This window comes from Danio rerio, chromosome 6 (genome assembly GCF_052040795.2).
Source record: "Danio rerio strain M-AB ecotype USA chromosome 6, GRCz13ab, whole genome shotgun sequence".
Classification (NCBI taxonomy): domain Eukaryota; kingdom Metazoa; phylum Chordata; class Actinopteri; order Cypriniformes; family Danionidae; genus Danio; species Danio rerio.
The window spans coordinates 45,991,611-46,113,506 of record NC_141026.1 but is presented as its reverse complement, the minus strand read 5'-3'; the positions used below and the strand labels follow the sequence as shown (position 1 = coordinate 46,113,506).

General features: G+C 35.8%; 5 protein-coding genes across 40 annotated transcripts in view; 3 read left to right on the top strand and 2 right to left on the bottom strand.

Moving 5' to 3' along the window:
* Nucleotides 1-369: 369 nt before the first annotated feature.
* On the top strand, nt 370-80,552 carry LOC141386347 (uncharacterized). Its single transcript, XM_087258002.1, has 4 exons — nt 370-506; nt 1,382-1,552; nt 78,816-78,864; nt 80,443-80,552. The coding sequence occupies exons 1-4, from the start codon at nt 400-402 to the stop codon at nt 80,446-80,448; spliced, it is 333 nt and encodes a 110-aa protein (XP_087114128.1). The 5' UTR covers nt 370-399; the 3' UTR covers nt 80,449-80,552.
* On the bottom strand, nt 64,597-69,111 carry LOC147843612 (uncharacterized). Its single transcript, XM_087256249.1, has 11 exons — nt 68,897-69,111; nt 67,870-67,996; nt 67,533-67,767; nt 67,148-67,421; nt 66,866-67,043; nt 66,667-66,743; nt 66,390-66,570; nt 66,048-66,281; nt 65,752-65,923; nt 65,520-65,668; nt 64,597-65,381 (listed from the first exon to the last, which is right to left on the bottom strand). Exons 5-11 carry the CDS (start codon nt 67,029-67,031, stop codon nt 65,212-65,214), a joined length of 1,149 nt encoding a protein of 382 aa, XP_087112375.1. The 5' UTR covers nt 67,032-67,043; nt 67,148-67,421; nt 67,533-67,767; nt 67,870-67,996; nt 68,897-69,111; the 3' UTR covers nt 64,597-65,211.
* Nucleotides 80,443-87,147, top strand: prok2 (prokineticin 2). 2 transcript variants are annotated; one of them, XM_087254743.1, is made up of 4 exons: nt 80,443-80,539; nt 80,645-80,801; nt 84,168-84,293; nt 84,367-87,147. In XM_087254743.1, the coding sequence occupies exons 2-4, from the start codon at nt 80,730-80,732 to the stop codon at nt 84,490-84,492; spliced, it is 324 nt and encodes a 107-aa protein (XP_087110869.1). In that variant the 5' UTR covers nt 80,443-80,539; nt 80,645-80,729; the 3' UTR covers nt 84,493-87,147.
* A 7,806-nt stretch (nt 87,148-94,953) lies between these two features.
* gpr27 (G protein-coupled receptor 27) lies at nt 94,954-99,075 on the bottom strand. The gene is given in 1 exon segment (NM_001114434.1): nt 94,954-99,075. A coding segment is annotated over 1 exon segment (1,116 nt). The 5' UTR covers nt 98,591-99,075; the 3' UTR covers nt 94,954-97,474.
* A 12,074-nt stretch (nt 99,076-111,149) lies between these two features.
* The window catches only part of foxp1b (forkhead box P1b), a 289,418-nt gene continuing 278,671 nt past the window's right edge, over nt 111,150-121,896 (top strand). For 19 of the 35 annotated variants that reach the window (XR_015492850.1, XR_015492843.1, XR_015492851.1 and 16 more), the window contains exons 1-2: nt 111,542-111,657; nt 119,298-119,367. The gene's annotated coding sequence lies outside the window, so the exon portion shown is untranslated. 35 annotated transcript variants of the gene reach the window in all.

Below are 121,896 nucleotides of genomic sequence, written 5' to 3'. Positions count from 1 at the left end.
TTTGAACATTAACGTCTAAACGCACAATTATCCAAGAGGAGATTGATGAAAGACTCGTGAATGGGAGATTAACCTGCTGCTGCTTCTCCAATAAGGTAGGAAATTAAATATGACAGAAATGTGGATGATGTGTGAATGACTGACAGCTAGCAACAGGATGATCTGGTAAGGAATTAGTATGTCCCAAAGCTTGCATAAAACTCTCAAAAATATATCTTTTTCCTGCACAAAAAAGTACATACTTTTAGGGGCGTAGTATAAGTATAAATTTAAATTTGGACGCAGCAACAGATTGCTAGATTAAAATAAAGTACTACCACTTTAAGAGAGTCGCGGGGTCTGAACAGAACGTGCGCCGCAACAAGGAACATTTGTGTCGTGGCTGCCGAAATCACGTGCATGTGTGGTAAAAGTCCAAAGATGGCGGTTAAAACAAGTAAAAGAAACAGAAGTTTGGGGTCTATCTTTTCATCTTCGTCGTCATCCAGCGTCGTAGGCGTGATAAGGTAGGCTAAAATACGTTATCTGTTTTCTCTACTTTAACATCGGGATAGCAGGCAGTTTACAGCACAGAAACACAATTATGTTTATTACTCTCCCAATTCTAAAAAAAAAAAAAAAAAAAAGTCAAAATTGTAAGACAAAGTTGGAATTCTGAGTTTGTGACTGCCCTTTCTGATGAGAACAACTCACTTCTGAGGTGAGATATATCGGAATAACGTTAGTCTGCTCAATCTTGTGAGGTAAAAATGCTAAATTTAGTTTTTATATTCACCAATTCAGTGTTAATATCTTGCAAATTCTGTTTGTTAGCTGTAATATCCTCTATATAAGATATATATCTGATATATAAGTGTGTATGTAGCCTACTGTCAAAGTGTGAAGGTCACAAAAGTACATTTTCCAAGTCAATTTTAATTGTGAGTAGCGTTATAAAACTCAAATAACTTTTTCAGTATTGAATCCACCATTCTTCCTTCCATTTCTTATGACCATAACAAGCTCATAAAATCACCTTATGTATGCTATTTGCAACACTTTAAATATAAAGGTCAACATGCCACATGATGCTTGTTTTGAAGAATGTGTTGAAGCCCTGACACGTGAAAGGGGTTTAATGCTGATTATTGGCTCTTTACGCAAGATAATCAGCCTGAAAAAGCATGCAAAAGTGGCAAAGTTTGCCTTTGCATGTGATTATCCATGGCCTCAAAACCACTTATCTCCATCATCACCCAAAATCTGCTCCTAATCCTTCAGCCTGGTTCACTAAGCCTGTCTGTTTCTGCACTCGTCCGGTCTCCAGTGTCCTGTAGCTTCTGTCATTAAACGGCAGAACCAATTGTAGTTTAACTCCTCTCCCTGGGCTATCCGGTGACAGGCTCTGGATCGGCCTGCTGTGGCTGTATGTCCCGACTGATGCATTTCCAGACAAGCCCAAGGGTTCTCCAGAGAGCCAGGCAGAGAGGGGGGCCTTGTCTCTACCATTACCCACCTTGTTCCCACTCCAGATGGGTCTCTTCTGCAGCGTTCCCTCCCTCAAGACCACAGGGTGAGGAATTCCATATGTTTGGGAATGGGAGAACATCTGCAGATAAAGGGAAGTGATTTTAACGTTAAGGAAACATGCCAATGGTTCTAAAAAGTGTTTAACAGAGACTGCGTGGAGTAAACTGGTAAATGTGTTGAATAGCACAATAGCTGTGCAATGTTTGACTATAAGTTTCAAAAATAAAAAGTAAATGTGTTCTTACATGCAGTGTTGAGGTACCGCATTATAAGTAACGTGAGTTATGTGAAAATATGACTTTTCTAAGTAATGAGTAAAGTAATGCATTACTTTTCAAAAATAAGTAATAATATTTTAGTTACTTTTTGATAAATGTAATGTGAGTTAATTGTTTTAGTTTAATTAATTATCTTTTAAAAAATAAATAGCTGAACTAAAATGAAAGTACATTTTCATTTAGTCATTTAGTCACACTATTATCCAAAGCGACTTACAAATAAGGACAAGGAAGCAATTTACACAACTATAAGAGCAACAGTGAATAAGTGCTGTAGGCGAGTTTCAGGTGTGTAAAGTGTAAGAAGCAAAACATTAGTAATTTATTTATTTTTTTCTGTAATACAATTAGCAGTGGAGCCAGAGAGGCAATTGCAAATTAGGAAGTGAAGTGGAGACTAAATAGTTGAGTTTTTAGTTGTTTCTTGAAGACAGCGAGTGACTGTGCCGTTCTGATGCAGTTAAGGGAGTTCATTCCACCAACTGTGCAGATTGAATGCGAGAGTTCGGGAAAGTGATTTCTTTCCTCTTAGGGATGGGACCATGAGGTGACGTTCATTCACAGAACGCAAGTTTCTGGAGGGCACATACATCTGCAGAAGTGAGAGCAAATAAGAAGGAGCAAAGCCAGAGGTAGCTTTATAAGCAAACATCAGAGCTTTAAATTTGATGCGAGCAGCAACTGGCAGCCAGTGCAAACGGATGAGCAGCGGAATGACATTTGCTCTTTTAGGTTCATTAAAGACCACTCGTGCTGCTGCGTTCTGAAGCAGCTGAAGAGGTTTGATAGAGTTAGCTGTAAGCCCGGCTAGTAGAGAACAAGAGCTTGAACAAGGAGTTGAGCTGCATGTTCAGATAAGAAGGGTCGGACCTTTCTGATGTTGTAAAGTGCGAATCTGCAAGATCGAGCAGTTCTAGAAATGTGGTCAGAGAAGTTTAGTTGGTCATCAATCGTTACCCCAAGGCTTTTCACCGTTTTGGATGCAGTAATGGTTGCCCCATCCATCTGGATTGAAAAGTTATGGTGTAGAGTTGATGTTAAATGTTCAATTTAATTTAAAATGACACTTTTTAACCCAAAAGCTAGGCTAATCTATATTTTGACTAAAGGTTATCAGATTCTCCCAGCAGGAGGACTGGCCTTCAGTTCAGGTCTGATGATGATGATGATGATGGACGTTCAACACCTACAACAATAATTTACATAGTCAGTACACTTCAGAAAATTACATGATCCCGTTTAGTCCTGGCAGCATATGTTTTTAGGTCATTGTAACTTATTAAACTAAGTTAATCATGTTCTAACTTAATTTTATAAGTTATGTAGGCTGTTTTAAGTCAGTTTAACATAAGTTCAATGGTAAGGTTTATTTGATTCAGCTTAAAAAAATTAGCCAACCAGGATTTTTTTTGTCCCAAATGGCACACCTTACACTATGCTCTTATCCACTATGTACTTATGCACTTATAACAGCACAGTATATGAATGTGTTGTCATCCCAAATGGAACACTAAGGGTTTTTTACTAAGCGGAAATTTAAACCGTTTCCCTAGATGACGTTTGATGATTGCCAAATTAGCAAAATGAGTGACCAAACTACCAAATGATACCTGCCATGAATAAAACTGCATTCACCATCGGGAGGTGATAGGATCAATCTCATAGGAGAATACTGCTTTCACAATCCAATATAAATATTGTAATCCAGCATAAGTGCCCGAAAGCTCCGTCCCTTTCGCCACAAGAGCAAAGCAATGGCCGTTGAGTCCTTGAAGTGTCCATCATTATACACTTTATCCGGGTATTAAAAGTGCACTTATTCTTTTTAGAGTTTTCAATGAGAATGCACTACTTACACTTATTATACTACAAAATGGCATAGAATAGTGCAGAAGTATGCGATTTGGGGGGAATTTGTTCATTATTTTGAACGCATCAGAGAAAAGGAAAAGGGGATCGTCTCAATGGACAGTGATTTTACTTAAGACATATATCACAAAAGTAGCATTGCTTTAAGATTTCAATAATCTGAATTTATGGCATGTAGAGCTCTGAGGTAAGGAAGTTCTCAGACAACATTATCCAAATTATTTTTTGTTGATGTGTTTTTGTTAAAAGTAAATGAAGTTGTAGGTTATACACTGTGTTGCTAATTACAGAATACAATAAAAACAAGTTCTGAAAGATTTCAAGCCTCAGCCAGGTAATAAAAGTAACTCAAAAGTAATGTAACATATTACTTGCCATAATATGTAACTTAGTTTTTTGAGAGTAACTAAATATTATAATGCATTACTTTTAAAAGTAACTTCTCTAACATTGTTTACATGTGTTAATTAAAATGGACACCCAACAATGTACAAAGTTATGCTTACTATTAATAGTATTTCTGTAATAGAAAAAAATCTGAAAAATTTAATAAATCAAACTACTTTGAACAGTATTAATCAAATCTGACTGAATATGTTATTACCATTGGTCCATATTGTTAAAACAAATTATTTATAATTAATTTTGGCATAATGCCAATTTTGACCCCTTAATAATGCATTCAAAATCTGTGCACAGTTTTCCCATTTCTTGTCTGTTGTACTCAAAAGAATTATGTAATATTGTAACAGTAACAATGTAATATTTTTCAGCAAAAGCATGATTATTGATAAGTGCATTTACACAGTTTTGATTATAAGTAATCCAAGTTATTTAAAGGAAAAAAAAGTAAAATTATATATTCAGTATTTAATCAATTTAGATGAGAAGTCTTGAATATATTATTGCATTAAATTGATGTTTTTAGACTGTATTTATTAACGGATTGATATATTGTTTTGTATCTTTCCAGGACAGAACATACACAGAAAAAAATGATGTGTGCAAAATTGTTGCAAACAATCTGTATGTGTTGAATTTAAACAAATAAATTGATTTAGTAATGTTCAACTTTATTTGTTTATTACCACTTGTCTTGAAAAAATGTAGTAATCGAGGAATCATCTTTGAAGAATTTTTTTGCAGGGTACTGAGTTCATAAACTAGCTCTTTAATCTAAAATCTAACCACTAAAATATACTTAAAGAATACTTTTGGGCATCTTGTGGTAGTTTTTAAAATGTACTTAATAAATTGTGGACAGTTGTTGCACTTTTGACCTGTATTGTCAGTCCAACACTGCAGAAATGCTGAATGTTTTAACTCATGATAACCAGCTTGAATATTGTTATACTGACTGACAATGACTTTTTTCATCCATCTTAAATTACTCTGTGTTAATTAAATTAGTCAAATTGGCGCTGTTCCAAAATCCCCGTACAAGCAGATGCATGCTTTCAGAGAGTGTGATTGCTAAGCTTTTCTTTTTTTCTTCAACCCGTAGCATAAGATATGTATTTGGATAGGTAACCTATGACCAAGCGTGTTCGATTGTTTACATCCACAGAAATGCACTTACAGATCTTACCATAAAACAGCTCAACTCCTCTGGCTTCCACATGTCAGTCTTCGGGCAGAATCAATAGGAAAAATCATTTACTCTGATGAGTGTGAGTCAATATAGCATTGATCTCCATTTTGCGGGAAGGAAATCTTGCCTGCTTAGAATTTGAGCCTCTCTTTGTTCAGTCCGCTGTTTGATGAATGTAAGACTATAGTGTTTGCAAATGTTTGAAAGGATAGAAGAGCGGTGGAGATTTAGACAGCTGCGGTGATCTGTTTGGTTTAAGTGTTTACACCAGAGAATCTATGGCAATCTTTTTTTAATCTGTCTCTTTTCTGATCCATAGCCATCCTTCTTCTCACCTACTTTTAAGTTGATCAATTTGGCACAGATACAATATGACAGAATGCCAGGGGTTTTCTTAGAGAAAGAAGTAGATCCTTATTACATTTCATTGTGCATAATTATGATGCCTACAATTCTATAGATAGGTTAGGTGTTTATGGGACATATGCAAAGCTAGTGTTTCTTTCCATACTGATAAACTTCAGTTGAACAGTTTATTTATTTATTTATTTATTTATTTTTTAATATGATTTCTTTTACAGCATCAGTGTTGTAATGTAATTAAAATATAATCAGGTAAATAGACTTCAGCGTTCATTTAGTTGTTTAAGTGTAAAATATGAAATATGAAAGTCTTTTACATGCACACGCCATCAGGAACAGCAGAAGAGCACAGAAACACCATTTAAAATACTGGGGTCAAATGAATTTCCTTATTTTAAAGACATGGCAGGGAAAATTGAAATTTAATGTGGTGCTTCTTCTCTAAATTTTGATACCCATTTTATTTCATATATCAATCAGGCATTGAAGATCATTGATTTTTAAAGAAAACAGACCTTAAACACAAAGATTTTTGTAAAGGCGTATAGTTCACCAGAAGCGATTGACCCAGGTGAGTGAAAATTAAAAGTCCTTCTGCATATACCCTATTCCCAAAGTGATTCCTATATAGGAACCTAGTGTTGTGTCCCAAAGGACACACTATACACTTAAACACTCAACCATGTATTGCAGGGGTGCCCAAACGTTTTCATATGAAGGGCCAAAAACCAAATATCATTAAGATAAATATACCAAAATATTTACATTAAAATTGCCATGGGTAATACCCTAAATCGTATTACTTTTTCAAAATATGAAAAAAATAAATAAAACTTTTAATCTTAATAACTGATGCAGTATAACTGTTCAAATTATAGCTTATTCCAATAAAAACATATACAATCATATTTAACACAGTGGAGTTCAATGCTGAATACACTCAAGCAGAATCTGCCTTTGCCTTGTTTCACTCTGAAAAGTCTGCATTATCCTCTCTCTGTCGTATGAACATTTTAAAGTAAATATAATTAATTATACACCATTTAAATTGAAGCATTTAATTTCAGATAATTTTTTTTGTAGCTTAACAATAAAACAAACAAATAAAAGGGTATATTAAATTTGAAATTACATTCTCTAAACCAGTGGTTCTCAAACTGTGGTACGTGTACCACTAGTGGTACGCAGGCTTCCTTCTGTGGTACGCGGAGGATTGAAATATATCATGTACATGCTACACACATTTCAAAATTTATCAAAAATGATGTATATAATATGTCATATATGACATATATCCTATATTTCTGATGTAATCAGAACAGAGTTGTAGCTGCTTTACTGGGCATACTGCGCTACTGTATTTCAACACTGCTCATTTTGGTGGTACTTGGAGAGACAATTTTTTTCTGAGGTGGTACTTGATAAAAAAACGTTTGAGAACCACTGCTCTAAACCATTCTCAGATGGGATGACGAGCCAAATCAAAGGTTCCCATGGGCCAACTTTGGCTCCCAGGCCCTAGTTTGGGCATCGCTGGAGTAGTGCATGAGTTTAGTTTCTTTACTAACCAAAATGTAAACTGATTCATAAAAGTGTTTCATTAGACGTTTAATGGTTGTTGAATTAGAGAAATAAATGACCTAACTACTAAATAGTACCTTTCGTGCGTACAACCACATTCACCATTGGGAATCCAACCTTAGCAGCTAATAGCTCCTCTTCTTCCACTACACAAGCAAAGCTGTGACCATTGAGTATTCAAAGTGTTCAACATTCCCTAAAAAACACGACATCGAAAAAAAAAAAACATACAAAACAAAACTGAATGCAAAGCACTACACCTGCACCCCACCTTTAACAAATGGTTGACATCTGTTCACAGTCTCCAGGTAAAACAATTAATTTCACTAAACTAAAAAAAATGGTTATTGCTTTTATTATTGAGGAGGTGCAGCCACTGGGAAATGAACTGATTTACACATGTTTAGGCCACATGAAGCAATTTATTCAGTGTGTAAAGCTCAAAGATTTATTTTGATTTGGGGGGTGTTATTTCATTGTCTTCCTGTTCATTTTGTGATTAAACATTTTAAAGGTTTAAAATCTGTTTTCCCCTTAATGATTTTATTTTAGTACTACTAGGCTTTATTGCAATCTTTATCTCAATGGACAGTAAATTTACTTAACTAATAACACAAACCGAACAAAAGTAGCAGACGCATTAATTTACATGCTTTCATTAATCTGTATACAGCATGTATTGCTCTGGGCTCAGAGTGTTCTCAAATTATACTTTTATCCTCCATTTTTTTAAGGAAAATGAAAGTGTAGGTTATATAGGTGGTTGTTAAATGCAGAGCTTCTCTAAAAAAAAGGTAAAAAAAAAAAATTGCAAGTTCTGAAAGAGATCAAACCTCAGCCAGGTAAGGAAAATAATTGCAAAGTAACTCAAAGGTAATATACTTAAGGCATGACTTTCCGTAAAAAGTAGCTAAGTAATACAATAAATTACTTTTTTTGGGAGTAACTCAACATTGTAATGAACTTCTTTCAAAAGTAACTTTCCCCAACACTGGATAAGAGTATCTTTAGTTTTTGTTTGAACTTGTCTTTGGTTCACAAATCACAATGTAGTCTAGATTGGTGACTCAAAGGTTAGTGTTAAATGTGCATCTGGTGCCCAAAGCTCTGTCTACATTTTAGTTTCTTTAGTTTTTTCCTATATGTTTGAACTTGCCTTAATAGCCAGAAAGGCACTCTTGGTAAGTGACTCACTATTGACTAGCTTGGAATGTGCAAAATACTTTAAATATCAAAGTCTCTTTAGTTAGTGACTAGATTTGAACAATTGTTCAATGGCCAAAATTATTAGTTTCATACACAGATTTATATAAAGCAGTCTTTTGGGGGTTTCAGACTTGATTCAAATGTTTTGTGTGTTATTTAGGTGGTCAAAAAGAGTTTTGATTCTGCTTGTAATTGCTAAAATGCTGTCTAGACAGAGCACTAATTATTGAACAGATTGACTTGCTGCACTGAATCACTTTTTAATTGGTTTTGACTTTAATTGGTTTGAACATGAATTTGATGCCCAAAGTGCATGTCTGTAGGTGATTAGCTGTTAGGTTTTTAATATGCATATGTTGCTCAAAATATTTTCTCTATGGAAGTCTCTTTACTTTTTGACATATCCAAAATGGATTTCCATAATGAACTACTAAATAATGATGATTGGTTTAAAATGTGCATGATGCCCAAAATGCTGTCTGAATAGGTCTCCCCTTAGATTTTGACTGTTTTAATGTGTGCTTAGTGCTAGTAATTGCAGTCAGTGATTTAAATATGCATATAATGGTCAACATAATGTCTATCTTTAAATAAATCTTTAATTAATAACAGGCATGCCTTTTATTCCCATAGTTGCAGTCTGAGATGGTGGTTGGAAAATGTAAATGCTGTCTGTATTGGAGTCTTCTATATGTTTGAACATGCCTTTAGTACCCAGAAAAGCAAGTAGGTGACACACCACTGACTAAGTTTGAATATGCATATGATACACAAATAGTGGTTTCTATAGGAGCCTCTTTAGGCTTTGAATATATATTTGGTACCCAGATATCTAGGTAGGTGACACACTATTGACTAAGTTTAAATGTGCTTATAATACATTTGAACATACTCTTTGGTGCTGATAATTGGTGACTCACTATAACTTTAATGTGTGCTTAAAAGATTAAAATACTATCTGTATAGGTTTCTCCTTGGGTTTAGACTGAACATGTTTCTTAATGCCTAAAAATGCTGCCTAGACAGGTAGGTAGTCAAAAATTTGTTTCAGTGGTGCTTTAATATAGCTACAAAATCCTTTCTTGATAAAACACTAGGTTTTGAACAGTAACATGCAGACCAAAACACTATCTAGTTAGCTTTGACTAATTTAAACATGCCCATGTTGATCACAAATAAAGGTAGTGGACTCATTGTTGACAGTTTTAAATGGAATTTTTTGATTCCCTAAATTCTGCTGTAGCTGTCTTATTGGAATCCAATAGGTTGAATTTTATCTGTGTTTAATAACAGTTGCGTTTAGATAGACAACACTTTTTTTCTGTAGGTTCAAAGTTATCTGTAGGCCAAAAAAAAAATCTGATTAGGGATTTAACCAGGTTTGCCTCTGGTTAGATCTGCATGGTTTAGGCAACTATATGCATGATAAAAAACAAATCAATACCCACTGTACTTAGAATTTTTGATACATCGTACTTGGTTTACACACCTATTGTGCCTAAAAGGTCAACCTACATCTGCATACAATCTGCATTTGTTAGTTTTTAGCATATATATGATGCTCAATAATGCTGTCTGCTTAGCTCACTTGCTTTTGAAAGGCAGTGACATATGCCAGGGCAAAACTAAAAACTCTGAATTTAACATCAAATCTTCTTTCCCCAAGACATTTCTGAATTACTTTACAAGTACAGAACAGCAGTGAAGTCAAAACTGAGCCCTTTGATTATCTGAGCCACTGTTACCATGCTGAGTAGTCAAGTGTGTTCTCTGTGAACTCCATCGCTCTATCATTGTTTGCTTCTAAATGGGTGCTTCAATGAGCTATGATGGAAGCTGATGACTAGAGAATGTGTCTGAGTGAAAAAAGAGCCCGTGGAGAGACAAAATTTGCATGACCAAAGTCATTATGTTTGAACAAGATAGTGACAAACAAGGGAATACTGCCACAGAAAGAGGAAACATGAATTAAAACACATAGTTAGCAGTTGTTCGAGAGCCAGCATGAATACTGAACTAAAACCCCATTATTAATAATTGATAACCCGGGTGCCTTTGTGTCGTGTGAGACAGATTTATCTGCGGGTCTTGAGTAATAACTCGACTGCTGGTCATATCTTCATTTGTCTCACTTTGCTATAGCTCCTGTGGGCTTGTCTTTGTGTCTGCTTCAAAAGAACACGTTCTGCCTGACTATCTCAACTCTAGACAAGAACCTCTGGAGGCCTGCATTGCAAACTGAACAGCTATTTTTAAAGCATCTTGACTGAAATCAACTAAATAAAGTGGAAATTTAGCTTGCACAACAGCATTTAACAAAAGCTTAAACAAGTGAAACTCTTTATTTTGTGTAAAACAGTCAGCAATGCTGTGCAGTGATCTTGATAATCCAGGGTATTCTTCAAATCTTTTTCCCAGTTCACTGAATGTAGATGTTTTTTTTTTTACGTCTAAACTTCGTCAGTAAGGATTTTCTAAAGATTTTCAGGCAGGTAGAGATCGGGACTCTAGGCTGACCTGTTCATTATTTCAGTGTTTCCAGCTTCAAGGAACTGCTTTACTTGTTTTTTCTGTATGGTTTTGTGGTTGTCCTGCTTGAAAATGGCCGGCTGTGCAATTAACACATGGAACTGCTTGTGTAACACCATGTACCCAAAGACATAGATATACACTACTTAACAAAAGTCTAGTCGCCTATCCAAGTTTTCGGACCAACAAATATTAACTTTACTAGTTAATTATTTGGCATCAAAAGTGGCTTATATTGAAGGCAAAGGCCTCTAGATTACCCTTTAATTTATAATTTAATTAGGACAGTAAGGTCTGACTTTGCTTAAAAACATTCTTGTCACTTAAAAGAAATAATGTACAGGATAGAATATAAAGCTTTGGTGCAGTGGAAAAATAATTAATATTGTGAATGACTTCCATGAGATGTTTTCCAGAGATGGGTTGCAGCTGGAAGGGCATCCGCTGCGTAAAACATGTACAAAATAAGTTGGCGGTTCATTCCACTTTGGTGACCCCGGGTTAATAAAGAGACTAAGCTGAAAAGAAAACGAATGAATGAATGAATGAATGAATGAATGACTCCCATGAGCTTGGAGGACTGAATCCATACATCTCCATTCATACCTTGATCTTACCCCAGACATGCTTAATAATGTTTATGTCTGGTGACTGGGCTCGCCAATCCTAGAGCACATTGACCTTCTTTGCACTGAGGAATTTTGATGTGGAGGCTGAAGTATGAGATGGAGCGCTATGTAGAAGAATTTGCCCTCTCCTGTGGTTTGTAGTGTAATGAGCTGCACAATTGTCTTGATACCTCAGGCTGTTGATGTTGCCATCCACTCTGCAGATCTCTTGCACACACCCATACTGCACACATCAAACCATGATTACCAAACTTGACTGATTTCTATGAGAATCTTGGTTCCATGCGAGTTCCAACAGATTATTCAACAGATGTTCACCAGATAATTCATTGAAAAAATCGATCTTTGTCACTTTTCCAAATGACCAACTAGAAGTCAAGTTATTATTTGTTGCTCTTACACCTGGGATCGACGACAAGAGTTTTGTCAGGTAGTGCACAGTTCACTCGAGTTATTTCACATTACTATGAATGAGGAAATGTACTTCACTCATATGGCCACCACAGTGAAGGAAGTCCCACCTTCCTGTCAGAATAGCCAGTCGTCAATCTTTATAACTGGCACTTCTTTGGGAGAGGGGTTTGTACAGATTTGTATGGTCGTTACAACAGCCCCTGTCGTTTTGGTGTTGATTTTGACTGGAGAAATTACTTAAAATCAGGACATTTCATGTCTTTCCAGTGTGTGACGTTTTTGCTGCGGGTTTTCTGTTTTGCATCCTCTGATTACTATGGAAACAGCTATAATAAAGGTTGGTGTCGGAACCTTTGCATGCAGAAATAACATGTTATAAATGTAATTAGTGCTTAAGTAACAGCAATGATAGGACAGGCCACTTCAGATTATATTGTTGATTTGTAATTTAATTGTGAGTTCAGCAAGCAGTTTTTTAGATTTGAGGATTCAGGATTGAAAGGACTGAATTGCCTGGGGGCATTACAAATATGGCTGCTGAGTAGGCATGGGTTAATATAAGATTCTGACGGTATGATAACCTTGGATATAATAGCACGATATTCCAGTATTATGGTATTGAAATTACTGCTCTAAAATATATTATTTTTAAATGTCTGAGTAAAAAAAACATTCACAACATATTTCAATTTGGAAAACATTTATATAATTTAAATTTAAATATTTTGCTGTAGTAAACATGTCGGGCTAAATCATTCAAAAGAATTATTGACTTCTGCTGTCTTCATTTGTTTCAAAAACACAGATTTTTTTTACAATTTAAAACAACATCTTTGTCGCATTGACCCAGAGACTGTTTAGATGCATGTTACTGATGAGAAAATGACAGACGTTTACTGTATGATGACCAAAATGGCCTTAAACACCCAGCAGACACAAGACGTCAAAATGAAACCAGATTGACATTTTACCCTAATATCGTGGGGATGTTGCTTCTTGTTTGGAAATAAAAATCGGGTTTACATCAGAACCCAATGTCAGGCCGACGTCAATGTCCAACGTCCTACCTGAAAACAACCAAATATCAACGTCTAACAGCTTGCCGTTGTGTGGACGTTACCACTATGATGTCATGTTGGCTTGCCATACCTGACGAATAAATTTCAGTATTTGTCATCAATATGACATTGTTTAAGATGTTGGCTCGACGTTGGATTTCGCTCTTCAGAAACTTATGGATGATGTCATGGTTAATATGCCCATATTTTTTATAGTCTATGTTTCAAACCCATAGGAAATTTGAACAGATTTTTTTCATATAACCACTTTAATAAATAAAAAAAAAGATTGAGGTAAAGCAGATAAATTGAAGAAGATTAAAGTTCCACAATAATACAACCTCAGATATATCCAGTCTGGTGAATTAGTGCGTGTTCACAGTGTATTATGGTCTATGGTGTAACCTCAGTAATGTGAACCCCTTGCATGACTGGCAGACAGAATTGTTACTAATTCTCTTAATTTTGCAATGAGTGACTTTGCATTGGAACCCTCTCTTTATCACGTTTAATGCAAGCGCTTTATCATTTCAAGTAATTACCACTCAGCAAATGCTTTCTCGTTGCCAGCCAGTGCAATGTGTAATCATTCCTGACCCACTCGCTGATCTGCTCCTATTAAGTATCTGAACTGCATAATGTGAGGCCCTGACCGCTAAATAATTAATGAGAATAAATTGCACCAAATGCAACCTCCATTTATCTGAGTGCTAATAACTTAGATTTTAACCGCCTGGCTCCAATGTCACGGCTGGCCAGCCAATGTGTACAAGTCCAAAACAAACACACACACGCAAAGATATATATTAGTGCTTCTCTCTTCATTAACTGTGCAAATATGAATTCATCACTCTGTGAATGCATAGCCACTTAAAGTAAGCAATTTATTGTTGGGTGTAGCTTTATTTGACCATGTTTAGATTGGAATTTCAAGTCAGTGTAGACAATTACAGTATAAATGATGTTGTGGGAGCATTTGGATGGTTTTCATATTTGTTACAGTACAGTCAATTCAAAATGCTTGATTAAAAAAACAAATAATATTTTTTTCTTTCTTTCGGTGAGTTTGTTTCTTTATTTCTTTCTGCATGTTTGTTTTATTTCTTTCTTTTTTCTTTCTTTCTGTTTTTTTTGTCTGTTTGTATTTTTGCTGGTTCCTTTCTTTTTTCTTTCTGTTTGTTTGTTTCTTTTGTTCTTTCTTTCTTTTTACTTCTTTATTTCTATTTGTTTTTTTCTTTTTTCTATCTGTTTGTTTCTTTGTTTGTTTGTTTTTTCTTTCTGTTTGTTTGTTTATTTGTTTGTTTGTTTCTTTCTTTTTGTTTCTTTCGTTTTTCTTTTTCTGTATGTTTATTTGTTCTTTCTTTCTTTCTTTCTTTCTTTCTTTCTTTCTTTCTTTCTTTCTTTCTTTGTTTTCTAAAGAGAAAAGCATATTTTACCATTTTAAAAATATATTTTGCGTGTATTAATTCATGATTTATATATGTATTTTTATATTGCAATACGTATATCAGTGAATTCAAATCTGATTATTATGATTTCAATCACCACCACCACCACCACCACCACCCTTTTACAAGTATTAGGAACACAAATAGCACCATTTTCTTAGAATGAGCCCAACACGTTTGTATTTCTGTGAAGTATAAGTTGCTCCTGATTCATGTATGGTCTCTCTTTCTGTCTCTGTTGTATAAGGTAATGCAGTTGCTAGATAACCAACACCGTTATTCATGCAACATCGCGGGCCATAGGAACAAGCAGAGCAGCCTACTCTATATGAGTTTCCATGTGAGTCATATCCAAAGTAAACTTCTCCGAACCTCGGCCAAGAAGGTCTCATGAGTTGGGAAAGAGGTGGAGACAAAGAGAAGGAAAAGACGAGGTAAGGCAACATAAACTCATTCACCGCTTCCTCGGGGGGATGAGGGTTGTTTGTGCAGCGGTCGGCTTCTGTGAGGGTGGCCTTACTCTGTCATCTTCAAACATTTTCAACAAGCCAAGAAGAGGATGTTATCTTTTTAAGCCTTGTTACATGATGAAGAGGAAGATAAGATGAGCTCATTCATAATACAGGTTTTCACAGCAGTATCGTAGAAGACTATACTATCCGCTATTGCTGTCTTAGTTAATACTGCAAGTTTAAAGGTTGGAAATTACAAGGACATTTTGTGTCTGAATGGTAAAGTAGGGTTAGGTCATAATCATTTACGTACATTGATTTAGTATATTTATAGTAAATCTTGATAATCAATCATCTGTTCAACTGCAACCCAATCATCACAATTACTGCAGAAGACCTATTGGAACCCACGTGGACCCAAGATTCTCACAGAAATCAGTCAAGTTTGATTAAGGGGAAATCATGTTTTGGGGTTACATTCAGTATGGTGGAGTACGAGAGATCTGCAGAGTGGATGGCGACATCAACAGCCTGAGGTATCAAGACATTTGTGCTGCCATTACAATACAAACCACAGGAGAGGGCAAATTCTTTAGCAGGATAGCGCTCCTCCTCATACTTCACAGTTCCTGAAAGTAAAGAATGTCAAGGTGCTCCAGGATTGGCCAGCCCAGCCACCAGACTTGAACATTATTGAGCATGTCTGGGGTAAGATGGAGGAGGCATTGAAGATGAATCCAAAGAATGTTAATGAACTCTGGGAGTCCTGCAAGAACCCTTTCCTTGCCATTCTAGATGACTTTTTTAATAAGTTATTTCAGTCCTTGTGGAAATGTATGGATGCAGTCTTCCAAGCTCATGGGAGTCAAACACAATATTAATTCTTTTTCCACTGCAGCATGACTTTATATTCTATACTGTATATTATTTCTGTTAAGTGACAAGACTTTTGTCTTCGCAAAGTCACACCTTACTGTTCTAATTAAGTAATTGAAAATCAAGGCATGATGATCATATTTTATTTTGGTTAAATAAGCGTAATCTAGAGGCCTTTGCCTTTTATATAAGCCACTTCTGATACTAAATGATCAACTAGAAGTCATTATTATGAAGATCTTAGTTGTTGTTCCTGAAACTTGGTTATGCAAAAAGACTTGTGACTATATCTGTGTGTCATATATGTTTTAAGTTAATAACTGTTATTTATAAACGCGTGGCAAACTGCTGGCAACACATGCGTATGTACATCTGCACGTTTCATTGTTTGTGCAAGTTGTTTACATTTTTGGCTATTTTACTATTGATAATTGAAATAACTTAAATAATTTGGCAAAGTGACATTGAACCTGGTCAGGACCTGCAAAGAACTACAGTATCATGCACAAATACCACAAGTGCAATTAGAAAGATGGCTTCTTATGCTTTCAAATCACTATTATTAGACTTCAGCCATAGGAGAAATGGTCATGCCCAACTGAGCCTGGTTTCTCTCGAGGTGTTATTTCCTTCACTTTCGCCTGTTGGTGAAGTTTGTTCCTCGCCGCTGTTGCCACTGCATTGTTTGGGACTGGTGGAGTTGCGCATCAATAGATTTGCTCTTCAGTGTTTGGAATTTCAGCAGTGACAATTAAACCACACTGAACTCAACTGAAACTGAACTTCAACTCTGAAAACTGGACTGACACCGTTTCAATTTACTATAATCTTCTATGTGAAGCTGCTTTTACACACTCTACATTGTCAAAGTGCTATAGAAATAAAGATGAATTGAATTAGGGACATAACCTAAAATCCAAAAATCTCCCATTTTAATTTAATGGAGTCTAGGATCCCTGCAGATTTTCAGGTCTTCCTTTATTTCTCTCATAATTTGTATCTACTTTCTTTGACAGTACAGTCAAACTTTTCCCTCACTGAGTCTCTCTGCAAGCTATCAGGAATATGATAATAAGAAATGTGATGTGATTTTGCCCAATGCTGACCGCATTATTCTTCGACCAGCTCTGACCTTTGATGGGAATGGATCTTATCATCTCCAGGCGCCGCCTCTCTTGGGAGCCTTTGGGATTTCACAGGCATACCAATCATCTGCTGTCCAACGGAGGGAAGCTTCAGGAGACCATTATGCTTACAATATTGGTGGAGAGTTATGGCTCTACTTTGTATTTAGGCTCTCTGGGTTACATTTATCTTTTATATCGCAGTTGCATTTATTCTCCCACGTTGGAGTCAGCCTTTATAGTTTGAAACTCACTTTTATTCTGTTAAGTAACCCACAAATAACCATTTTGGGATAATTCTCATACAATAGAAGTCTTTGCATTACAACACTCATGCAGATCACATGACAATATATGAATACTAGAGTTTGCATTTATTTTTTATTATAGTTTGAAATGATATCTACTCCCTAAAAGCTGGTTTTGAGCCGCTGCGTTATTGCTTTCCAAGATGAGAGAGGCTTTTACGGGGTCAATGTGAAATGACATGCAGAACGGCGCACACTCATTGTGAGCTCTGCGGAGGCCCCTCGATAGATTGTGTGAGGATTTGCAGAAACTTTTGGCAAGGATGATGGCTGTCTGAAATATCAGAACCTAGAAGCAATGCGTTATGCCAACCTGCCAGCTGGCATGCCTGCTTTTGTAGTAACTCTACAGAGTAAAAGTTTCACTGTAATGCCAAGATGGTTGAAAGGGGATCAAATATAAATATTAGCTTTCTAGAACAATGCAATTCCATTTGATGTCAGAGTGAGCTGATTTTAATTAACAGGCTTACATAGTTTTTGATCAATGCAGTACCACAGCATTGTTCTTTGTTTGATTTTTCTTAATTAATAATGGAGAATACTCATTTATTGTAAAATAAATGAAGTGTGTGAAAGTCATTTAGTGTTTCACTGATTGGTGAAAGTATGGGTTTAAATTTTGTTTGTACTGTAGGGTTGCTTTATTTCCCCCCTATTTTTCCACTGCACTTGTTTTATTCTCCCACCACCTATTTCAATATCCTGAAGAATGTCATTATTCCATGAAAAAGCTGATGGCAGAGAGAGAAATGACCCACCTCCGGCAGAGTCTTTGCTTTCTCACTCTCTCACTTCTGCTGATCATGACGCATAAGTCCACGGTGTAGAAAAAAAATCATCCCCATTCCCCTCCCCAAAACAGCATTAAGTGAATGAGATGTCTGTTGGCTTTCAGATAGAAATTGGCAGGGCTTCTGGCATATATTTCATCAGTGGTCCAGCCTCGCCTCCATCCCGGGGAATTAATGGCCGGGATTTTCATGAATGTGAAAGCAGCACAGCTTGGCAACCACGCACAATAACTGAAGATGCGTATGAGCGTGCTTTTTAAGTATGTAGATGCTACCGCTTAGCAGTATGGTGTAATGCTCTGAAAATGTGTGTGTGTGTGTGTGTGTGTTTGGGTGTATAAAGGGATGAAGAGAGCGATGGCAATGGTGTGAGGTATTCCCATTTGAACATAATGCTAATCTGATTGCCAGAGCCTGATTAAGCCAGTTTTGTCGAAATACAGAAAAAACATCAATAATCATTTTAATATGTCATGCTAACCAAATATTATGTTCATCAATTATTTATACCCCCACATTTTTTTTGTTGGACATTATCAGATTTTATTTAAGCATCAAAAATGAAAAAAAAAATCAATTTACAAATGCACATTGACCTACATTTTGTAATTTGTTACACTGCTGTGAAGGAGAATTAGTGAATTTATTCAATTACTGTGGAGAATTATTGAAAAAAATTGAAATAAACGCTGAAAGCAAGTATTTGCATTTCCACAAGAGGATAGCACATGCAATACTGGTTACAGATAAACAGGACTTTAATTGGATAGTTATGCGCATTTAAATGTGGTCACTGTCAGAGTTAATGTCGAAGAGGCTAAGCTGAACCGTAAGTATTGTTGAGACATTTTTGTGCAATATCATGCAAGCAAATGCTTGTGTACTGGGCATATATCAGGCTAAAAGATTTATTAAGAAGTCTTAATTAGTCTTACTGTGCCAGGACAAGGCTCTGTTAGGATATAGAGGTTATATATTGGGTTGCCAGATCCCAGAAAAATGTCTAGCTCAAATTCCCCCAACCATTCAGAGTTGACAATTATATATAAATGTTACCGGCAATGTGTGAAATCTTGGTATTGTATAGAATGCCTAGCAAAATGTATCCGCATATGAAATACTGTTTCCGGGTCCAAGCCGATACTCATTTGAATTGAGAAAATATTCAATTATGACCACTTTTTAGTCATATCACACTTTAAAGTGAATTTTGTGTAAAAGCATAGTGTATACATGGGTGTCAGGACTCGCTGCATCACAAATACTAACATTTTAACAAATTAAAAAAATATTTATTACTTTTTGGCCATAAGATATTAGGCATGGATATATACATTGCGATCGTGATTTTTGAAAGTATTACAGTGCTTTGTAAACGTTTATTATTATCATTTGATGAGTCTCCCCATAAAGTTTGATAGTTTGCCACTGAAATGATCCAAGACCTGTGAAGAGATGATCCCAAGGTTTCCACATTCCCAGACCAGGCCGTAGCAGCTGCTGTGGTGGTCATGGAGGAGTAGAGAGCCTGCGACTGATTCCTGTGAGACTCCAGTGACCGCCGAGTCTTTGCTGGCTTCCAGCGTCCTCCAGCCTCCGGCACCTAGACTGCAGCTCTCCAGACATTTTGTCATATGAGAAATGGTCGTGCTAACTGAGCCAGGTTCCTCCAAGGTTTTTTTCCTTCACTTTCACCCATTGGTGAAGGTTTTTTTTCCTCGCCGGTGTCGCCACTGGCTTGCATAGTTCGGGACTTGTAGAGCTGCACATTGATGGATTACTCTTAAGTGTTTGGACTCTCAGCAGCGAATATTAAAACACATTGAACTGAGCTAAACTGAAACTCTGAAAACTGAACTACACTGTTTCAAATCACTTTATTCTTCTATGTGAAGCTGCTTTGATACAATCTATATTGTAAAAGCGCTATACAAATAAAGATGAATTGAATTGAATTGATAGAGCACTTAGACCCAGAAGCCGCTTTGCGTGACGTCACACTTAACAAGCGGATAGAATGCCTTTTGGTTTTAAGCATTGGTTTTAAGTATGAAATATAATTTTTTTAAAAAGATTTTGCATGCTTTTCCGAGGCATTCTATACAATATCAGGCATTTTATAGAATGACAAGTATCATTAAGGCCAGAAAAGTGTACAAACAAAAGAGCACAACAAAAGCCTTTATTGATCATTATGTATTTTAAAGTGAAACGGATACGAAATAAAATATATGATGTTCTTAGCGGATATCAAAACTAAGATTGGAGAATTTTTTACAGTAGGTAAGACTGGAATGGCATTTAGAATTTTACTTAATTTTCTTCTTTCACACAAAACACTTCATATTTTGGCACTTTGGTCTTACACATTCATATTTCACGATTTAGTATAGAATCTCAACCGGATTATAGGTATACACTGGCATCAAGAGAACAATTATGGCAATATTGTCTGTGATGTGGTACTGAACCTAATATTGGCAATGCACTGTCCTACAATAAAGTTCAACACTCACGTGCTTTATTTCATTCTTTGAATTCTATAAAATACCAGATTTCACACATTGCTGGTAACGTGTGTGTGTGTGTGTGTGTGTGTGTGTGTGTGTGTGTGTGTGTGTGTGTGTGTGTGTGTGTGTGTGTGTGTGTGTGTGTGTGTGTGTGTGTGTGTGTGTGTGTGTGTGTGTGTGTGTGTGTGTGTGTGTGTGTGTGTGTGTGTGTGTGTGTGTGTGTGTGTGTGTTAGTGTGAATATATAGTATAATGGCCATTAAGAGGCTTTAAAGATCATATGATTTTGTTCAAATATTTATTAAAATATTTAAATAAAATAATCATTAAAATTGTATGTTATTCTGATTCAGTTGCTTTTTTTATTATTTACTTCCAATAGCTTTTTTACGTTGACGTAGGCATACATTTTTTGGCCCTTTTAATGAGAAATAAAATACACAGTCATGAAGTGATTAGATGGCCTAGTCATCTTGAGCAAAAGTCTTTTATAACTCTTTTTCACAATACACATTTTATAGAAGCTGCACACAAAAAAAACCTTAAAAAATGCTCAATGCATAGCCTTTAGCATGAACAAATTGTTAACAAGATTTGGAATTTTTCTTTGTCTACACGACTTTTTGGGGGGTAAAAAACACAGAAGCTCTGTATATTTCTGCAGTTTTAATGTAATGCAAATGTTAACCAATCAAACTCAAAGCCTTAGTCGCGGAAGTTTGGGTCTTGTGACCAACACGGAAAGTAGATACAAACCAAGTTCAGAGTAAATTGAAAACCTGTTGACTACAGAAATGTTGTGTACGCCCCATACAGCAGGGGTTAGCAAACTTTTCAGCCCACGAATCCCAAACCAACAAAGCCAGTGACTCTCGACTCTCGTCTTTTGGCTGGACTTCCAGCCTGACCAGCTAAGACCAAGCTGGAAATGGCTGGACACCAGCCTGGAAGTGGCCAAAACCCCTCTAAAACCAGGCTGGTCAACTAGCTAAAACCAGCCAACCAGCCTAGGCTGGTTTGAGCTCAAACAAGGTAATTCATTTGTTAATTTGTTTTCTGTAATTAGAACTTGTTTTACCTGTATTCGTAGCTATATTTGGATTAATAACGTCTCATATGTTTGTATATCTATAAAAGCCTGAAAATTAAGTAATCAGTGATTGTCAGTACTGTAATCAGTTGCCCTTGGTCCATTTTTGTTAGGAAAGTTAACCAAGGTTTTACTATATACAAAAATATATGTTTATATATAAAAAACATGAATATACCACAAATTTACTGCGAGTTTGCTGTTTTAACCAAAATTTAACCATGGTACTTGGAGCCAGTAGTGGATATATACAAATGCTAATTAATCTGCCAAAAGCCAGGTTATACTTTTGCTACAATAAAACAATAATTAACTTTCTTAAACACCATTTCGTACAATTTTTTACTAAACTATGATGGAACTGAAAGAAAAGCAATATTTCCAAAGACCTTTACAGGCCATTTAGCAGATTTTTTAGTGGTGTTACTCTGCCATCTAGTGGTCAGGCTACAATTCCAATCCTTGATTACTTTTCCCCTCAGTGTGGTTTTTGCTGCATTGCAAGGACTAAATGTACAGTAATGTGGCCTGCATTTATCTATTTAAATACAACGGCACACAAAGATAATGAGCATAATGTATACTCATGGCTTTATAAACATATTACATTATAGACAATGAATTTATTACTAGTGGACTGTCACGTTTGACATTAAAAATATAATTTTTCCTGTACAAATACATAAAGCCATGATAGGACAACAACTGTGTACTGTTATTGTTTTGTTGTCTTACTGTATATTGTCTTATAAAAAAGTGAAACATTAAGCACAACCTTGCCTTATTAACTGTGTCATTCGTTTAAGCGTATCACGAGGTGACACGATTGCTTGTGACACTTGGTGGTTGCGTGCCAATTTGTGACACTTATAGCTCAGTTTCATTCATTTTCATCCCCATCATCATATCTGACAGTCCTCTGTCTAGTGTCTGCATTATAGATCTCTCAGACCGCTTTTCACTGTCACTCTTCGACCACCTTCCTTGAGCACTGACAGTTTCGCGAGCCATAAAAGCTGGAGTGTATCTAACCTCAACGGAGCTCACATTTATATTTATTTTCAAGACAGCTTCTATCATGCTAAGGAGATTTAAAAGATTTTGAGGCTTAGCTGGATAGAAGTTGCACTCAGGAGATCATTAGAAGCATGGCAGATGTCTTACCGCATGTTAATTAATACCTCACGCTGCTTGAGTACATTAGATGACCCAAAAGCTGTCACTTTCCTGTATTTAAAGATCTTTGTGTTGTCATTAAGTTACTTTTCAATTAACGATGATATATAAATATATAAAAGGTGATACATTTGAGCATGTGTCAGTCAAAGGCATATAGATGGCAGTTAGTGGTTTTGGCAGCGCTGATTTGTAGCTTGTCTGTAGGTGGCGGCACTGTTTTGAGGACATGCAGGAGGCTTTTTTTCCCCCAAGAATGCAAAGAGAATTTTGCTTCGAGTTTCAGTATATTCTTTTCTTTTTAATATACACTGTAAAGAAATGCTGATTTCCACACAATTTATTTGTATTGGGACACATGAATGAATTAAGTTAACTTGTTAGTTTTTACAAATTTAAGTGGACTGAACATAAACTGAACTGAACTGCCTTAATCCTTCATGGCATTGGTTCAACAAGGGGCCTGTTCTTCGTACGTGAAGTACTCAGTTAGCTGGATTTGGTTATTGACGATTTGACATGATCCAGGATCGTTTTGTTCTTCAAAACTGATCTGAGAGTTGTTGTCATAGCAACGGTTCTGCTAGCTCAAACCTGGTCAGAAGCAGGTTTAATTCATATAAACAAGATTAGATCGGCTCTGTTCAAGCAAAGATAATACAGAAAGTATGTACCGAATTTTGACACTTTCTTACAGTAGTAGTTATATACACTTGGGAAAATATTACATTTTTTAAAACTATATAAAGTTATAGTTATTAATATAATAAATAAAGTTATATATTAATAAAACTTCCGCAATCTGCACCCCCGAAATGAAAGTACAAAGACTGCCACCTGGTGGTGCAAAGAGAAAACTTATTGATATGTACTTTTTAGATCGCTTTAGTACAATTTGTGTATGGTAATAGAAATGCACTATATGTGACTTTTTAAAAGCAATAATACGTTTATGCAGTGTTTTAACAGTTAATATGACGGCGATTTTTTTGATGCTTCATAAAAGTTGCAGACACCTTTTACTAATATCAAAATGCTTTTGTAAGCATCCAGTTATTCTTTACACCAATTAAAAAACAGCTACTATAATACTACTATGGGTACTATAATAAGGAAAATCTGCTCTAACTGTAAAACTAAATGAACTGCTCTTGACACATGAAAGGGCCAGTCATGCAGCCCACAACAAGGTGTGAAGTTATTGCGTTATCATATTAAACAGTTTCCAATGAGTTTTATGTAATTTTGCTCACATGGATAATTGAATATTAATCAGATGATGTCATTACGCTGCTGTGCCGTCAGCCAATCGTTGCATTGCTGATCATGATTTCGAGGATCGATAGATTAGTCCTTCACAACACACGCAGCAATCTCAGATCAGTTCATCTAGACATTTTAATCCGATTCATGAACTTGTTTGAAGAAACAAATTAGCCAGAGATCAGTTATCAAGATCAACAGATCCAGGATCTGCCAAATCATCTTAGATCATTTAAGTAAGCTACGAAGAACAGACCCAAGGTACTAGAAATATTCCTCAAAGATTTTGGTCAATATTGACATTATAGCATCACCCAGTTGCTGCAGATTTGTTGGCTGCACATCCATGATGCGAATCTCCCATTCCACCACATCCCAAAGGTGCTCTATTGGATTGAGATCTGGGGCCTTATGTATCAACGCTGCGTACGCTCAAAAACTTTGCGTACGTCAGGTTTCACGCTCAGAATCGCTCGCGTTTGGATTTACTAACGATGAACTGAACGTGGGAATGTGCACATTTTTTGTGCGTGTCTGTTTTATTTCCATTGGCGACTCCTAGAGGCAGTTGTTAAATTGCACTCTACAAAGTGTCTTTGAGCCTTGCAATGGCAGCTGTATGAGACGGGTTCATCTAGCAGGTATATAAGGTTTCCATACCATACAGTTGACCAGCTAAACATTAAAGCGCAATTTGCAGCGGTCGCCTGTTTTCCCAATGTAATCTGAGCGATCTACTGCACGCACATTGCTATAAAGACACTATCTGAAGATGAATTTGCATGCGTGAATCAGAAACATTTCCATTCAATATATGTGCAAATAAAATATGATGCACAAACTTATTAATGATTCCTACTTGTCTTTCTCGTGATAAATAATTGGCAAAATCTGATATATAGCGGGGGAAAAAAGAAGAAAGAGTTCATCAGACGCTGGATTCGAACCGAGTTCATGCTCGAAAGTGTCAAAACATGTTGATGTGCGTCTTACGAGCTGCGCCACTGAGACTGATACAGATGCTGCAACATTTTACACCTATAAATCACACCATTTCTTTTTTAATTCACTCAGTGCGATGTTCAGACCCAACTGTGTTGACCGCATCAGCTAAACTCTCCCACTCTATTTTTTTCTTTTGTTGTTAATTCCGGAGAACAAACTTGCAAATAAAACCGCTTTTCTCCGGTCTACCTCCGAAACGAGCACCTCCAATTCACATTCTGTTCAAAGTGTCTCTTTTTGCTTGATTTTGCCATTGCTTTTTCATTAAGTTTTGCCAAGGTTGAGTGATTAGCATATTCATACAGGGGAGGAGGCAGGGAGGGGTTTTGTGCTCGTGCATGTTGCGCTTAGTTTCACGTTGATTCAGATGTACAAAAGAATATGCGTGAGATTCGGCGTACGCAGTGTTTCATACATCTGAATTTTTTTCTGTGATTCTGTGAATGTTTTAGTATGATTTCCACGCAAGTCTTTGTACATGAGGCCCCTGGTGACTGGAGGCAGTTGTTTCATCATCATGTTTAAGAAACCAATCTGAGTAGATGCATGCTTTATGACATGGCGTGCTATCCTGCTAAAAGTAGCCATCAGAAGATAGGTACACTGTGGTCATAAAGGGATGGACAAGGTCAGCAACAATACTCATGTAGGCTGTGGCGTTGACACTAAGCTCAGTTGGTACCAATGGGCCCAAAGCATGCCAAGAAAATGCGGCCACAGAACTGCCGCTCACTGGATGGTTTCACTTTTTCAGACCATACTCTGTAAACCTAGAGATGGTGGTGCGTGGAAATCCCAGTAGATCTGCAGTTTTTGATATACTGGCACCAACAACCATGCCACGTTCAAAGTCACTTAAATCAAGTGTGTGTGTGTGTGTGTGTGTGTGTGTGTGTGTGTGTGTGTGTGTGTGTGTGTGTGTGTGTGTAGAAAGTCTCCAGTCTTCAGTGTCAATTTTTCAAAAAGCATCTGGCAAAACATTTTGTTTTTTATTTTGTGGAAAAAAATTTTGAGGACTCATTTATGATTTAACTCAATCAATATTACTGCTGATGCTTAAATAATATCATTTTTGAGGAATGGAAAGTTCAAAAGAACAGGATTTTTCAAAGAATAGAATTCTATTGTAACATCATAAATTCAGTGCGTCCTTTTGTGATTTTGATCAGATGAAAGATCTGATTATGATCATACATTTCTTGAAGGGCGTTAAATTCAAAAGACATTAAGATTGATAGACATGGAAGTCAGCAGAACTACGTTTGCTACATCATACTGCAGCGTCTCACCAGGATATTTCATTAAAATGGGACAGTATTTATAGGCTATCTGTCTGAATAATTTATCTGAAAGTTGAAAAGGCTCAGGCCGAGAGCTAGCTAGGGCCATGCAAAGCCTGTGAACAGCAGGCCTTGTAGACAGAGTTATTAGAGCAGAAGCTCTTCAAAGGAAAGCACAAACCAGCGTGTTTTATAGTGGGAAAATTCCAGAGAGACTGGTGTCTCATTCATTTCACCCTCTTGATTACTATCAGTAAATGCATATTTAAGACTTTGTAGTGCTTTAAATTTGCTTCATGCGCATTTTTCAGACCATTATGTTTATTTTTGTTGAAGCTATTCATTCACTGTGGGGTCTCAGGCTGATTTTATAAATTATTTTACTTTGTTTCTTTCCTTTTTATTTTGGGCACAGCTCTGGTTCTGGAAGATCTTTCATTCATCATTCCGGTAGAGTTTTGAACTGTTATAAGTCTGGAACAATATTAAACTAGACCAACCAGCTGAGAAGAAACTTAAATAAAGACTTGGATTTTAAAATGCAATAAAAAGACTTTTATGAGAGATGAAGCATTGTGAATGATTCAAACTGAATCAATATTAAAAAAAATAAAAATGGAAAATAAAACTGAAGGTGTTGGTATAATATGAAAAAACAATATATATGCTTTGTTTACGATGGCTGGTTCTGTACTGCATCATGGGCAGTTTTTCTGCATTAATTTAAACATTTTTTCAAAGATGATTGACCAGATACATTTTTTAAAAAGCTTTAAAAAATGTAATAACTACCTCAGAGCTCACAAGATGACGATTCGGTGGCGTACAGGCGTAGTGGGTAGCGCTGTCGCCTCACAGCAAGAAGGTCGCTGGTTCTAGCCTTGGCTGGGTCAGTTTGGCATTTCTGTGTGAGGTTTGCATGCTCTCCCTGTGTTCGCGCTCCAGTTTCCCCCACAAGTCCAAAGACATGCAGCGGTTCATTCCGCTGGGGCGACCCCAGATTAATAAAGGGACTAAGCCGAAAACAAAATGAATGAATAAATGATTTTGCAATATAATCGATTTACAGGTTTACTGGTTTTAAAAAAAATATCTACTTCTAAAACCTAAATGTTGCACATTACTACATTTGAGTTAACAAAAAAGGATGCTGCTTAATGTTCAGAGTTTGACTTAAGAGGGTTTTAATTGGTTTCCTAAAAGCCTTTTGCTGAATTTACATGCCAAATTTTGAATGATGATTATAGTCATGTGTTTTGTTGTAAAGAATACAGTCTTTCTGTCATCCTGACTGTGGACAATCATACAACAACCACTTTCCTCAATACATGCTTTGTTCTTTGTATAAAACTTGCATCGAATGGGTTGGTATAAAATATGCAAGTGTGAGGAAAATAATTTTTTCTCAAAACAAAAACAACATTATTTTGCTTATTCCATTGGCAGACTATTTTGCTCCTTTTAAGGAAAAACTCACTTAATTTTGGCATTTGTTTCTAAAAACAAGACATTTTTTTGCTTGTCTATAGAAAAGTGTTTAGAAATTTGAAATGGACAAAAAAAATCAAAATACAAAAAGCTATTTTTTGCTGTGCTGATACTTTAAATATGCAGTTTGTAATAGTCTTTGCAGCATGAAAAAAACATTTAAAAATGTATTTAGATTCTGAAGGCATTATATTAAGCCAAGAACTGAACAAATGTTTTAAGAGCTTAATAGACAAAAACTTATACTGTAGTAATTGAAACATTTGAAGCTCTTCTGAGTGGACAAATATGAACTTCATTTGCCAAATCTGTTCACTCTAAAACCCTAAATCTGGGTGTTCTCATAAGTATAGTCATGAATATGTTTGATAATGTCACCAACGCAAGACCACCTTTTAGATGCTTTTGAATGTGGTTTAAATGTCTTGTAGATTGTGGACACTGAGTATAGCCTGCTGCAGCTGCTGGACTGTCTCTACAGCACACAGAACTTCATATTCTGCTCCATCAACACATGATTTTCTGCTTGCAGTTAAAACTGTCTGTACTTTGTTTCTTCATGGTTTGTGATTCTTTATTTATAATTAAACAAAAGTGTCTGGAACTTAAAATGTAATGGAAATAAAGCATTTTCAGTATTTCTGAAAACTGCATGTTATTTATTTACACAGCCATAATTCTATAATTGATAGTAGTGCTAGTAGGAGTATAGCAGTAGTAATACCAGAATGGAAAAAATAACATTTAATCAAAATAAATTAAAATAGCGACAACCCATAGTTGGGAAGGTGCAATGGTAACCTATAGTTAGGTTATACAGGTGAAACCATAAGTCTACATACACTCTAAAAAAAGGAACATAACTATTTTTTAAAAAATATCTGATGTTAAATCATAATAAACATTTACTATTTTAGATCCATTAGTATTACCTAAAGGATTTACATTTGCTAAATGCCAAGATAACAAGAGTTTTTTTTTTAATTAATTTCTAGACAGTCAAAAGTTTACATACATTTGCTTTTTTTTTATTTATTTTTTTTAGCTTTGCTTTTAAACTATAACTTTGGTCAAATGTTTTGGGTATCCTTCTACAAGCTTCTCACAATAGTTTGAAGGAATTTTGGCCCATTCCTCCTGACAGAATTGGTGTAACTGAGTCAGATCTTGCTCGCACTAGCTTTTTCAACTCTGCTCACAAATTTTCTAAAGGATTGAGGTTAAGGCTTTGTGATGGCTTCTCCAAAACATTTACTCTGTTGTCTTTAAAGCACATTTAAAAAAAAATTGGCAGTATGCTTAGGGTCATGATCTGTTTAAAAGACCCATTTGTGGCCAAGTTTTAATTTCCTGGCTGATGTCTTGAGATGTTGCTTCAATATTTCTACATGATGTTCTTTCTTCATGATGCCATCTATGCTGTGAAGTGGACCAGTCCCTCTTACAGCAAAACAGCCCCACAACATGATGCTGCCGCCCCCATACTTCACAGTTGGGATGGTGTTCCTAGGCTCGTAAGCTATCCCCTTTGTCCTCCAAATGTAACACTGGTCATTATGGCCAAACAGTTCAATCAGTTCCATCAGACAACAGGACATGTCTCTAAAAATGAATCTTTTTCCCAGTGTATTTTAGCAAATTGTAATCTGGCTTTTTTGTTGATTCTGGCTTGTTGATTTTCTCATGTTGTCACACAAGGAAGCCGTGTGCTTGAGGTTTTCCTTAACTATTCTACAGTTGTGCCTCAAATTAACTCAAATGTTGTCAATTAGCCAATCAGAAACTTCCAAAACCTTGACACCATCATCTGAGCTTTCGCAGAGGCATAATAATCTTATTTTATGTAAACTTGACTTTCAAGAAAAGTTATAACAATTTCTCAAAAAACATTTCTCATTATTCTGCTATTAAGCGTAACAGAAACAAATGTGATAATCCTAACTTACCTAAAAGAGAAACAGTTTAGTCACATTAACATCTGACTGTTTTAAAAATGCCTATGTGCCTTTTTATACGGTGGATGTAAACTTCTGGTTTCAACTGCATATTGCGTTATTTTAACCCACCTATTTTAACTGAGTAGGAAGCTCGTATTTTGATTTTTTTGAAGTTATTTGACGTTGTTCACCGCAAAAAAATGAAAATTACCTCATCATTTATTCACCTTGTGTGGTTTTAAACCTTTTTGAGTTTCTACTGTTGAACTCAACATAATATATTTTGAACAATGCTTGTTGCTGAGACCAATCGACTTCCCTAGTAGAAACATAAAACTACTATAAAAGTCAATGGGTGCCAGCAACTAGTATTTTTCTAAAAATCATCTATTGCATAGGTGTAAAACTCAATTCCAGGAGGCCCACAGCTCTGCAAAGTTTTGCTCCAACCCTAATCAATCACAACTGATGCAACTGTCAAGATAATTTTGAACAAATTAATTATTTGCATCAGCTGTGTTTGATTAGGGTTGGAGCTGTGCAGCTGTGCAGAGCTGTGGCCCTCCAGGAATTTTAAGGAGTTTTACGCCTATGATCTATTGTGTTTAACAGCAGAATAAAGCTCTATTAGGTTTCGAACAAGTGAAGGGTAAGTAAATGATGACATTTTTGTGGAAGCCTCTTGATGTACATCACACCTTCTCCCAACACTTTAATTTATTACAAAATATAACTAATGCTGCCTAAATAGTGTTGTTTAATTGTCAGCAAACATTCTCTGAGGATGATATTTTGTTATGAATGTCATATTGCCATCAAACCCTGGTGCAGATGGCAATCAAGCTCGTGAAACAGGTCTCTGTTGCATTGCGTTTGACTGTGATAAGCAGCACACGATTGAAATATCAGGAAATGTCACATAAATATTCAGCCTGCTCCTCTGCTGAGCGACGCCAGAGCTGGACAACAGCAGCTGTGCTCTTACAACTTCATTCGGATCCAAACACATCACCATAATTATGTAAATATGGTAATTGGGCATCTGTTGCCTGGAGTCATTTGTGGCTCTGACAGCTTCTCGCATGTCCTTTTGTCAATCTCTATGGCATCTCTCGGGTCTGAGATCTGCCCGATGAACTCAACATATGGCTCGGAGATGAAAGAATTCAGAGATATTTTGTAAATGATCACGAGTCGTATGTGAAGGTGTTGCTTGAAGTGATTGTAGATCGTGAGTCACTTCATTTAGAGGCGAAGCATGCATTTTATTGTAGACTGAATCCCTTCTGATTTTAAAGTAGTTCAATACATTTTCACACATTTTATTGCTTGGTGTTTAGAAAGGGGTTTGTAATGTAAGGGGAAGCAGGAAGGTTGACATCAGGTGAGCTTTCGAGGGGAATATCCTCCTGTGGCACTTTGCGATAAATCTTTAAATCCCTTTTAAGCTAGTCAGAGTCCCATCTCTCCCTTTGAAAAGCTTCTCATCTCGCTCTTATGGGAGAGCTATCAGCCTCCAGGCAAACTGTCTGTCTGATCTCACTATCTGTTTGTCTAGTAGTGCAACTGAAGTCACTAAAAGCCACACCACATTTGACATATTTGGTTCTTTTGATGTATTATGATAAGTAAACATTACTGGTTCATGCTTTACATAAGTATTGAAACATAGGCTACTTATTTTAATTGAGCTGAAACAACTCTTGAGTTTTTTGTGGGGTCAACTTAATTGTTTTATGTCCAAACTCTGTCCTGGGGTCCCTGTGCACCTTGCTTAAACAATCTAAGATGATTTCACAGATCGTGGATCTTTTAATCTTGATAACTGATCTCTGGCAATTTCTTTTCTTCTAACAAGTTTGCGAATCAGATTAAAATATCTGGATGAACTGATCTGAGATCTCTGCATGTCTTGTGAAGGACAGATCTATCCGTCCTCGAAGTCTTGATGCATTTGATACATTTTGATATTGGTAAAGGTGATTTCTGCTGTGACATTCAGATGGTAGGGTCAGAAATTGGCATCAACAACATGAAAGCATGGATCCATCCTGCCCTGTATCAACGGTTCAGGCTGATGGTGATGGTGTAATGGTGTGGGGGATATTTTCTTGGCACACTTTGCCCCCATTACTACCACGCTATGTCATAAAGTGCAAATCATCTCAGATTGGTTTCTTGAATGTGACAATGAGTTCACTGTACACAATTGGTCGCCACAGTCACCAGATCTCAATCCAATAGAGAACCCTTGGGATGTGGTAGAACGAGAGATTAAGAATTTTTATACTATTTTTTTTTTATTAGAATATCTAATTATATAACATCTTTAATATTGCACAGCCATACATTATTAATTAAGAAAAAACATTGTTCCTTATCCTATCCAGTGTGTTATCTAGTTCTAGCTCTTCAGTTTTTGTATTTACTGGATTTATTAAGAATGGGTGCTATTAAAATAAAAAAAAAAATTTTATTCTATTAATTTTTATTAATGATTATATATATATATATATATATATATATATATATATATATATATATATATATATATATATATATATATATATATATATATAATTCTATAAAGATCTAAAAGCATTTTTTCCAAATTAAAAATAAAATTGTCATTTAGATTATTTTCACAAAACTGGTTGTAATAGCAAATATTGTTGTTTGTTTTTATGATTGTAGGTTTGTTCACTAAATATGTATTTCTTTACTCTGATGATAAAACATTGTGTTTTTAGTAGAAACAATATATGTATATGAGAAAGTCTGAAAAAGCACCTTTTTTGTTATTTTCTATAAATTTTTTTTTTAAAAATTTGGATAGTTTCATTACACTCCCAGAAAAGGTACACAGTGGTAAAAATAATGTTTCTTAAGGAAAAGTTTTGGACCTTTGTAAAAGTTATACCTTACATGGTACAGAAAAGACCTCTTACGATGCTGGTCTGTATCTTTTATGGTACAATTGAAATGAAGGTACACAATTGTTCTCATAAAAAAAGGTACAAAAGTGTTGGACAACTCCTTTATTACAATATCTATGAATATAAATATTACTGGAAAGGCAAAGTGATTTTCTGAATAATGTCCATAATAAAATATGAATCCTTATTTAAAAGCATATGTTTAAAAAACTCAAACATTTATTATTAAGTTCTATAATAAAAAAATTGATCTTTGGATTTATTTTAAAGTATTTTTATTCTTTACTGTAAATTGAACGTGTATTCACACAAAATAACCTTTTTTTGTAAAGTAAAACATTGTTTAATAAATGTGTTTAATAAATGAATTTGATGTTTTATATTTAATAAAAAATAAATTGACAAATTTTGCATATAGCAAAAAGCTTTAAAACAGTTCTTGAAGGAACACTATTGACACTATTTGTGTACAAAGTGCCCTGTCTTTGGAGCTTTTTGGAGCTTGAGCTGCAGTGATGTCACAGTCATTCATGTGAAACCCTTTCATTAATGTCTCGTCAGGAGGAATTCTCCACACAATTAGTGTGAGCGCCAGCAGCAGTTTCAGCTGGACGTCATGCAGTGCTGTGTGGTTAATGATCGTGTCCCACTGCCCACGTGCAGGTGTGGGCAACAGTGGTACAGCAGCACGAGGATAAACATTCCTCCAATTGCAGAGAGGGACACGCTGCCTTTGAAATGTGCGGCACGATGCCTTTGGAGCATGTGTCGTCAAAGAGCTAAAATAAGGCTCTTTTATTGCTCAATTTGAGGGCAAACCAGGTCTAGTTTCTGACGCACGGGCATCTTTCTTAATTCATTTTTGGTGGTGCTTGTATGTATGGGTAATGCCTAAATAAGATTCAGTTGATTTGTTCTTATAGGCGTTTAAGCATTTTGGTTGATTGGGTCATAAGTAGACGAAGAAGACGATCTCCCATTAAAACATGATATTTTAATCCGTGTCGCTTGTACACTTTATGAGGAAAGTGGGTCTTTCTATGGGTGGCTTTATATGTATGGGCTTTAATCTTTCAATTTCTTGCATATAAACATGTAAGGAGACAATAGAACATGACGAGTATACGCTTATCTTCCTGCTTTAATAGCAAAATGCAAAACTTTTATGAGCAAATACAAAAACATATATATGTGATCCTTGTTTTGCACAGGTATGTTTTTGACAATAGTCTGTTTAAATTATCAAATTTTCTTACATGTCAAAAATCATTATTATATTAAGTAAAAATTATGTATGTTCCGTGAAGATATTTTGTTTTATGTTAGTGTATAAGTTTTCTACCATGAATGAATAATTTTTGATTAGTAATATGCATTGCTCACAGCTTAACATGGACAACTTTAAAGATAATTTTCTTAGAATTCTGTTTTTTTTTTTTTGTTAACCCTTCCAGATTTTTAAGTTGTACTATTAAAAATTAAAGTCACACTTTACTTAAGTGACCTTAAGTAATATGTTATTACATCAAAAGACAATGTAAGTGTTCATAATGTGTTGCAGAACACTTCTGGTGCTATTGAGGTGGGATACGTGTAGGCTTAGGGACAGGTTTGGTGGTAAGGGTATAGGTTTAGGAGTGGGTCAAGGTGAAGGGATGGTTTAATAATAAAGTTATAAATGTGTTTACAGAAATTGATCACATCTATGTAATTACATGCAGGTATTTAATCAAGCATAAGTACATAGAAAAAAATGTGTATTAACATAACAAGTACATTTTAAAAAAATGATTAATTTCAGTGCAAGTATATATCATTTAAGTACACTTAATATAAAGTGGGACCAAAATAATTATTTTATAAAAAAAAAACATGTACTTGGACATATCTTGTCCTATCTGAACAAACCATAAGTCAATGGGAAACTTATTTATTCATCTTCCATGTGATGTAAAAAAAAAAATGACTTTTTTTTTTTTGTGGACCAGGCTTACATATTTCAATTTCAATAAACTTCAACATATCTGTTTTTGAGATGTATTATGTGTTAGCTGATGTTTTAATGTAATAAGATCATGTACCGATTTGGTGAACAATATAAACACTCATCTCCCCGTTATAAACAAACAGCATCTGAACTTATGTTTGAATTAATGTAGTTTTACTTGTAGATAATGTTTAGATTAAATCGTGGTCCTTGATGTTTCTTAAAATCCAGATCATCAAGTTAACTTGTATTTTATAAAACATCAAAGACCAGGGTTTCAGCTAAACATCATCTTCAATATTGTAGTGTGGAAAGTCACTTACATCTTCAATGACCTGAGGGCAAGCAAAGTAAACTAACTACAAAATTTTGTTTTTGGTGTTAACTTTTACTTTAAATAAACCATCCAAATGAACTGGTTCAATATAGTGCATCAATATAATTATTTAAAATAAGTTACAATGCCACATGCTGTGAGATATTGAAGAAAAAATGTGATATAGCAAACTGAATAATGCAATATTCAATATGTGATACAATATTCAAAAAAAAAAAATAGAAACAAAACACGTTTCGTTGTTTTAGGGAAAAAAAAGCATCACTACAACTTCTGAAAGTGAACAGCCATGTTTTAGTGTTGCACAAAACAATACGAATTACCAATTTTAACAAACAAACAAACATAAATAAAAAACACCACTTTGCTCCACTAGTGTTAAACAATCAACCTGAAAACATCAAGAACAATTACAGAAACATTTTATAGTGAGGTCTTATTGCTTACTCAAGGCAAGGCAGGAACACGAATATAAAATATCAGATAAACAGCACAGTGACCGACATGAAGGAAGCAGGTCTCGCATAACATTTGTAAGAAATACTACAGTAAGACTTTCCCCATGGTTATTTGTTGTGGAGTTAATTCAAGCCTTTCTGCGACGATGAGTCACACACAATGTTGTTACAAAGTTCATGCACATACAGTAGGGCTGCAAGATTAATCAAAAAAGATCACAATCTCGATTCGATCCTGCCACACGATCTAAATTCTGCTTTTCTATGATTCAGCCAATTATATTGTCTTATTATATTATATTAGATGCTGCACACTGGTGGTGGTGTGGAGAGACTCCCCTCATGATTGTGAAGCGCTTTGGATGTATGGCCATACACAATAAATGCGCAATATAAATACACATTACATTACATTACATGTTAATGTACAAAATAAACCTGATTTAATGTCTACAAACTAGGATTAAAGTGTCTTCTTTTATAATTTTACTGACGCGGCTGTGGTGATGAATTACATTGATTTTACCATCTTTAACTTTTTATATTACAAGCATGCACTGCTTTAAAAACAATTTAATCTTGTAAAACTCATCCTTGATCACATTTGATGATGATGGATGATCACAGCGAACCAAACAGATCTTTTAATCCCACTTGCTTTGCGCACGTCCTGTCTTGTTGATATGATTATATATGTTAATACGTGGATGTCAATCAGTTTGGTGGACAGGGAAACCGCACTCCTATGTCACGTTGTGGTGGGCCTCAAAATGGAAGGGATTTGGATCCTATTTTAACATAAGGTCATTTTAAAAATGAGACATATTGTCTTTCTATCACCCAAATATGACCGTGGACACACTATACCTACACACAGTTCTGTCTAAACAGCTTACAAAAGGATGGTTTTCATCATAGATACCCTTTAAATCAGGGATTCTCAACCGGTGGGCCGCGATCCTGCAGGTGGGGCGTGAGATAGCTTAAAATTAACTTAAATACCAGGCTATAATTATTTGATTACATTATTAAATATGTCATATTAAAATGATAGTAGTAATGGCATTTCCTGTTTTCTGTGATTGAGCATTCTAATTCGGACTATGTGCAAAAATAGCCTCCCTGTAATGACAGACATAACTGTGGCTTTAATTTCCAACCGTTGCGCGTCAACTAGAACTACGTTTTCAGTTGTATGAATCAAACCGTCACGCAAATGTAAAGGCAATGATGATTAGAACCAGCTCGCGCGTGCCTCATGTCTGCGACTCGTACTGTATCGGAGTTGATTTACATACTATGCATGCTCTCTTTGTGTAAACACTATAAAGTATCTGCTAAGTTATCCAAATTAACGCCTTTTAAAACTGATGCGGGTCTGTACAGGAGGATCTAGCGAGAGTCTGTGGTGTTTCAGTAGTGAACAGCTGTTCACTGTTCCTGTCAGCGAACTTCGAAAGATTTAGAGGGTTTTTACTATTGTGGCGAGGGGGCGTGGCCGAGAGCCGTGGGAACAGATTGAGGCCGCCACGTAAGTGGATGCACCTGTTGTGCGCACCGGCCTCGAATCCCACGGAAGTAGCTCTGGACTATAAGAGGAGGAACGATGGCAGAGGAAGCCGGAAAAGGACCGGGCATATTGTTTTACTTTTGCTTTCAGTTTGATGGCAGTCTCCGTGAGAAGCTGCCGTCCGTTTGTTTTGGTTTAGACGGCAGTCTCCGTGAGGAGCTGCCGTCCCTGTTATTAATAAATAATTTATAACTGCATCAGTTCTTCGCCTCCTTCTTCCCGGCGGCCAAAGGGCCGTCAACTTCATTACAACTATATTTTACATTTAGGCTGAGAGTTAGATTGTTGATTTAATGGATATTGATCAATACATGAATAGAAGTCAGTCTAATTCAAAGCAGCAGCAGTAAAAAATTCAAGAGCTTTGAACCTGTATGTGTGTTTTTTTTAAATTGTAAAATATATATTATTAAATTTTAAATTATATATATAAAAAAAAAATATATATATATATATATTTTTTTTTATATATATACACACACATACATACACAATGTTTCGAGTTTTTTATAAAATGATAAAAAAAATAAGGAATTAATAGAAGGGAAAAGCTTTTAAAAAAATAAAGCTTTAAAATAAACAGTCAATCAGTTTGGGCCTTAAAAAAATTTTTGGAGAAAAAGGAAGGCCTCGAAGTAAAAAAGGTTTAGAACCCCTGCTTTAAATAACTCATTTATCGTAAAACATTTTGATACGTGAATACTAGAAGATAAGTGAATTTGGGGAATTTCGATAATTTCAGTGTATTGCACAGCCTACTATACTGTGCTTTTGTGTGTTTTGAAATATTTTACATGACCAAAAAAAAAAAAACGGTTAAGTGAACTGTGAACTGCTAGGTCTCATTAGCATGAGCTTTTAAATAAAAGATAATAAGTATCAGCTTTTCCACACAGGGGACTCATAGCACTCCGCTACCGCGCATCTCCAACAAGGCGGCGCGAGCAGCACATCACAAAACATCAAAAACATATAATATTCATATTCCCCAACTGCGCAGCTATTCAAGTGCATCTGAGGACTTGTGTTTGTCATCAAACATGCCTGCCAAACCCTATTACATCACACAACAACAACACGACTGCTCTGCCAGTGCTGTACACGCACCTCTAACCCACAAATGCTCTGATTCAGCTCAAGATGTGCACATTTGAATCCTAATGACGAGAGACATCGGACATCTGTTAGAGAGATGCACGGTAAACTGCAGTATCTGATGCCATTCACTCAAAATTAGCATGCCGAGTAAGCTGCTGTAAATGTGAGTGGAAATCTATGTAAGAAGATGAGGCTTGAAGAATAGTGCTGACTGTTCGCTTGAGCAAAGAGCACTGCTGAAATATTTATACGTGTGTTTTTGGTGCTGTAGGCAAATGGGGAGTGTAACAGTGAAAGCTCTGTCTGGAATAAGACAATGAATAATGATTTAAACATTGTCAGTTCTTGCTTTCAACTAAATGTGACTAAGCATGTTTGAGGGAATCTGAGATTTGAAAGCTTTGATGGATTTTAATTCATATTTTACTGCACATGTTTGTGTGTTATGCACACAATGTTGCATTCCTTATAAATCTGTCATGCTGTCCCAGCACAAATTGATTAGGTTTACTTAATAATTTTCATAAATTTTTATAAATACAAAAGTCATTTTTGTAGTGTGAGCATGCATTCAGGTGATTTAAAAAAAAAAAATAATAATAAAAATATTTTATTATTTTTTTTAATATATTTATATTTAACTGGATATTGCTTTTAAATATTAAGCTGTTTTAATTGTAAAAAAAATGTTAGCGCTTTTGTGTTGGACTAACGTGAAGAAATTAAGTTAGCTTATTAGTTTTTACAAATTTCAGTGGATTGAACTTAAAACTATTAATTTGTCTCCCAAAAAACTCAAGAATTCTTTTTTTTTCAGCTGATTTTAAATAAGTAGTTTAAACGAATGGCAAACCCAATTTAGAGTGTTGTTTACTTTGATGCTTAATTTTTGAGAAACAAATATTAACTTTTCAATGATTTCTGATGGATCACGTAATTACTTTAGTATAGGGCTGCACAATATATCGTTTTAGCATCGATATCCCAATGTGTGCATTTGCAATAGTCACATCACAGGATGTGCAATGTTGAGTCTGAATTATAGTTGAACAAGACCCACAGAACAAGTGATTTGTAAAGGAGTTTAACCATAATAGAGTTAAAACATTTGGGCACAACAGATTATGAGGTGTAACAAAAATTTATTGCATTTATTTATTTTTATGATGAAAACACTACAGTGTTATTTTACATTTGTAATGCAAAAAAACTGCTTTTTAACTTAAAAACTTGTCTTATTAGTCTAAAAATCTAAATTTCAAACTAAAAACAATATTTTTGTTTGATTACCCCATAGAAAATTACTGTTTTCTGTAATAATAAGATAAGATATAATAAGATATTATAGGGCGAAGCAGTGGCGCAGTAGGTAGTGGTGTCGCCTCACAGTAAGAAGGTCGCTGGTTCGAACCTTGGCTCAGTTGGTATTTCTGTGAGGAGTAGGTGTGTTCTCCCTGCATTCGCGTGGGTTTCCTCCGGGTGCTTCGGTTTCCCCCAAAGACATGCTGCAGGTGAATTAGGTAGACTAAATTGTCCGTAGTGTATGAGCGTATGAGTTTTATCATATGGACAAGTCTAAATGGAGGACTTGTTCCAAAGAGCAGACTAACTATAACTATAAATATCCAACTATACGGGACCAAGGCCGAAGAAGAAGAAGATATATATATATATATAGACAATTGAAGTTAGAATTATTAGCTCCCCTGTTTATTTTTTTCTGGAATTTCTGTTTAACTGAGTAAAGATTTTTTTCAACACGTTTCTAAACATAATAGTCTTAATAACTCATTTCTAATAACTGATTTATTTTATCTTTGCCATGTTGACAGTAAATAATATTTGACTAGACATTTTTCAAGACACTTCTATACAGCTTAAAGTGACAGTTAAAGGTTTAACTAGGTTAATTAGGCAGGTAAGGGTAATTAGGCAAGTTATTGTATAACATTGGTTTGTTCTGTAGACTATCGAGAAAAAAAATATTGCTTAATAGGGCTAGTAATTTTGACCTAAAAATGTTTTTAAAAAAATTTAAAACTGCTTTCATTCTTGCTGAAATAAAACAAATAAGACTTTCTCCAGAAGAAAAATATTGTCAGACATATTGTGAAAATTTCCTTGCCCTGTTAAACATAATATGGGAAATATAAAAAAAAAAATTGTGATTTTGGAAAAGCTTTTTTTCCCATTGTGATTTATTTAATTTTGGTACTGTACCTAAATACTGTTAGACTCCCCAGAAAAAAAAAAAAAAAAAAATTGGTAATGCTCTTACTGTAGTATTTCTCACAACTGTAATGTGAGATCTGATTCCTTCATGACTGTCACTGTGCTGTGTATCTGACGCAGCTGAGGTGAAGATTGAAGTGGCACAATCTGACAGGCACATGGGAACAGTGGCCGTGAACTAGCATTAAAGGCACAGGCAACAAAAACAGCTAGATAGTGTTCAGAGCAGAAATACTGTTAGACTCGCCAGAAAAAAAAAAACATTAAATAGAAAATTCAAAAGCATCTGGTGATATTGTATTTCTATAGCAATACATATCGCAAAAAGCAAGTATTAATATTTTAAAAATTAACCAATGTAAAACTTTAAAAACGTTATTGGTTTATTGACTTCTTTTATGTAACAATACTATTTTAGTTTCACTGATTTAAAGAAAAAAAATCTGTACTATATTTCTTCAAAATATTGCTTTAAATATTTATTTGTTGGCCTATTATTATTTATTTATTTTATTTTGAAAAGAGCGTACTATTGTTTTGAAATATTTGTTTAATAATGTAGTCAACATTAGCCACAGGCTCCATGGTGGCTCAGTGGTTAGCACTGTCACCTAACAGCAAGAAGGTTGCTGGTTCGCATCCCAGCTGGGTCAGTTAGCATTTGTGTGTGGAGTTTGCATGTTCTCCCCATGTTCGCGTTGATTTCCTCTGGATGCTCCGGTTTCCCCCACAAGTCAAAAGACATGCGGTACAGGTGAATTGAATAAACTTAATTGGCCATAGTGTGTGTGTGTGTGTGTGTGTGTGTGTGTGTGTGTGTGTGTGTGTGTGTGTGTGTGTTTGTGTGTGAATGCGAGAGTGCATGGGTGTTTCCCAGTAATGAATTGCAGCTGGAAGGGCATTGTAAAAAAATATGCTAGATAAGTGGGTGGTTCATTCCGCTGTGGTGACCCCTGATAAATAAAGGGACTAAGCCGAAGGAAAATGAATGAATGAATAAACATTAGCCACTTTGAATATTGACTTGAAAGAGATCCGTCAAATAAACATCGCTTTTAAAAGTACTTTTGAGGATTCAATATAATATGTCTTCCAATTTAACTCCAAGCAAGAATATTAGTTCAGCTTAGATGTTTTTGTTCTTTAAACATTTTTATAATTGGGCTTTTTTCACTGCATGAAAGACGGTATGGTTGCAAAAGTTAATTAGTTAAGAGAGGTAATGTATAAAAATCAAAGGAATTATTATTTTTTCAGCAGTTTTGCTGGATCATTGCCTGTACACAAATATGATTACCTAAAAATCCTTACAGTAGCAAAAGTGTGCTACAGCTCAGCTCATCATTCATTAAAATTCATTCACTGCATTTGTTTAACTGATATTAAGGGGCAGCACTAGCATTGAACACAGAACTAAGACCAGCTGCTTTCTCTCAGATGAGGCAGACAGTTTTAACATTTCAATGGAGAGAGAAAATCTGACTGAAGCTGAAGGAGCTGCTCACACAGGACACGTTCTCTCATTTAAAAACAGCCTGGCATGAGGCAGAGGAATGGAGCAGAATACTGGAGTCCCAAGGCATGTTTTAACCCTTGTGTAATGTTTAAATTTACTACCTTTTGTCATGTCCACTAAATTTAATGGCTGTAAAAATGCATCAGATAAATATATATTTTTAATACATTGTGTTTGCATAAATCTGTTTATCAACCTCAGTCCTGATTAAAACTACCAACTGTTTTAAAACATTACAGGATTTTAACTCTTTAATTGTCAAATTCATAAATGATGTCACTAATTGATAAAAACATACAAAATTACTTGAACATGTGAAAGATTATGAACAACATTGCCTTTAATGCATTGTAAGTTTTTGTGCGGCATATGAATTTCATTTTCCCTCATAATTTCTCTCCTTTAAAAAACAGTGTTTTATTGATGCTAAGGCCAGATTAAAAGCTTAAAATCTTCCAGTGTTACCCTTTTCCACTTTTTTTGTAAAAAAATTATCTCTGCATAAGATGAATGAAAACAACTTATTATGAACCACTATACAACAGCTTCATTTAGTGGATGTTTTCATCCCTAACATAATAAAATGTAGTAAATTTGAAGAGTGCACAGGGGTTAAAACATGCCTTAGGATTCCAGTATTCTGCTCCATCGTATTTCTAAGCATTTTCTCAAAAGTCTATGTCACAATAAGATTTGTCGCCAAAAATCATTCCGCCAGCTGAAACACAGAAAAAGTTATGGCCAAATTAAGACTCAAAATCACCCCAGAGTGGATGAAAACATCCCCAACAGTACATAAGGGTTAAAGTTAAACCTCTTTTACCTTGAGAATAGATTTTAAAACCGTATACTGAAAAAAAAAATAGCATCAAAGTTACTGATCTTTTCTATCTAATTTCTATCTAAAGTTTACTTTGAAAAATAATTAATTTTGTGCCAAATTATAATAGGTAATAGGGTCGGGTCGATAGATGATGGCATCATCTATCGCCGATGGCCGATAAATACACATCACGATGCTAAGCCAGCATCGCGATCCTCCCTTGTTAACACGTGTATAATCACACTCACACACACACACACACACACACACACACAAACACACGCAAACACACACAAACACACACTCCATATGCGCGCGTCTGAGCTCCAGGCAGTCAGTGGGTGCTTTGAGCACAAAACCCCAGAGAGCAGTACAAGTCCGACAGTTTATCAAGGATGTACTGCTGGATTGCATCTCACTATAGTTGTTAAATGTGATATTTAATCAATCTTGTCTCCATCTAATGACTCTTCAGTCTTTTGAATCTATCAGGTAACGTGTCACAGCATCAGTACACTGCTTCAGTCTTTCGGTTTTACACTTGTACTTGGTCAATTTAGTGAAAACCTTAGATATTTTTAGTTGGTTCCTGTTGGTTGTGCACCTTTTTTTTTGTTTGTCGACACCATTATAACGACACAGATCTTTCTGTCTATTCATGCCAGAGTCTTGCGGAAAAAAATTATTGGCCAGCGGTAATTTGTGTGTAACTAATGTTTACTTATTTATGATTTGGTAATGGGTAAAACAAAGACCATGCGGATCAGGTAGTTGAAACAGTAAGCTACATTTAATTAATTCAATGCGGCCTATAACGATGATGCCATCGTCCTACGATGTCTCACATTAGACAATAGCCCCTTTCACACATACAGACCTTTCCGGAAAATTACCGGCAATTTTCCAGAAAGGTTGTATGTGTGAACAGGCCCTTTTTGAAAAAAACGGTAAATTCGTTCTGGCTATTTTCCGGAAAGAGAAGTTGTAACATTACCAGTAATTTGCCGGAATGCTGCGCTGTGTGAATGCAGAAGGAAGATTGGCGGAAAGAGCGCGTGCACGTCTAGAACATGCTGATGTGAAACACCTGCTTTAGCCAATCAGAACTGTCAGACGCATTCACGTGCGCGCGGTTTATGAGAAAAAAAGCCTTTAAATATTTTTCCACACACCTTTAACTGCTAGATGTTAGTCAGATAATGTTTCTATGTTCCTTCTTAATGCTAACTGTGTAAATAATCATCGATAAAATGTTTATGATAATCCGTTGTTTGTTTACCTTCAAGCTTTGCGTGTGCCCGTGAGCGCCCATAGCGCCAGCACACACACACATATCATGAACATCTCGACAAGCGAAAGTTTTTCTCTATGTTTTCATTGGAGTTGTACTCATTACTGATCCATCCGAAGAGTTTGTAATGTAGTCAAATGTTTACAAACACAAGCGCAGCCATTTACAGCTCATTTCTGGTTAATGATGTCAGAATTTACTGGCATTTTGCGATGGATGTGTGAATGCTCTTTTCCGGAAAAATTCCGTAACGTCCTCGCCTGTGTGAACAGCGCTTTTTTGAATATACCGGTAAAGTCGTTCCGGAAATTTTCCGGATATTTACCGGTATCACTGTGTGAAAGGGGCTATTGTACAATGCCAATTTGGTTGACATCGCCCAATAATAGGTAACTAAAAGTTAATTCACTTAGCTTGAATTAAAAAAGTAATCCAGAAACTACAACAACATGCATTAAAACTATATATTTACACACATAACAAATATTAAGTAAAATCAAAATGGCAAAAAAATTAACTGTAAATTAAAAACTGCAATATTTAGTTAAACTTCATATGTAAACAGATTTTCTAAATATTTGTTGTAAATATTTGTAGCCATTGTAAACTATTACAATTTTATAGATTTGAATATCCAGTTGACTGGGTTCTAGAATCGAATACTTCAATAAAATTGAGTGACATTTAATTTTTTCGTCTTAGCGATGCATGTCCAATTTGACTTTGGTCTACTGTATGCACCTAGCCAGAAGAAAAGCACTTTCTGCACTATAAAAGGAGACGTTTTGGTAGACATGCATTCTGTCCCCTCAGGCTGTCAGCTGGGTCTCTATTTTTAGCGAAACGCCTTTGCAATTTAGTTGAACAGTGCGCACAAATGTACTCTGTGTTTCTATGGGCTTTAGGCGCGTGCTCCATGAGTTTGACTTTAGGCCTCGCATGTGTACACAAGTGTGTGTTTTCACTTCCATATTTAAAGGACATGTCCATTAGGACCGCTCTTCCTACCTCTTTCAAGTCTTCTATTCTCTGCTGTCCTGACTTTGCACAACAGGAAATCCTGCTGCACTTTATAAATCTTCTAGAAAGAATACAATGGCATTTAATAATAGCTATGTTTTTCCTTCCATTTTCGTCTCCTGATTTTTTCCTATTGCCAGTCAGTGAAAGGCAAGCTGTGGTCTCTCTCTCTCTCTCTCTCTCTCTCTCTCTCTCTCTCTTTCTCTCTCTCTCTCTTCCACTTTATTTAACAGCATTAATAACTGAGCGTCCTTGGGAGGTTAATTAGAGGGAACTTCTGCTGGCATCCATATTTCAACAGATGCATGTGTAATTATCTTTTTAATTAGTACCCCATTACAAATCATCAGCCTTCACCTTGTGTTTAAAGACTTCTTTGTGGCTAGTGTAATGTCTTAATTAAGTGTCACATATAAAGTGTGGAGGAGATAAATGTGTTTACTTCATTTCGCATTGCATTGTTTAAGATCAGATGCAGTTTAGGTCATATTTCAGACGGTTTGTTTACATAATTCAGTGGTCGGATGATGACTATCAATCCTTCATCTACAATTTATGAGGGCAATTTGTAATAAGTAAACCAACCAAATACACTCACTGGTGGTTAATTAGGCATGAAGTGGTAGTACTGGGTTAGATTAAAAAAAAGACTTTAATTCTTAACTTCAGCAAGGTACTGGAATACAGCTTTTGGTCCATACTGACATAATCTGATGCAGTTGCTGCAGATTAGTCAGTTGTGCGTCAATAAAGTGAATCTCCTGTTTCAGCACATCACAAAGGTTGTTTATTGAGATTTTAGAGGCATATTTGTGTACAAAGTAAAGTATTTGTTATTGTCAAGAATGATTGGGCTTTATGTTATGTTACCTTGCTGAAAGTATGAATGTATGTGTTTATATAGCACTTTACTGTGTATTGCCATACACCCAGAGCACTTTACAATAAGATGGTGATTGCATTTACTTTTAAGCATTCACTGGATAAATGCTTCTTTCCAAAGCAACTCTGACCTGTAAACACACACACGAAGCAGTTGGGGGTTTAGTTTTTTTGGGGGTTCAGTGACATGATACATCGTGTATTGTTGGATTTTTATTGGACAACTCCTCTTTGCCAGATATTAAGGCATAGAATAAACCAAATGAAAAATGGAAGCAAAAAATGGTAATAAAAATATACAAGCGATGTTGCAGCAGCTGAAAGACCTATATCATATAGACATCAGTTGATGTATTAATACTGCTAAGTTTATTGTACAAATTGACAAGGTGATATTTCTACCCCTGTGAAGATAACAAATACCAACAACCTGTTATAAAAGAAAGATTTTTTGTGCTCATAGCTTAGTCTAACTTAGGCTAGAGCAGGGGTGTTCAATCTCAGTCCTGGAGGGCCGGTGTCCTGGAGTGTTTAGCTCCAACCCTAATCAAACACACCTGAACTAGCAAATCAAGCTCTTATAGATATACCAGAAACTTCCTGGCAGGTGTGTTGAAGTGAGTTGGACATCTAAACTCAGCAGGACATCGGCCCTCCAGGACTGAGTTTGGACACCCCAGGGCTAGAGTGTATGAAAGATTGTTTACTTCTGCGGTCCAACATGTATTGTTGTTGTTTAATTAATAAAAGCAGCTTACATCACACAGTTTTGTAATAAATCACATATTATTACGTGTTTTTAAATGTAAGTGCTTATATTTAGAATTGCAAGTCTTTGTTATAATGCAGACACCGGGGTCTTTTATAATGCAGACACCGGGGTCCAATTTCTTTTGTGAAAGTTTGTGCCTGCCATGAGGCGTTTTGTTTTCAAATCGTTTAATGGGAAAAGGCGATGTTGCGTCGTCCATATTTTTTACAGTCATTGGTCCTGCCCCGTAGACACTGTATTACAAATGTTTGCAGTAATTAGTTTTTTGTCATTAACAAAATTATATAATACATACATGCAAACATAAATATTCATACTTTTTAAAATATCTAAATATTAAAAACTTTCTAGGATTTAATATGCTGATGAACGTTAAACATATCATACATGTCTTGTAAAAAGGGTCCTTTGGAACTGAAGTGTCCAAAGTGTGCCAAGAAAATCTCCCCACACTATCACACCACAAGCAGTACAATAGAAACCAGGATCAATCCATATTTTATTTTAGTATATAGGCCAAATTCTGACCCTACCAAATGTCAAATGTAGAATTGAGTCCTTGGGAGATTATAGAAATTCAGACTGGTCTCACAAGATAAACTTTTTCCAGTCTGTGTTAACTGTTGCCTCAGTTTTACTGATATTAGCTGATAGGTGTGGCACCCAGTGTGAACTTCTGCTGTTGTAACCTATTGTTTTCAGCATAGCCACAGCAATATCACCCTGAAGCCCTAGACTGATTGCCTACTGAAGCCACTGACAATGGTAGTGGGAGCGTAGCAAAACTACGTTGCTGTTGGCCAGCAAGGGGTATCTGTGTAGGTCCTGGGCCCAATCCCAATTCTATTTTTTTACCCTTATCCTTTCCCCTTGGCAAAGAGTGGTGAGGGAAAGGGCCTTATTTTTTCCCCCAAGAAATGGAACAGCACTACAACACCTGCATGCATCAATATATGTCATCTCGATCACTTACTTTACATGAGATCAACGACGGCGACTGCTGTAGTTATTCCAGTTGCATTTTTTTGTTATTTATCTTCAGGAAATTACTGAAGGCAATGATATGATGTGGCAATAAGCTCGTAACTGTACTGTGCATTTACACCGTGGCCATATTCAATTAGTATGTGCATCTCCTGACTTCTGTATGCAGCCATGCTGCCGTTGTAGATGGTGTATTATGAGAAAGTTTTGTAGCCCTTGGTTTTGAGTGTGGTCCTGAAAAATCTCTGTTTCAAGGGGTATCTAGCTCTTCCCCTTAGCCCTACACCTTCAAGCTAAAGAGAATTAGGACACCCCTACCCCTTCACGTGAATATTCAAAACGAGGTGTAGGATGTAATTTGGATTGGGCACTAATGTGACGTCCCAGTATAGTGTTGGAGACACTACAGTATACAGTAAGAAGTACCATCCCTATGAGACATTAAATTGAGGTCTTGACACTCATGGGGGCATCAAACTCACCCTGCCCCCATGGGTGTAATCCAGCATCCTGACAATAATCCCCTATCACTATCTCTCCTCTGCACTTATATCTGGTTGTGGTGAGTGCCCTGTATGCCATTGCATCATCCAAGTAAATCTTTTTCTCTGATAATTCTCCTTAGCCCCCAGTGATGGTTGTGTGTGAGAATCCCCACAGATCAGCAGAAATACAGATAAGACCGGCTCAGCTGGCACCAGCAAATAGTTAGAACTCCTTCCAATCATCCCGACCACGTGTACATGGCTAGATGCATTGCGTTGCTGTTAACTGATTAAATATTTGTGTTAATACTCAGTTAAGCAGGTTTATCTATTAAAGTGGCTGGGGAATGTCTAGCATAAGTCAGGGCAGAAAATCTTTAAAGAGTCGTTTATGCAGACATTTTTTACAGTTTTAGACAGATTGGAGACATTTCCTCAGATGCCCACAAGGGCTAGTTGACTCAAGGGAAAAAAGGTTACATTGACAAATGAGATCAAACCCTGTAGGCCGACATTGAGTAAGAACAAGGAAGTGAGGTTATCAGCTACAGAACAGGAAAGCTATCAGAGGTAATAAAGAAGCTGGGCCTCTGGCAGGTGAAATACCACTAAGGGACAAGGAAGAAAAACTAGTCTTTACTAGGAGGTTGATGTGTGTTTGAGGCTGAGTGCAGGCCACTGTTCTTTCCTTTACCTGCGGTGTTTGGCCATCCAAGAGAATAGATTGTGTTATGCTTCATTGCCTGTAGCTCAAGCAAACATCCATCATTACCGCCCCATACAGGCACCCACAGGATTCCGTTAATATGGGTCACACATGGTGGCTGCGACAATTTAGGCGGTCTATTTACCACTACTGTCAAATGTTCATTACTGAAAGCATTTATTCAACATTGAGTCAATCGATGTCTTGTATTAAAACTACCTTGATATTAATTCAAAATTGAATTCAGACTTCAGTTAATACTAATTCTTTTATAATATTTGTTCATTGAAAATTGGTAAAGTTGATACAGTTTGTGCCATCAAATTAACCAAAATATGATTGTTATTAATGTTCTGCCAAAAACAGTGCCAAGACACTGAGTGTAAGGTACACTTGAAGGTCTCCTGTGGTATCTGGAACTAATATGTTAGCAACAGTAGTGACGGACTTAAGCAATTCCAGGCAAGGGGCCCTAGCATTGTTGAAAATACTGCATGTTAAAAAAAAAAAAAAAAAAAAAAAAAAAATATATATATATATATATATATATATATATATATATATATATATATATATATATATATATATAATATTTAATAAATAATTAAAGAAACCTTTATCTTTGTAATGTAAAATTAAATGAAATTAATTCACAAATAAGAAAAAGAAGTTCACAAATGATGTCGTATTTCTACTTTTTTCCCTGATTGTTCTCAAAATTCTCACTCCTGCAGACTTTACCCATCTCTATTCTGATTGCTGGCAAACTGGTGTCACTAAAATCTCTGTGATAATGAACAACAGCAAATAAATAATAAATGGTCTATTTAATATATTACATTTAAAACAGAGAAGCGGATTGGTTTGACTGTACCAGAAAAAAACACCACGCTAAAACATGTCGGAGAGATGGCTGTGTGGCACTGTGCTGCCTTTGAGTGCTCTGAGGAGAGAAAGCGATGGCATCACCCGTAGCATGTTGCGAAGAGTAACGTGAGGAACGTTTCAGCGTGGACACATGAGAGTCTCTAAAAATCTCCAGTAACCCCTAAAAACAATTGCTAGTCGCTTTTTTTTTTTGAAAATTTGGCACTAGGGGGTTTGAAAAGTCACTAAATGGGATAAATGCACAGCTAGTGTTTTTTTAGCCAACAGTAAACTTCTGGTGAAAGGTTTCTGTGAGTATTTTACAATTCAAAAGGTTGTTTTAAAAGCATCCACATTGTAATGTTATTAAAATACATTCAGTTTAATAAACTTAAGCATTCATTTAGTTGTTCAAGTGTAAATCAAGATGAGAGACTGTGTAACTGCTAGTGCTGTCAGTACCAGCTGCCAAGCACAGAAACTCCATTCAAAATAGTGAGGTGAAATACATTTTCAAATTTTAAAGAGATGGTGGGGAATTTAATGCATTGCTTTTGGTCTGGTTTGAGATCCATTTTTATTTTATATCTATCAGGTAGCGAAGATCACTTATTTTTTTAAAGACAGATCTTGAATGTGGTAATTTTGTAATGGAAAGACAGTTCACTGGAAGCCGCCAGGCTGACTGGCTGAAAATTAAAAATACGTGTGCATATACCGCATTGGAAACACTTGACTAGCAGTAGTGTCTTTAATTGAAGCAAGCACTCACACCTCGCACATTTGCAGTACGGACGGAACATTCCATTATTCATGGGGGCCCCCTGGATTTAAAAAGAAGTAATAATGTTAAAATCTCAACAGATATAGACAGATTTTTACAACATACGGTAGAAAATTTATGAAAGAGCTGTATGATCAATACAGGCATCTTGGCATTGGTCGGGGCACCCTAATTCCCCGGGGACCTAAGCGGCTGCTTACCTTGCAACCAAATCACTGTCCTAAACGATGTAGAATGTAAACTTTGGACATATTTTGAATATGTGTTAAGACCTCGATTAGGTGGTTCAGGTGGGCTTAATTGGAGTAGGAGCTATAATCGCTATGCAGTACATACTTCATCCACGACCAGGATTAGATGCTTTTTATCTAGGGTGGCCAGGACAACATTGAACCCTGCATTATTGCATTAAAACTATTCCAGTAAAATACTGTGTGTACGGTGTGGCAGGGTGTATTATACTGCTGAAAGAGGCTACTTCCATCAGGAACACAACATTAAAGGGATGATTCACCCAACAATGGAAATTCTGTCAATGATTACTAATGTTCATGTTATCCCAACATTGAAGATTAACTTTTGTTAATCTTTGGAACACAAATTAAGATATGGAATAAATTATGAGCTCTGTAATCCTCCATTGACAGCAATGGTCTCAAATTGTTCAAAGTACCAAAAAACCTTGTTAAAGCAGTCCATTCAGTGATTTAATCTGAAAATTCTAAAGATTCTTCTCAATATGTGCAGTGGGCAGTGTCGTATACCCTCACAGATGCCCGCACTCAACTTCCTCTGTTTGAAATGAAGGACAGGTGCATCTTGCGTATATGTCAGCATGGCAAACTCGGCACAATGTTGAAGAAGGAGAAGAAACTGTTAAGTCATTATTTTTCTTTGATGTGCACATTTTTATTCCCGTATCTTGATTATATCCCAAATGAGGCACTGAAGGCATTTTTTTTTTAAGTTTTAAGGAGTCAGGAGCATTGCTGTCTATGGAAGATGAAGAAGCTATCAGATTTCATCTAAAATATCATAATTTGTATTCAGAAGACAAACACTGGGTTGAGTAAAAACAGAGATTGTATTTTTTGAGTTAACCAAGCCTTTAAGGGCTGTCGCTGGTTTGCAACAATGTTTAAATATTCATTCATTTTCCTTCGGCTTAGTCCCTTTATTCATCAAGAGTCGTCACAGCGTAATGAACTGCCAAATTATCCAGCAAATGTTTTATGCAGTGGATGCCCTTCCAGCCGCAACCCAGCACTGGGAAACATCCATATACACTCAGTCACATTCATACTCTATCGCTAATATAGCTTATTCAATTCACCTATACCACGTGTCTTTGGGCTGTGGGGGAAACCGGAGCACCTGAAGGAAACCCACACAAACATGGGGAGAACATGCAAACTTCACACAAACGCCAACTGACCCAGTTGGGGCTTAAACCAGCAACCTTCTTGTTTGAGGTGACAGTGCCTACCACTGAGCCTCAGTTCTGCCATGTTTAAATATGTTAAACTTCAAATAATTATTATAATTTTTTTTGCACGAATGACCAAAACCAGGGTTTCCTGGCATGAAACTCCATTTTTCAGTTTGATGTCAACCCCCAGTTCATCCTGGTGTCATCACTTCTCCAGGTTATTGACTTTGATTTACATGGCAGTCGATGTCATGTGAAAGAAAACAGGACCTATCTGATTAGGTGATCTTTCAATCCTCCAAGGTCCAGTTCTGTCACTCATGATATGCCCATTGTGAAATCCATCCAAAGCACTCTGATAAGTCTGCTACAACACAGTCAATTGAGCAGCTGAATGTGATGCACTATGTTTTGTTACATACATTCACTGGCCATTTTATTAGGTACTTTTGCCTTAAGAACTGCCGTTATCGTTTGTGGCATAGATTCACCAAGGTACTGGAAATATACCTCATAGATTTTGGTCTATATTGACATGATAGCATCACAGTTGCTGCAGATTTGTCAGCTGCACATCTATGATGTGAATCTCCCGTTCCACCACATCTCATAGGTCCTCTATTGGATTGAGATCTGATGACTGTGAACTCATTGTCATGTTCAAGAAACCAGTCTGAGATGATTCACACTTTATGACATGGTGTGTTATCCTGCTAAAAGTAGTCATCAGAAGTGGTCATAAAGAAATGAACATGGTCAGCAACAATACTCAGGTAGACTGTGGCATTTACACGATGCTCAATTGGTACTAATGGACCCAAAGTGTGGCAAGAAAACATCCTCCACACCATTTCACAACCACCACTAGCGTGAACCATTGATACAACGCAGGATGGATCCATGATTTCATGTTATTGATGTCAAATGCTGACACTACCAACTGAATGTTTTAGCAGAAATAAAGACTAATTAGACCAGACAACATTTTTCCAATCTTCTATTGTCCAATTTTGTGAGCCTGTTAGAATTGTAGCCTCGGTTTCCTGTTCTTAGCTAACTAGAGTGGCACCCGGTGGGGTCTTCTGCTGCTGTAGCCCATCCGCCTCAAGGTGCAACGTGTTGTGCATTTAGAGATGCTCTTCTGCATATCTCGGTTGTAACAACTGGTTATTTGAGTTACTGTTGCCTTTCTGTCTGGCCATTCTCCTCTGACCTCTAGCATCATGGCTTTTGTGTCACTTAAATCACCTTTCTTCCACATTCTGATGGTCTGTTTGAACTGCAGCAAATTGTCTTGACCATGTCTACATGCCTAAATACATGTAGACATGGTCAAGACGATCTGCTGCAGTTCAGTTGCTGCCATGCGATTGGCTGATTAGAAATTTGCATTAAAGAGCAGTTGAACAGGTGTACCTAATAAAGTGGCTAGTGAGTGTATGTCCTAAACCCAAAGATGTTGATTTTGAGAACTGATTGATTATCGTTTAACCTACCAAAACTGTAATGTTAGCAGATGATCAATAATATTCACTCCACCTTTGCCTGTATATAGGCTCAGAAACAAAATCAGGTTTAGTTGACCCTCATGTTGCCCCAATCATGACTCCAAATCTGTCTCTGGCACAGAACCAAAGCAATTTTGTGACAATTGACTTACATTTCATAAAACAGTTCTCAAAATATCTTCTATTATGTTCACAGAAGAAACAAAGTCATGCATTTTTGGAACTGGAGACCGAATTAAATTATTTGTGTGATTTTTCTAACAACAAAGATAAAAGATGTTTCAGAAGTTAAGCAAATGCTCTTGAAAAGGATGCATTTGCACGCAGTGACAGTTTCATGAGAACTTCTAAACCGTCTCTGTTTTTGGCTCGGCAGCTCAGGATGTCTCATGAAAGGACAATGATTTATTCCTACAAATCTCCGCTCACGTTGCACTGAGTTAACCTCTCTCTCTTCCTCACTCTTTCTTTCACTCTTTCTCTCCCTCAGTATGGTGTTTTTCTGCATCAGCTGTCAGAGTGAGAGAAGGAGAGAGAGAGAGAAAGGCTTCATCTCGCCTGACTCAAAAGGAGAAGAGGAAGTGTAGTTTTACCTTCCAGCTCCTGAAAAATAATGCATAAATATCAGCATTTCTGCTTGAGCAGCGTTTTCTAAATTAGAGAAAAGAGCAGAGGCCTCCCCCAAAGACTGGGGTAATTTAATAATGTAACATGGAATCCATTATTCTTCCACATTAGTAGGAGCATGTTAAGGAATCCTAGTTATGAATGAATAATGAGATACAAAATATGTTGTATGGGAAATAATATTTGAATCTCTTTTTTTTGTCTCAAAATTGAGGCTACATATGGTCTATTTTTAGTATGAGAATTACATAAAAAGTAGGTGACCAGATGTCACCATGATTCAAATGAATGCAGATTTCCTGAAGCGTAATGTATATGTTTAATGCCGTAAACAGCATTAATGCTCAGTTAACTTTTCTTTAAACCTCAGGCTTTTGTTGCAGCGCTTTTATAATATTATCGTGATTTATCATGATCTGGTGGAATTACATTTACATTAAGCATTCTGATGTTTTACGACGATGATATTGTCATGATCATGTTGTCTTTTTTAGGTTTGCGAACACAATTAATGCACTGAAAGAAAAGTAATAATAAGAAGAATAGGCATCAGATATTAATACATGTCCTCATTCGTCAGGTCAGCTTATAAAAACCACTAAATATCTTAAAGTATCACTTTTTTGGAATGTTTACAAAAGATTGACTATAAATAATCCAAATATTAAAATTCATATGTGTAATATATGACAAATAGTTCCTAATATTGTATATATTGTATTGTACATGTATTGATATATAAGTACATACTTAATTTATTCAAGAAACCAACCTACCTGCAAATTTACAGTATTTTATTAAGTTTTAGGAAATTGTGTAAAAATGCTGTAAAGCGAATCAAAAAGAATGCCAGAAATAGACATTTATTTATCAATTCACTTACTGGTAAGTACTCACTGGTGAGTGAATTAGTTCAACATTGGATGTAACCTCTCTTTGTGTCTAAAGTACAGGTGTCCAGTACACTTGTGCATTGTTTTTCAGCACAATTTTTGCTGGTATAAGTTTTGTTGAAGTGTCTCTGAGACGTTGACACAGTACTTCGGGGCACAGTACACTGGCTGCTCTCAGACTCCTTGTGCAACCAAAAATCTCATTATTAAAAGTACTAATGTTCTAATAAATATGGCTAGCACTGTATGCTGTTTACTTATATGACATTTTTCAAAATACATACAAACATAAGCATATATATACAGTTGAAATCAGAATTATTAGCCCCCCTGAATTATTTGCCTTCCTGTTTAATTTTTTCCCCAATTTCTGTCATACGGTTATAAGATGCATAAAATGATGTGTCGTCATGGTTATAAAGGTTTTATGTCAGTCTTATGAAGACCACTTCAAGTAAAGTATTATCAGATATGTTTCTTGAATTGATACTTCATACTGTATTACATTGTGTATGAGTTTGTGGAGCAGTTCCTGAAAGACCTTTCTTAGTTATAATTTCTGTAGTCATGTTCAAACAATTATTACTGAACATCCCTGACATTCCACAAAGCACAAATTCCCCAAATGCTTTCTCAGATTGTCAAACTCTGCTCTAAGATTCTTTGTCTTCAGGGCTTTGCTGAATTTTCATGTATTTGACAGTGATGCAGTCAAGGATGTCACGTTTATGAACACAGAAATGCGACATTTCTTAAAAATTGTCATTCTCTTCAAAGACATTTCTTCATAGAAAGACACACGTTTAGTAAGGAAACAACATTTATCTGGCCAGCTTGACCAGTGTCATATATGGTTTCCTTCAGCTAACCGGAGTGTGAATGTTCACATCAGCGTGTCGGGGGACAGTAATGTCATGAAGCCTCCAGCAAACCTCTTTAATGAGGGAAGCTCCTTATTACTGCCGTATGCTGTGCATCTGCCAAAGGGGCTCAAGTAAGGGTAAATGGGCTACAGAAGAAGGGGAAGACACATCAAAGTGAGAGATGCAAGAGAGAGAAAGGATGAATCAGATGTGTTTGATGGCTGATTTCCATAGGAAGGATGTTGAGGCTGAAACCTCACACTGTGCTGTGAAGGGAACTGCACAGGGTTACAAGCACACAGAGGGGTTTGACATCTCTTTTAAGCCTCTGTGTTTTCACCATTGAAAGCATAATAATTCAGTGTTTCTCTTTGACCTGCCCTCAAACTCTGTGTAGTGTTTTTAGATTTACGATAAAGGTATAATTTTAAGGTGCTGTATGCAAATCAGGGCGAAGCAGTGGCGCGGTAGGTAGTACTGTCGCCTTACAGCAAGAAGGTCGCTGGATCACTGGTTCGATCCTCGGCTCAGTTGGCGTTTCTGTGTGGAGTTTGCATGTTCTCCCTGCGTTCGCGTGTGTTTCCTTTGAGTGCTCCGGTTTCCCCCACAGTCCAAAGACATGCGGTACAGGTAAATTGAGTAGGCTAAATTGTCCATAGTGTATGAGTGTGAATGTGTGTGTGGATGTTTCCCAGAGATGGGTTGCGGCTGGAAGGGCATCCGCTGTGTAAAAATGTGCTGGATAAGTTGGCGGTTCATTCCGCTGTGGTGACCCCGGATTAATAAAGGGACTAAGCCGACAAGAAAATGAGTGAATGTACGCAAATCATAATATGTTTGCAGATATTTATGAAACATGTCAAGAAAACATTCTTGTTTATCTAAAAAACAATGCTGAAGTCAGATATTCTGCTTTGGAAATGTACCTTCGTGCTTCAACATCTGTCTTTGTTTTGACCCGCCCACTGCCAGTTTAGCCAATTGTATTTCAAAACCCCGGGTTTCCTTTGTGGAAAACCACAAATTTCATTCATTCAGTCATTCATTCATTCATTCATTCAGAAAGGCTCTCAAACCATGCGCCCATGACGCAAATGTGACCTTTGGTAGACAGTAGTAGACTCCGAAATGAGACGCAGATTCAGAGTTCCACAAAAGATTATTAATTAGCAAATAATAAAAATATTAGGGGCGATGCAGTGGCGCAGTAGGTATCGCTGTCGCTTCACAGCAAGAAGGTCGCTGGTTCGAGCCTCGGCTGGGTCAGTTGGTGTTTCTGTGTGGAGTTTGCATGTTCTCCCTGCGTTTCCTCTAGGTTTTTCAGTTTCCCCCACAGTCCAAAGACATGCGGTACAGGTGAATTGGGTAGGCTAAATTGTCCGTAATGTATGTATGTGTGTGAATGAGTGTGTATGGGTTTTTCAGTGATGGGTTGCGACTGGAAGGGCATGCGCTGCTTAAAACATTCTGCTGTGGCGACCCCAGATCTTTAAAGGGACTAAGCCGAAAAGAAAATGAATGAATAAATATCAGGAATGTAAACTTTAGCTGAGCAGGTTACATTTTAATCCTGTGTTCTAACAACATGCTACATGACGAGATTTGTAGCGATAAGCCATATCGCTGTTTACGTTCATTAGATATAATCAGGGCCGGAGTGAGACTCCTTTTCAGCCCTGGAGTTCCAAGCCTTAGACCGGCCCACCTTAGTTCACAACGGACTATATTAAAATAAGGTAATTTCCAATTCAGTTTCTAATTACACTATCACATCTTTTTCAAGAAAACAGCTGCTTTAGAACTTCAAATGTTTAACAACCTTACAGTTTTATATGTCTTAACAATAAAAATGAAAAAAAAAAAGATTTATCCAGATGAGGATCGAACACGGATCGACAGCGTCGCAACTCAACGTGCTGACCACTGGACAACAATAGCACTGTTACATTTGTGGGGCTGGAACAATAGTTAATCATCATCATAACCCAGCAGTCTACATTTTGCTCATGGGGCTGCGAGACAATAAATAAGAAGAGCGGAGCTGCGGCAAAATAATGAATAAAAGAGTGAGGCTGTGGTCAAATAAATAAATAAATGAAAAAAAGTGCGTCTGCGGCTGCTGGCGGCTCCGTTCGTCATGCTGGAGAGGAACAGTCTGCGCAAATGGAGCACAGAGTGGGTGTCATCGACTACAGCTCTCATCTTATTGGCTGAAAGGTACGAGTTGCCCTGACTCTGCCAGAAAAGTCTCAAAAATACACACACACGTATCCAGGGGGAGTCGTACGTGAAAGAGGATTTGCACATTCTTATTCAGGATGAACTCACAAGTTTTAAACATTCAAAACTTTTTGTACACTTTTATACATTTGCAAATGATGTTTTGCATTTGTGAAACATATTTTATGAAAATGTATTTTTATTTTGTGCACGTGAATTTTTTTGTGAATATAAATAAATATTTTACGCACGTGAATTTGATTTTATGCAAGTGCATTTGGCTACGCATGTGTACATAGTGTATTTCGTGTGAATTACTTTTGAGTCTTTTCTGACTTCATAGAATTGGGTATTATTCAACGCTTTATGCTGCTCCAAATCTAATGAGTGCAGTCTAGTGATTTTTGGCCAAACCATTAAGAGTTTAATAAAAAAAAAAATCTTATTTCCAGATCACCAGGTGGAATTGCAACAAAATGGTGAGGGCAAACTCTGTCATAACACACAATTACTGAGTTCCATTCAGAAGGGCTCATACAGTTGAATTATTAGCCTCCCTGAATTATTAGCCCCCCTGTTTATTTTTTCACCAATTTCTGTTTAATACAGAGCAGATTTCTTTTAACACATTTCTAAACACTTTAATTTTAATTAGGCATTTCTAAAAACTGATTTATTCTATCTTTGTCACGATGACAGTAAATAATATTTGACTAGATATTTTTCAAGACACTTCTATACAGCTTAAAGTGACATTTAAAGGCTTAACTAGGTTAATTAAGTTAACTTGGTTAGGGTAATTAAGCAAGTTATTGTAAAATGATGGTTTGTTCTGTTGACTATCAAAAAAAATATAGCTAAATTAAACTGGGATAATAATTTTGACCTTAAAATGGTTTAAAAAAATTAATAATTGCTTTTATTCTAGCTGAAATAAAAAAAGACTTTTTCCAGGAGAAAAAAAATATCATCAGACATAATGTGAAAATGTCCGTGCTCTGTCAAACATAATTTGGGAAATATTTAAAAAAGAAAAAAAATCAATGTGAGACTAATAATTGACTTCAACTGCATATGCCCGAATCTATTTGAAGGGTTTACCCTCTGGAAAGGTTCAAATTGGAACACAAATGAAATAAATGAATGCATGTAAATCACATCTCAAAATCTGCACTATAGGCAGATTTTAAATAAATTTAGATTCTTTTTGAGCCTATAGTTTCATCATTTGAAATGTATCCAGGACTCCACAGGAGCTAGTTATAGTGAAGGTGTAGAGCAAATGTAATCATTAGTGACTCTTCTCTGGCTCAGACTGTCACGTGATCAACACCATGTGACCGCCGCAGGTCCTGCTGGCCCTCTCTGTCAGCCCAGTTTACCATCATGCCAGCACAGTCTTGGCCCATGACAGGAGTGTATGTTTAAATACATGTTTCAGAGCCTGTTTACTGGAGGTTAAAGGATTGAAAACGTTCATCCTATAGGGGACTTTCAGAGATTGAAGCCAGTGTGTTTTGTTCTCATAAAAGTGTGAGCAGTATACTTCAAAAAAAACTTAAAGCTGGTAGTGTAATAGGCTGTAAAAATCCAGGAGTTATAGATTGAAGTTGTTTGAACATTATAGAGACTGTTTTAAATTTTGTAAAAAAATACTCTTAAATAGTTCCAAACCTTTATGAGTTTCTTTCTTATGTTGAGTACTAAAGATATTTTGAAGAATTATATAATGTAACTATTGAATTTCACAACATGATAAACAAATAATATGGAAGTCAATGGTTTTCGGTGTCTGGCATTTTTCCAAAATAACAGAATAATTAATCTCAAACACGGGGTGACACGGTGGCTCAGTGGTTAGCACTGCTGCGTCACAGCAAGAAGGTCGCTGATTCGAGTCTTGTGTGGGTCAGTTGCCATTTCTGTGTGGAGTTTGCATGGTTTCCCTGTGTTGGCGTGGGTTTCCTCTTGGTGCTCCAGTTTCCCCCAAAAGACCAAAGACATGCGCTAAAGGTGAATTGAATAAACTAAATTGGGCGTTGTGATGTGTGCATGTGAGAGTGTATGGGTGTTTCCCACTACGTCAGGAAGGCATCCACTGTGTAAAACATACTGGATAAGTTGGTGGTTCATTCCGCTGTAGTGACCCCTAATAAATAAAGGGACTAAGCCTAAGGAAAATGAATGAATCTCAAATAGTGTTGTGATAAGTAAATGATGACCGTTTTTGGTGTATATATATGACTGTAACTGTATGCTAAAATCTCAGGTGGGATGGACAGTGTTTCATCCTAAATTTAATCATTAAAATTACTGATTTCTGTGCATAGTTTCAGCATATCTTCAGAGTTACTCTTCAGTGTTTGGGCTTTCACAGATGACAGTTATATTACACTGATCTGAACTAAACTGAACTTCAACTGTAAAAACTGGACTGAAGCAGTTTCAGTTCACTAAAACTTCTGCTTTGACACAATCTACATTGTAAACGCGCTATAGAAATAAAGATATATATATATATATATATATATATATATATATATATATATATATATATATATATATATATAGTATTACATCATAAAGAGATTGTAGAGTTTATTAGCAGTTTTTTGTTGTTTTCGTCTGATGGAGCATTTGAATCTAGAAACAGTGACGTCAAACTAAAGCATATTGCACAGCTCCATACAGACGAAAGCACAAATGCTAGATAATGAATTTTTGATTCCTGAGTGGCCTTTCCGCAAAAGCTCAGCACGAGTTTGTCACTTTATGTATTATTTACGCCATTTCTGTTGGTCACTAGAATACTTTCGAATGCTAAAATGATTTTTGGAAGCTCTTTGAATTCAGCGAGCCTCAGATTTGCAGATTACATTGCAATTGGTTTTTAGGGGACAGATGCTTCAGTGCGCTCCAAGGTCTTTTCGTTTGTCAAAACTGATGGATTCCTGACCTTGTGGGGGCGTTGAAGATATTAGCATCAAATTGAATGCCTTGGCAGCAAAAGGATAAACGTAAAACATCTCAAGGGCATTTCCTTTTTTTTTTTTTTTTGAGGGACATGCATGTTTGTTTAAATGACTTTTTCAGTTTTTAAAGGCTCCCGTAAGATAAGCCAGTATGACGACATTTCAGTTAGAAAAGTACATATCAGGGTTGGAAATTGCGGCAATAATGACACTAAAATTAGCCAAATTCACCTAAACATTTGAAGGAAATGTACAAAAATTAAATGTAAAATAAATAGAGACATTCAAATTTTTGTGCACCACTGAGCCGTATTACACTTTTCTGTTGAGGTTATTGCAGTATCCAATCTTTTTTTATACATCATGGAAAATGCACAAGCTAATTCTCTTTCAAAAACAACTATGTGCTGAAATGTTAAAAGAGATTTATTTTGTATCTTTGGTTCTCTTTATAACGGGAGTATTCCTCTAGATCAGTGTTTCTATTTTTTTCGTATCTTTGGTGATTGTAACAGAAGTCCTCCTCTAGATCAGTGTTTCCCATTTATTTTGTATTTTTGAGGATTAGAACGGGAGTCTTCCTTTAGATCAGTGTTTCCTATTTATTTTGTATCTTTGGTGATTGTAACAGAAGTCTTCCTTTAGATCAGTGTTTCCTATTTATTTTGTATCTTTGGTGATTGTAACAGAAGTCTTCCTCTAGATCAGTGTTTCCTATTTATTTTGTATCTTTGGTGATTGTAACGGAAGTCTTCCTCTAGATCAGTGTTTCCTATTTATTTTGTATCTTTGGTGATTGGAACAGGAGTCTTCCTCTAGATCAGTGTTTCCTATTTATTTTGTATATTTGGTGATTGGAACAGGAGTCTTCCTCTACATCAGTGTTTCCTATTTATTTTGTATCTTTGGTGATTGGAACAGGAGTCTTCCTCTAGATCAGTGTTTCCTATTTATTTTGTATCTTTGGTGATTGTAACGGAAGTCTTCCTTTAGATCAGTGTTTCCTATTTATTTAGTATCTTTGGTGATTGGAACAGGAGTCTTCCTCTAGATCAGTGTTTCCTATTTATTTTGTATATTTGGTGATTGGAACAGGAGTCTTCCTCTAGATCAGTGTTTCCTATTTATTTTGTATCTTTGGTGATTGGAACAGGAGTCTTCCTCTACATCAGTGTTTCCTATTTATTTTGTATCTTTGGTGATTGGAACAGGAGTCTTCCTCTAGATCAGTGTTACCTATTTATTTTGTATCTTTGGTGATTGGAACAGGAGTCTTCCTCTAGATCAGTGTTTCCTATTTATTTTGTATATTTGGTGATTGGAACGGGAGTCTTGCTCTAGATCAGTGTTTCCCTGTTCCTGGAGGCACAGCAACAGTACATACTGTATGTCTCCTTTATCTGACCCATTCATTTCAAGTTTTGGAGTCTTTTCTTATGTTCTGATGATTTGGTTCAGGTTTATTTGATTATGAAGAGAGATTAAAAATGTGTACTGTTGGTGTGCCTTTAGGAAAAGGGTTGGGAAACACTGCTCTAGATTAACATTATATGACATGCTGATTCTCCAAATGTTGTTATACGTATTCATACACTCAACATTCATAATGATTGGTAAATCATACTGTAATATTGCAGTCCTACACTACAATAAATTCTATCTTAGTTATTTTAATTTGCTTTTTATTTCAAAATACTAAAGCAGTTTTAACTCATCCTCATGTACATACGTTTATTTTGAGTTGTTTCAAGGCAAGACAACCCTGGTTAATAGGGAAGGCAAATATTTTTATAATAGTGAAAAAACTACCAGATATAAATCAAATCATGGCCCAACAAGCACACGCTTTTGCACTGTGTAAACAGTCAATTAGATTAGCTGTTAGCTGTATCAGTTTGATCCTAAATCAGACAGAAAATGACACAGAGGACACATCTGAAACTCACGCCTGGTCTCTAAAATAAAATCTGACAAGTGTCAAATTCGAGTGACGAATTCGGAATAAGCATGTGTAAGTTATATGAAACGTTCACATATCTTTTGTGAGTTTGTTATTTGAGATGTAGAACACACAGAAAGTAGCAGCATAGAGAGACGCTACAGCGCTGCTGAAGATTGTGGATGTTTGACTGATAAATATGAATTTGTAGCTAAATTGTTAACAGCGCCAAACAACATTGCCGGTTGTTTACATCCTTGCTACAACATACCATTAAAGGGCACATATTTTAGCCCTTTTTTGAGATTTAATACTAATAATATGGTTCTTTTGAGTGTGCCAATGTAGGTTCAGATCCAAATGCAATTCAGATATTGTTATAATGCTGTGTTAAAAAGTGTAAATTTAGAGGCGTGTACAAGGGTTGCTGTTTTGGGGTGTGTTGTTTAACATGATAATGAGTTTCGACTGCCCGCCCAACGTAACAAGGGGGCGGAGCCAAGAGCGCGTCTGCTGTGTGCACCGTATCACAGAGGCAGACAGTAAGAGTCATCATGAGTGAGAGGAACACAATTCAACCCTACATATATGACCCAGACTCGGACACAGATCAAGCAGAGTCGACTGTTGAGGAATCTATAATCCGAATGTGCCAGAATGTGTCAGAGTGGTACATACAAAATATTTTATGTTTTTGTATACTTTTACAGCCGCTATGTAACTATGCATGCGCCATCCGTAATTTGTTTGATAAAGTTCGCGAACGTCATGCGTTACGTCAAACACAGACAAGACATAAAGATATCCACAAAGATAAATTTTGCATTGGTATGATTTATTCGTAATTCATGAATATTGACGTTGACAAATATTGGCAGGTGCTTGTGTGGCAAATGTGAAAAAATGCCAACTGAGGCTGAAAATGTATGCTGCAGGGAAATACCGCAGGTAAATTTCCAGTTTATGTTAACGTTGCTGCTCTAAAGACATCGAATGAGATAATAAACAGCATACCTGTGTCGTGTAATAAGGTTAGAAGACGAATGGATCAACTGGAAGTGCAACCCTCGTGCATGACGGAGCATCCAGGAATGGATCCCGTTTGCTTCAATATTTATTCCTTGCAAAATGCATCGAATATATACAAAGCAGACTATGGTCCCCTTGCGACTTTGTGGAGTGTAAAAGTGAGTTTAAATAAATTGAAAGAATAGCAGGTTACCTTGTTCATGATCTGCATGCTCGCTTTCTTTTTAAGCACATTAACGCTGTGTAGTCAATAAAATAGCGATAAAGTTGGTTTTATATCCGCACATTCAGAAGTCCCTGTATTGTTTACCATGATAGTTTAAACAATCGATCGGATTTAGCATGCAAGTATGACTTGTAAACAACATTAACACTATCTACTTGACTGTAAACAATGTTGTACTTTGTCATTTGCTGCTAATACGATTTCCCTATTTTGAATTTGCAAAGAATACTTTACTGAAATGATACTATTAAGGAGAATGTCTGAATATAAAACCAACTTTACCTCAATGTCAATAAAAATGAAATACGTACCTTTTTTATTGCTGCTATTTCTGAGATGACAATTTGAATGACTTCATAAAAGGCTGAGTAATGCATGTACTTTTTATTGAAAAATAATTTTAAATTCACTAAACATTAATATATAAACTCTTAAAATATATAAAAATCAGTATGGCATAGAAACATCAACACTACAGAAATGATGCTTAAATTCCTGAGTCATATAAAAACTTTATATTGAAGTATAAATTAAAATGTGATTGGCAAATATAAAATGTATCCTTGTGCAAATATAAAATATAAACTCCAAGTAGTCACTTTGTTGAATGAAATACAATTGTCCATGAACATTAGAAAGTACAGTATATCTACAAACACATACAAACATATCAAATATACATTGGCAGTTGAATAAACAAAATATGACTTCTGAAATTTTGTTAAAGCTAGTTATTTTATCAAAAATAAAAATGAATATGTGATAACTCCCAAGTTCAAATTGTAGTGCAATTTCTAACACAATGTTTCATTATTATGTCTCTGTTAGACAGTGCCGCTTTTTGGCTTATCGGAGCTTTGTGAGCTGGTGTTGGGGTTTCCTCGGGCGGAGAGTCCGTGTTGTGATTCCTGCCTGTGTGGTGCTGAAGATTCGGAGACAGTTTCCTGAAGAGCAGGGCAGCTATGTGGGTTTTAGGATAGCTATTGATTGAAGCGGGTCACCCTGCTGGAGATAGCCTCCTCCATCTCAGGTCGATCGTAGGCTGATGATAGAGCAGGTGGTATGTGAATTCCCAACACTTCATCAACATAGGGTGATGGGTCCACAAACACTTGGTTGAAGATGAGGTCCAGCAGCTCTTCTACATAACCTGTGCAATATAACAGTTATCTCTTTAGTAACTTAAATTTGTATTTTGAGTAGTGAGTTGTCATTGTGAATGTAAAGTGCAATTATTTTTTTTTTATTTATTGAAGTATAATAATACTATAAACATTTATATACATACCGAAAGTTTGCTGCGTCTTCACTTCTCGGACCCTATACTCTCCTTTCTTTGCCTTTGGAAAGGCAAGCTTGTAAATAGGTTTACCAGTTGCTGATGTGGCCTGGGGACGCCCGGCATTTTCATTGTAATGCAGTGCAGCCAAGTACAACCTAAAAAAAAGACAAATGTAAATGACGTACCATGACAAGACTGTATGGTATTGTAAATATTAATTTCTGATCATTGGCTTTACCTGCATAGCATCCCTAGAAATGGGAATACCACATTTTTGGGTGCAAACCGCAGTATGACGCTGTGGAAAGCTTCAACAGTTGACGTCTGGTGGTGAGGACTTCGCTTGGCCACATCCTTCAATATTCTCTTGTTAGCGAGAACTTTCTCCAGCTTGTAGAATGGCATCGTTGCTAAACAAGCAAAAATTTAAGGTATTAGAGTCTGAATCAAAAACAAATCTGAACAAAGAAACAAGCTCTGTTTTGCATTAGTTTTAATCGCAAAGAATATTTTATTTGTCTGTATACAACTTACCAGCCGACAGCCATTTGTTCTTGTCTCTGCTTATCCGTTGCGGATGCAGATAAGCCGGAAAATTGGGGTCTTCATGTACATGGTTTAAGATAGAGGTCCACTTTGCCACTCTTTCAGGACCTGTTGTGGATGATGCAGCAGTCCAGTAGATGTGGTTTTTGATGCTACGCAACCATTTACGCAACTTCTCACACCCCTTTATCTGGCATATCTTGTCCAGTTTTTTGGAAATTCCTGGAATTTAATAAAAAAAAGACATCAACACAAAAATAATAATAAACTTGTAAGAACTGTAAATAGCAATTTATTCTAAAGTAAATTAACAACTGCTAAATTACATACCTTTCTCGATATGCCACACATCGTAAAACTGAGTGACATTTCGATCCCTGAGATATTTCTGTATTTGAGGATGTCGGTCTGTGATGATGCATTCCAGACGAACACCGCGGGCATCCAACAGGTCAAGGCTTCTCTTTAGGCCTTCTTTTTCCATATGGTAACTGCCGCCCACCTCATTACTCTATAAAATTTTAAATAAGGTAAAAAAATATATTAAAAATCACACATTTTCCATCCAAAATATTATGCTAGTTCACATAACACTTTTCTGTATTACCTGGACTAACTGTAGGTCGACCACTGTGTTAGTTGCAAGGTCCATCATTGTATAACTCCCATACTTGGCCGAGTGACCTTCAAGAACAAACCGTACATAATTATTCTAAACACATTGTTGGAATAATTGTAATGTATTTCATATTTATTTTTTTTATTAGACTGTATTGAATTAGAAATTAAATCTTTTGACTAAATACCTGGGGAGTCAGCCCTCATATCTCCTCCAACAATCACATTCTCACTTCGACTGAGCTGTTCTAGCATTTCACTCTGCCAATTTCTCCACTTGTGGACAATAGCAGGTTCAATGCAAAGTCTTGCATGACGGCGAAATGAATTATATTTAAAAATGTGTAGTTTCATGGCAGCAAATACCTGACAACAAAGAGGAGAATTTTTAGTACAATGTGCATGGACCCTGTGACAAAATTTATATTATGTTTCTAAAAGAAATGTGATCAATTTTGATTGATAATTACCTTTTCAACTACAAAAAATTAGGCACCACTCAAGTAGACTGCAGCAGAAAGATGCAGGTTGCCAGCTGGAGTACTACCAATAATTGGCTGACTGTTCCATTTTCTTACAAACTCGCAGTGTGGGCAGACTTGCTGTACGCTCAGAAATGTCCCAAGCCTTTGTGACTTTACATCACATCTCCTCTGACACACTGGGCAGTCACTAAAGAGCTCCATGAGGCATGTTTCATAGACAATGAACTTGGCAATGTTTTGAACTGGGCATTCTTGGATTCTGTAAAAATAAATATACACATGTACATAATTAAAAAAAAAAAAAATGATGATGAATGTTATGATGACAATACACAATCTTTCAAATAATTTACATAATGCATAAACTCACGACAAGTCTGTTGGTTCAGTTGCAGATGTGCATTCCTCTGCAGGGTCAAATCTCACATCCGAGTCTTGGGCTATAATTTTTGACTCTGTCAAAGTCTCTTCGGCTTCTTCTTCTTCCTCCTCCAGCTCCAGACGAGGTCTTTTTAGTGGAGGTTTGAGGGGTGTCGAAGTCATAAACGCAGTAGAGGACGCTAATGGTACAGTCAGTTCAAAACTGGATACTGTTGTCTGGACACCTATAGTATAATTTTATGATTAATCTCATTGCACGTTTATAAAGATAATAAAACACGTTTCTAATGCAGCAACTTAAAATAAACTGAGAAATTTTAACTTACTTGTACTCCTGCGTTTAGCCTGAAGCGTCCTAAAAGACAACTGGGTACCAACACTGTGTAAAGATGTGTGAAATGGTTCTGTCTGGCAACAAACATCCACCTTGTTGCTCTTTGTCGACGTCGTGGCCTTTGTAAGAAAACATACATTTTTTAAAATGACCTTTATTTGATTAAAACATACCGATCTTATTGTAAACAACTGCAGACCACGTGCAAGTACAGTGAAAAAAAAATCACAACAAACATCCCACATACATAACAAACTTTAGCTGTAACTTAGTCAGTGGTAATGCTTTATTACAATGTTTAATTTTTTCTACCATTTCTGTTTCTGATGGCTAAAACCTCTTTATGGACACATTAACAATTAAAGCTTCGAGTATTTAGACTGTTTTAGAAAAGCACAATAGCTGTAAACGCGCAAACATCCGAAGTAGCTTTAGCCGCAGATGCTATTCATTTCTGCTTAACATTACAGTATACACATTACAACAAACATCCCACATAAACAACAAACTTTAGCTGTAGCCAGTACTGGTCACTGCTTTATTACAATGTTTCTATTTTTCTACGACTTCTTTTTCTAATGGCTAAACGCCCTTCTTGTACACACTACCACTTATAGCTTCGATTATTTAGATTGTTTTAGAAAAACATAATAGCAGTGAACACGTGCAAACAAACATCCGAAGCAACTTTGGCTGCTTTTAACTTTTAGATGCAATTCATTTCGGCTTACCATTACAGTACAACAAACATTTAACAACAACAAACTTTAGCTGTAGCCAGTGGTATTGCTTTTTACAATGTTGCTATTTTTCTACGGTTTCTGTTTCTAATGGCTAAACCCCCTTCATGTACACACTACCATTTGCAGCTTCGAGTATTTAGACTGTTTTTGAAAAGCACAATAAGAGGTAAACACGTGCAAACAAACATCCGAAGCTACTTTAGCCGCAGATGCTATTCATCGGCTTATCATAACTAGAATACTAAGGCTAGAAGTACATAAAAATGTAATACTTACTTGAAGTGAGGCAGGATCACGTATTGTAGGAACTGATCCAGTTTTCAAAAACAATTTTCTCGCGAATCCGCAGTTGTATTGTCCCGCGTTCTCGAGGCAGTCTACGCTAAAGTGGTTAGCGCAAACATACAACAGTTTTGGTACATTTTCAGGCACCTTGTCTTCAAAGATAAAACTCAGCCACTTAAGCCTCTGTTGCTCATTTGCAGGAAGACGGTGAAGGCTCTTGTGCTGAGCCTTACATCCTAAAATAGCACAAGGGTGTTCTCTTGGTGGCATCGCTTCGACGTACACGCTGATAATGGCGGAAACGGCAAACTCAGGATATGTTAATACGCGCAGCTGTCAATCAATTCGGTGGGCGGGGGGAATCGCACACCTACGTAATGGTGCGATCGATTTGAAAACAGCTCCAATTGGCCGACCCTTTTTTTGTAGTTAAATTGAAAAAAAAGGACTGGGTGTGTTCATATCACCCCAGTATGATGGTCTATACACTATACCAACACACAGATCTGTCCAAACAGCTTGAAAAGAAGATTTTTTACAATAGGTGCCCTTTAACACTAAAAAACTACGCATGTAATAGATCAGTTTGAACAAATAAAAATACTTACAGGCTGTGGCTCACAATCCACAGCTTCTTCTATCATGGTTGGAGCTGCTCCTTCTTTGAGGAGTTTTTAGCCAAATCCAGCACTGAACCGAGAGAGATTCTGGAAACTGTCCTTTGTCAAATGCTAGCTATATCTTTTTTTTTTACAACTCTCTGGAACATAATTAAAATGAAATTGTTCACACTTCTCTCTTTGTGTTGTGTCCATTGGAAGCCCAAATACAGAAACAGACAAAGCTCTGTGTAGTCCCCAAACTTCATTCTCTGTAGTCTTTGTAAAAGCCAGTGTGTTCCTTAGCATTGAACTTTAAAGCATATTACAGTCACATTACACATGATAACATATTGGACCACCCCTTTTAGAGGGTAACTTTTTTTTTTTTTTTTTAAGATTCTTCAGATAGAATTCTATAAAGAAACACTTCATTGTGTGTTTTGGATTTTTGGAAAAACACTTTATATAAAAACAAAATGTAAAAATGACAAGTGCGTAGAAAAAACACATTTTTCTTGTCATATCTTGTCTAAAACTAAATATTTTTTATGTTTTTGGTAATCTTATATGATTTGGAGCATTATGATATGTTGTAATTTTGATAATTGTATGATACAATTAAGTTCATAGATGTTAATATACTCATTTTGTTTATTTAAGTAAAAATGGAACAGTAATTGCTGATCCTAGTGCACGTCATTACATTTTTAATCATGCTCTTACTGCATGCAGAGCAGCAAGTTTGACCTTTAGGTTAAAGTAATTGGCACATCTTGAACTCTTTATTCAGAGTCAATTACGTTATATAAAGCATGGATAATTATCATCATACAGATCTAAGTAAAGGATTCTTCTGACGTGCACTTGACTTGACTTTAGCCTTTAATTTTCACCTTTTGACATTGATTAATGATTCTTGGTTCTTTCAGTTCAAGATGAGCTATAGTGGCATGAAGGATTGGGTGCATGGTGTACCATATTATCCAGTAAAACTCTGAACACTCAGCCGTTTTTGGAGACCTTCATGTTGTCTTGTACATATTGTTCCTCAATTATAGCAGCAGGAGCCAAGGCTTTCAGAATCTCAGCCAAGAGAAATGAGCTGTGCTGCGGCCCCTAAAGAACCCCACGGTATTTCCATTAGGGATGTTTCATTTTATAGCTTGTTCAGGACCGTGACACGTTTCTCAGTGTAATTGATTTTCTAAATTGCATTATTTCCTAACCTAAACAAAATGATTTTTAATATTCATTATTAACTAATGAAATGTTATTTTTTCCCATTGGGTTTGCTTTAAGCGTTTAATCTCTCTGGAGGAAAAAAGCTAACTTATTGACATTCTGTTTATTGCTCTATTTCACAAAGGAATTTGTTGAAATTTGTTTTACAAGAAACTTTGTTTGGTTTAAGAATGATTAAGCAAGTCCACATTTATTTTAAAAGTGCAGTATGTAAGATTGACACCCAGTGGTTAAACTAGGTATTGCAGGTCAAATTTAAAACCCTTTTCCCCCCGACCCTTCCTCTGACGACTCCATTCAAATGCAGGTTGCCAGATTGATGACACCAACACAAATGAGTGTTCCGAGCCTACACTACATGTGACGACATGCAACAACAGGAAATTTTTCCATATTAAGGGAGTTTTTGTTAAAGAGAGGGTTTTTGAAAAGGACCTTTCATGCAGTGTGTAACACAGCACTAACAGCTGACGTTTAAATCTGACATTAGTGGAGTGCAGGGGATCATGGGACTGATCATAACACGAAGATGATGATCACTGACAGATGGAGATTCGGCTGCGGGGAATAAAAGGTTAAAGTTAATTTTCACAACAATTCCACAGTATATCCAACCTAGTGCTGTGTTTGTTCCTGTCATTTTTCAGATTTTTGATGCAATAACATATGCTGCAACCTATGCTGCAACGTGGTTTTTGCCAGCCGTTTGCTATTAAAGGAAGGAGCAGCAGAGACTATTATGTATGGGACTTTGTCAGACTTTGAAAGGGACTTTTTCAGTAACTTTTACAGTTTAAATGGACCAGTTTCTACTTCCGCCAGATCATAACATGTAAGTGTAATGATTAAAATTGTTGCCTTGTTTTGTGTAGCTTGCAAAATGTGTTTAATTGTGTGTTATAAGTTGTAATCACCCCAAACAGCTTGTAATCATGTATCTATTCTAGATCAGTGCTTGTACTGTATCGCTCAGGTTAAATCTTTATGGGTTATTCACATATTGCGTCCAAAACCACCTTGAAAACGCAATGCGTGCTTCTTCCTGTACCGATTTAAATGCGTTTCTGAACTTGCAATCCTCTACCGTTGCCTTTGCTATGGCCACCATCAGCTGTTCCTCACACAACCGTCAGTTTTCAAAACAAATCAACTTTTGCCACTGTGTGGATTAATACTGAATGTGTTTCCTTGTTATTACTTGGGGTCAGCATTAAGAGTAGAGTAATATCCTTGTGTTTAACTGCATTGCTTTATTGCATTCCAACTTTGGGCTCACACATGTTCTCTGGCTGCTACTTCATAGCCGTGGTTGGCATTTCTCTCTGTCTCATGCAGTTGACCATTTACAACAGACTGGACCATCAGACCAGTCAACACAGATTAGCTTCGTACTAAGGAGGGGTTTGGGAACAAATAATCGCTGAAAAAAATCACATGGGAGTCGTTGGCATAATTAGGTAAAAATAAATGCATATTATAAGACAATGAAAGTGTTTTTTTTGACCTTGCGCGCATATCAGCCGGTTGTTGGAGACCCCCAAAATCAAAATATGACTTTTTATTTTGCAAAAGAGGGGCTCTTTAAACCAATCACCTGAAATTTTGATTTTAGAAAATGGTTTCTATTTCTAGCGGCTGAACAGCAACATAGACTACTATGACAGCGATCACATCAGATACTGATTATTTGCTTTTTTCGGTGTTAAATGCTACCAATGTGAGTTTGAATACATTGTTATGTGGCATTTATTGCCATACTGATAGCAGCAGCAGATAGATCTTGAAAATAAAATAAACATATATGACAATTAATGTTAGAACTGTGACCAACAAATAACTGTCACTCAGCATGTACTTTTAATAATGTTAAAGAGGTTTAATAAGCAGCCTTCCAGACTGCAAAAAGAAATAATGGTGCATTTTCTACTAAGGCCACCTAGAGTTTTGAAAGATAATTGGGTAAACTGGCAGCAGGCAGGTTATAGAGACCAAAACAAAGTCAGTCGTTCTGATACGAAATGCAAATTTTTAAGGGAGGATAGCTGACATTTAGCTATTTTTTTCAGATAAACTACAGTAAAGTACAGTATGCGCACTTAACATGTTACAAAAAATCTTGCACAGCACCTTTAAACTTTATTAAAAGAAACTTGAAACTAATCAAGAATTACAAAAAGAAAAACTACAAACACAACAAAATTACCTAAATTGTTACTAGAATTAAACTAAAACCAGAAAATATTTAAAAATATTTAAATTTAATAATAAAACTATTAATAAAGAAAAACTAATAGAAATCTTGAAAATTACCAACAATAAAATGAAATGTAATCACAAAAACATTAATAATTACCTTATGTCAGAAATTACAAAAAAAATTTTTATCTATATTAAATCAGAGCAATACTAGTTGCTCTAATGTTTTCTGCTATACCATCTCAGTTTCCTATTTGAGGCAAAACCCAGTTCATTGAAGCCTGATTGAAACTTCAGCCCCAATTAATCAAGCAGATTGAAGTTGCAGTCCAAACAAAGCAAAAACAATCAATGACACTCTTAAATAAATGGGTGATGAAACATTCTAAAATGAGCCGAGTCTCAGAGGCAGGCTGAAATTTAATTAAAGTCAAACATTCATTTAGGTTATTGGAACTTTAACTGAATTACAAGACAAGTAAATTACTGAACCTCAGAACCATTTATAGAAGAAGAAACTGCACAGGAGATGATGCTGTGATCCAAATGTAGATCTAGAGACGAGGAGAAATAATTAGAGCAGGTTGCCAAGGAGCCGAAGAGAGCATGTGGTCTTTTAGTTGAAAGGAACTGAAGATGAAATACTTTGTTGGTTGGCTAATGCACTAAATACAAAGTCTGAGAATCGTTCAGTCATGAAATTTCCATGAACATTCCCAAATGACCAACATATAACATACATTCACTTTGACTCGCCTCATTCAAAATTGAATTAAACATGCGAAACTTTTTCAGCATACAACATTGTGTTGTTACAGGGAATAAGCCTGCCGTACACGTACTGTATAAAATACTAAGGAGTGGGTGGAATAATATCTGTTGGACATAAACTCGTGCCTGCTGGTCTTCGTCGTATCAGATGTTTCTGTATTAATGAGCTTTTTCAATGCAATAGGGCACTTGTTGATCCGTTATGACACCAAAAGACACTTCTACACTTTCTCTGCATCCTCTTAACTGCCAAACACCCACACAAAATCATCCCGATAGCACAGGAACACGACTACAAATAATTGATATGCTCTGTGTGTTTTTTTGACACTTGCCAAGGGTACCACAACCAGAAATTGGTGCCACAATATTAAACTTCAGAGAATACGGGGTATAAGAAAAGGTTATTGAATTCACTAGAATTATTATTTTTGGAGTCAGGCTATTTTCAGTCAAGTGAATGTAGTGAGAATACTGAAAAAACTACATAGCAACCAGAGATGGCAAAAGTACACACATCCTTTGCTCAAGTAGAAGTTCAGATACTGATGTTTAAAATGAGTCTTGTAAAAGTACTGGTTTAAATATTTTATTATGAGAAAATTTAGCAGACATTAATTTGTTCATTCAATCATTTTTTTTTCAGTTTAGTCCCTTTATTAATCCGGAGTCAACACAGCGGAATGAACCGCCAACTTATCTAGCATATATTTTACGCAGCGGATGCCCTTTCAGCGGCAACCCATCTCTGGGAAACATCCAAACACACTCATTCACACTCATACACTATGGACAATTTAGCTTACCCAATTCACCTGTACCGCATGTCTTTAGACTGTGGGGTAAACCAGAGCACCAGGAGGAAACCCACGCAAACGCAGGGAGAACATGCAAACTCCACACAGAAATGCCAACTGACCCAGCCGAGGCTTGAACCAGCGACCTTCTTGCTGTGAGGTGACAGTGCTTCCTACTGCACCACCACACAGCCCATTTTAGCAGACATTCACTTGTAAATAAACTTAAAAAAAAAATACAAACATTAAACTTACACTTTAACAAATTTAAAAATAATTAAACATATTTTCCCTCAACTCATCACTCACCCACCAATTCTATCACATGGTAAAAGTAGGTACTAACTGTATAGTAAACATATTAATCAGTAGTTTGTAGAAAGGAAATAAAAAGGGCCAACTTTTTAACCAACAAAATTTTGTCTATTAGGGTAAACCTGATTTTTTCTAGATTCAGTGTACCCATTAACTCTGTCAGCCATAATTTAAGAGTTGGAATTTCTTTTTACTTCCATTATCAACCCATATAAAACAAACAGTTGTACCTGTGTAAGTCGCAAAAGTTCTTTTGAAAACTCCAAAAATAAACTTGGATATAAAATAGGATCTGGTTCTATCGTCATGCCTACTGAAAAAACTTGTGGTATTTTGTTCCAGAAACTCTGTAATTTGGGACACATAACATGGGAATGAGACAGGTTGGAATTTAAAAACTGACATTAGTCACATAATGGCAGCATTTTTGTAAATATTTCATTCAGTTTACACTTGTTATAATCAAGCCTATGAAGCACTTTAAACTGAATGAGACAATGTCTTTCGTAATGTAGCATCTGTGAACCAGTTCAAGACTTTGCTCCCAAATTTCACTTGAAAGTTTTATTGTTTTGTAAAAGTACTGATTAAACTTTTCTACTCAAGTACATGTTTGACGACATACTTATTTACTTAAGTAAAAAGCATCCATTTATATTAGCTGTTTTAGTTTTTGTATGCTGGTAACATCATATTCATGCATTTATACAAAATAACTTGCGTTTATATTTTTTTATAATAATAATAATAATAATAATAACAATTTTATGTAATAAATGGCCACTGGTATTTCAGAAACTGCCAATATACTGGGATTTTCACGTGCAACCATCTCTAGGGTTTACAGAGAAAAAGAGAAAAAGAAGTTTTGTGGGCAGTTCTGTGGGTGCAAATGCCTTGTTGATGCCAGAGATCAGAAGAGAATGGCCAGACTGGTTCAAGCTGATAGAAAGGCAACAGTAACTCAATTAACCACTCGATACAGCTGAGGTATGCAGAAGAACATCTCTGAATGCACAACACTTCCAACCTTAAGAAGACCAGACCGGGTGCTGGTTAGCTGAGAACAGAAACGTAAGTAGGCTGTGGCGTTGACATGAAGCTCAATGGGTACTAATGGGCCCAAAGTGTGCCAAGAATATATCCCCAACACACATTACACCACCACCACAAGCCTGAATTGTTAATACAAGGCAGGATGGATCCATGCTTTCATATTGTTGACGCCAAATTCTGACCCTACCATCCGAATGTTGCAGCAGAAATCGACACTTATCAGACATATTTTCTCTTATTTGGACCATTCTCTGTAAACCCTAGGGATGGTTGGGCGTGAAAATCCCAGCAGATCAGCAGTTTCTGAAATGCTCAGATCAGCCCGTCTGGCACCAACAACCATGTCACTTTCAAAGTCACTTAAATCACCTTTCTTTTCCATTCCGATGCTCGGTTTGAACTGCAGCTGATCGTCTTCACCATGTCTACATGACTAAATGTAATTTGCGTTAACGAGCTGTCGGACAGGTATACCTAATAAAGTGGCCGGTGAGTGTTAATGTAGAATATGTATTTTTCCGTCCATCCATTGGCCTATTAATATATGCATCCTTGCATTTATTTGACTGTAGAACCAACCAACCCACCAACACATGGAAATTTGACAATTGGCTTGAACAATGTATCGTATGAGGTAGAATGTTGTCTTTGATACATTTCAATGTGGTCTAGATTGTCAGTAGCTTTTGGTAAAGTGCTTGACTACATGATTATTACACTGACGAATGAATGAAGGCATTATCAATGAATCCAAACCTAGATGGATCTAAAGTTACTCATCAAATACATCTTTCATAGAGTGTTTGAGTCAAATACACACATCCTCTTTTTTTAATTTGGGATTTAAGCTAATCTGTTTTACATTAGATTTCTGTTTAGCATTAAACATTTATTCATACCCCCCTCCCCTAATTTTATTTTGTAAGTCCTTCACAGGCTACAAAAGAGCTGCAATGTAATCGTCTCTACTGCGGTTTGCTTAAATCCCGTCTCTAAACCATCTGCTGGGTTTACTCAAGCATAATAAAGGATTATGGCACTGGATTATAGGGGTCTTGTTAACAAACCATGATATGCAGAGAAAGCTTAGATAAACATACGCTGCTGAATTTGTATGATACAACATCACTTTTCTGCTGGATCTCTGCTCATATGGGTCTCTTTAACCATTTACAAAGCTGTTGGTCTGAAAATGTCTGCACTAATAACTTCGAGATGAAGCAGGGGAGAAACAGTCCTGGGGAAGAAGGCCAACACCTGGCGCACAGAGAAAAACAGGAAGAGGCACTAATGGGATATTAATAAGTTCTTTATGAGGCCCAAACTCCATTACTGTGTTGGCAGGAATGGCTATTATTACGAAAGAAGTGCAGTGCTTGAAATGTGGAGGGTGTAGATTGACTTTTGTTTGTGAATGTTTATAAAAAATGTGCTTAAACGGTTATTAATCTCCATTATGCTGTTGCAATTCGGTTGTTTAGAACGAAGAAATTGCTGTTGTCGTAACCTGTCAGGTTAAATGTAATAGCTCAGTGATTCTTGGCAAGTCAGTTGTAGAGCTGATGTTTTCTGTTTTATTCTACATCCAGATTTATGCACAGATAAACACATAGACAGATATTTGGCAAAGCTCTATAATGAAATGAAAAGGTCCTAGTCCTCAGATATGCAGGTGCCGCTTCATCTTTAGAATCTTATTATCCAGGAGTTGATTATTATTAAAAACAGATTTCATTCTTTTTGGTTATATAAAGGTATAATCAAAGAATTTATCCGGCTTTCAGCATATTGTTTTATCATTATATTAGATCCGAGCTTTAAATATAAAATACCGCCATAATCATATAAGTTATTATTATAAAAATGTTGAAAATCTATGCAATGACTGAAATGAAAAATTGTCAGTGAAAAGCTTAAAACAAAATATTTTGAAAAGCAATGTGATGTGGAAACAAATTTGGAAAATCAAGGTAAAAAAAATACTGTAAGCAATTTTTATAATGCATAATTTTCAACAAAGCTGTACTTTTATGCACAAAATAAAAAGACAAATATTAATTTTGTGTATTTACATTTAAAAAAAATTGACTAAACCATATTATAATAAATCCATTAAATATTCACAGCCTAATGTGAAGTGTGAGAGGAAAGTTCATGAAATGTAAACAAATGTGTTTTAAGAGAGTTTTTATAATATCAAATAATATCACATAATCTCAAACAAATCATTTTAAAGTAGCAATGTAACAATTTTATGTATTATTACTGTTCATATATGAAAATTAGGGTTTATCCAACAAAAATTTGTTTAAAAGTAGTCATAAAGGAACCATAGTACGTATGCTTCAGGATTTTCTTTTTAAACTTGTAATAACTGCAATAAAGTCACCATATCACTAAAAAGCTTTAAAGTTTGTTCTCTGCGTTGGCGGGAATTACCAACCCAGGCTTATTCTCATCATGTACCCCTATATACATTTCTGGAGAGTGCCAAATACATCCCAGGAGCTACGTTTTTTTTGCATTTTTTGTTTTCACATATTCGTCAGAAGCTGCTGTGTATGCTTTTCCAGATGTCAAACTTCGTAAGTGCCATTCGTGCCTGATCATCTCACATAAATTCATCAGAGGCCGCTGTCGACTGACTGACTGACTGACCGATCAATAATTGACCAGCGACCACCCACCTCCCTAAACCCAACCGACAGTGTTTACAAAAACAATCCAGAAAAAGAAAAGCCCTTGCGGTGGCCTGATATTTACCACATTTTCTGATTTTACCACATTCTCACGCTGTTATTTACTTGTTTATTATTTTTTTTTGTCTTCTGTTTTTGCCTTACCTGCTTTCTGGAATCATTCTTCACCGGACTCATACCTTTTCATCGTGGTCAACATCACTCTGTGTCTCAAATCCTCCAACGTACTCAGCAAGCTAACTGGACAAACTGGTAGCCGTCTAAAAGCCATTCATATGGAGGTAAGCTGTCAGCTGGTAACAGAAAAGGAACAGCATCAACCCAACCAATAGCGTTCATTTTAAAGATAAAATGTAGCCACATAATTTGAGATCTCTAAAAAATGTACAGTTGAAGTCAGAATTATTAGCCCCTTGAATTATTAGCCCCCCTGTTTATTTTCCCCCAACTTCTGTTTAACTGAGAGATTTTTTAAACACATTTCTAAACATAATAGTTTTAAGTCATTTCTAATAACTGATTTATTTAATCTTTGTCATGATGACAGTAAATAATATTTGACTAGATATTTTTCAAGACCCTTCTATACAGCTTAAAGTGACATTTAAAGGCTTAACTAGGTTAATTAGGTTAACTAGGCAGGTTAGGGTAATTAGGCAAGTTATTGTAAAGCAATGGTTCTAAAAAAAAAAGCTTAAAAGGGCTAATAATGTTGACCTTAAAATGACTTTTAAAAAATTAAAAGTTGCTTTCCTTCTAGCTAAAATAAAACAAATAAGACTTTCTTCAGAAGAAAAAAATTATCAGAGACACTGTAAAAATTTTCTCTGGAAAAAAAAATTCAAAGGGGGTCTAATAATTCTGACTTCAACTGTATAGAGGTACATTTTCAGAATGAGCCTACAGTATTTTAGGAATTACACGCCCCCTCTCCACTGCATTAGTATGGGCCCAAATTTGACCCAAATTTTGTGTTTTGTTTTTTAGCAACAGTGCTACATGGTTTGTTTTCTAAACCAATGTCATTGAGTTGTTTTCAAGCGTGGCTGAAAAAGTGTTCAAATGCCTAAAAACAAAACAAGGCAGAAGATAAAGTGAAGGAATTTTGTATTGTGATTTTTATCCATCAGTAGCAGCTGCCACACAGCATCACGCTGAAATTCTGCAAATAGCATGCTATTGTTTTGTTTATTTTTTCTAAATTCCAGTGATCCCATTTTTGATTGGCAGTTCTTTCACATTCCTCGTAGTGCGTAAAGGATATTTTTCAGCATATTCTCCACCTTGAACCTCCGTTCTTAATGCTCAAGGATGTTTGCAGCTGACGTTGCCATCCCTGGCCTGGTGAACCATCACCATTCAGCTTCACGCTATCTTTTTCTCCCCTCGCTATTTCCATTGCCATCTCAGCCATTCATTTAAGCAAATATTAAATGAAAATAACTGAAAAAAGCCCAGGTTTGGGTGGTGGTGATGGTGGGGGGAGGGGGGTGAAAACACCTTTTGTGTGGCGCACATCCTTTTTGTGAGAGTCGTGGGCTGAAATTTGATTTTACACAGGTTTGTAGCCTTGGAACATATTGTAGGATCTTAATGTTTATATCTAAAAGAACAATAATGTGAAATGCACTGAAGTCATGTGCGCAAGGACTCTTGACTTTCTAATTCAGGATTTGAACTCTCTTGAATGTCTTAATTGTTTTACAGCATATACAAATGGCAAAATATCAACGTGGGACAGTGGAAAAATATTCATGGGTGCGCTGTGTGTCAGTCTGGTGGGTGGTAGGGGTTCAATTGCTTTACCTTGGTTTTTCTTTGTTCCTCTCTTTCGTATTCGATCTGGTTCGCGTACGAAGACATGACTCACTGATAACTCTGAATGAAGGACATCGCTTATAAACCATCCGTCCCTCATCACAACAACTGAGTAGCTGCTTCTCTTCACGCTTTGAAGTATATTTCAATTGTATGCTCATACTTAGTAGATGACAACCCTTTGTGCTTGAGGGACACCCAAAGAAAAACTTAACTTTGAAGGCTTTTTTGTGTTTTTTGGAGTGTTTGAGCAAAAGACAGTCAGCTTGTAGTTCTTGGATTCCCCTCCTCAGGGGAGAGAGACCTGTGACACCAGCCATTGAAGACCATGACATCCAACATTTCTTTCTTTCTCTGCCTGCTGCTTGTGTCGCGTGGTTGGACTGCAGTCATCACCGGGGTAAGTGACCCTTATTATTGCAGAGTCAAGTCTGCTCAAGTGGATTCAATGCAATAGAATTATTGCTTGAATTCAGTACTAATCGTAATGTTATTTGGAAGTCAGTGTGAGGTTCGCTTTTGATAGAATGGTATTTTCTTCATTGAATTGCAATTATATTCTGCATCTGAAATAGTGTTTATTAAGTAGTAATGTTTTCCACTGCAGCATAATGCTGAACAAATTACTGTACATTTAACCCATTTGGTATTACAGTGTAATTAATATCTACAGTGTTGAGTGAAACTGAGGAAAGGTCATTTATTTTTATTAAATGTGTATAATATATGCGGTTCCTCTCAAATGCAGAATATGGTATATGCTAAAAAGATTTTTTGTTGTGTGTGTGCATGTGCTTGTGTGTGTATGTTAGCATATTTAAATATTCCCACATTCTGTGATATGTAAAGATATGAGAAGTTTATTCTAGTTATACTATTCTATTTATAGTTCAAGTTTCTTTTTTTGGCATTATATTTGGTACAGTATTGCCAAAGCATTTTATATATGTATAAGATATGTAATATATTAAAATCATCAAATTAATAAAATATACAGTAAATAATAATAATAATAAGTAATATATAATAATAATAATAAAAGTAATAATAAGTATTCAGTAATTCATTCATTTTCTTTTCATCTTAATCCCTTTATTAATCAAGGGTCGCCACAGCAGAATGAACTGCCAATACAAAGCAATATACCGTAAATTTATATCTCTATCCATTATAAAAAAAAAAAAAAAAAAAAAAATATATATATATATATATATATATATATATATATATATATATATATATATATATATATATATATATATATATATATATGTATGTATGTATGTATGTATGTATGTATGTATGTATTTAGTAATAACATTGGGTGAAAAAGATTGCATGCTTTCTGATATTAATGTATTGCTGTTTTGACCAAATATTTTTGTTGCAGAAAAAAAACACTGAAATACAATATTTTTTTCTTATATTTTACCTTAAGTCATTTACTATCTAAATTCTAGGTTTTTCCATGTAAAGAATTGCTCATAATGCATTAAAGGAAAGGCAGGCAGTTGAATGAAAACAGATTCTTATTTTATATTTACTTATTTTACACACACATACACACACACACACACACACACACACACACACACACACACACATACACACACACTCATATACACACACATATACACACACATACACACATATACACATGTGTAGCCTGCCATTATGTGTAGATGATATATCAAGCACATATCACTGAGATGTATTCAGCTCAGGGAATCTCACCACTGCATTTAATTTTACCCTTACAGGTAAATCACAAAATATTTTCCACGTTATCAAATGCATATAATTTAAAAAGTGACATAACTATATTACTTTTTTGCTATATTGCTATATTACATTTATGCATGGATAAAATTTGGGTTTTATACATGTATACAATTTTCTCTTTAACAATGTAATGTTCAAAAGGTGTCGTGTGTGTAATACATTTTTTTTTTTTGTGGTTTTGGAAGGTAACATTAGCTAATACACAATCAAAGAACAAACCTTGATTATTTGCATAAACTAATCTGTGCATTTTATGTACACTGTTACATATAACACACATACTCTCACCAGCCACTTTATAGGTACATCTTACTAGTACCGGGTTGGACCCCCTTTTGCCTTCAGAACTGCCTTAATCCTTTGTGGCATAGATTCACCAAGGTACTGGAAATATTCCTCAAAGATTTTGGTCCATATTGAGATGATAACATCTGCAGATTTGCCAGCTGCAAATTTATGATGCTAATCTATCATTCCACCTTATCCCAAATGTGCTCTATTTTATTGAGATCTGGTTACTGTGGAGTCCATTTGAGTACAGTGAACTCATTGTCATGTTCAAGAAACCAGTCTGAGATGATTTGCGCTTTATGATATGTGTTATCCTGCTAGAGGTAGCCATCAGAAGATGGTCAACAACAATGCTCAGGTGGGCTATGGCGTTGACACAATGCTCAATTGGTACTAATTACTAATGGTAACTCTGATCCTATCGTCCAAATGTTGCAGTAGAAATAGAGACTCATTAAACCAGGCAACGTTTTTCCAATCTTCTATTGTCCAATTTTGGTGAGCCTGTGTGAATTATAGTCTCAGTTTTCTGTTCTTAGCTGACAGCAGTGGCACCCGGTGCGGTTTTCTGCTGCTGCAGCCCATCCGCCTTAAGGTTGGACTTGTGCATTCAGAGATGCTCTTCTGCATACCTCAGTTGTAACGAGTGATTATTTGAATTACAGTTGCCTTTCTATCAGCTCGAACCAGTCTGGCCGTTCTGCTCTGACCTCTAGCATTAACAAGGCATTTGCGCCCACAGAACTGCCGCTCACTGGATATTATCTCTTTCTGACCATTCATTAGAGATGGAGGTGCATGAAAGTCCCAGTAGATCAGCAGTTTCTGAAATACTCAGACCAGCCAGTCTGGCACCAACAACCATGTCATGTTCAAAGTCACTTAAATCTTCTTTCTATCACCTTTCTTCCACATTTTGATGCTCGGTTTGAACTGCAGCAGATCGTCTTGACCATGTCTGCCTGCCTAAATGCATTGAGTTGCTGCCATGTGATTGGCTGATTAGAAATTTGTGTTAACGAGCAGTTGGACAGGTGTACCTAATAAAGCGGCCGGTTAGTGCATATTGTTTAACACTCTAAAGTTGAAATATGACAATATTTAGTTTTACTCTGAGTAATATTAGCTCATACACAACTAAATAACATGCCATAAATAGCATTTAATGCATGAACTAATCTGTGCATGTGTGCATTGCTACAATACAGTACATTTAGTTACAACAGTGCACATATGCGCAGAATTGTACATGCATAAAATAATTCCTTAGTAAAGCTGAAAACTTACAGAGCGTTTCTAGGGTCAGCAGAAATTGCAGTGCTGTTTGACATGAATGTGTTGGGATGCTCAGATGCATTTCCTCCACACCTGTCAGGACAGTAAAGCCTACAGCACTCCCAAAATATGCGCGAGTGCTGTCAGAACACCCCAGGCCTAATGGAGACGGAGGCATGGCATTTTCCAACACACTGAGACCATCATCCTACACGCTCTGTCAGGGCAAATCAGTACCCTGGATCCACCAGAGAAAATTCAATGCCACCTTTGGGCTCCTACCCACTATACATAACTTTATAATGCTGTTTTACTGCATCAAGTGGACACACCGAACACTCCATCCCTGCTGTTTCCTCACTAGAGTCAAAAAGTGGACATGTTGATGTGTTTATAATGAGTGCGTGTGTGTTTGCAGGCATGTGAGAAGGACTCCCAGTGCGGAGGTGGCATGTGTTGTGCAGTCAGTCTGTGGATCCGCAGTCTCCGAATGTGCATCCCAATGGGTCAGGAGGGAGAAGACTGTCATCCAATGAGCCACAAGGTTTTCTTTTCTCTCCTATCTTTGATTTGGTTCGTTATGATCTACTTGTTTTTAATCGGTCATTCATATTTAGGTACCCTTCTTTGGAAAGAGACTCCATCACACATGCCCCTGCTTACCCAACTTGGCATGCATCACTACAGCTGATGGCAAGTCCAAATGCCTCCCACCATTTCCATTCCAGGATCAATACCTCTGATGAAGATGTGTGTGTACGGCTATGTAGCATCCTAATGTTTGTATAAAGTGTTTGTATAGCTGTAAAAGGGAGTTTAGAGTAATTTATTGAATTTATTTAAAGAGGTCATATGATGCTAATTTATGGTTATTATTTAGATTATAAGGTGTATTATGTCATTTTAAATGGCATTTCTGTGCCTGTAGATCATTGCTTTGCTCTGAAACAGGGGTTTAAAGGATAGTTCACCCAAAAATGTAAATTCCCTCAAAATTTCATTCTCCTGTTGAACACTAAAACAAAATATTCCAACATACAGTAGGCTCATTCTGAAAACGTATCCCTATATGCATTTATGGATATTGTGAATTTTGTAACCAGAGAAACGTATGGCTTCATTTCATCTTTAAAACGAACTCTACGGAGCAGTATGATGCCATTCCTTTTTGCGCTCATTAGCTGACTGATTACCTCCATATGGACGGCTTTCCCGCTGTTACCAGTTTGTCCAGTGGCTTGCCATGTACGTCGGTGGACTTGAGACATAGAGAGGAGGTGACCATGATGACCGAGTTAGAGTCTGGCGAAAAACGGTTACAGAAAGCAGGTACGACAAAAACAGAAGCTGAAAAACAAAAAAACAAGTAAACAACAGGGTGAGAATGTGGGAAAATCTGAAAACATGGTAAAAATCAGGGGGGCTTTTCTTTTTCTAGATTTCTTTTTAAAACTGTCAATTGGGTTTAGGGAAGTGAGTAGGCGGGTCAATCTGTGCTTTTGAAAACACTATTGGTTGAGTTTAGGAAAGGAGGAGGGTTGGGTCAGTTGATTAGTCAGTCCACAGCGGCCTCTGGTGGATTTACACTGGAACAGTAGGAGTAAATGGCACTCTAAAAAGAAATTTGAGATCTCAAAAACCGTACACAGTGGCTTCTGGTGGATTCGCAAACAAAAACAGTAAAAAAATGCACCTCCTGGGATGTATTTGGTGCGCTCCAGAAATGTATAAAGCGGTATGTTTTCAGAATGAGCCAGTGTTGACATATTCTGAAAAATATTAGGGAGCAAACAGCCATTGACAGTAAAGATGCAATGGATACAATAGCTGCTTTATTTCCAACATTCTCATTCAGTATATCTTCTTTTGTCAGAAGAAACGGAAACAGGTTTGTGACAAGCGAAGGGGGAGTAAATGATGAAAGAATGATCAGTTTTGTGTGAACTATCCCTTTAAAACTGTTAAGGTGTTGGAATTTCTCCTCCGTTTCGTTGCCTTTTTATAAGGTGATACTTCTAAAGAGACCAAAATGTGTCACATGCAAGTGAACTCTAGTCTAGTAAAAGTCTATGGTCAGAACGTTTATATTTTGGTATACTTTGGTTTATACTTCTCCTCATATCTGTTAGAATGTCAGATACACTACAGCTCTGCGGGACTGTTGTGCCTTTCTTTATAGCTGCTGTTTTATTATTTTGAGCAGGAATCAAGACTTTGTCTACATTTTTTTCAGAATTTGGACAGCATTTTTGAAATTTCAACCAAATTCCATTTCCAATTCCAACTTTTTATCTTACCTTACCATTTCAAGTTTCAAACCAAGCACTGCTAATAGCACCGTTAGCCATATACACTGTAAAAAGTGATCAGACGATTTTACTTTTATCAAAAGGGATTAAATGAACTATGTTTATAATTTAATAAACATTTAAAATGTTAAGTCAACTTAACAGTTCTAAGTTACAATGGGTTTGCTTACTTTTATGTAAAGTCAGCTTGCCACTTTTAAGACACTGGGTTTACTCACTTTTTTAAAATAAAGTAAATTTCACTGTAATTGATTTTCACATCATATGGATGACATTCAGAGATTCATTGTTTTCTGAATCCATCATTCTGACATTTACAAACATCACAAATATGGGTTATTTGAATTATAGCTCCCATGTCTCGACCTCTAGTTACAAACTTGGTTTCCTACATGCACACTTAAGTAGATCATAAACATGACCAAATATGTTAGCTAGCATGAAGCGCAATATATATTCTTCATTTCATTCATTTCACACACATCCATTCTGCATCTTTTAGTTTCTTAGGAATTTTGAAAAGTGTGCATGTGAGTTCCACAGTGAAACCCTGAAGCGACATAAAGAAATCTGCATAATAAAACAAAATAACCAAGATCAAAACAGTGATGCAGTCTTTAGATGCCATGTACGTTATTTAAAGGAATAATCTCTTATTTTGATTTCAACCCCCACCAAGGGGACATCACTAACAACATGTCTAGCCAATGTAGATGAACATCGCATCTGCAGCTGTTTGTGAAACATTAGTGATTAGCTTGTTAGAGAAAAAGCACTAAAACAAATAATATTTATTTTGCTTTTATTGATTATGATTGAAATTATCAATCATTTTCATTTAAGCTCATTTTAGTAAGAGGCAGAATAAATCCTTTTGTGGGAGACTATCAACTGTGCATCGTAAACATAAACAAACTGATACATTACACACTCCGCACCATATGGCCTCTTTAATCTTCCCTGAAGTTTAGTAGAAAGTAAATGATTAAAAAAATAAATCATAAAGGATAAAAATCATAAAATGCAGACAGTATTGATTGTCAAAATGTCTGAATGTGACCAAAATAAAAATAAGAGTACTTATAAAAATCGTCTCATGTTTGTTTTGTAATGGCCCAACTAAAAAACCCATTAAACATTGATAAATGGAATAAGGTCTTCTAAATGATGGAACATCCGCTACCATGAATATCAACATCTAAAATATACTGTACAGTTTCTTCCACTGCTCCAATATCAAAACAGTGTCTGTCATATCTCTGTGTATGACTGTGTGGGCCTGTAGTGGATGTCGAATTATTCTGACAGAACTATTCTTAAAATGCTTACTCTAGTATTCCTTTCTCACTTCAGCGTGAAGAAACTGTCCTGGGAAAAGGGTCACCATCACTTTATTTGCTCATCTTCACAGCACTGAAGAACACAGATAGTTGGAACACTAAGTACAGCTTCTGTGTGTCTTTATTAACTAACATACACACTTAAATACAGTTTAAAATATTATGAAAATCTGGAAATTTGGGGTTGTAATTGAGTTCCAAGTGTGTCTACCAATCAGTAAATTGATAAAGGACAAACGAGTAACTTTTTTTGGTAAACCTGTTTCTGCAAGCATGTGATTATCATTTTTAAAATCTGCGAGGAATTACTATTTACAAAGGTTCTTTTGTTAGCAGACATTGATATTTTTATGTGAACAATATTAATCTGTGCAAGTTAATCCACTGAAAAAAATGTTTTTGTAATCTTTAAATAAAAAGTCTGAGCATATGCTTTCACGTTTGGAGTTGCGGTTCTTATCTGTGAACATCAGTTTGATGGCTTCTACCCATTGCTTCTGCCAGTGTTGCCAACTATTTCCATGGAAAGGAGCTAAGGCCTGCTCAAAGTAGCTAAATGTTGCCAGATGACGTCACGCACTAATTTGCACACCAGTGACGTCATCACATAGTATCTGACAAGCGTAAGCCTGTCATGTCTCTACTATCTGAGGCGCCGTGTATTATATTATATTAAAACATTACATCCAGATGCACAATAAATAGGTTTTTATTTACATATTACTTTGTGTGATGACATCATTGCGTAATCGCAACTCAAAACTACATCTTTATTTAGTATATAAAATAAAAATGTTTTCTCAAATTGACTGGCCATCTCAGCAAAAAAACATTATTTGAAATATGTCCATTTAGATTTGCATAAAAAATATAGTTGACCATTTGCAAAAGTAATACAAACTATTTTTGATAAGCATTTTTTTTTAAATATAACACTGGTCATGAACAGTTAATTTCTTTTAAACAATCAAAGCTTTTGTATTTACCCTTTTTGTCTTGTGAAATAAACACATTTGTGAAAGTGACAACAATTGTAGCACTACTGGAATTTATTGCTACCTAAATTACCAACAGTTATACATGTTAACAAGTATCAGTGAATTTACAGTTATGAAAAACAATCTGAGCTAGCAATTTACTGAGTGAAGCCTGCAGCCACTGCTCTTTTGGGTCACTTAAAAATTGCTAAAAGTAGCCAAGTGAAGGTTAAAAATTGCTAAAGTTGTTGCTAGGTGCTTTTTGAAAGAAAAAAAAATTGCTAGGGTAGTATGGAAAGTAACTAAATCTAGCAACAAAATTGCTAAATTGGCAACACTGGCTTCTGCCCATCCATCACTATATTCTTAGCCACGCCCTTCTTACTGTTAATTTGCTGTGAAATGCACTGAAATTTACAGAATGATTTTGACTTTGACAAGATTACCAAAACAAAAACAAAAAATAAATCTGTTAATGGACTTGCACAGATTTATTGTTTACCTAAAGAATAACAATGTGCGCTAGTAAAATAAGCTTTGTAAATTTTGTTTTCAAACAGACACCTATTTTACCCCTCTTCAAGATATAAGATAAGTCTTTTGTGTCTGCAGAATGTATCTGCAAAGTTTCAGCTTAAAATACCCACAAAATTATTTATTATACCTTTCTGTAAATTGAAAATTTGAGCTGTTATGACATTGTAGCTGTTTTTGTTGCCTATGCCTTTAATGCAAAAAAGCTGGTTCTTCCAGCCCACTGTTCCCATGTGCGTTTCTGAGCCATTGAGATCACTGCTGCGTGTAGCCTCTCCTGTTGCGTCTCACCAACACAATCTCACGGCAATTCGTAACTTTTTGATTTAGTGGCTAATTCATATGAATTCGTACTAATTCGTACAATTTAGCATGACTTGCTCATCCCCCAATGATGGTTGGGTTTAGGGGTGGGGTTAGGTGCCACGCCTCCTTTTTAAAATCGTACAAATTCGTACGACTGAACTCGTACGAATTCGTACGAATTAGCCACTAAACTGGCAAAACGTAAAATACTTGCGTTATCTTGTGAGATCAGGCTGGTCTCACATAGATAAACAGCACAATGACAGACAAGAATGAAGCAGATCTCTCTTACTACAGTAACTTTCCCGGTTATTTGACATATTTGTTGTGGAGTTAATTCAAGCCTTTCTGCAATGATGAGTCACACACAATGTGGTTATAAAAGCACGCACATTTAGCTTTGCACTGTTTTTGCAAGGCAAGTCTGACAGGATATACGTTAATATACACTACATTCGTTATGTTAATGGACAAAACAAACCTGATTTAAGTCCACGAACCAGGACTGATCTGTCTTCATTTATACATGTACTGACACTATGCTGCTGTGGTGATAAATTATGAAGCCATTTTACTGGCTTGATTACACACATGCACTGTTTTAAAACGTTTTAAACTTGTAAAACTTATTCTTGATCACATTTGAGGATGATTGATGTTCACAGAGGGCTGAACAGATCTTTTAATACCAGATGCTTTGCGCACGTCCTGTCTTGTGGATATGATTAGATGTTTCACTATGGAGACATATTAATACACAGCTGTCAATCAATTCAGTGTGCAGGGAAACCACACTTCTACATCACGTTGTGGTGGGCCTCAAAATGGGAGGGATTCGGAGCCTATTTAAACGTCAGGAAATATAAAAATAGAGACTTATTGTGTTTGCATCACTCCAATTTGACACAATACCTACATACAGTTCTGTCCAAACAGCTTCAAAAGGATGATTTTCATCACAGGGGCCCTTTAAATAACAGACACGGTTAAATACGGTTTAAACAGTCTTTTCCTTTTAAAGAACCCTTTGAGTCCAGTCGTCAACAAAACAAACTGTACATTGCATCCATAAGATTACACGGTGCTGTTGGATAAAATATTCATGGTCTGCTGTTCGAATAAGTACATCTTCCCATCAGAGTAGAACTGCTGTTTTAATGCACCGGCTGGAAGGAGGCCAGGAAGAAGGCAATATTTGTGCTGCATCTTTACACGAGGCGAATAGAAATGTTTTTTTAATAAAGCAAGTGCTTCGGTCTATATGTTTTCCCTCGGGGCCTCGCAGCCACCATTCTTCCGATCAGTAAAAAGGACAGAAGCGAGACCTGAATGGCTCTAGAAACAGTTGGTTTATATATAATACGGCGGCGCTAACAGCTCAGCAGATTGTGGCCTATTTCTATCTCTCCTCTGGGCCTCCGTGGATGGCAAGGGCCGTTCAAATAAAACTCTCCAATTAACTGATGGAGCTTTTCATTATATTGCTACTGATGTAGAGTCTTCGCAATAGGGCACAATAATGCAGATCCTCTGTGAAATGAAGAATTTGTGGCTCTTGTCGAGGATATTGATGGAAGGATGATCTAATCTACAGATATCTGCATTTACATTATATTTACATTTCATCTTTTGGTAGATGCTTTTACCCAAAGTGACTTACAAATGAGGAGAATAGAAGTAAATAAAAAACAAAAGAACAACACATATTGTAGATCAGGGGTTCTCAACTGGTTTGGCCATATGACCCACATTTTTACATGGTCATCAAGCCGCGACCCAAATTTTTAGGAACTATAATACAATTTTAGGAATTATTATTAATTTGTATTTATTTGTTACCATACACAAGTAGTGACAGATAAACCATAAGAACATCACCAAGACTTACAAATAAACAATATTTTATTGCTGTCATTTAACAAAATGTATCAAATTATAGAAATATTACAAGATAAAAATGACAAATACTGTAAGCAGTGGTTAGGGTAAGGAAAGGTTTAGTTACCATGAACTAAACAGTTAATAAAACACGTCGTCTGGTTTCTAAATGTTGTTTTAATTTAGAAGGATTCGTGCTCTTGTAAGTGCACCTCACTACTTATGACACACAGAGGCTTTAAGTCTTTTTTGCCATCGATATATGTAAATCCATGCTTTACATGTTTGGGGTCGTACTTGCGCTTTAACATATTTGTTGCTATAATTAAATGAAATTTCACATGTCAAACGGTAGGGTTGTCATGCAAGCATTTCAAAATTAAAGTAAATAAAACTTTTGTTGTTGTTTTGACCACACACTCCGCGACCCACTGAAATGAGTCGCGACCCACCAGTTGAGAAACACTGTTGTGTGTAATGCTGTACACAAATTAGATTAAGTTTTTGTTTCTCCAAGAAAAACATATATTTTATTTTAAGTTAACATTTAATTAGTACCAAAATAGTTTTAGGATTTTAATTTTGGTAGATTATAATTATCCTATTCAGATATTGCCATTAATTACAATTATATACTGTATATGTAAATGTATATGCTTTTAAAGCACTCTCTCTGGCTCATTGAGGCTATATTTATTTATTCAGTCTTTTGGCTTAGTCTGTTTAATTATTAGGATTCGCCACAGTGGAATGAACCGCCAACTTATCGAGGATATGTTTTACACAGCAGATGCCCTTACAGTTGCAACCCAGTTCTGGGAAAAACCCACACACTCACACATACAATATGGCCAATTTAGTTTATTCAATTCACCTATAGCGCATGTCGTTGAACTTGTGGGGTAAACCAGAGCACCTGGAGGAAACCCACACAAACACGGGGAGAATATGCAAACTCCACACAGTAATGCCAACTGACCCAGCCAGGGCTCAAACCAGCAACCTTCTTGCTGTAATGCGACGGTGCTAACCACTATGCTACCATGCTGCCCGGCTATATTTATTTGATAAAAAAAAGAATATTAAAGCCTTATGATATCTTCATATTGCTGTGTAAACCACTATGTCTAATCACATTAACATATTTTCTGTAACTATTGATCAGTTTTTAAAGGTTTAGTGATACTAAAAAAACACAGTTTCCACAAATTATATAAAGCAGCACTACTATTTTGAGCATTGATAATAATCTAAATTGTTTCTTGATCATTAAATCATCATATCGATTTCTGAAGGACCATTTAACACTAAAGAGTGGAGAAATTATGCTGAATATTTATCTTAAAATGACAGTAATAAACAACATCTTAAAATGCTTACATGTAGAAAATAATATTTAAATAATATTTCAAACTGTTACTCTTTTAATCTATTCTGATCAAGTAAATGACGCCTTGGTGAGCAAAAGATATCTTTTAAAAAATCTTACCATACACAAACATTTGAACTGTTGTGTGTGTGAAGACAGAAGTTCATATACTGTAGGTATGAAGAGAGAAGAAGTTGATATAGGTTTGGAACAGGATGAGGGTGAGTAAATGATGACTTTTTTTCTCTTGGTCATTACTGAGTTATGTAATGTTCTGTTGTCGTAGTTGTTTGATTATTATTATTATTATTATTTATTTATTTATTTCTTTTGCACTGATGATTCCATCAACGTCCATTAAACAAAAACAAATTCCAAATGTTAATAGGTGAATAATTCATCTATACTAAAAAGTAATCTGTCTGAACATTTGCTTCTGCCTTTGAAGTGTTGGCACTTCAATAGTAACTTTATATTAATATTCTGAACCTCTACCCCATACCATTAGTCTGCTATGAGGGAATGATGTCCAAAAGAAAGCAAAGTAAGAGAATAATTGTAACAAGTAAAGAATAATTATCAACAGGCATTGAATAAATAGAAACATTATGCATAACTCAAGTGGTTATTGCCCCTTGGATCATGGCCAGCTTGGTTGTGTGCATTGTTTATATTTAACTGGAACTAACTGGAGTCAATAGTTCCGGTTATAGTACCTAAACACATTTCAAAAGTTCAATAAGGTTTGCTAACCTAAGAATTATTGCCAACCTTCAGTCATTTTGATGATTATTCCCTTGCTAATAATTTTAATAATAAATATTTTCCCGTTCGTGTGACTTTTGTTTGAATATTTTATTTTAGTGTGTTGACAAAAGACATGCAAACACTGGCCACTTTATTAGGTACATCTCTAACTGCTTGTTAACACATTTATAATCAGCTAGTCACATGGCAGCAACTCAATGCATTTAGGACATGGTCAAGACGATCTGCTGCAGTTCAAACCGAGCGTTAGAACGGGAATTTAAGTGACTTTGAACATTGCATGATTGTTGGTGCCAGACGGGCTGGTCTAAGTATTTCAGAAACTGCTGATCTACTGGGATTTTCATGCACAACTCTAGGGTTTACAGAGAATGGTCCGAAAAAGAGAACATGTTCAAATTCTGTGGGTGCAAATTTCTTGTTGATGCCAGAGGTCAGAGGAGAATGGCCAGACTGGTTTGAGCTGATAGAAAGGCAACAATAATTTAATTAACCACTCGTTACAACTAAGGTATGCAGAAGAGCATTTCTGAACACACAACACTTCCAACCTTGTGGCGAATGGACTACAGCAGCAGAAGACGACAAACTTTCTGCTGCAACATTCGGATGGTAGGGTCAGAACTTGGCATCAACAAAGCTTGGATCCATCGTGCCTCGTATCAATGGTTCAGGCTGCTGGTGGTGGCGTAATGGTGTGGGGGATATTTTCTTGGCAAACTTTGGGCCCATTAGTACCAATTGAGCATCGTGTCTCCACAGTCATTACATCTCAATCCAATAGAGCACCTTTGGGATGTGGTTGAACCAGAAATTTGCATCATGGATGTGCAGCAACTGCGTGATGCTCTCATGACAATATGGTCCAATATTTTTGAGGAATTCCTCCAGCACCTTGTTGAATCTATGCTACGTAGGATTAAAGCAGATATGAAGGTACTGTAAAAGGGGGTCCCACCCAGTAAGGTGTACCTATATAAAGTGGCCGGTGAATGTATAATAGATAACTTTTATGATGTTGATATACTTCCAACTGAAATATATGGAATATATAATATAAATTTAATTTTAAGTAAGAGATAGGGCTTTATTTTATTTTATTTTTTGTAAGAAAGGCATGGTTAAGAATATTGTGGCCAAAGCCATCAAACTGACGTCAACAGAGACGAATCACCACTCCAAAGTGAAAGGAAATGCTCAGACTTTGATTTAGGAATACAAAAACAAACATTTTTCCCCAAGTAGATTATTTGTTCACCTAAAGAATAACAATGCGCACTAGCAGTATCAACATTGTACTTTTAGATTTCACACCGTCTTTAAGCTTCTCTCCCTGATGTTTACATTTACTGAACACAAATAATCTCCTTTCACTTCTCCAGTGGCCTGCATTCATTCTGTCAGTTGACTCTGAAGCTTCAGGAAAAAAAGCCCTGTGTATTATATAACTGTCTCTGTAGGAAGGGAGGGGGGATGGAAATGCAGCCAAAAAAGAAATTCTCCCTGGATGAGTGTGTCTGAAACATCACATTATGTTTTTTTTTTCTCCCTCTACAACATCTAAGAGCAAGTAATGAGATGGAGGCTTTGCAAAATATGTACAAAACCCAGATGCTTTACATCAGTTAAGTCTGACATGACAACAAAATCCTCCTCTTTTAATGCCTCATTGGCCTTTTGTCCTCGCATTTGATTCTGCTGTTGCTTCAGCACACAGACACAGTACATTTAAAATCATTTATTTTAATTAAAATACAAATCACGGTCTCCTCAACACTGACCCGTCAGCCAAATTTGCTTAATCGAGTCCACTGAAAACAATTAACAGGCAGTGTGAGAGGGACTCGCTTTATTCACATTTAGTCCATGTGATTGTAAAAAGCCACGGGCCGTTTTATTCACACACAAAAAAGTCATAGCAAATATATTACACCTCAGTTAAAAAGAGCTCCTGAATATAAATAAATAAACTTTTTACATTATTTACATCGATATGTGGATTGCATAAATGTGGATCTTCTGATATGCAGGGTTGGACAGTTCTGAAATGTCACTTTTTACTGAAGGAAAATATCACATGCTACAGTGGCCCCAAAAAACTACAGCAGGACATGTGAAAATTAACATTGTTGTTGCATTAAATGAGAAAATATCATTTATTTAGGAAAGATAGTAAGATAATGCAATGAAATAAAACACTTGAATTGTTATTTAGGTAGATGAGACTGGGGAGTGTTTGAATGTAAAGTGTTTAACCAATCAGAAACGAGCTATATGGCGAAATTCAAATATGGAAATGATGTGTCCAATAATTTTTGTGATAAACTGTTAAATAATGGCTGAAATAGCGTTCCATTGTCATTCAGCAGATCAGGCATGTTGATATGAAAATCAAACAGGTACATATTTTGAACTGTACTTAATAATTAAGTGATCTTAAGTTTTTTAGTTGAATCAACTAAACTTTTTTTAGCCATCTCAACTTAAATCAGTCAAACTGACTAGTAATATTACATCAAACGTTAGCCCCTTTCACACATACAGACCTTAATCTGTATTCTTGAACAGGTCCTCTTTGAAAATACTGGTTCATTCTGAAATTTTTCCAGAAAGAGAAGTTGTAACATTAGTGGTAATTTGCTGGAATGCTGCGCTGTGTGAACACAGAAGGAAAATTGCCAGAAAGATCGCGTTCACGTTTAGAACAAAGTGACGTGAGACGTCTACTTCAGCCAATCAGAACATTCAGACTCATTCACATACGTGCCGTTTATGAAAATGAAAGCCTTTGAATATTTTTCCAGACACATTTAACTGCTAGTTGTTAGTCAGATAACATTTCCATGTTCCTTCTGAGTGCCAACTGTGTAAAAAATTACCACTAAAATGCTTATGATAAACCATTATTTACCTTCAAGCTCTGCTTTAGTTGCTTGACACGTGTGCATGTGAAGTTAAGGAGTGCTCCAGTGAGCGCCAGCACACACATATTATCACACATATTATCTCAACATGCAAAAGTGTTCCTCCATGTTTTCATCGAAGTTCTTCACAATACTTATCCATCCACAGAATTTGTAATGTAGTCAAATGTGTAAACATTTCGCTGTGTTTACACAGCTACTGCCTATAGGTGTGTTTGGAACAAAGCAGCTGCATGAATGCTAAAGCTTTAAATCAAAGTAAAATCATGAACAAAAGCCATGAACAAAATCATGTGTACAAATACCAGCGCAGCCATTAAGAGCTCATTTCTGCCTAATGATGTCAGAATTTATTGGTATTTTGGATTGGATGCGTAAATGGTGAACAGCGCTTTTTTTTTTTTTGGTAATTTTCTGGATATTTACCGGTATCACTGTGTGAAAGGGGTTATTGTATAACTAAAACAATTTTGATATTACCTGATTGACTTATTACATTAAGTAAAAGTAACACACAAACATTTGTTGTCATGACTTTTTGTCATAAAATTTTTAATAAATTATTATTGAATAATTATTAAATAATAATTCTTGTTTATTCACAGGGCTTTTATTAATTATTATTTTTTAAGTTATTATATAACAAATTTTTTTTTGCTAACAAATGGTAAAACTTAATGGTTAGAAGGACAATGGTACAACATAAATCTTTAAAATTATGCATTATGTCATTGAATGACTCTTCTAGATGTGTTTGGCACATTTTATACTTTTTTCCTTAAGAAAAATTTATAAATAAATTAACAAATAAATAAAGCTGAATCAAATCCTTTTGAGTCATTTTAGCTTCAACTGACTTAAAACTAAAAAATAAAAATCTATTTTGTTTAATAAGTTATAATTGATTAACATCAACGTCATAACTTATTGATCATTGTGAACACATCATCAGTGTTTTTTTTTTTTTTTTTTTTGCAGTGTTCTATATGCCTTTTGTTATATATACCCAGTTATATATACCTTCATATATATTTATTACATTGTAAATTAAACATTTTCCCTTTGCCATTACAATGACTCATTCTAAATGAATGACAGAGTTAAAGCATTTGATTCATGTTAACTTTGGCTTAAGTGGCACTCTTTGTGCTTCACTTGAATTGAGAGAAGTGTCACCATTTTATAATCTGCTATATTTTAAAACAGATATGGAAATATTAAATTAACATCCTTTTAAACACTCCCCGAGTCTGTTGTACTTTTTGGGGCCACCGTATATTACCAAGCAGACACAGCCAGTGAACAAGAGAGTAAAACACTTCAAATCACACAATAGGGCTCCATGGGTGTTTGTGTGGTCAGGCAACACGGCAGACAGGCTCTGAATCTCATTCTCAGCTCCTTGTTGAAGATGAAACAGATGATGGGATTGGCTCCGGCCTGGGCGAAAGTCAACCACACAGCCGCGGACAGGTACACCTGAGGAAGCGCGTTTCCCTTTACAAACACCCGGATGTAACACGACACGATGTAGGGCGCCCAGAAGATCAGAAACGCCAGGGTGATCATGTAATACATCTTTCCTATCCGTTTCTCCATTTTGAACTCGTCCAGCACGAGCAGCCTCCTGTTAGCGTTGTGTGCCGCCTGCCTGATGCCCACTAACGTCGGCGGCGTCGGACCGCGTCCAAAGCCCGCGATCCAGTTGGCAGCGGCCTGTCCCGTCGCGCCCGGCCCGTGAAAGGTCCAGTTCTGGCTGATAGCCGGAACCAGCTGCGCCGGCTTCATTTTTCGGTGGTCGTAAACAAAACACAGCATTTTGACATACACGACGTGGGTCGTGGCCACGATCACGGCCAGCATGAGCATGAAGCCCAGCGTGTCGTTGGCTTTCACGTATCTGTGCTCGAATATGCACTGCTCTTCCTCCCGGATGAATTTGTAAGTCCCGACATCGAAGACCGGGGGAAATGCCATCGCGACCGACAGCGTCCAAACCATACATATCACCGCGACGCATGTCCACAGCGTCATGCGTTTGGAGTAGAAGCGGTGGTGCGCGATAGCCATGTAGCGCGTTACGCTGACGCAGAACAGGAGGAACGCGATGTGGAAGCAGAACAGGACGGCCATGAAGGCGATGATCTTGCAGCTGATGTAGCTGTAGCTCCATACAGAGCCGCTGTTGATGGAGATCATCACGAACGGGAAGCACACAGCCGAGCGGATGATGTCTGCCACGCACAGGTCGAGGAGGAAGTAATATGGAGCCTTGTGGAGCGAGCTGTCTTTCAGCACCAGCACGGACAGCACGCTATTCCCGAGCAGGCTGATGCAGGTGATGAGACCCAAAGACGCCAGTTTGACCGCAGACGCAGTGATGGCATAATTCTGGAGCGAGGGGTTGCTTCCCCCTGGATCACTTGTGTTCGCCATCTGTGCAAGCACAACCCAGCCTGGGCTTTGTAATCCGACATTAAGCAGTCCTGGTCCCCCAGTTTGATGAACAAAATATTAGTCGATAACACTCAGTTGAGTTTTTTATATGACCGTACCTCTAGCCGTTTGGTGATCCAAGACATCGCGCGCATCTTTTCGGCGTCGTGCGGTTCTTGATTCTTCAAAAATGGAGCTGCTGAGTAATCCATGAAATGTCGAAGAAAAGGCACCCTAATAAACACGTATCCGTCTCCATTGATCTGAAAATCGCGGTCGTGTAGGCCGAAAACAACCCAAGACGTTTCATCAAAACACAAATAACAGCTTATACGCACGCGTCCAGTTTGTTGTGGAGATCGCGACGAAGCACGTAGCCGTCTTGTCTGCGTTCTTGTTTTGGCGAAACCTCCGGTGACACAAACGGTGGGTCCGTCTTTATGGAGAACGGGGCGATTCTGACATCGAGTCTACTGGCAGCGGCCGATAGGATGACGCCTCGCGACGCGTCGCGCCGCAACGGCTTGAGGCTGCATGTCTACAGTGAAGCTGCACGTCATCTTAAATCGTTTGCAAACGCCAGCCAATCAGCTGTAAGCTCGATGACTTCGGCAACGATTAAGTCGATGTAGCCTATATTCAGATGTATTATATTCTTTGTAATAAAGATTTATAAATAATTAAGTAAATTAATTTGCTAGAGATACATATGAATGGGCAATAAATTACATCCTATTCAAATAGCAACCACCGAGCACATGCTGAAAAACACTGGCAGTATAGATGGCTTCTTTTTCAAATTTCTAGCTAATTGGCTTGGCCTAACAAATGAGACATTACATTTTGAAGTAGCTATGTGGACGTAAAATAATCAGCCAGGAAAATCGCCAGTATGGAGTCATTTAAGGTTAACGAGGCGCTGTCCGTGGTGCTGAAGAGTAACCATGACTGATCCCTGTCAATCAACCCACTGTTGACTAAATTACTCTGTCTGCAAATTGTGATTATAAAAAAAACAGTCTGAAGTCACACAATCACACAAGAGATAGTCTATATTTTGAACAAAAAAGCCTATGCATTGCCTTAAAAGATAGTACTTTCATTTCCATTTCATCACCAGTCAGTTTTGAGTTGAATAGCGTCCTCTAGTGTTTAGATATGATCATGCAATTAAGCAAACTTCTGTGGCACAACAGGAATAAAAAAAAATATTATTTTGTGTTCAACAAAGAAAAGAAGAATATACAATTTTATAACAAGTGGAGGGTGGGCAAATGATATCAGAATAACAAAACAGAAAAAATAAGGTGAATTACCTCTTTTTGAACCATTGGAAAGCACCCTTTTCTACTACAAAAAAATTTATAAACTTGCAGATTTCCTTTATTAGATTTTTATTTGATTTGTTCTTTAATTTTGACTGAAGTGTGAATAAAGAGTTGTTCAACACATTTTATTGCATACTGAAGATAACCTAATGACCTTTCCAGTTCATATTGAATGTTATATACACTGAATGAATATATTTGTTTGATTGTAGCCTCACTGGTCACAGGGTCCTTTGGGATTGTGTGTCTTTGAGGTCAAATTAACTCAAGGTACAGTAGTAGAACTGTAGTTTTGGTCATTTTGACATTAGTTTTTCCTCTCCATATAAATGTGAACATGTAAAAGAATAAGCTCCTGTTGTGCAGCTGTGCTCAAAGAAAATCGAAAAAGAAAAATGAACAGCAAAGATGTTAATTTTAAAAATTGCTTTTATTGTGATGATGATTGTTCAGACATACATTGAAGTCTCTGACACTTCAAACGTATTAATTCTTGCAGAAGATGAAGATTAATTATGTATTAATTAGGTGATTGTGTGTTTTCTATGACTAATGTCAAAATTTATTTTTAATTATTATTTATATTTGGCTCCACCTAGTGGCAAATGTCCGAATGAACGGGATTTTTTGGGCAATTCACATTCAAATTGTTAGTTTATTCCGAAATATTGCTCATACACTTAAAACATATTTTTGTTGCAGCACGATTTTTGAGATTTCGTTGGGAAAACTTAATTATTTATGTTCAATCCACTACAATTTGTAACAACTATTAAGTTTACTCAATTCCTTCATGTTATCCCAACACAAATTGATTGTGTCAAACCCAACATTGTTTACAGTGTACACAGTTTTTAAAAACACAGTTTGATTAATGTAAGTTGAGATGACTAGAACATTTCATTTGATTCCACAAAATTTAAGACACTGCAATTTTTATAGTGTGACAAGCTTTTACCTGCTGGGTGGCCAAACTTTTTTCTTATTAAGGGCCAAAAACCAAATTTGATTGAGGGTGGTGCACGCCAAAAAATATTACTGCTGCTTGTTCAAACCACCTGTTTAAAATGAGCTGAAACAACACAACTCTTGTCTTTTCTTCAGCCAGTTTATTTGTTTTATGTGCAGTCCACTTAAATTTGTAAACCATTAAGTCAACTAAAGCATGAAGGAGACAACATGAAGGAGTTGTGTTGGTCCAACTACCTGTTTAGGGGATGTGTATTCCCAGCATAGGGAATCGAATGAAGAGAGGGAAATGTTGACAGTAAAAGTTATTTTACAGGTGTTTAAAGTTAATTGAAAGAATTGTTAGAGTTTAAGCTTCCCTTTTGTTTGAAGATTTAGAAGAGTTTCATGTAATACTTTGAGTTTTGAGATTGCCGCCTTGCAGAAGCACCCATGCTTTGGGTGTTGGCAGCTTGATTAGCAAAAATGCAGTCTGTTGCTTTGCTCAGTGAGCGATAACTGTCCTAACATGAGTTCTGAGATCAGTCTCAATCAACTGTATGTAACTCATGAAATATGCTTAAAATGGCTCTTTTAGTTAATTTAGGATAACTTCAAATTACACTAAGAGACTTTGAAATGTACAACACACACTAGAAATACATGATAATAATGATAGTTAAAATACATAATAGTTAAATAAAAATAGTTATGAATTTAAACTTTTATTTGATAAAATCATGTTGGACCAGCTCAATTGCATTTAATTGTGTAAATAGTTTTTTTTAGTTGGTGCTAAACAGTTTCATTGAATGTAAATCTTGCCCTCAATTAAATTGAGTTCATCTAATGAGTGTGAAAGTGTGGATGTTGTGGGGAAAAAAATATGTGTGTGGCAGCAATGCATCACTGTAACATTAAAGTTGCCATGAGTAACTTTCTAATTGATTTACTATTTAAAAATAACGAGAAAACATTGCTTTACATTAACTAATGCAGTATATATTTTTTTAACTGTATAATGAACTTATTGCAGTCCAGCTGCACCTATCACTGAAAAAAGTGTTGCATGCAGAACTGTTGCAAACAATTATAGTGTTAAATTTAAACAAACAAATTAAGTTTAATTATGTTCAACTCAATTTGTTTGTTTAAATTCAACACAAATAAATTGTTTACAACCACTTAACGTGAAAAAATTGAGTAAATCCAAGGAATCATCTTTGAATATTATTTTTTCAGTTTTGCCTTGATTTGATTTGCCTTTGATTTCATTTCAGTTTGCAATTTTTACTGCTCAGGGATAAAAAAAAAACAAAACGTTACATTAAATTAGTAATGACGATCTAAAAGAGCGTAGCCCTGCCCATCATTCTGACTTTCTTCTCAAATGAGATGGTGGGCCAAATCACAGGTTATCTTTGGCCCACAGGCCCTAGTTTGGGCATCTCTGCTTTAAAGTTATCAAACAAAAATGAATCACTGGTTTGAGCTGTATACTTTGTTGGATTATTGGAACTGGTTTTATTTCATATTTATTAATACTGCTTTAAAATATTCTGTATTGTATAAAACATTATAAAAGTTGACTTGCAAGCATGTAGTATTTAATTACAAACTATGCAAAGAGAAATATAAGGGCCAGAAAAAAAGCTACAGGGTGTGTGGAAAGTGCTATTTGATAAAATGTTTGGATTTACTAAGTAAAGATGTCACACAAGTTTTATATGTTGCATGATAATTTTAAATATTGAGATATTAAAAAGCATTGTTAAACCGCAACAGACAGTACAGTACATTATTCAATTTTATAAGTTAAACTTTTGGTTGTTTTCATTGCCCTGAACTTAATATGCAAAACGCAATGGCCTTTGTCCTCTTGATTCTTGTGAAGTATTGATAATATTAAAGTGATGGTATTGTTTAAAGGTCAGTAGTGAAAATATGTGAACCTGTCCCTCCTGTGTCATGTCAGAATGAGATTAAGCGCTTTTTGTTCTTGACACAATAGGCAAATATCAGCTATTGTTCGTCCGGCCCTGTGTGATTTTAGCTGCAGGGAAGGATATCACTCGCCAGCCAGATTTAAGAAGAACAGTCGTCGTGTTTCATCAGCTTAATTACCTAATTAACACAACTCTAATTACTCCCTTTTTGAGCATGAGTGCGTTTTGAGAAGATGCTACATAATGAATAATAATCCTGAATTAATTTGATTTACAGTGTCATTTTATCACAACAAGACCAAACCCACAGGGCATCAACGTGACATTCTTGATTTCCTTTTTGAGAATGACAAAAAGAGGGCCACGTATACAATGAGCATTCATTTCAGCGGTAGTTCACTTTTTAGTGCTTAATTGGGTTATGTATGACAGTATGTAAATTCTTTCACAATTCCCAGTTACTTTATATAGGTACTGTATATAGTATAGAGGGTGTTACTGTAAGAGGAATAGAAAATAGAAAGGACACACACACACACACACACACACACACACACACAACCTTACATATTTTTTGGCATGTTTGACACTTTAATATTTCAGATAATAAAACAAATTTTTAAATAGGACCAATGTGTTTTTTACATGCATTTTTTATTTCCCTTTGCTATTTGGGCTTATTGGAACCTAATAAGAATAAAACCCCAAGTATCATCTTTTGATTTGATGTACTTTTAGAGAAAAACGATATCCATATATGTGGACTCGTGGTGTACATTTTATTACATAATTTACATAAAATTTACATTGAACAATTTTTCCAGACTGTTTTGTAATGCATATTTAACATAGATTTTTTTTTCATGTTTTGATTATCAGAGAGTAAAAACAAAATTATTTTCCCATTTTGAACAGTTAAAATAGTGTTTGAGACATTTCATATGCTGTAAAACAGTTGCAAAATGACACTGTGTGTCTGTAACAAAATATAAAACATTCCACATATTTTAAATAGCCACTTAAGAGCTAAAATTTGCTCTCCATGTATTTGGCCAATAAGCCCTAGGAGGTTAAATATGTCAAAGATAACACAAGTAAAAAAAAAATAAAAATAAAAATAAAAAAACTACATAAACCTGCAAAAAAAGAAAAAAATGTTTGCCCTTAAAACTAAAAACTGGTTGGGCTTTAGCAAAACTTTAATCAAGCATGTGTAATTTAAACTTTCAATGAGTTTGTTACAGCGCTGAGGAGGAATTTTGGCCCTTTAAAATTTGCAGATTTGCTGTAATTCCAAAACATTGAAGTGTTTTCAAGCATGAACCCTCTTTTTAAGCTCATGCCATAACATCTCAATTGGATTCAGATCAGGACATTGACTACTCCAAATTCTTCATTTTCATGCATTCATTTTCTTTTGGCTTAGTCCCTTTATTAATCAAGGATCGCCACAGTGGAATGAACTGCCAACTTTTGCAGAGTATTTTTTACGTATCGAATGCCCTTCCAGCTGCAACCCATCACTGGGAAACACCCACCCACTCTCATTCACACACATACACTACGGACAATTAAACTTACCCAATTCCCTTAAAGCACAGGAAACCCACACAAATATGGCCAGAACATGCAAACCCCACACAGAAATGCCAACTGACCCAGCCATGGCTCAAACCAGTGACCTTCTTGCTGTGAGGCGACTGCGCTACCCACTGAGCCACCGCAACACCCAGCCTTTATTTTGTTTCCATTTAGAACTGAACTTGCTGGAATGCTTTGGATCATTTTCCTGCTGCAGAACCTTAGTTCGCTTCAGGTTGTGGTCACTAACAGATGGCTGGACATTCTCCTACAGTATATTATGGTATACACAACAGAATTCATGGTTCCTTTTATAACAGCAGGTCTTTCAGGTCCTGAATCAGCAAAACAGCCCCAGACCATTACACTACCACCACCACATTTACTGTGGGTATGATGATCTTTTTCTGAAATGCGATGTTACTTTTATGCCACAATGGGACACGCACCTCCCAAAAAGTTTAGTCTCATCAGTCCAAAGACTCTTTTCCCAAAAGTCTTGGGAATTATCAAGATGTTATCTGGCAAAACTGAGACAAGTCTTTATGTTCTTTTTGCTCAGGGGTGGTTTTCATCTTGAAACTCTGCCATATTACAAACCATTTTTGCCCAGTCTCTGTGGAGTCATGAACACTCACCTTAAACAAGGCAAGGGAGTCCTGCAGTTCTTTGGATGTTGTCGTGACCTCTTGGATGAGTTGTTTATGCATTCTTAGGTTTATTTTGCAACATCCAGGGAAATGGCACCTTTAGAAATAGGTTTGCTGAGAAAAATGGTGACGTGCTCAAGACTTATTTTCCCCGCTGTTAATGAAGAGTTTAGATGCAAAGACCTCTAAGTGCTGTCTGAAATGTATTTTTTTATTAGGCAACACTGCAAAGCTACTTTACAGAACAGAACACCACACCTCAGTCATCAGTGAATTAGTTCAAAGTAGAGAATATAACTAGGGTTTAATTTTGAAATATTTACACAGTGAAACCTAAAATTATTTATAGCCCGGGCAAATTCTGACTTTAAGTTACTTTTATTCAACTAGCAAGTTTTTTTTTTTTTTTTTTATCGGAAATGACACTGGCCTCTCCCAAAAGATAATAAGATGATGTACAAAAGGCATCATTGTGCAAAAACAATTCTCAGTTTTTATTTACATTTGAAGCAAACTTCAATTAGTACAAAATGCAGCAGCCAGAGTTCTTACCAGGTCTAGAAAATATGATCATATCACTCCAATTTTATCCTCCTTACACTGGCGGCCTGTTAAGTTTCGTATTGAATTTAAAATATTACTTCTCACCTATAAAGCTCTAAATAATCTAGCTCCTGTTTATCTAACCAACCTTCTGTCTCACTACAATCCAGCTCGCTCTTTAAGATCTCAAAACTCAGGGCTTCTGATAGTACCTAGAATAGCAAAGTCGAGTAAAGGAGGTCGAGCCTTCTTCTTTATGGCTCCTACACTCTGGAATAGCCTTCCTGATAACGTCCGAGGCTCAGACACACTCTCCCAGTTCAAAACTAGATTAAGGACCTTTCTGTTTAGTAAAGCATACACTCAATGCATCACTTAGCGGGTTTCCACACAGGCTTCTGCATCTTGTTTATATACACTATGAACAGCAGCTACGCTAATTATTCTCTCTATCCTCTATTTCCATCTGGGGATACTCATCCCGAGGTCCTCAGATTATGCAAAGTGACTAATTGGATCCACAATATACATTGTAAAAGCGCTATACAAATAAAGCTGAATTGAATTGAATTGAACTAAAACTTTAAGTCAGAATAATATTATATTATATTATATTATATTATATTATATTATATTATATTATATTATATTATATTATATTATATTATATTATATTATTATTTTATTTTAAGGCAACGCAGGGGTGCAGTAGGTAGTGCTGTCGCCTCACAAGAAGGTTGCTGGGTCGCTGGTTTGAGTCTCAGCTCAGTTTGCATTTCTGTGTGGGGTTTGCAACTTATGAGACTTCTGATACCAAACACACAAGGCACCAGGTCAGTCACTTCACTGCCAACACTTGTGTTTTACTGTACACTGCAAAAAAGAGATGTTCTTACTTGTCTTGAAGAAGTATTTTCTAGACAAGTAAAACATATATTTTTTAATTTTATATTTAATGTTTTAAATGTCTTTTTTAGGCTGTGAAGTAACTGAAAACATTTGTGGTAGTGATTTGGTAACTGCACACTTAAGAATGTTCATCATCAAATCAGAATCAATTCAGCATTCCTTTACAATATATTTATTCATTCATTAACTTTTTGGCTTAGTGGGTTTATTAATCAGCGATCACCACAGCAGGATGAACCGCCAACTTATCCAGCATATATTTTATGCAGCGGATGCTCTTCCAGCTGTAACCCATTACTGGGAAACACCCATACACTTTCATTCACACACATACACTACGAACAATTTAGCTTACCGAATTTACCTATAGCACATGTCTTTGGACTGTGAAGGAAAACCGGAGCACCCGGAGGAAACACACGCAAACACGGGGAGAACATGCAAACTCCACAAAGAAATGCCAACTGACCTAACCGAGGCTCGAACCAGCGACCTTTCTGCTGTGAGGCGACATCACTACCCACTGGCAACTAAGTTTATATATATAACTTACATTTTTTTGATGCAATCATAAATTGAACAAATGAATGAATGTTTTTACATTGGCATAAGAAAAAATATTACTATGGAATACTCTGTGTCTTGCAGTTTTCAAAATATCTTCTTTTGTAATCAACAGAGGAAAGAAACTCATAAAGGTTTTGAACCACTCAACGGTGACGGTGAGTACATTTTTATTTCCAGGTGAACTATATCCCTTTAATTTTTATTTATTTTTTTCTACAAAAGTGTTCCAGAATTTGTCTTTCTTGAAAATGTTTCTTTCTTGAATGCATACTTGCAGTAGATGTGAAGTAGAAAAATAAGTCAAAGGGAGTAGATCTCCATGAAGGGTGTGTCTGTGATTGATGTATCCGTCTCATGCCTGCAGGCGTGCAGTTTTTCTGCATAAGAATATAGGCCAGTGACGCCCCTTGACATTACAATTCATACTGTTAGTAATATGTCCTGGGACAAAGCATTGTTATGCCTCTCCTTGTGCTCTGCTAATGTCAAAATCACTGTTTATGGAGGTACAAGGATTTTAGAGAATTTCTGAGATCACAAGAAATGTTATTCCAGCTTGCTAAAATTATTTCTGAAGCATAGACAGACTAATATGAATTAATTAGGATATCTTAGCAATGTTTAAATGGCTCTGTTAACATTATGTCTGCTTGTCATGTGCATAAAATCTTTTTTTTTTTTGGTGGTCTGAAGTGCTCAAGATATTTTGTTTTGGTGTCTGCATCAAAGTAAATAAAGGAAATGAAAGTGGGTTTATTTGCACAGAAAGCATATTAAATGCAACTTACTGAAGTGTTAAATAATTCATATTACTTTAGTAAAAAATTAAATCTCAAATATGTGAAAAAGTGTTGTATCATCATTCAACAAAATGTATTTAACATAAAATAGCTTTATTTACATTAAATATTTACATTAAAACTGATACAACATACTTATTCTGACCAGAATAAAAATGTAAAAGAATAAGTTAAAGAATACATTGTCTGCATTCCTTTTCATTTTAAAGAATGTAGTGTGTAAAATGCAGTAGATTAGGTGTAATGCTCCCTGTTTTGTTTCTGTTTTATTTTTAAGTTCAGTTTTATGTTTTCATTTGTCTCGATCATTCGAGTTGTCTCGTTACCATAGCTACTGTCTCCCTTAAACATAATGTTTAACCTAATTGTTTGCATTACACTCAGAAAACATGATGTCTGCCGTTTGTTCAACCTACTAAATGAGCTGAAACAACTCAGTTCATGGGCTATTTTTTGGGACAACTTAAATGATTTAAGTTCAATCCACTTAAATTTGTTAAAAAAGCTAACTTACAGTGATTCGTTCATGTTGTCCCAACACAAATCAATTATGTGGAATCCAGCATTTTTACAGTGTATATAGCCCTTTTGTTAACTCACTTTTGTTGGTTGTTGTTTACATCACTTCCAGGATGTCTGAGTGTTCTCCCTGTCCGTGTTTTGTTTACATTTTATTTTGAGTTCAATAACCCCTAAGACTGCAGTTGGATCCTCACATTTGTTTCACTCCTTGCATTACACGTCAGACTTGTCAAAAGTTTAAGTTTAACAGCTATATTAATCCCACCAGGGGCAATTGCATTAGGGTAGTAGCATTTCATAATACAACAAACACATAAAGAGACAGATCACTTACAGACAATATTAAAAAACACAATCCAGCATGCCTTATAATAGCTTCATAAATAGTACAAAAAACACAGGAAAGACCCATGTATTCAAAATGTAAATTTTAAACTTGTTAAAATGTAGTGTTGTACAGCCTTATTGCCTCTGGAACAAAGGTAAATTTATATCTGTTGAAAGAGCATTTGATGCTTCCTAACCTTAATCTTTTTTATGTGTGTAGGACAATTGGAGAGTAACAAGTATTTGAAAAATTTGAAATTATGATTCATTGATATTTTAGGGCTGCTAAGTGATCCCTAGTTTAAGATGTATTTTAATATGTAATGAAATGACATAATAATCATTTCTAATCCATTAGAAATATAATCAAACGCACTTAAAAATGACTTTTGCTGCTTGTTCGAACACATTTAAAATGAGTTTAAACACAACAATTCTTCTTTTTTTTGGAATAACTCCATTGTGTTATGTTTAATCCATTTAAATTTGTAAAAACGGTTAAGCTGACTTAATTGATTTGTGTTGGGACAACATGGAGGAATTGTGGGGAATCCTGCACTCTATACAGTCTAATTATTTTCACACTGAAAAAAAAAATGTCTGCAAAATTGTTGCAAACAATTTATGTGTTGAATTTAAACAAACAAATTAAATTTAGTAATGTTCAACTTTATTTGTTTCTTTAAATTCAGCCTAAATAAATAGTTTACAACAACTTAACTTAAAAAATAGTAAATCCATGGAATCATCTTTGAATTTCTTTTTACAGTGCAGGATAAAAATTTACATAACACTTTTAATCTTTTGATGCTTGGAAACCCCGGTTTTTGCCAGCAATAACTTTACCAAATTTTCCACAATTTTTAAACTTTATATTGTATTTTGTATTGTTACCACTGTTTCCCTGTTTATATGTACTGCGTTCTGAGTAAACCCTGCAGAAGACGCAATACTCCAGAGGGTGGCGCTCTTTCTCCGTCAAACACGTTCATTTGGGCCCATAAAGATACACCGTCTTTCACAATTACTTGAACTGTGTTGTTCAGTCCTTGATCAAGGACAGCGAGATCTCAGATTAATGCTGCTCACACCGAACAATAACCGGCCTATTGAACCGACCAATGATTATATTTTCTCTCTCCTCATTTCTTTTCTTTTTTTTAAAACAAGTGATCAAATTATATATAGGTTCAATTCACACTTTCGATAACTTTCACTGTATACAGATTTATCTGAGAATGACCCTTGAGATTCTTCTTGAAATTTATTTCTGGGTTAGTATAATGAAAGAGCTATGATTGAGGGCAGGATGTTTTAAAGCAGTTTTAAATATTTCCAAAAATATTATAATATTTAATGCAAAACAGTACAGTATTACGCAAAACGGTATATAGTGCAAAAATACAGTATAATCCAAAATGTATATAGTGCAAAACAGAACAGTATAATGCAAAAAGGTATATAGTGCAAAACAGTACAGTATAACGCAAAACGATATAGAGTGCAAAAATACAGTATAATGCAAAACAGTATACTGTATAGTGCAAAATAGTATAATGCACAATGGAATATAGTGCAACATGTACAGTATAATGCAGAATGGTAAAAAGCGCAAAAATACAGTATAATGCAAAACAGTATATAGTGCAAAACAGTACAGTATAATGTACATCAATATATAGTGCAAAAAGTACAGCATAATATAAAACAGTATATAGTGCAAAAAGTACAGTATAATGCAAAACAGTATATAGTTCAAAAAGTGCAGTATATCGCAAAACAGTATATATTGCAAACAGTACAGTATAACACAAAACAGTATATATTGCAAACAGTATAGTATTTCGCAAAACAGTATATAGTGCAAACAGTACAGTATAACGCAAAACAGTATGTATTGCAAACAGTACGGTATAACGTAAAACAGTATATAGTGGTGTATAGTACAAAAATACAGTATAATTCAAAAGGTATATAGTACAAAAATTACAGTATAATGCAAAACAGTACAGAAAGTAGAGTAAATTGCAAAACAGTATATAGTGCAAAATGTGTGTATGATAAATATGATAAAGTGACAATGTCTTAATAATATACAGAATTAGTATGAGATTACATACGTAACTTACACAAAGCATCACATAACAGCTATAGCTACATTTCATGTGTGTTTAAGCCTACATAAGACACTGCACATAGCTATAAACATGCAAAGTGTGTAGAATCTTGTTTAACAAATTATGTGAATTTAGCTAAATCTAAATCTGATGATTCCTATAAGCACTGAGTAGATAATGATATTTAGACTGTAGTATTAAATCCTACATTCTCTGCACTCCCCATCTTTATGGGTTGTCCTTCTCCTGAACTTTCACCCCCATCGTGTCTCGCTTCATTGGACAATTTCGAGGGAAATCAGACAGAAATTCTGTATGGGCATAATTTCCAAACTACCTAGCAAGCGAATCTGTTATAGAAGTATGTCGTGTGTGGAAAAAAGGCTCCGCTATCTCTATTCTAAGTAAAGGTACCTATCTGTGACTTTTTGACACACTTTTGTTTTGCAGCGCGAAGATCTGCAATGTTGTTTACCCAGCAAGCAGGTGGATGTGACGTCAACGGTCGTAGAACATAAAAAAATAACAACATCCAAATCCGCGATTGTCTCTCTTTTTTTAGTGTGAGTGTGTGTATAAGACGCGATAAAGTGTAACAACATCCAAGTCAGCTCCGTGAAGAAAGGCGGCGTGAAACGGACTCGAAGTGGCAGCGTTGCTCGCAGTACAGTATTTGCAACTGAAGTTAGTACCGCTGGCGGAGTGATATGTTTGTTGGTTATTTACAGTGTGTTGTATAGCACGCGCGCGTGGTATACAGAATCGCGTGAAGAGTTGAATTTGTTATCTTCAGAAATTTCCGCGTCTCTCGCGTCCCTGTCAAAGCCCGGTAAGTTCACTCTCCTCCAGCATTCTGCAGCATTTTAAGGCAACGTTATAAGGACAGTTTGTCTTTGTTATCTAATTGTTGGCTCACTATTTGTAACGGGCTAATAAGCAAATTAACAAGCAACATTACTGACCGCGTGTGCAATAACTGCTGTCGGAGAGATGGGTTTCATTTGTAGCGTTTGGTTACTTTTTCAGAAGTTAGCTCTGTGGCTAGCAAGTTGTTACGCTGTTGAGTGTTTGTGGAAACAACAACATGTGTTTACAAACGTATGACAGTTGTGGTGTGACGTGACGCGTAGAAACGATTGTACTGAAATCGCGTTGCGCTCGTTATCGGTGGCGTAAAAGTTTGCGAGCCGAGATTTCTTTCGGTTGAATAGGGGTCTTTTCCCCACGTGTTCCCTCAACCACAAACAAACTTCTGCTGCTGCGACTCTTCGTTTGGAGTTTAATAAAGCATTGTTAGCTCTAATGAAGACTGTTCTGAATACCGCAACACTTTATTTGTCATTGTATTAAAAAAGTTCAGCGCGGTCTATCATCCGGTTGGGCTCTGGAGTTGGGCGTAGAAGCTTTTAGAATTAAAGTTACTTCAGGCTGTGTTTCAAAACCTAGCGAGTTGCCCTAACTAGACAGAAGTGCTGAGCATCATATGGGTATCAAAAGCGCCTGTCAGTTTCAAACAAATGCTGGCTTGAGACTCATTTTCATGGGTTGAGACACAGCCGAGGTGTAGTTCGAGCAAATCTGGTTTTCAACAAGACTATGTTGTAACAAGTGTCAGTAATGATACTTTTTCGACGAGGAAGACCATAACCGGTGAATAAATGTTAACTTAACAAAAGTCTAGCAAAAGTTACAAAACATCGAGGAACAAACTTAACTGCATGTTGTTGTGTGGCACTTCAAAGCAGCATTAAAGTTACACTTCTCTATTGAATGAAATGTCATGTTTTATCAATTTACTCATGTTTATAATTAGCCCACATACATGTACAGGCATACACATTCAATTTAAATAGAAAAAGTAGTCAAATGCAATTTTATAAATAAATTGAATGTAGTATTATTTATTTAATAATATACTACTTATTTATTATTTCGTGTTGGTGATTGTAACAGACCAAATAGGGAGGATATCACATAAATGCTATTTATTTTTCATGCTTTAAAGTGTTATGCTTTAATACGTTCTGCATAGATGTATAAATGTAAATCATTTAATGTACTTTTTTAATTTTAGTATTTTATTATACATGGAAATAAATAAATCTTTTGTGTTTGTGCATTTGTGTTATGGTTGTAATAAAAATGAAATATACTAAAACTGCTTATTAATTGTATTTATTCTTATTAGCATTAATGAATTCATTTTTTAAAAAAGTGGTAGGAAAAAGCTTTTTGAAGTTACATATGTGTGTGCGTGTGTGTGTGTCTGTGTGCTTATTAATATGGCTGTAATAAAAAAGTTTATAAACAAAGTTCCACTTATTAATTATAATATTTACCATTATATTTATTATAATATTTATTTAATAGTAATATTTATCGCCTTACCCTCACTGATTATAAAACATTTCATCTTTCTTTTTATTTTACACTTTAAAATAGGAAGCAGTAGCAGCTTTAACAACTAGTGTTGGTAAGGCTCAGGTCTTTGGATTAGTCATTGTCTGAGGGAAGGAGAAGACAAAAAAAGAGAGATGCTTTTTTTGTCGGAGAAGTAAAGTAAACAGCCTCCAACAAGCGAACCTTGACAACCCAGATTAAGGAAAACACTGGAGATCAAACAGTGCTGCTGCTGGGCCGTTGTCATGAGCTGCCTGAGAGGGAGAGACAAAGACAGAGGGGGAGAGAGAGAGAGACTGTTTGAACAGCCATTGGAGTTTGTGTGCTCACTTATGCAGAAATGGACCTCTGCAAACGCAGACTGACCTGGGATTAAAATCACTGGCTGAACTTTTCTTTGCAACTTTTTTGGCCTTGGTGCTCAATGGCACCCATTTTACCTATTTTCTAATATGAAGAGGATGCACTAATGTTCAAAGAAAATACAAATCTTCTACCACATTTTTTATTTTTTAAATAATATATATATATACAGCACCAGTCAAAGGTTTGGGGTCACTAGGATTTCAAAAAGTTTTAAAATAAGCTTCTTCTCCTCGCCAAGGCTGCATTTATTTCATGAAATATACAGCACAAATTGTAAAATTGTGAAAAGTTATTGCACCATAAAATAACTGTTCAAAAGTAGTTTAGAATTTAATTGAATCATTTATTTCAGTGATTTTAAAGATGCATTGTCAGCTTCATTACTCTTCAAAGTCACATGATCCTTCAGAAATCACTCTAATATGAATAATAATAATTATTATTACTATTATTAATATTATTATAGAGTAATAATTTAATTCAAAACTACTTATAAGAAGAAAGAGTTATTTAAAATAAAAAAAATATATTATGTTTTTTTAAATAAATGCTGCATGACAAATAAACTTACGGTAAATGTTGTGTGTCTGAAACGAACTGAAACAAGACCATTCCTAAAAACTTAGCAATTTATTATTATTTAGTTGAATCCACTTAAATCTGTAAAAATTAAAATAGTTAACTTAATAACTATTTGTTGGGACAACACAATAATAGTTGGTTGTATGACTTATTGGTGAGTAGTGGATGATGTTTGCTAGCATATTTTGTCTGGAATTGGACATTTGCAATGTAGTGAATATTTTAAGTAAAGAGGAAGACTTGTCAGAGTTTAATGTCACCAAGAGTAAATGTTTTACAAGACAATTCAAATTAGGGCTCCATGAAATTGGAAAAATTACACATTGGGATATTATTCTATGATGTACTGTATATTGTGATTCATTCATTCATTTTCTTTTTGGCTTAGTCCCTCTATTAATCGGGGGTTGCCACAGCGGAATGAACCACCATATATTGTGATATGAATACAATTTCTCTAGATGAGTTGGAAAAACTGGAAAGAATTTATAATTTGAGATTGATTGGGATGATTCATAGGGGGTGCATAACATATAACAAACAATCTACAAGCATAGATAAATTCAATAAAGAAAAATATGCTAATTAAATAAACAGCATTTCTGTAGAGTCAAAATGTATTGAAGTATACAGTAATTGAATAATTAAATGTAAAATAATACTGCATCCTCTTTGTTTTATTACGATTAAATAAAATGAATCGTTAATCCTTTTTTTATAGTTTCAAACTGTACATTTACTTATGCCTGAATGCTTTTAAAACCCTCACAGTCACAGGCCACAGAAAACACTTGCGAAATGATAAATTATAATCCAGACTCAACATTGCGTATGCCCGCGATGTGACTATTGCGAACGATCACATTGCTGTATTGATGCTGGAACGATATATTGTGCAGCCCAAATTCAAATGTAATGTATTTGATTTAATTGATTCAGAAAAAATAAACTAAGATGGAATAAGATAACTTAAATTTATGGAAATATGTGTGTAGTTAAATTAAGTTACAGCAAATAGGTATTTTTTTGAGTGCATGATATATTGCTTTTAAAAAAAATAAACAAATAAACAAATAAAAGTAATTAAAAGTGTACTAAAAATAGATCTGTGTAAAATGTGTCTCTGTCATTACATTACAGTAAAAGCTTGCACATTCTAGCTCGTATTTTCAGATTTACTTGCAATCAAGCACGATGACTCAGATGTGTGCGGTGGTTTTGGGACAGAAAGGTGATTAACATGTTACTTCACTGAGGTAAAGTGCACTTAAGTGAACTGTAATCTGAGAATCGTCGAGGTTAAAGACAGAGTGGCGAATAATGTGTGAAGTTTCAGAACGTAGGATAGAGATTGCTGCGTCCTGTTTCTTGCTGTGTGTTCGGGCAGCTGTTGTCCCTCTTTAGCGTGTGGCTTGCTGGACTGTCTGGCTGGAAAGGCCGACTGTTGGCCAGACGCTGGACTGCTGATGGGGAGGAGGAGGATGCAGACAAGCTCTTGTTTCGATGGCAACTCTGGACACTGTCAGTGTGCGCTAGTATAGAGTTTAGAGTTAATTATAGCTTGTTGTTATCGCCTCAAAGTCTCACAGAGGAATCCAAGCACTTTTTCATTTTCATACTAGATGGCAAATTATAGAAGTAGGAGGCATGCTGTCACTTTTTACTTTTAAATGCGTCACTCAGAGAATTTAGATATCAGATGAATAAAAAATGACCAATTTATCTTTCTAAATAGATGTAGAGTGATTTTAAAGCACACATGCACACCTATATATGGTTATTTGTGGAATAAAAATGAATGTTTTCTATTTTAATATATTTAAGAAAGCTTAATTGTTTTTGTTGGCAAAGCTGATTTTTATTTTGTATCATTACGGTTCACTATCACAGTAAATTAAGTTAATCCTTCCGGAATATAAGTATAATTAAGCTATTAATGTCTTAAATTTTTCTCCATTCTGTTTTAGTAAATAAATACATTACAGAAATTAAAATTTTGTTTATTTATTTATTTGCAATATCGTTTTACACCATCAGTCAAAGTTTGGACATTTTTCTTTGCTAGTTTATCAGTTTGTACATCACCAGTCAAAAGTTAGAATTCATTTGGTTGATTGATTGATTGATTCATACATTTATTCATTCCTCATCCATTCATTCATATCGTTCTTTTTAAAAAAAAAATCTGATAATCTAATTTCAAGCTTTTAAGGATAAGCCTTTATATTAAATCTGGGTAACTTGATTGTCCAAACTTTTGTCTGGTAGTGTGCTATATTTATATTCATAAAAATGTAGCAAAATTGAATGAAAACAGTTTGAATTTATGTATAATTTTTAGTGATCAAGATGCTCTGTACATTAAAAAAAGTTTTTTTTTTTTTTTTTTAACCCTTGAAATAGTTGGTTTATAGTCACCCTGGCTGTTCTTTTATTGGATTGTAAGTCCAAACGGATTGGATTAGAGGCTGGATTAAATGTTGAAATGGTGTGATACTCACAAGTCCCTTTATGCCAGCTGTGAAGTTGACAGCTGAGCCGGGATCAGCTCGCTGGATCAGTTTCCCAGTGATCCAGCCCTGAAGAGCAGCAGCCAATGCCTGCATTTCTGAATTTTACAGACAATCCTGAAGCTGCAGGAGGCTGCTCTTTCCAGGAATTTGAATCACTGCATTTGTTGTCAATTATGTAGAGCATAATGTGCAATAATTCTTTACAACCTCTCTTTTTCTGTGATATTGATATCTGAGTTCAAAAGGAAACAGCCGGAAAAGCTACTTTATGCAGGAAATGCATATGGTAGATTTATTTTCTTGTGTGATTCCTCATCTGCTTTAATTTGCAAGAGGTAGGGCTCAACAGAGAGTTTGATTTAAATTTTTTAGGTAGATTCTTTTTCAAATCCTTTTTTCTAAAATACAAGTTTTCTTGCTTCATTTATCATAATTATTTATATTTAAGTTTAGTTTTTCACTTATAAACTAATAAAATATATGAATTAACAAATTGTCATCCACATAAGCCATGCATAATTAAAGAAGCCACAAAGCCATGTGTTTTAATCTGTTTAAATCAATGGTTGTAGGCATCTTTGGCTTACATCATTGTTTTTTTACAGAGTCAGTTCAGGATTTACTCATCCCAACCTCTGTAGTTCTCCAATTAGAGCAGTGTTTCTTCATCAAATAACAGATGATAAATGTATAAACATGGCTGGATGCCTCATCATGAGGGCTTTAGTACATTCACATTGCTCTTAACTTTGCTATGATCTCAGATCCATATTTCACCCTGACAAAACAATTTTCATGGAAATGTGTTGCCCTTCCATCATCTGCTAAAGCTCAACAATAAGGATATATGTTTTTTATCAGGCCAGTAGTTCAGTTCTTCACTTGTCCTGCAAACATTTTCACTGGATCCACAGCAAACATAATGAATGTCTACTATATAGGTTAAAGAATACAGAGGGAGATATATGTGGTTGGTGGTGTGACCCTGAATTTGAATCAAATAAATGAAAAAATTCAAAACGAACCCAAAGACAATAATTTTACTTGGCATTTAGAAGAAATGTTAGAAGAAATCAGATTTTTAGTGAATAAAAAATTACCATTTACTCAAACCCAAACCTAAAAAAACAGCAAAATTATTTATATATTTTAATTTATGTATATTTAAAATTATTATCTTTGCTCTTAATAGACTTACCAACTTATAAGAGTTGCATCTTAAGGACATTGTGTTGAAAGTATTCCTTAAGATGTATTGTTAAAAAGAGAAGTTAGAGAAGTGGCCAATATTGTTGACTGTTAATTAACATGTGTTTTGTCTCTGCTTACGTGTTTTTAAAAGGGACACCGTTTAAGTGCCCTCCAAGGGAATAGAGTTTTTCCTCCCTCTCAATAGCAGCGTGCTCTCAATTAGAGTATGTTTAATCAGGAAAACGGCTCGAGTACTAATTACCTTATCATAGCATGCATGTTAATTAGTTTTTGCAAGAAGTTTTCTTGTTTTTTTTTTTTTTTTTTTCAATTGAATGTTCAAATGAATTCAAAGGAGGAATAACCGATGGAAGTTTTCTTTGATCTTCTGTTTACATCTGTATGTGTGTTTATACCAAAATGTGGCCTATTTGCTGGTTTGAACTTCGAAGCAATTCGGGTGGTCTTAATTGACGTGTTGTTGCTTGTTTATTTGATATATGTAAGGCCTTATTGGACGGATCATTATAAAAGCACGGTAATTATCTTAAACGCTCAACTCGGCAGCAATCCTGCCTCGTTCACATGAAAGTGGGCACGTACAGCCTTTTTTGCTCACCGCTTTAAGAAACCGACTAAAAGTGAATCAGTTTGAGTCATTGTCACCTCACCTCAAGATGCTGTTTGAAAGAAGATCCTCGTAGATTTTTTATTAACCCTGTCATGATTTTTGTGTTGTGTACTTGCTGTTATAATTATGAAATTCCATGAGAACATTGTTTCAGGTTTAGAAATTGCCAGACAAAAATTAAAGCGTTGTCTTTTTACAAATGCGTAATACTGAGGCAAACAGGTGGTGATATCCAAGCCTCTAAAAACTGTTCTAACAATAAAGCACCATATGTTGGTTCTTTGTTTTCCTAGTGCAAGTGTTGAGAAAGAAGCCTGAGAAATGTACTTGGGGATTACTGGATATTTCTCTAAAAGCATTTTGATGTTATGAATGAGCATAATGTACGATCTTCTGAAGCATGGATTGATCAATTGGCCAATGCCGAGTGAACTTCAAAGCTGGATATTGAGAGAATCAATCTTTTGATTTAATATCATAGAGCAGCGTGATGGGAATTTTGAGTGCATTTCTGTGTACTCGATATGCAATTGTTTACAGTGATTGAATGGATACTTTCAGGAGGGTTTATCACTTAGTTTATTGGTTATAGTACTCTTTTTTTTGTTTTCTATGATTTAGTGTAATTGTTAGAACAAATTAATCTTTGATTAACGAGAAATGGATGAACCGACTTTAGATTGAAGAGGCTTTTTCATTTGTTATTTGAATAATAGGAAAGTCTTGATAATTCATATTCATAAGTCATGCAACACTGATTGATAATGAATATATTTGTGTTTTTAGATACCTCAACGAGACCAAAGGAATTTAATTGTAGAGTCTACAATCATCTGTTCCGTCACCTCTTGAAACAGTAAGAAACTCTATACTTTTTTGTGACATGGTCAAAAAAAATAGTGACCACTTGCATTATTTTAAATGATTGTTTCAATATATGTATTTTTAAACGGTTTAGTCACCATTTATATATCAAACTATATTTACCTGTAATTTGAGTTTATCATCTGTAATTTATATTATTGCATGTAAGGTGTATTAGCAATAGAAGCCCTATAATTTCTGAGATACAAAAAAAATGTAATCCCAGAATTCTTAAAAACAGAATTAGTTCAAATTAAAGCTGTGTGATATTGGTAAAATTTAACATTTTGATATTTTTTTCCTGCAATATATGTTGCGATATACTGTGTCCATACCATACAATTTCTTTCCAAATGGGGCTATTCAATCATTTGGTGAAACAATTCTCTTTGTTAACATTTTTAACCATTAACTATGAGTTTTGCTTTCATAAACTCCTAATTTAATCCTTATTAATAAGAATTATGGTAGTTTAGATATTTGGTTAGGGATGTAGAATAAACTCTTGCAGATTATGTACTTTATAAGTAAGAAGCCAATATCTCAACATGCATGCTAATACAAAACTAGGTAATAGTGAGTGTTGGTATATACAATAAAGCAAGGATACAAGTGAAACAGTGTATGATTTATGGTAATCTAAATGTAAAAATGACTCTCAAAGTCTTTACTCTATAAATAATTTTTATTACAAGTATTCTATATTAAACTTCCAATTGAATGTATTGTGCCTGAGCACCTCTCCTAAGTCTTAAAAACATACAAATTACAACATTTCACTTCATTATAGTTAAACTCTGCAGTGACTTAAATTTTGTGTTCTGAAGTGTGTCTCTTGGGCAGCTATAATCCCAACGTATCTATACAATGTGATGATAGCGGATGCTCACATTATGATATAGATGCTGAATTGATATATTGTGCAGCCCTAATGCACTTATTAAACTATGTTTTACATTTATTGTCATATTGTTATATTATGAATGTTATGTATACACAGACAATTCACAACCACCTGTCAGACTGATGTTTTATTTTAAGAAATCAACAATAATTTATCAGAAGGTTCATTTGGGAACTTGCAGTTTTCTCCCTGTGTTCATCACCCAATCGGCCAGCAATTTTCAGTCAGGACAACGAGCCTCCTGTAACCAAGCAAATGAGCAAAGCAGTTCCTTAAAGATGAAAACATTGAAATAATGAAAAGGGAAGACCAGAGTCCTGATGTAAACCTGATTGAAAATTTCCAGCACCTATTCCTTAATTCTAAACAATGAAGATTACATTATTTAAAAAAAAAAAATGAAATGGTACTGTGCTAATGTTAATAAGTTTTTGACTGAAAAGGAATGTGATGGACAATTCACAACCACCTGTCATATTAATAGTTTAATTTTAAGAAATCAACAGTAAGTTATTACTATGGTGCAATGAAATGCACTACAGAAAGTATTACTATTGCTAATAATCATTTAGTTTAAGCATTTATTACACAACTGGTCTGCGTGTTTGAACTTTTTACATCGAGTTTCCTAACAATTATAATATTAATGAGTTCTTAATGAGGATAAAAAAGATCTTAATAATAAATAATAGAAAAGGTGACTTGTAAGTACAGTATGTAATGCAGGAATATGTTCACTGAAAAAAATATATATATTGGTAAAATAATTAATTTCCAAGGGCCTGACATTATGTGAGCAGTAAGCCACTATGTTCAGTTAAAACCCCATTTTACTTTAGCCACCAAAATATTGCAATAAAAGTAATCAAAACAAACAGCAAAGACTTAAATAAGGAAGTAGCAAAAAACTCAATGGTCAAAGTAACATTGAAAGCATAGCCATTCTGTAGTTTGCATTTTCTTCCTCTCCTGTTATTTACATCCTGAATTTAGATGCTCCAAACCCAAGACATTATTAGAACATGTTTGCTTGGCTTAAAATGCATTGGTTTTCATAATCACAGCATTCATCACTAACATAGCGCTGGTCTAGAAGAAGTCGGTATAAATACACCGCAATTGTATATATGCTTACAGAGACGCGTTTTCGCATGGTTAAACTTCACAGAGCTGTCCTTTATCAGTGCGTCTGACAGTCTTGCCGTGTGTCACATACACCGCACAATTTGGATGACAGTGGTAACTGGCAGTCGAATAACCAAATTATTTAGTCATGGGTTTTAAATGGGCTCGACGGCAAATGGATGTCAAGTAAATGATGCAATTTATTCCCCCTTTCCTCCTCCTCGCCAGGCGGGCTGCCACGGGACTTCTGCCAGCCTTAAATAAGTGTTACCCAGATGGCACTCGCATGACGCCCACTTGGTTACAGAATTGTTCCGCGGGAATAACTCGGCTTGCCACAACAAGCAATAGGTCAATTGAGCAGCGAGTGCCTGTTGCTTGACCCGTTTTGCATATGCAAATCTGCTAATGTTGTGTCATTTCAGTAAATTCCAGAGGAAGGCAGGCTCTCGGGGCTTCCTAAATGAATTGGAAAGGAGCCCAGTTAATGAG

Bases quoted from the DNA above. Each gene is read 5' to 3' on its own strand.
- prok2 (XM_087254743.1), top strand. From the start codon at position 80,730: ATGACATCCAACATTTCTTTCTTTCTCTGCCTGCTGCTTGTGTCGCGT. The intron at 80,802-84,167 runs GTAAGTGACCCT...GTGTGTTTGCAG, and splicing joins GGACTGCAGTCATCACCGGG to GCATGTGAGAAGGACTCCCA. The intron at 84,294-84,366 runs GTTTTCTTTTCT...ATTCATATTTAG, and splicing joins GTCATCCAATGAGCCACAAG to GTACCCTTCTTTGGAAAGAG.
- LOC147843612 (XM_087256249.1), bottom strand. From the start codon at position 67,031: ATGAAACTACACATTTTTAAATATAATTCATTTCGCCGTCATGCAAGA. The intron at 66,282-66,389 runs GTATGTAATTTA...ATTAAATTCCAG, and splicing joins TGTGTGGCATATCGAGAAAG to GAATTTCCAAAAAACTGGAC. The intron at 65,382-65,519 runs GTATGTATATAA...TATATTGCACAG, and splicing joins GAAGACGCAGCAAACTTTCG to GTTATGTAGAAGAGCTGCTG.
- LOC141386347 (XM_087258002.1), top strand. From the start codon at position 400: ATGTGTGGTAAAAGTCCAAAGATGGCGGTTAAAACAAGTAAAAGAAAC. The intron at 507-1,381 runs GTAGGCTAAAAT...ATCCGGTGACAG, and splicing joins AGCGTCGTAGGCGTGATAAG to GCTCTGGATCGGCCTGCTGT. The intron at 1,553-78,815 runs GTGAGGAATTCC...CAACGTACTCAG, and splicing joins CCCTCCCTCAAGACCACAGG to CAAGCTAACTGGACAAACTG.